Source organism: Lolium perenne, chromosome 7 (genome assembly GCF_019359855.2).
Source record: "Lolium perenne isolate Kyuss_39 chromosome 7, Kyuss_2.0, whole genome shotgun sequence".
NCBI lineage: Eukaryota > Viridiplantae > Streptophyta > Magnoliopsida > Poales > Poaceae > Lolium > Lolium perenne.
The window spans coordinates 91,549,170-91,693,348 of record NC_067250.2 but is presented as its reverse complement, the minus strand read 5'-3'; the positions used below and the strand labels follow the sequence as shown (position 1 = coordinate 91,693,348).

General features: G+C 45.2%; 1 protein-coding gene, 1 long non-coding RNA gene and 1 pseudogene across 2 annotated transcripts; all 3 read right to left on the bottom strand.

Moving 5' to 3' along the window:
• Nucleotides 1-72,433: 72,433 nt before the first annotated feature.
• On the bottom strand, nt 72,434-74,711 carry LOC127315840 (uncharacterized; annotated as a pseudogene).
• An 11,594-nt stretch (nt 74,712-86,305) lies between these two features.
• LOC127315841 (uncharacterized) lies at nt 86,306-88,119 on the bottom strand. Its single transcript, XR_011748684.1, has 2 exons — nt 87,811-88,119; nt 86,306-87,059 (listed from the first exon to the last, which is right to left on the bottom strand). It is a non-coding gene; the product is annotated as an uncharacterized lncRNA (long non-coding RNA).
• Nucleotides 88,120-93,111: 4,992 nt separating this feature from the next.
• On the bottom strand, nt 93,112-95,405 carry LOC127316673 (large ribosomal subunit protein eL32z). Its single transcript, XM_051347120.1, has 4 exons — nt 95,250-95,405; nt 95,051-95,147; nt 93,607-93,788; nt 93,112-93,435 (listed from the first exon to the last, which is right to left on the bottom strand). The coding sequence occupies exons 2-4, from the start codon at nt 95,138-95,140 to the stop codon at nt 93,306-93,308; spliced, it is 402 nt and encodes a 133-aa protein (XP_051203080.1). The 5' UTR covers nt 95,141-95,147; nt 95,250-95,405; the 3' UTR covers nt 93,112-93,305.
• Between the last annotated feature and the right edge of the window lie 48,774 nt (nt 95,406-144,179).

Sequence of the window (144,179 nt, the reverse complement as noted above, 5' to 3'; positions counted from 1 at the left end):
CTCCGGCACCCTGCCGGAGAGGGGAATCATCTCCCGGAGGACTCTACGACGCCATGGTCGCCTCCGGAGTGATGTGTGAGTAGTCTACCCCTGGACTATGGGTCCATAGCAGTAGCTAGATGGTTGTCTTCTCCCCATTGTGCTATCATTGTCGGATCTTGTGAGCTGCCTAACATGATCAAGATCATCTATCTGTAATTCTATATGTTGCGTTTGTTGGGATCCGATGAATAGAGAATACTTGTTATGTTGATTATCAAAGTTATATCTATGTGTTGTTTATGATCTTGCATGCTCTCCGTTACTAGTAGATGCTCTGGCCAAGTAGATGCTTGTAACTCCAAGAGGGAGTATTTATGCTCGATAGTGGGTTCATGCCTGCATTGACACCTGGGACAAAGGTGACAAAGTTCTAAGGTTGTGTTGTGCTGTTGCCACTAGGGATAAAACATTGATGCTATGTCTAAGGATGTAGTTGTTGATTACATTACGCACCATACTTAATGCAATTGTCTGTTGCTTTGCAACTTAATACTGGAGGGGGTTCGGATGATAACCTGAAGGTGGACTTTTTAGGCATAGATGCAGTTGGATGGCGGTCTATGTACTTTGTCGTAATGCCCAATTAAATCTCACTATACTCATCATGATATGTATGTGCATGGTCATGCCCTCTTTATTTGTCAATTGCCCAACTGTAATTTGTTCACCCAACATGCTGTTTATCTTATGGGAGAGACACCTCTAGTGAACTGTGGACCCCGGTCCAATTCTCTTTACTGAAATACAATCTACTGCAATACTTGTTCTACTGTTTTCTGCAAACAATCATCTTCCACACAATACGGTTAATCCTTTGTTACAGCAAGCCGGTGAGATTGACAACCTCACTGTTTCGTTGGGGCAAAGTACTTTGGTTGTGTTGTGCAGGTTCCACGTTGGCGCCGGAATCTCTGGTGTTGCGCCGCACTACATCCCGCCGCCATCAACCTTCAACGTGCTTCTTGGCTCCTCCTGGTTCGATAAACCTTGGTTTCTTTCTGAGGGAAAACTTGCTGCTGTGCGCATCATACCTTCCTCTTGGGGTTCCCAACGAACGTGTGAGTTACACGCCATCAAGCTCTTTTTCTGGCGCTCGTTGCGGGAGATCAAGACACGCTGCAAGGGGAGTCTCCACTTCTCAATCTCTTTACTTTGTTTTTGTCTTGCTTAGTTTTATTTACTACTTTGTTTGCTGCACTAAATCAAAATACAAAAAAATTAGTTGCTAGTTTTACTTTATTTGCTATCTTGTTTGCTATATCAAAAACAAAAAAAAATTAGTTACTTGCATTTACTTTATCTAGTTTGCTTTATTTACTGTTGCTAAAATGGCTACCGCTGAAAATACTAAGTTGTGTGACTTCACAACCACAAATAATAATGATTTCTTATGCACACCTATTGCTCCACCTGCTACTACAGCAGAATTCTTTGAAATTAAACCTGCTTTACTGAATCTTGTCATGCGAGAGCAATTTTCTGGTGTTAGTTCTGATGATGCTGCTGCCCATCTTAATAATTTTGTTGAACTATGTGAAATGCAAAAATATAAAGATGTAGATGGTGACATTATAAAATTAAAATTGTTCCCTTTCTCATTAAGAGGAAGAGCTAAAGATTGGTTGCTATCTCTGCCTAAGAATAGTATTGATTCATGGACTAAATGCAAGGATGCTTTTATTGGTAGATATTATCCCCTGCTAAAATTATATCTTTGAGGAGTAGCATAATGAATTTTAAACAATTAGATACTGAACATGTTGCTCAAGCTTGGGAAAGAATGAAATCTCTGGTTAAAAATTGCCCAACCCATGGACTGACTACTTGGATGATCATCCAAACCTTCTATGCAGGACTAAATTTTTCTTCGCGGAATTTATTGGATTCAGCTGCTGGAGGTACCTTTATGTCCATCACTCTTGGTGAAGCAACAAAGCTTCTTGATAATATGATGATCAACTACTCTGAATGGCACACGGAAAGAGCTCCACAAGGTAAGAAGGTAAATTCTGTCGAAGAAACCTCTTCCTTGAGTGATAAGATTGATGCTATTATGTCTATGCTTGTGAATGATAGGACTAATATTGATCCTAATAATGTTCCATTAGCTTCATTGGTTGCACAAGAAGAACATGTTGATGTAAACTTCATTAAAAATAATAATTTCAACAACAATGCTTACCGGAACAATTCTAGTAACAACTATAGGCCATATCCTTATAATAATGGCAACGGCTATGGTAATTCTTATGGGAATTCTTACAACAATAATAGGAACACACCCCCTGGACTTGAAGCCATGCTTAAAGAATTTATTAGTACACAAACTGCTTTTAACAAATCTGTTGAAGAAAAGCTTGGGAAAATTGATATACTTGCTTCTAAAGTCGATAGTCTTGCCGCTGATGTTGATCTTTTGAAATCGAAAGTTATGCCTAATAAAAATCATCATAACAAAATTGTTACTACAGCAAATTCCATCCAAGTTAGAATTAATGAGAATATAAGATTAATGGCTGAACTGCGTGCTAGGTGGGATAGAGAACAAAATGAAAAACTAGCTAAAGAGAAGAATGTAGCTAAAGTTTGGACTATTACCACCACTAGTAATGCTAATGCTACACATGTTGCTGCACCTCCTACTAATAATAATAAAAGAATTGGTGTTAGCAATGTTTCCACTTCTAATGCAAAGCGAGAAACCGCCCGAAATCGCTAAAACTGCTGAAACTGCCTGTGATAAAGCTGCTGAATTTTTTTCCAACATTGGGGATGATGATCCCATTGCTTTAGATTATAATGGTTTGAATTTTGATGATTGCCACATCTCTGAAGTTATAAAGTTCTTGCAAAAACTTGCTAAAAGTCCTAATGCTAGTGCTATAAATTTGGCTTTCACGCAACATATTACAAATGCTCTCATAAAAGCTAGAGAAGAGAAACTAGAGCGCGAAGCCTCTATTCCTAGAAAGCTAGAGGATGGTTGGGAGCCCATCATTAAGATGAAGGTTAAATATTTTGATTGTAATGCTTTATGTGATCTTGGTGCAAGTATTTCCGTTATGCCTAAGAAAATTTATAATATGCTTGACTTGCCACCGCTGAAAAATTGTTATTTGGATGTTAATCTTGCTGATCATTCTACAAAGAAACCTTTAGGGAAAGTTGATAATGTTCGCATTACCGTTAACAATAACCTTGTCCCCGTTGATTTTGTTGTCTTGGATATTGAATGCAATGCATCTTGTCCCATTATATTGGGAAGACCTTTTCTTCGAACTGTTGGTGCTATCATTGATATGAAGGAAGGTAATATAAAATATCAATTTCCTCTCAAGAAAGGTATGGAACACTTCCCTAGAAAGAGAATGAAGTTACCTTTTGATTCTATTATTAGAACAAATTATGATGTTGACACTTCGTCTCTTGATAATACTTGATACACACTTTCTGCGCCTAGCTGAAAGGCGTTAAAGAAAAGCGCTTATGGGAGACAACCCATGTTTTTACCTACAGTACTTTGTTTTTATTTTGTGTCTTGGAAGTTGTTTACTACTGTAGCAACCTCTCCTTATCTTAGTTTAGTGTTTTATTGTGCCAAGTAAAGCCGTTGATAGAAAAGTTCATACTAGATTTGGATTACTGCACAGAAACAGATTTCTTTGCTGTCACGAATCTGGGCTGTTTTCCCCTGCAGGTAACTCAGAAAATTATGCAAATTTACGTGAGTGATCCTCAGATATGTACGCAACTTTCATTCAATTTGAGCATTTTCATTTGAGCAAGTCTGGTGCCTCGATAAAATTCGACAATACGAACTGTTCTGTTTTGACAGATTCTGCCTTTTATTTCGCATTGCCTCTTTTGCTATGTTGGATGAATTTCTTTGATCCATTAATGTCCAGTAGCTTTATGCAATGTCCAGAAGTGTTAAGAATGATTGTGTCACCTCTGAATATGTTAATTTTTATTGTCGCTAACCCTCTAATGAGTTGTTCTAAGTTTGGTGTGGAGGAAGTTTTTAAGGATCAAGAGAGGAGTATGATGCAACATGATCAAGGAGAGTGAAAGCTCTAAGCTTGGGGATGCCCCGGTGGTTCACCCCTGCATATATCAAGAAGACTCAAGCGTCTAAGCTTGGGGATGCCCAAGGCATCCCCTTCTTCATCGACAACATTATCAGGTTCCTCCCCTGAAACTATATTTTTATTCCATCACATCTTATGTGCTTTTCTTGGAGCGTCGGTTTGTTTTTGTTTTTTGTTTTGTTTGAATAAAATGGATCCTAGCATTCACTTTATGGGAGAGAGACACGCTCCGCTGTAGCATATGGACAAATATGTCCTTAGTTTCTACTCATAGTATTCATGGCGAAGTTTCTTCTTCGTTAAATTGTTATATGGTTGGAATTGGAAAATGATACATGTAGTAATTGCTATAAATGTCTTGGGTAATGTGATACTTGGCAATTGTTGTGCTCATGATTAAGCTCTTGCATCATATGCTTTGCACCCATTAATGAAGAAATACATAGAGCATGCTAAAATTTGGTTTGCATATTTGGTTTCTCTAAGGTCTAGATAATTTCTAGTATTGAGTTTGAACAACAAGGAAGTCGGTGTAGAGTCTTATAATGTTTACAATATGTCTTTTATGTGAGTTTTGCTGCACCGGTTCATCCTTGTGTTTGTTTCAAATAAGCCTTGCTAGCCTAAACCTTGTATCGAGAGGGAATACTTCTCATGCATCCAAAATACTTGAGCCAACCACTATGCCATTTGTGTCCACCATACCTACCTACTACATGGTATTTTCCGCCATTCCAAAGTAAATTGCTTGAGTGCTACCTTTAAAATTCCATCATTCACCTTTGCAATATATAGCTCATGGGACAAATAGCTTAAAAACTATTGTGGTATTGAATATGTAATTATGCACTTTATCTCTTATTAAGTTGCTTGTTGTGCGATAACCATGTTTACTGGGGACGCCATCAACTACTCTTTGTTGAATTTCATGTGAGTTGCTATGCATGTTCGTCTTGTCTGAAGTAAGAGCGATCTACCACCTTATGGTTAAGCATGCATATTGTTAGAGAAGAACATTGGGCCGCTAACTAAAGCCATGATCCATGGTGGAAGTTTCAGTTTTGGACATATATCCTCAATCTCATATGAGAAAATTATTAATTGTTGTTACATGCTTATGCATAAAAGAGGAGTCCATTATCTGTTGTCTATGTTGTCCCGGTATGGATGTCTAAGTTGAGAATAATCAATAGCGAGAAATCCAATGCGAGCTTTCTCCTTAGACCTTTGTACAAAGGCATAGAGGTACCCCTTTGTGACACTTGGTTAAAACATGTGCATTGTGATGATCCGGTAGTCCAAGCTAATTAGGACAAGGTGCGGGCACTATTAGTATACTATGCATGAGGCTTGCAACTTGTAAGATATAATTTACATGATACATATGCTTTATTACTACCGTTGACAAAATTGTTTCATGTTTTCAAAATCAAAGCTCTAGCACAAATATAGCAATCGATGCTTTTCCTCCATGGAGGACAATTCTTTTACTTTCAATGTTGAGTCAGTTCACCTATTTCTCTCCACCTCAAGAAGCAAACACTTGTGTGAACTGTGCATTGATTCCTACATACTTGCATATTGCACTTATTATATTACTCTATGTTGACAATATCCATGAGATATACATGTTATAAGTTGAAAGCAACCGCTGAAACTTAATCTTCCTTTGTGTTGCTTCAATGCCTTTACTTTGAATTATTGCTTTATGAGTTAACTCTTATGCAAGACTTATTGATGCTTGTCTTGAAGTGCTATTCATGAAAAGTCTTTGCTTTATGATTCACTTGTTTACTCATGTCATATACATTGTTTTGATCGCTGCATTCACTACATATGCTTTACAAATAGTATGATCAAGGTTATGATGGCATGTCACTCCAGAAATTATCTGTGTTATCATTTTACCTGCTCGGGACGAGCAGAACTAAGCTTGGGGATGCTGATACGTCTCCGACGTATCGATAATTTCTTATGTTCCATGCCACATTATTGATGTTATCTACATGTTTTATGCACACTTTATGTCATATTCGTGCATTTTCTGGAACTAACCTATTAACAAGATGCCGAAGTGCCAGTTGCTGTTTTCTGCTGTTTTTGGTTTCAGAAATCCTAGTAACGAAATATTCTCGGAATTGGACGAAATCAACGCCCAGGGTCCTATTTTGCCACGAAGCTTCCAGAAGTCCGAAGAAGAGACGAAGAGGGGCCACGAGGGGGCCACACCCTAGGGCGGCGCGGCCCCCCCCTTGGCCGCGCGGCCCTGTGGTGTGGGGCCCTCGTGCCGCCTCCTGACCTGCCCTTCCGCCTACTTAAAGCCTCCGTTGCGAAAACCCCAGTACCGAGAGCCACGATACGGAAAACCTTCCAGAGACGCCGCCGCCACCGATCCCATCTCGGGGGATCCAGGAGATCGCCTCCGGCACCCTGCCGGAGAGGGGAATCATCTCCCGGAGGACTCTACGCCGCCATGGTCGCCTCCGGAGTGATGTGTGAGTAGTCTACCCCTGGACTATGGGTCCATAGCAGTAGCTAGATGGTTGTCTTCTCCCCATTGTGCTATCATTGTCGGATCTTGTGAGCTGCCTAACATGATCAAGATCATCTATCTGTAATTCTATATGTTGCATTTGTTGGGATCCGATGAATAGAGAATACTTGTTATGTTGATTATCAAAGTTATATCTATGTGTTGTTTATGATCTTGCATGCTCTCCGTTACTAGTAGATGCTGGCCAAGTAGATGCTTGTAACTCCAAGAGGGAGTATTTATGCTCGATAGTGGGTTCATGCCTGCATTGACACCGGGACAAAGGTGACAGAAAGTTCTAAGGTTGTGTTGTGCCATGTTGCCACTAGGGATAAAACATTGATGCTATGTCTAAGGATGTAGTTGTTGATTACATTACGCACCATACTTAATGCAATTGTCTGTTGCTTTGCAACTTAATACTGGAGGGGGTTCGGATGATAACCTGAAGGTGGACTTTTTAGGCATAGATGCAGTTGGATGGCGGTCTATGTACTTTGTCGTAATGCCCAATTAAATCTCACTATACTCATCATGATATGTATGTGCATGGTCATGCCCTCTTTATTTGTCAATTGCCCAACTGTAATTTGTTCACCCAACATGCTGTTTATCTTATGGGAGAGACACCTCTAGTGAACTGTGGACCCCGGTCCAATTCTCTTTACTGAAATACAATCTACTGCAATACTTGTTCTACTGTTTTCTGCAAACAATCATCTTCCACACAATACGGTTAATCCTTTGTTACAGCAAGCCGGTGAGATTGACAACCTCACTGTTTCGTTGGGGCAAAGTACTTTGGTTGTGTTGTGCAGGTTCCACGTTGGCGCCGGAATCTCTGGTGTTGCGCCGCACTACATCCCGCCGCCATCAACCTTCAACGTGCTTCTTGGCTCCTCCTGGTTCGATAAACCTTGGTTTCTTTCTGAGGGAAAACTTGCTGCTGTGCGCATCATACCTTCCTCTTGGGGTTCCCAACGAACGTGTGAGTTACACGCCATCAAGCTCTTTTTCTGGCGCCGTTGCCGGGGAGATCAAGACACGCTGCAAGGGGAGTCTCCACTTCTCAATCTCTTTACTTCTCAATCTATTTATTCTGTTATGTGATCAATGTTGAGAGTGTCCACTAGTGAAAGTATGATCCCTAGGCCTTGTTCCTAAATACTGCTATCGCTGCTTGTTTACTGTTTTACTGCATCTTTACTTCCTGCAATATTACTACCATCAACTGCACGCCAGCAAGCACTTTTCTGGCGCCGTTACTACTGCTCATATTCATTCATACCACTTGTATTTCACTATCTCTTCGCCGAACTAGTGCACCTATTAGGTGTGTTGGGGACACAAGAGACTTCTTGCTTTGTGGTTGCAGGGTTGCATGAGAGGGATATCTTTGACCTCTTCCTCCCTGAGTTCGATAAACCTTGGGTGATCCACTTAAGGGAAACTTGCTGCTGTTCTACAAACCTCTGCTCTTGGAGGCCCAACACTGTCTACAAGAATAGAAGCACCCGTAGACATCAAGCTATTTTCTGGCGCCGTTGCCGGGGAGAAAAGGTAAAAGGCACTCATACTCCGGTCCCAGGTAAAGTACTTTTCTGTTGCCATTGTGTGTGTGCTCGAAGCTATTTCCTTTAGATCCTGCAATTGCATCTTTTTGTTTCTTGTTTACACTAGTTAGGCATAATGGACAACAATGAGCTTCTTATTCTATTTCCTGATTTAAGACATGGATGGTTTGATGCGAAAATTAAAAAACCTATGGAACATATTAGTATGAACGCTTTGAACACCATTGTTGCTAATGATATGGAAAATTCTAAGCTTGGGGAAGCTGGCTTTGATGAGCATGATATTTTTAGTCCCCCAAGCATTGAGGAGAAAATTTACTTTGACGATACTTTGCCTCCTATTTATGATGATTATAATGATATTGGTCTTTTAGTGCCGCCTACTATGGAGAGTAATTTTTATGATGATAATACTATGCCTCCTACACTTGATGAGAATAATAATGATAGCTACTTTGTTGAATTTGCTCCCACTACAACTAATAAAATTGATTATGCCTATGTGGAGAGTAATAATTTTATGCATGAGACTCATGATAAGAATGCTTTATGTGATACTTATATTGTTGAATTTGTTCATGACACTACTGAAAGTTATTATGAGAGAGGGAAACATGGTTATATGCATCTTAATAATATTAAGTTTCCCCTCTTTATTTTGAGAATCTTGAAGTTACTCGTGTTTTATCCTCTTATGCTTGTCACTTTGTTCTTCATGAATTCATTTGTGTACAAGATTCCTTTTCATAGGAAGCATGTTAGGCTTAAATGTGTTTTGAATTTGCTTTTTGAGGCTCTCTTTTGCTTCAACTCTTATTTCTTGCGCGAGCATCATTAAAACTGCTGAGCCCATCTTAATGGCTATAAAGAAAGAACTTCTTGGGAGATAACCCATGTGTTTTTTTTACTACAGTACTTTTATTTTGTATTTGAGTCTTGGAAGTTGTTACTACTGTATCAACCTCTTCTTATCTTATTTTATTGCATTGTTGTGCCAAGTAAAGTCTTTGATAGCAAGGTTGATACTAGATTTGGATTACTGCGCAGAAACAGATTTCTGTCTGTCACGAATCTGGGAAGAATTCTCTGTAGGTAACTCAGAAAAATCTGCCAATTTACGTGCGTGATCCTCAGATATGTATGCAACTTTCATTGAATTTGGGCATTTTCATCTGAGCAATTCTGGTGCCACTTTAAAATTCGTCTTTACGGACTGTTCTGTTTTGACAGATTCTGCCTTTTATTTCGCATTGCCTCTTTTGCTGTGTTGGATGGATTTCTTTGTTCCATTAACTTCCAGTAGCTTTGGGCAATGTCCAGAAGTATTAAGAATGATTGTGTCACCTCTGAACATGTGAAATTTTGATTATGCACTAACCCTCTAATGAGTTTGTTTCGAGTTTGGTGTGGATGAAGTTTTCAAGGGTCAAGAGAGGAGGATGATATACTATGATCAAGAAGAGTGAAAAGTCTAAGCTTGGGGATGCCCCGGTGGTTCATCCCTGCATATTTCAAGAAGACCCAAGCATCTAAGCTTGAGGATGCCCAAGGCATCCCCTTCTTCATCGACAAATTTATCAGGTTTCTTCTCTTGAAACTATATTTTTATTCGGTCACATCTTATGTACTTTACTTGGAGCGTCTGTGTGCTTTTGTTTGTGTTTTTGTTTGAATAAATGCTTGTGTGGGAGAGAGACACGCTCCGCTGGTTCATATGAACACATGTGTTCTTAGCTTTTAATGTTCATGGCGAAGGTTGAAACTGCTTCGTTCATTGTTATATGGTTGGAAACGGAAAATGCTACATGTAGTAATTGGTAAAATGTCTTGGATAATTTGATACTTGGTAATTGTTGTGCTCATGTTTAAGCTCTTGCATCATATACTTTGCACCTATTAATGAAGAAATACATAGAGCTTGCTAAAATTTGGTTTGCATAATTGGTCTCTCTAAAGTCTAGATAATTTCTAGTATTGAGTTTTGAACAACAAGGAAGACGGTGTAGAGTCTTATAATGTTTACCATATGTCTTTTATGTGAGTTTTGCTGCACCGGTTCATCCTTGTGTTTGTTTCAAATAACCTTGCTAGCCTAAACCTTGTATCGAGAGGGAATACTTCTCATGCATCCAAAATCATTGAGCCAACCACTATGCCATTTGTGTCCACCATACCTACCTACTACATGGTATTTCTCCGCCATTCCAAAGTAAATTGCTTGAGTGCTACCTTTAAAATTTCCATTCTTTACCTTTGCGATATATAGCTCATGGGACAAATAGCTTAAAAACTATGGTGGTATTGAATATGTACTTATGCACTTTATCTCTTATTAAGTTGTTTGTTGTGCGATAACCATGTTCCTGGGGACGCCATCAACTACTCTTTGTTGAATATCATGTGAGTTGCTATGCATGTCCGTCTTGTCTGAAGTAAGGGCGGTTTTCACAATCAAATGGTTTGAGTATGCATACTGTTAGAGAAGAACATTGGGCCACTAACTAAAGCCATGAATCATGGTGGAAGTTTCAGTTTGGACATAAAACCTCAATCTCTTATGAGAATATTATCTGTTGTTGAATGCTTAAGCATTAAAAGAGGAGTCCATTATCTGTTGTCTATGTTGTCCCGGTATGGGTGTCTAAGTTTAAGAATGATCAAAAGCGAGAAATCCAATGCGAACTTACTCCTTAGACCCTTGTACAGGCGGCATAGAGGTACCCCTTTGTGACACTTGGTTGAAACATATGTTATGCAATGATAATCCGTGTTAATCCGAGCTAATTAGGACAAGGTGCGGGCACTACTAGTATACTATGCATGAGGCTTGCAACTTGTAAGATATAATTTACATGATACATATGCTTTATTACTACCGTTGACAAAATTGTTCCATGTTTTCAAAATAAAAGCTGTAGCACAAATATAGCAATCGATGCTTTCCTCTTTGAAGGACCTTTCTTTTACTTTTATGTTGAGTCAATTCACCTATTTTTCTCCACCTCAAGAAGCAAACACTTGTGTGAACTGTGCATTGATTCCTACATACTTGCATATTGCACTTGTTATATTACTTTGCATTGACAACTATCCATGAGATATACATGTTATAAGTTGAAAGCAACCGCTGAAACTTAATCTTCCTTTGTGTTGCTTCAATACCTTTACTATGAATTTATTGCTTTATGAGTTAACTCTTATGCAAGACTTATTGATGCTTGTCTTGAAAGTACTATTCATGAAAAGTCTTTGCTTTATGATTCAGTTGTTTACTCATGTCATTACCATTGTTTTGATCGCTGCATTCATTACATATGCTTACATTAGTATGATCAAGGTTATGATGGCATGTCACTCCAGAAATTATCTTTGTTATCGTTTACCTGCTCGGGACGAGCAGGAACTAAGCTTGGGGATGCTGATACGTCTCCGACGTATCGATAATTTCTTATGTTCCATGCCACATTATTGATGATATCTACATGTTTTATGCATACTTTATGTCATTATTATACGTTTTCCGGAACTAACCTATTGACGAGATGCCGAAGGGCCAGTTCCTGTTTTCTGCTGTTTTTGGTTCCAGAAATCCTAGTAAGGAAATATTCTCGGAATCGGACGAAATCAACGCCCAGCATCCTATTTTTCCACGAAGCTTCCAAAACACCCGAGAGTCGCCAGAGGGGGGCCACTGGGCCCCCAGATGACAGGCCGGCGCGGCCCTAGGGGGGGCGCACCCCCCTAGTGTGTCGTCGCCTCGTCGACCCCCCGACTCCGCCTCTTCGCCTATATAAAGGTCCCTGACCTAAAAACCTCAAGACGTTCGATGAAACCAGAGAAAACCTTCCAGAGCCGCCGCCATCGCGAAGCCAAGATCTGGGGGACATGAGTCTCTGTTCCGGCACGCCGCCGGGACGGGGAAGTGCCCCCGGAAGGCTTCTCCATCGACACCACCGCCATCTTCATCAATGCTGTTGTCTCCCATGAGGAGGGAGTAGTTCTCCATCGAGGCTCGGGGCTGTACCGGTAGCTATGTGGTTCATCTCTCTCCTATGTACTTCAATACAATAATCTCATGAGCTGCCTTACATGATTGAGATTCATATGATGATGCTTGTAATCTAGATGTCATTATGCTAGTCAAGTGGATTTTACTTATGTGATCTCCGGAGACTCCTTGTCCCACGTGTGTAAAGGTGACAGTGTGTGCACCGTGTGGGTCTCTTAGGCTATATTTCACAGAATACTTATTCGCTGTTATGAATGGCATAGTGAAGTGCTCATTTATATCTCTTTATGATTGCAATGTGTTTTGTATCACAATTTATCTGTGTGCTACTCTAGTGATGTTATTAAAGTAGTTTATTCCTCCTGCACGGTGTAATGGTGACAGTGTGTGCATCGTGTAGTACTTGGCGTAGGCTATGATTGTGATCTCTTGTAGATTATGAAGTTAACTATTGCTATGATAGTATTGATGTGATCTATTCCTCCTTTCGTAGTGTGAAGGTGACAGTGTGCATGCTATGTTAGTACTTGGTTTGGTTATGTTGATCTGTCATGCACTCTAAGGTTATTTAAATATGAACATTGAATATTGTGGAGCTTGTTAACTCCGGCATTGAGGGTTCGTGTAATCCTACACAGTTAGTGGTGTTCATCATCCAACAAGAGGGTGTAGAGTCTAGCATCTATCTATTTATTCTGTTATGTGATCAATGTTGAGAGTGTCCACTAGTGAAAGTATGATCCCTAGGCCTTGTTCCTAAATACTGCTATCGCTGCTTGTTTACTGTTTTACTGCATCTTTACTTCCTGCAATATTACTACCATCAACTGCACGCCAAAGAAGCACTTTTCTGGCGCCGTTACTACTGCTCATATTCATTCATACCACTTGTATTTCACTATCTCTTCGCCGAACTAGTGCACCTATTAGGTGTGTTGGGGACACAAGAGACTTCTTGCTTTGTGGTTGCAGGGTTGCATGAGAGGGATATCTTTGACCTCTTCCTCCCTGAGTTCGATAAACCTTGGGTGATCCACTTAAGGGAAACTTGCTGCTGTTCTACAAACCTCTGCTCTTGGAGGCCCAACACTGTCTACAAGAATAGAAGCACCCGTAGACATCAGATGCCAATACCGATGATGAATTACTCCTTCGGTGGTGGTGATGATGAATTCTTGATAAGCTTCTTAACAAGCTCCTTTAGCTCATCAATTTCGTACATGAGGTTGCGGATCATCTCCGAATTGTGCTCGACGCGGTTAAGAAGTATGTCCTACGGTGAGTCCCAACTCTTAGAGTTGTTTCCCCACTCTTCAGCTTCAGGCTTCATCCTTCCTGCAGTGTTAGAACGATTTATATCCCAATTGCTGGGCAATACTGCCTTGGGAACCCTTTCAATTTGATTATTATGAATTAGACTGTGGAAAGGGTTGTAGGTGCCTGGAGGAGATGTCTTTGGAGCTAAGAAGTGACGTGGAACTTTTCCTCCGGTGCTAATTCTTGCGCTCTTCTTGGAACTGAAAGGATTTTCCACCACCCCAATACTTGCGACGGTGGCACGCGGGTATGCACGCGAGTTTTCCTCCACTTCTTCTTCATCTTCTTCCTTGACACTCTCATCCTCCTCTTTCCACTCGGGATCTTGAATATCTTCCTCCGAAAGCCCCTTGCCCTTGTTGTTGGAGACCATGGTGCTTCTAGATCAGAAACAGATCCTGGCAGAAAACAGCTCGAAACAAAACACGACGAGAAAGCGATATACGGACCTCCAGGGGTCCGGAGGATTATATAGCAGAAATTTTCACGACAGAAGGAAAGTACCAGGTCGAACCAGAGTTGGAGAGGGACTCCGAGGCGCCGTCCTCATAGGGCGGCACGGCCAGGCTGGGGCCCGCGCCGGCCTATGGGGGCACGCCCTCGTGCGTCTCCTCCTCTCCGTTTCGATCTCGTAATTTTTCATATTTTCTGAAAATAGCAAAAAACATTGTTCGGAAAGTTAAACGTGGACATTTTATTACCAGAACTGTTACCTATTCAAAGTCGAACTCTGCAGAACTATCAATTTAACCTTTGATGAAAGCTTCCGGAGTCACCACTTGGATAACATCAACATCTTCATTATAAGAATCTCTAGAAATATAGTGCTTGAGCCTTTGTCCATTCACTACTTGTGTGGCATCACCTTGCAGAGAACTAATTTTAATTGCCCCTGAACGATACACCTCCACAATGACATATGGTCCTTCCCATTTTAAGAGCAATTTCCCTGCAAAAAATCTGAGACAAGACCGATACAATAGGACTTTATCCCCAACATTAAATTCTCTTTTGATAATTCTTCTATCATGCCATTTCTTAACTTTCTCTTTAAAGAGTTTAGCATTTTCATAAGCTTCACTTCTCCATTCATCTAGAGAACTCAATTGTAGCAATCTCTTCTTACCGGCAAGTTTAGGATCTTTATTTAGTTCTCTTACAGCCCAATAAGCTTTGTGCTCTAATTCTAAAGGTAAATGACAAGCTTTCCCATAAACCATTTTATAAGGTGACATACCCATAGGATTTTTATAAGCAGTTCTATAAGCCCATAGTGCTTCCTTCAATTTACTAGCCCAGTTCTTTCTAGATTTATTAACAGTCTTTTGCAAGATAGATTTAATCTCTCTATTTGATAATTCTACTTGCCCACTAGTTTGAGGATGATAAGCGGAAGCAATCCTATGATTAATACCATACTTAGCAAGAGTTTTTCTAAAACCACCATGAATAAAATGAGAACCTCCATCAGTCATAAGATATCTAGGAACTCCAAATCTAGGAAAAATAATATCTAAAAGCATTCTTAAAGAGGTCTCACCATCAGCACTTTTTGTGGATATGGCTTCCACCCATTTAGTAACATAATCAACAGCGACAAGTATATGAGTGTTACCTTCTAAAGAAGGGAAAGGACCCATGAAGTCAAATCCCCAACAATCGAATGGTTCAATAACAAGAGTATAATTCATAGGCATTTCATTGCGTCTGGAGATATTACCAACCCTTTGACATTCATCACAAGATAAAATAAACTTTCTTGCATCTTTGAAGAGAGTTGGCCAATAGAAACCTGATTGTAGAACTTTTTGCGTGGTTCTATCTCCGGCGTGATGTCCTCCATAAGCACTACCATGACACTTACTCAATATCTCTTGTTGTTCATATTCGGGAACACATCTTCGCATAATACCATCCACTCCTTCTTTATATAAGTGTGGGTCATCCCAAAAATAATGCCTCAAGTCATAAAAGAATTTCCTCCTTTGCTGAGCTGAAAAGGTTGGAGGCAAGTACTTGGAAACAATAAAGTTAGCATAATCAGCATACCAAGGACTATCTCGCGAGCTCACCTTTATTACAGCCAATTGTTCATTTGGAAAACTATCATTAACAGGAACATGATCATAAGCAATATTTTCCAATCTAGACAAATTATCCGCAACAGGATTATCAGCACCTTTCCTATCTATAATACGCAAATCAAATTCTTGCAAAAGAAGCACCCATCTAATAAGCCTAGGCTTAGCATCTTTCTTTTCCATAAGGTACCTAATTGCAGCATGATCAGTATGAATTGTGACTTTTGAATCAACAATATAGGATCTAAACTTGTCACAAGCAAACACTACAGCTAATAATTCTTTTTCAGTTGTAGCATAATTTCTTTGAGCAGCATCAAGAGTTTTGCTAGCATAATGAATAACATTCAATTTTTTATCTACTCGATGTCCAAGAACAGCGCCTACAGCAAAATCACCAGCATCACACATAATTTCAAAAGGTAAATTCCAATCAGGAGGTTCAACTACAGGAGCAGTTGTTAAGGCTTTCTTTAGAGTTTCAAAAGCTTCCTTACAATCATCATCAAAAACAAAAGGTACATCTTTTTGAAGAAGATTAGTAAGAGGCTTTGAAATATTGGAGAAATCTTTAATAAATCTCCTATAAAACCCAGCATGACCAAGAACACTACGAATACCTTTAACATCCCTCGGATAGGGCATCTTCTCAATTGCTTCAACTTTAGCTCTATCAACTTCAATACCTCTCTCGGAAATTTTATGTCCCAATACAATTCCTTCATTAACCATAAAGTGGCATTTCTCCCAATTAAGAACAAGGTTAGTTTCTTCACATCTCTGCAAAACTTTATCAAGGTTTCGCAAGCAATTATCAAAAGAATTCCCATAGACAGAAAAATCATCCATGAATACCTCTACAATATTCTCACAAAAGCCATGAAAAATAGCAGACATGCATCTTTGAAAAGTAGCAGGATCATTACATAAACCAAAAGGCATACGTCTATAAGCATGAGTTCCATAGGGACAAGTGAAAGTGGTTTTCTCTTGATCTTTAGTTTTAACAGCAATTTGTGAGAACCCAGAATAACCATCAAGAAAGCAAAAATGAGTATTTTTAGACAACCTTTCTAACATTTGATCAATAAAGGGTAAAGGGTAATGATCTTTCTTAGTAACCTTATTAACTTTTCGATAATCAATGCACATTCTATACCCTACAACTACTCTTTGAGGGATGAGCTCATCATTATCATTAGGCACAACAGTCATTCCTCCTTTCTTAGGAACACAATGCACAGGACTGACCCATCTACTATCAGCAATAGGATATATAATTCCAGCTTCAAGAAGTTTTAATACCTCATTCCTTACCACATCCTTCATCTTAGGAATTAGACGACGCTGATGTTCAACAACAGGCTTTGCATCATCTTCCATGTTGATAGCATGTTGGCAAATAGAGGGGGAAATCCCCTTCAAGTCATCAAGAGTGTAGCCAATAGCTCCTCGGTGTTTCTTCAATATTTTCAATAACCTTTCTTCCTCAAAATCTGAAAGCTTAGAACTATATAATAATAACAGGATATATTTTCTTATCATCAATATGAGCATACTTAAGATTATCAGGCAACGGTTTTAAATCAAAAACAGGATCTTCCTTTGGTGGTGGTGGTGTACCTAAATCTTCAACCGGCAAGTCATGTTTAAGAATAGGTTGACGAAGGAAAATTTCATCAAGCTCATTCCTTTCTTCCCTAAAGACTTCACTCTCACTATCCTCCAAATGTTGTTGCAAAGGATTATTAGGAGCAAGAGCAATAGACGCACACTGTTCAACTCTAAAATCATTATTAGGCAAATCAGCTTTATAAGGAGTTTTGGCAAATTTAGAGAAATTAAACTCATAAGATTCACCAGCAAATTTAGTCACAATTTTTTCCTTCTTGCAATCTATAACAGCTCCACAAGTATTTAGAAAAGGTCTACCAAAAATAATAGGACAAGTCTTACTAGCAGCAGAACCAAGTACCAAAAAGTCAGCAGGATATTTAATTTTACCACATAGAACTTCCACATCTCGAACAATACCAATAGGAGAGATAGTTTCTCTATTAGCTAGCCGAATAACCACATCAATATCTTCAAGTTCACAAGAACCAATTTCATGCATGATTTCCGTATAGAGCTCATAAGGTATGGCACTGATACTTGCACCAATGTCGCATAAACCATAATAACAATGATTACCAATTCTAACAGAGAGCATAGGAACACTGGCTTTCCTAGACTTATTAGGATGTGATGTCTACGGGTGCTTCTATTCTTGTAGACAGTGTTGGGCCTCCAAGAGCAGAGGTTTGTAAAACAGCAGCAAGTTTCCCTTAAGTGGATCACCCAAGGTTTATCGAACTCAGGGAGGAAGAGGTCAAAGATATCCCTCTCATGCAACCCCGCAACCACAAAGCAAGAAGTCTCTTGTGTCCCCAACACACCTAATAGGTGCACTAGTTAGGCGAAGAGATAGTGAAATACAAGTGGTATGAATGAATATGAGCAGTAGTAAGGGCGCCAGAAAAGTACTTGCTGGCGTGCAGTTGATGGTAGTAATATTTCAGGAAGTAAAGATGCAGTAAAACAGTAAACAAGCAGCGATAACAGTATTTAGGAACATGGCCTAGGGATCATACTTTCACTAGTGGACACTCTCAACATTGATCACATAACAGAATAAATAAATAGATGCTAGACTCTACACCCTCTTGTTGGATGATGAACACCACTAACTGTGCAGGATTACACGAACCCTCAATGCCGGAGTTAACAAGCTCCACAATATGCGATATTCATGTTTAAGTAACCTTAGAGTGCATGACAGATCAACATAACCAAACCAAGTACTAACATACCATGCACACTGTCACCTTCACACTACGAAAGGAGGAATAGATCACAACAATACTATCATAGCAATAGTTAACTTCATAATCTACAAGAGATCACAATCATAGCCTACGCCAAGTACTACACGATGCACACACTGTCACCATTACACCGTGCAGGAGGAATAAACTACTTTAATAACATCACTAGAGTAGCACACGGATAAATTGTGATACAAAACACATTGCAATCATAAAGAGATATAAATAAGCACTTCACTATGCCATTCATAACAGTGAATAAGTATTCTGTGAAATATAGCCTAAGAGACCCACACGGTGCACACACTGTCACCTTTACACACGTGGGACAAGGAGTCTCCGGAGATCACATAAGTAAAATCCACTTGACTAGCATAATGACATCTAGATTACAAGCATCATCATATGAATCTCAATCATGTAAGGCAGCTCATGAGATTATTGTATTGAAGTACATAGGAGAGAGATGAACCACATAGCTACCGGTACAGCCCCAAGCCTCGATGGAGAACTACTCCCTCCTCGTGGGAGACAGCAGCGTTGATGAAGATGGCGGTAGTGTTGATGGAGAAGCCTTCCGGGGGCACTTCCCCGTCCCAGCGGCGTGCCGGAACAGAGACTCATGTCCCCCAGATCTTGGCTTCGCGATGGCGGCGGCTCTGGAAGGTTTTCTCTGGTTTCGTCGAACGTGGTAGGGTTTTCGCGACGGAGACTTTAAGTAGGCAGAAGGGCAAGGTCGGTGGAGTCCTGGTGGGGCCACACACTAGGCCGGCGCGGCCAGGGCTTGGGCCGCGCCACCCTACTGTGTCCCCACCTCGTGGCCGCACTTCGTTTCCCCTTCGGACTTCTGGAAGCTTCGTGGAAAAATAGGACCCTGGTCGTTGATTTTGTCCGATTCCGAGAATATTTCCTTACTAGGATTTCTGAAACCAAAAACAGCAGAAAACGGCAACTGGCCCTTCGGCATCTCGTCAATAGGTTAGTTCCAGAAAATGCATAATAATGACATAAAGTATGCATAAAACATGTAGATATCATCAATAATGTGGCATGGAACATAAGAAATTATCGATACGTCGGAGACGTATCAGCATCCCCAAGCTTAGTTCTGCTCGCTTGAAGCAGGTAAACGATAACAAAGATAATTTCTGGAGTGACATGCCATCATAACCTTGATCATACTATTGTAAGCATATGTAATGAATGCAGCAATCAAAACAATGGTAATGACATGAGTAAACAAATGAATCATAAAGCAAAGACTTTTCATGAATAGTACTTTCAAGACAAGCATCAATAAGTCCTGCATAAGAGTTAACTCATAAAGCAATAAATCAAAGTAAAGGTATTGAAGCAACACAAAGGAAGATTGAGTTTCAGCGGTTGCTTTCAACTTATAACATGTATATCTCATGGATATTGTCAATGTAAAGTAATATAACAAGTGCAATATGCAAGTATGTAGGAATCAATGCACAGTTCACACAAGTGTTTGCTTCTTGAGATGGAGAGAAATAGGTGAACTGACTCAACATAAAAGTAAAAGAAAGGCCCTTCGCAGAGGGAAGCATTGATTGCTATATTTGTGCTAGAGCTTTTGTTTTGAAAACATAAAGAGAGCATAAAAGTAAAATTTTGAGAGGTGTTTGTTGTTGTCAACGAATGGTAGTGGGCACTCTAACCCCCTTGCCAGACAAACCTTCAAAGAGCGGCTCCCATGAAGGACGTTATCTCTACCAGCAAGGTAGATCATCCCTCTTCTCTTTTGTTTACACATGTATTTTAGTTTTATTTATGGATGACACTCCTCCCAACCTTTTGCTTACACAAGCCAAGGCTAACCGAATCCTCGGGTGCCTTCCAACATTCACATACCATGAAGGAGTGTCTATTTGCAAAATTAAGTTGCTTACTGATGAATCAGAGCAAAACATGTGAAGAGAATTATTAATGAAGGTTGATTAGGGGCTGGGAACCCCGCGCCAGCTCTTTTTGCAAAATTATTGGATAAGCGGATGAAGCCACTAGTCTATTGGTGAAAGTTGCCCAACAAGAATGAAAGATAAACACCACATACTTCCTCATGAGCTATAAAACATTGACACAAATCAGAGGTGATAAATTTTGAATTATTTAAAGGTAGCACTCAAGCAATTTACTTTGGAATGGCGGAGAAATACCATGTAGTAGGTAAGTATGGTGGACACAAATGGCATAGTAGTTGGCTCAAGGATTTTAGATGCATGAGAAGTATTCCCTCTCGATACAAGGTTTAGGCTAGCAAGGTTTATTTGAAACAAACACAAGGATGAACCGGTGCAGCAAAACTCACATAAAAGACATATTGTAAACATTATAAGACTCTACACCGTCTTCCTTGTTGTTCAAACTCTTTACTAGAAATTATCTAGACCTTAGAGAGACCAATTATGCAAACCAAAATTTAGCAAGCTCTATGTATTTCTTCATTAATAGGTGCAAAGTATATGATGCAAGAGCTTAAACATGAGCACAACAATTGCCAAGTATCACATTATCCAAGACATTTTACCAATTACTACATGTAGCATTTTCCGTTTCCAACCATATAACAATGAACGAAGCAGTTTCAACCTTCGCCATGAACATTAAAAGCTAAGAACACATGTGTTCATACGAACCAGCGGAGCGTGTCTCTCTCCCACACAAGGATTTTATTCAGAGAATGAAAATAATAAAACAAAAATAAAAGCACACAGACGCTCCAAGTAAAGTACATAAGATGTGACCGAATAAAAATATAGTTTCAAGAGAAGAAACCTGATAAGTTGTCGATGAAGAAGGGGATGCCTTGGGCATACCCAAGCTTAGATGCTTGAGTCTTCTTGAAATATGCAGGGATGATCCATGGGGGCATCCCCAAGCTTAGACTTTTCACTCTTCTTGATCATAGTATATCATCCTCCTCTCTTGACCCTTGAAAACTTCCTCCACACCAAACTTAAAGCAAACTCATTAGAGGGTTAGTGCATAATCAAAAATTCACATGTTCAGAGATAACACAATCATTCTTAACACTTCTGGACATTGCCCAAAGCTACTGGAAGTCAATGGAACAAAGAAATCCATCCAACACAGCAAAAGAGGCAATGCGAAATAAAAGGCAGAATCTGTCAAAACAGAACAGTCCGTAAAGACGAATTTTAAAGTGGCACCAGACTTGCTCAGATGAAAATGCCCAAATTGAATGAAAGTTGCGTACATATCTGAGGATCACGCACGTAAATTGGCAGATTTTTCTGAGTTACCTACAGAGAATTCTGCCCAGATTCGTGACAGACAGAAATCTGTTTCTGCGCAGTAATCCAAATCTAGTATGAACCTTACTATCAAAGACTTTACTTAGCACAACAATGCCACAAAATTAAGATAAGGAGAGGTTGCTACAGTAGTAACAACTTCCAAGACACAAATACAAAATAAAAGTACTGTAACAAAATAAACACATGGGTTATCTCCCAAGAAGTTCTTTCTTTATAGCCATTAAGATGGGCTCAGCAGTTTTAATGATGCACTTGCAAGAAATAGTAGTTGAAGCAAAAGAGAGCATCAAAAGGCAAATTCAAAACAAATTTAAGCCTAACATGCTTCCTATGCATAGGAATCTTGTAAATAAACAAGTTCATGAAGAGCAAAGTAACAAGCATAGGAAGATAAAACCAGTGTAACTTCAAAAATTTCAGCATACAGAGAGGTGTTTTAGTAACATGAAAATTTCTACAACCATATTTTCCTCTCTCATAATAACTTTCAGTAGCAACATGAGCAAACTCAACAATATAACTATCACATAAAGCATTCTTATCATGAGTCTCATGCATAAAATTATTACTCTCCACATAGGCATAATCAATTTTATTAGTTGTAGTGGGAGCAAATTCAACAAAGTAGCTATCATTATTATTCTCATCATCAAATATAGGAGGCATATTGTAATCATAATCAAATTTATCCTCCATAACAGGCGGTACTAAAAGAGCAATATCATTATAATCATCATAAATAGGAGGCAAAGTATCATCAAAGTAAATTTTCTCCTCAATGCTTGGGGGACTAAAAATATCATGCTCATCAAAGCCAGCTTCCCCAAGCTTAGAATTTTCCATATCATTAGCAACAATGGTGTTCAAAGCGTTCATACTAATATGTTCCATAGGTTTTTTAATTTTCGCATCAAACCATCCATGTCTTAAATCAGGAAATAGAATAAGAAGCTCATTGTTGTCCATTATGCCTAACTAGTGTAAACAAGAAACAAAAAGATGCAATTGCAGGATCTAAAGGAAATAGCTTCGAGCACACACACAACGGCGCCAGAAAAGTACTTTACCTGGGACCGGAGTATGAGAGCCTTTTACCTTTCCTCCCCGGCAACGGCGCCAGAAAAGTGCTTCGTTGCCGGGATCCGGTGTGTGAGTGCCGTTTACCTTTCCTCCCCGGCAACGGCGCCAGAAAAGTGCTTGATGTCTACGGGTGCTTCTATTCTTGTAGACAGTGTTGGGCCTCCAAGAGCAGAGGTTTGTAGAACAGCAGCAAGTTTCCCTTAAGTGGATCACCCAAGGTTTATCGAACTCAGGGAGGAAGAGGTCAAAGATATCCCTCTCATGCAACCCTGCAACCACAAAGCAAGAAGTCTCATGTGTCCCCAACACACCTAATAGGTGCACTAGTTCGGCGAAGAGATAGTGAAATACAAGTGGTATGAATAAATATGAGCAGTAGTAACGGCGCCAGAAAAGTGCTTGCTGGCGTGCAGTTGATGGTAGTAATATTGCAGGAAGTAAAGATGCAGTAAAACAGTAAACAAGCAGCGATAACAGTATTTAGGAACAAGGCCTAGGGACCATACTTTCACTAGTGGACACTCTCAACATTGATCACATAACAGAATAAATAAATAGATGCTAGACTCTACACCCTCTTGTTGGATGATGAACACCACTAACTGTGTAGGATTACACGAACCCTCAATGCCGGAGTTAACAAGCTCCACAATATTCGATATTCATGTTTAAGTAACCTTAGAGTGCATGACAGATCAACATAACCAAACCAAGTACTAACATACCATGCACACTGTCACCTTCACACTACGAAAGGAGGAATAGATCACATCAATACTATCATAGCAATAGTTAACTTCATAATCTACAAGAGATCACAATCATAGCCTACGCCAAGTACTACACGATGCACACACTGTCACCATTACACCGTGCAGGAGGAATAAACTACTTTAATAACATCACTAGAGTAGCACACGGATAAATTGTGATACAAAACACATTGCAATCATAAAGAGATATAAATAAGCACTTCACTATGCCATTCATAACAGTGAATAAGTATTCTGTGAAATATAGCCTAAGAGACCCACACGGTGCACACACTGTCACCTTTACACACGTGGGACAAGGAGTCTCCGGAGATCACATAAGTAAAATCCACTTGACTAGCATAATGACATCTAGATTACAAGCATCATCATATGAATCTCAATCATGTAAGGCAGCTCATGAGATTATTGTATTGAAGTACATAGGAGAGAGATGAACCACATAGCTACCGGTACAGCCCCGAGCCTCGATGGAAAACTACTCCCTCCTCATGGGAGACAGCAGCGTTGATGAAGATGGCGGTGGTGTTGATGGAGAAGCCTTCCGGGGGCACTTCCCCGTCCCGGCGGCGTGCCGGAACAGAGACTCCTGTCCCCCAGATCTTGGCTTCGCGATGGCGGTAGCTCTGGAAGGTTTTCTCTGGTTTCGTCGAACGTGGTAGGGTTTTCGCGACGGAGACTTTAAGTAGGCGGAAGGGCAAGGTCGGTGGAGTCCTGGTGGGGCCACACACTAGGCCGGCGTGGCCAGGGCTTGGGCCGCGCCGCCCTACTGTGTCCCCACCTCGTGGCCCCACTTCGTTTCCCCTTCGGACTTCTGGAAGCTTCGTGGAAAAATAGGACCCTGGGCGTTGATTTCGTCCGATTCCGAGAATATTTCCTTACTAGGATTTCTGAAACCAAAAACAGCAGAAAACAGCAATTGGCCCTTCGGCATCTCGTCAATAGGTTAGTTCCGGAAAACGCATAATAATGACATAAAGTATGCTTAAAACATGTAGATATCATCAATAATGTGGCATGGAACATAAGAAATTATCGATACGTCGGAGACGTATCAGGATGCGAAACAATATTAGAAGCATCTTCACAAAAAATAATATGACCATCTTCTACATTTTCAGTCACAAGATCCTTAACTATTGCAATAGCAGGTTCAACCATTATTTGTTCTTCAGGTTCTATAGGTTTCTTTGCACTTTTATTAACCGCACTAGTTATAACAGAATACTCCTTCATTTTAACAGGGAAAAGATTTTTTTCAATATAAGCTTCAGGAAGGATATGATCAACAGTTTCAATTATAGCACATTTATTTATAGCTGAATCAGTTTTATATTTGTACGGTTCATGATACTTATCAAAATTCTTCCTAGGTAATTCAAAATGAGAGGCAAAAGCTTTATAAAAATTTGCAACAACTTGAGGGTCAAGACCATAAGTAGCACTCATATTGCGAAATTTATCAGTATCCATAAAAATTTCAATGCATTTATAATCATAGTTTATACCTGACTCTCTATCTTTGTCATTCTCCCATCCTTCAGTATTCTCCTGAATCCGATCAAGAAGGTCCCTTTTAAACTCTTCTTTGTTGCGTGTAAATGATCCAGAACAAGTAGTATCCAGCAAGGTTTTATCTTGAAAAGAAAGTCTTGCATAGAAATTATCAATGATAATATTACCAGGAAGCTCATGAATGGGGCATTTGAGCATTAAAGACTTCAATCTCCCCCATGCTTGGGCAATACTCTCTCCATCATGAGGCCAGAAATTATATATGCGGTTTCGGTCTTTGTGAATTTCACTTGGAGGATAGAATTTAGAATAAAATAAAGGCACAATATCCTTCCAATCAAGAGAATCCCCATTCTTCAGCAATTTATACCAATACGCTGCTTTACCAGACAGCGATATAGAGAATATTTTCTTCCTAACTTCATCCATAGCAATACCTACACATTTGAATAGCCCGCATAATTCATGTAAAAACAGTAAATGATCTCCAGGATGGACAGTGCCATCCGCTTCATAGCGGTTATCCACAACATGTTCAATAATTTTCATAGGTATTTTGTATGGAACCTCTTTCTCACCTGGCGCCTCATCCACTACCTTTGCAGTAGTAGTAGATTTTCCAAATAGGAATTCAAGAGAAGATCTCTCCATAATGAATTATAGCAGCAGGCAGAAATAAAATCAGTACGTACGATGAGGTTTCCCTTACCAATTCCACTTACCAATAGCGCTTCACTCCCCGGCAACGGCGCCGGAAAATAGTCTTGATGACCCACAAGTATAGGGGGTGTATCGTAGTACTTTCGATAAATAAGAGTGTCGAACCCAACGAGGAGCAGAAGGTGTTGACAAGTAGTTTCGATGAAGGATTCACTGTAAATGCTCACAGACAAGTATTCAGGGGGTTTTAATAGAGCAGATGAATAAAGTACAAGTAAGTAAAATGCGAGAGTAATAACTGCAGCGAGTGGCCCAATCCTTTTTAGCACAAAGGACAAGCCGGTTTGTTTACTTATAATGACCAAACGTTCTTGAGGACACACGGGAATTTAGTCTAGTGCTTTCGCTTCATATAGCTGATTAATCTTCATTGTTTTGATAAGTGTTGTGTGGGTGAACCTATGCTAATGCACCGCCCTTCCTAGGACTAATACATACTTGTGATTATGCCCCTTGCAAGCATCCGCAAATACAAGAAAGTAATTAAGATAAATCTAACCACAGCCTTAAACTCTGAGATCCTGCTATCCCTCCTGCATCGATATACCAACGGGGGTTCAGGTTGCTGTCACTCCGGCAACCCCGCAATTAGCAAACGAATACAAGATGCATTCCCCTAGGCCCATAAAGGTGAAGTATCATGTAGTCGACATTCATATGACACCACTAGAAGAATAACACCACAACTTAAATATCAAACCATTGAATATTAATCAACATAGTTCACTACTAACATTTAGACTTCACCCATGTCCTCAAGAACTAAACGAACTACTCACGAGACATCATATGGAACATGATCAGAGGTGATATGATGATGCATAACAATCTAAACATAAACCTTGGTTCAATAGTTTCACTCAATAGCATCAATAACAATGAGTAATCAATACCGGGAGAGTTTCCCCTACCAAACAATCAAGATTCAACCCTAGATGTTACAGCGGTGATTAGGTGCAGCGGTGGAGATGGCGGTGACGATGGTGGAGATGATGGTGATGATGATCCCAATGAAGTTCAGCTCTATGGTGGTGACGATGGCGCCGATTTCCCCCTCCGTGAGGGAATTTCCCCGGCGGATTTCAGCCTGCCGGAGAGCTCTTTTCTCTCTGGTGTTTTCCGCCCCGCAGAGGCGGCTGTTTCTCTTTGCGATTATCCTCTGGAGCTTAGGTTTTCGGGGAGAAGAAGTACGCGAAAGAGAGGCGGCCGAAGGGGGCTGTGGGCCCCCTCCCCACAAGGCGGCGCGGCCAGGCCAGGGCCCGCGCCGGCCTATGGGGGGCCCATGGCGGCCCTCCTCGGCTCCTCCTTTTGGCTGGCTCATTCTTCTGGAAGAATAAGATCTTCGGTGTAATTTCCGTCAATTATTGATCTCCAGAAATATTGCATTCTGACGGTGCTTTTACCAGCAGAATCCTGACTCCGGTGAATGATCCTCCAATAATCATGAAACATGCAAAATAGATGAAATAACATAAGTATCATCTCTAAATATGAAATATATCAATGAATAATAGTAAATTATGATATAAAATAGTGATGCAAAATGGACGTATCAATAGGGAGGGAGACAACTCCATCTGGTACGCATGAGCACTGCCGAGATCCGAATCCAGAAGATCTACTTTCGCACCTTCGTTGGATCGGAGTCGGAAGCGTTGTTGAGAACCGTACATGTGTGAAACTACGAGGCATTGCACCTGTGGCACACGATGGCGTGGGAGAGGACTTCTACACGACTGATACGTTGCAAACGTATCTATAATTTTTTATGCTCCATTCTTGTTTTACACCTATTTCTATATGTTTTGTTTACACTTTGTTGCACTTTTATACATTTTCTGGCACTAACCTATTGACAAGATGACATAGTGTCAGTTCTTTGTTTTCTGGTGTTTTGTATTTCAGAAAAGTTGTACAGAAAATATTCTCAGAATTGGACGAAACAAAAGCCGAAGATATTATTTTTATGTAACGAAGACGAAGTCCAGAGGTGGGACGAAGAAGCGCCAAAGGGCAGCCAGACCAGGCCTAGGCACGGCCCAGGCTTTGGCTGAGCCTAGGGGTGGTCTGGGGCCCCCTGGACTCCACCGACCGCGCCCTTCCGCCTATAAGAAGCCTCCCGATGTGAGAACCCTAAATCAATCAGCCTCCATCCATAAAAAGTTATGTATCTCCGCCGCCGCCGAAGACAAGATTTGGGGGACAGAAGTCTTTGTTCCGGCACCCTGCCGGGATGAGGAATTTCCCCCGAAGCCATCTCCATCGACTCCACCACCATCTTCAGCGCCGTTGCTGACTCCCATGATAAGGAGTGAGTAGTTCTCCCCCGAGGCTGAGGGTTTTACCATTAGCTATGTGGTCTATCTATCTCCCCATGTATGATCTTCATATGATCATGAGCTTTGTAATCCAGCTGAATAAGTAGATGTTATTCTTCAACTATTGTGTTACTCAAGTGGTTTCATTATGTGATCTCCGGGGACACCTTGTCCAACGATGTGAAGGTGATAGTGTGCACACAGTGTTTGTTTTTAAGCTTAATTTACAGAAATACTTATGACTTGTGGTGTCTAGTTAGTACCATCTTTGTATGCTCAAAGTGACAACGTGGAGCGTCCATAGATTGGAATGCGAACTTTAAGGAATGCTTATGTAGCCCTACGCAGTGAATTTTTGTTTGTTATCAAACCGGAGAGTGGTTCAAAGTAGCGTAGTGAAGTGATAATATCTATGTATTCAATTATGGTATCATTGTTGAGAGTGTCCACGAGTGAAAGTATGATCCTTAGGCCTTGTTTCCAAGCATTGAAACACCGTTTACAACCAGTTCTGCTACATGTTTGCTTGCTACCATTTTTTCAGATCGTAATTACCACTCATAATCATTCATATTACTTGTATTTCACTATCTCTTCACCGAACTAGTGCACCAATACACCTGACAAGTGTATTGGGTGTGTTGGGGATACAAGAGACTTCTTGTATCGTGATTCCAGGGTTGCTTGAAAGGGATATCTTTGACCTCTACCTCCCTGAGTTCAATAAACCTTGGGTGATCCACTTAAGGAAAACTTGATGTTGTTCTACAGACCTCTGCACTTGGAGGCCCAACACTGTCTACAAGAATAGAAGCGTGCGTAGACATCAACGACCCTGAGGTCGACGATGATTCTTCGTCTACATCAACCACGTTCTAGCAGAATGTTAACCGCTATTGGTCTACAAGGGTATGTCACCGATATCATATCCGGTAATGCATTACTACATGGATAGATCTTGAGCATATTAGGGTTTGAGTTTAGTTATAATTTTTTGTTTTCTACTGCAAACCCCAGAGACGGCTCCCGTGCGCTCAGACTCCCCACACGTGACAACTAGGGCTGTCAGAGGGTCGACCGTACCTGGATCCAGCAGAGAGAAAGCGTACGAGAGGAGATCGAGCCGTTGGCCCTCAGATCTAACGCTAGGTCGACTCAACTTAGACATCCCCATCCTTCCGCCCACTGCCCCTGTGACCGAGTAGATCCATCAGCACCCGCGAGGGCTGCCCACTGCCGAGCCAACGTCCCCTCCACCTCCCAGGGCTGTCGCACCGACCGGTGTCCAACTCCCGGGGCCTCCACAACATCGCGCGTAGAGGAGGCATATGGAACCCGCGCGGCCCTCCACCGTTGCTGGTGATGAAAGTGGCCAGGGACGGAGAGGGTGTGGTTTTTTTTTGCTTTGCTTTCGAGGCTTTGGGCTCTCCATAGTCACCCCGCGTGAGGGACTCGAGAGAGGGGGGATGGTCTTGTATCACTAGTTGATTATGAAATAAATGAATTCATTACACCATCCATTTCATAATTATTGTCACAGCTTTACGGCAAGAATTATGGACCGAGTGGAGTAGCAATGATCAATACAAAATACTGCAATCGATGCAAAATTACAACGAGAGACAGTGTGTAACGATGCGCGCTAAGGGTCTGGTAGACCGATTTGTATTCTCAGCTCGCTTCTGGCTGGTTTGGTGAGGCATCCAAATTTAAAATGATATGCTATGTGTGAGGCCCGATCAGGGGCGTACTACCCCTACATGGTCACCTCCCCCTTCATTAACTAGTAGGTGGTGCGGAAGGTGTCGTTTGTGAGGTACCTTCGGATTAATCTTTGTTTTTTTAAAGGTTATGTTGAATAATTTAAATAAAAAGTTATATGCATCATATTTTAATGCAGATGAAGGAGGTTTCAACCTCCATTTCTAAAAAAAAACTACATGCAGTCAATTATGTATATCATACACGCGCAAAATCTCAATGCAAAATACTTTATATTTTAGGCTAGATAGGAACAGTGTAGATCCTAGTATAATACACAATAATTAATCTCCATTTTTACAACTCAAAAGTTTGTCAGATTTTCTTCATTTGTCTGCTCTCGTGTATCGTCTATATCGATCGATATAACTCTATAACAGTCTATACCAGTTAATATGTATGAAAGTATGCGTTATATACATTAGTGCACTAGTGGAAAACAGGCCTTTTGATCCGGGTGGTTAGGGCCTTTTGTCGCGGGCGGCCAGCCGCGACAAGCAAGGCGCGATAAAAGGGAGGCCTTTTATCCCGGGTCGCTTACGACCCGCGACATAAGGTCCACCACGTGGCAGCCGCGGGGCGCGCAGGGCACAGGCCCTTTTGTCGCGGGCGGTATTACCACCCGCGACAAAAGGCCCTCTACGTGGCGCGCGCACAACGCTTCTGCTTTAGGGTTTGAGGGGTGCAGCGCCCCTCCCCCCCCGCCACCGACCGCCTGTTATTTCATTTTTTTCGTTCGAAAATAAAAGTTGCATATATTTGTACGCTACTAGAAGTTGTACACATTCATTCATTATATATATATATATAGATCGATCAAACAAATATTGGAAGCAGAAGTCGATTCCCCTTACACATATTCGTAGGTTCCCTACATATATATATATACATGGAGCTCACGATCGACAAACGGTACTAACGACCGTCTATTTGGAGGTAGAACAACTATTTGGACTAAACAAGCCTTTGTTGTTTATTACTTCTCTAACCAAAAGTCCCGCCAGTTCCTCCGCGATTCCTAGTGCGTGTTCCTTTGGTTGGAGTCTGTCCCGCATGAAGTCGACCTATATACGAAAATGAGATGAGTATGACTATATCAGTCTTGATAACGAAATATTGATGATAATAAATAAAGTTGTGAATGTTATTGCTTACGTCGAATTTATTTTTGTTCTGCTTCTCAGTGGTTAACATGCGAATGGACTCGCAAACGTAGTATCCACATAGATTCGTCCCTTGTGGCTGCTGGGGGCACGCTACAGGAGTAAATGTTAGCTTCTTTGCAAACGTAATGTCCTTATGAACATTCTTCAAAGCTTGCCAAGCCCTGCCAGGCAAAAGAATGATTGAATGAGTGGATAATTAATTGATATCTCACGAAAGATAAAGCGCGGCGATGAAGGAAATTACACTTGGAGCAACTTCTGCAAGTCCTGGAACCCGTCCAGGCCTCTACTCAGTGGGTCTTTTACTTCAACTACTCCCTTATCAGGTTGAATGTCTAGTAGAATCCAGTGGAAGCTGCACATGTTATGCATACACGTCAGGAATTACACTTAACATCGAGTAAGAAAAATTGAATGTGCATAAAAGATCATTAAGACTCTCACTCGTAGTTGTAAGGAAACAATATTGAATCACAGAAATATTGCTGCCCCAAAAACCTTAGTAGGTTTCCCCCCGTTTCTTCGCGTTTATGCTTCACCGTTTCAACATGTATTTTATCTGGGTCAACAAACCCAACATTGATAATATTATTACTTTTGCATTCACTGATCTTGATGCATAAGAGAACCCATAAGATATAAGGAGTATATATATGCAATGAAAACGAACATGAACTGAATGAAAATGAACTTATATGTAGTTAACAACTTACAAGCAATAGCAACTCATGAGAGATTTGTCGAGGGCTTCTAGATTGAATAACTGCCAGAGTTCATTCATCTCAATATGGATCTCCTCCTTTCGGTAGTAATATTCCCATGGTATACTCGCCACGATGTACATTTTGTTCTCCTTGCATGCATCAAGGTACCACTGATGCAAATTCCGCATATGTGTTGGCAGTTTATGCAGCTGCTCTCTGCTGACCAAGTCGGCCCCGTAGACAAATTTAGGAGCTATATCAGCAGTGGGTATTGCAGCATCTGATGCAGACAGCAATTCCTCCACGGTAACTGAACAAGCAGCCGCTAGCCTTGCAGCTTCTTCCATATCGATACCACCATGATGTTCCTGGTACAGCTTGGGAACATTAAGCACTTTGAGTGCTGGGATCGATTGTTTGGGCTGAGCACCGAGGAGGGGAACTTCCTTTCTCTTTTTGCCTTTTGTCGTTTGCTTGGCCTTGAGGGGTGCACTTGTTGAACTTGACGTTTTCTCAGCTGCACTTCTAGCTGATGATTTGCTCGTGCCAGCAATGTCCTTCTCCTTAGCCTTTTCATCCTTCTTTTGGTCAATTACCTTCACAAGAGTGCGTGTATAGTCATCCTTCTTCTCGTGTAACTCATACTGCGATGGTGTGTTCAGAAAACTAGTAGCATATTCTATTTGCTTCTCTGTGTATGGCTCTGGCGCTGGAGGTTTTGGCTTATGGAAATGATCATAGTTGTGTTTCGCAACAGCGGCCGCATTTTCCTCAACAGTAAGATCCCAAGGACGGGGGGGAGGAACCTTTGGTACTTTTGGGAGGGGCGACCTCTTGCGGACAGGACTCTTGAAACGCTTCCGGCTGGGTGCATTCCGAGTCTTAGTGGGCGGAGGCGGCGGCGCTGGAGATGGAGATGGACTACCGATGTCGTGGTCGACGTCGTACCCACGGGGTGATGGTGGCGACATGTGATCAGTAGGAGGAGGTGATGGTGGCCTGCGATCACCTGGAGGAGGTGATGGTGACCTCTTTGGGACGACCTGTACTAGGTGCTACCCAGCCTGGCAGCCTGATGTTCTTCTTTTCCCAGAGAATGATTTCTCCCAGCACCTCTCTGAGTGTAAGCCCCCCATCACCTCCAGGGATATCGAGCTCCAATGTCTCCCACGACGGGACAACTGAATCCACCCCGACACGAGCATAGCCAGCTGGAATCGGATTGCCATGCCATGTTGCCGGCTCACCTTCAGGTCCAAATGCCGGTAAGACATAGCCGACCGCCACCTTAACAGAAACCTTCCTGAACACCTCATGGAGATCACAAGGTGTTTGCTCCTTGATTCCATCCAAGGGGTCGCCAGGACCGGCATCTATCATCATCCGTGTAGGAGGGGCCTCCGAGTCGGCCACGCTGCTGTCTCGTCGCTGAGATATTTCAGCGGTATTATCTGGCGGGCGCTGTCCTTTTAGTTCATTTATCTCCCGCTGCTGCTGCTGAAGCTCCCGCTGCTGCTGGTCAAGTCGGCGTTGGAACTCGGCCATCCGGTCATTCTGCACCTCCGGTGGCGTTGTTTAGCTCTCGCTCGGCTTCTATAAGTCTCCGCGTTGGCCGGAAACCCAAGCGACCACGGAACACTAGGGCCGAAGCCTCTTGTTCGTCCTCCCTTCTCGGGATTACCGAGGACAAGCGTCGACAGTCTTTCTCTCTATCGGGAGCAAACTTTAGTTTTCCCGCCTTTATATCTGTCGTCACTTCAATCCATTTTTGCCTGGGTACCCTAACCCTGGTGTCACTTTCAACAATGTTCCCTGTCTTCATGTCATACTCACAGCCATGCGCGAGGAACCAATTTCGAGCCCTTGTGTCCCATCCTTCTCGCGTGGGTTCTGGAGTGATCCCGTTCAGCTCCATCTCAGCCTCTTGTGCATCCCACTTAGGCATGGCTCTTCCGTAGCCCCCTCGCCCCGTATGATGGTGATATTTCTTCTCGCTTGCATTCTTCTTGTTTTTCGTTGACAGGTTCACAGCCTCCTCTGATTCTTTGTACCTCACAAATTCTTCCCAGTTATGCTCCTGCTTCGCTAGGTAGTTCTCGAATAATGGAGGCTTCTTGTCTTTCTTATAATTTTTCCATAACCGGTTCTTATACGCCCGGAAAAGTTCCCCCATCTTCTTAAGAGCCCATTTCTTCACTAGCGCTCGCTGCTTAGCATTCTCAGACTCTGATCCCAAATCTGGCAAAGTGAAATGTGCCATGAGGTCTCTGAAAAGTGTGTCTTTGTACCTATCGGCAACCTGATTTTTGGACACATTCTTCGTCTTGTTCCATTCTCTGACAGTGATCGGGATACGATCTCTAACCACAACTCCGCACTGATTTTTGAACTTCACTCCGACAATCTCGGGTACCACCGGTTGGCCTTCCGGTGATATAGCTTCAATTGTGAAGTGGTCTTTTTTGTCAACTTCTTTGCCGGGCCTCGTTTCTCTATCTTATCTTCGGAGGCCTAAGAGAATACATATAGAATTGCATTAATGCCTCTATACTAATGCCTCAATACATATGTACATATAGAATTCCATTAATACCTCGTCACCGGAGCCGTCGTCGGCTTCTCCGTCACCGGAGCCGTCGGCTTCTCCGTCACCGGCTCCGTCGGCTTCTCCATCACCGGAGCCGTCGGCTTCTCCATGACCGGAGCCGCGGGCTTCTCCATCACCGGAGTCGGCTCGGTCGGCTTCTGTACCATCGCGGATCATGTCCACGAATATGTCTTCCTGTTCCAAGTCCCGTTCGAATTGATCCATTGTTTCTGCAAAAGAATTAAATCGATAAGTAAATGTTCAAACACAAACCAAAACCCTAACCCTAATCAAACACAAACCAAACCCTAACCCTAATCGGCGACACGTGTTTGCGAGAGGGAGAGGGGTGTCGGCGACGCGTGTTTGCGAGAGGGAGAGGGTCTCGACGGCGCGTGTTTGCGAGAGGGAGAGGGGTGTCGGCGCGTGTTTGCGAGATGGAGAGTGCGCGTGTTTGCGAGAGGGAGAGGGTGTCGGCGGCGCGTGTTTGCGAGAGGGAGAGGGGTGTTGGCGCGTGTTTGCGAGAGGGAGAGGGCGCGTGTTTGCGAGAGGGAGAGTGCGCGTGTTTGCGAGAGGGAGAGGGTGTCGGCGGCGCGTGTTTGCGAGAGGGAGAGGGGTGTCGGCGCGTGTTTGCGAGCGGGAGAGGGCGCGTGTTTGCGAGAGGGGGAGGGTGTCGGCGACGGGTTTTTGCGAGGGGGGAGGGAGTCGACGTCGATTGTTTGCGAAGGGGTCTCGGCGGGTGTTTGCGAGAGGGGTGTGTTTGCGAGAGGGGTGTCGGCGGTTACAACAAAATTTAAACTACCAATTTGAACTAACTAATTACATTTAACAAAAATAAACTAACTAATTACAACAAAATACTTACAAAATTTAAACTACAAATTTGAACTAACTAATTACAACAAAAATAAACTAACTAATTACAACAAAATACTTACAAAAATAAACTAACTAATTACATACTAAAATGTCTATATACAACAAAATTTAAACTAACTAATTACTACTAATTATCTAACTAATTACTACTAATTACTACTTACAAATATAAACTAACTAATTACTACTAATTATCTAACTAAGAAAAAAAAATTAAAAAAAAAAGAGAGACGGCCGGCGGCGCCCGCGCGCTGCCTGCGCACATGGCGGTTTGTACCTGCGGAGGCGCGGCGGCGCGGCGGCAGGCGGCACGGGCACGAGAAGGCGGCGGCGGGGGCGCGCGGCACGGCGGCAATCGACGGCGCGCGCGGCAGAGGGAAATCGACGGCGGCAGAGGGCGCGCGCGGCAGAGGGAGCTCGAGGAGGCCTACGGCGGCGACGGCGCGGCAGAGGAGATCGACGGCGGCGACGGCGCGGCAGATCGACGGCGGCGATGGCGGCACGGAAAAATCCGGCAGCCTGGCGGCGTGATTTTGGCTAAGTGCTGGCCTCCGGGTGTCGCGGGTGGGGGCTCCGCCCGCGGGGTAGGCCCCCCTTTTATCGCGGGTCGTGCCACCACCCGCGACAAAAGGGGGGTCCTTTTATCGCGGGCCGTGGCTCGACCCGCGACAAAAGGGGGTGGGAGGGGGAGGCGCTGTTGTCTCGTCGCTGAGATATTTCAGCGGTATTATCTGGCGGGCGCTGTCCTTTTAGTTCATTTATCTCCCGCTGCTGCTGCTGAAGCTCCCGCTGCTGCTGGTCAAGTCGGCGTTGGAACTCGGCCATCCGGTCATTCTGCACCTCCAGCTGGCGTTGTTTAGCTCTCGCTCGGCTTCTATAAGTCTCCGCGTCGGCCGGAAACCCAAGCGACCACGGAACACTAGGGCCGAAGCCTCTTGTTCGTCCTCCCTTCTCAGGATTACCGAGGACAAGCGTCAGCAAGTCTTTCTCTCTATCGGGAGCAAACTTTAGTTTTCCCGCCTTTATATCTGTCGTCACTTCAATCCATTTTTGCCTGGGTACCCTAACCCTGGTGTCACTTTCAACAATGTTCCCTGTCTTCATGTCATACTCACAGCCATGCGCGAGGAACCAATTTCGAGCCCTTGTGTCCCATCCTTCTCGCGTGGGTTCTGGAGTGATCCCGTTCAGCTCCATCTCAGCCTCTTGTGCATCCCACTTAGGCATGGCTCTTCCGTAGCCCCCTCGCCCCGTATGATGGTGATATTTCTTCTCGCTTGCATTCTTCTTGTTTTTCGTTGACAGGTTCACAGCCTCCTCTGATTCTTTGTACCTCACAAATTCTTCCCAGTTATGCTCCTGCTTCGCTAGGTAGTTCTCGAATAATGGAGGCTTCTTGTCTTTCTTATAATTTTTCCATAACCGGTTCTTATACGCCCGGAAAAGTTCCCCCATCTTCTTAAGAGCCCATTTCTTCACTAGCGCTCGCTGCTTAGCATTCTCAGACTCTGATCCCAAATCTGGCAAAGTGAAATGTGCCATGAGGTCTCTGAAAAGTGTGTCTTTGTACCTATCGGCAACCTGATTTTTGGACACATTCTTCGTCTTGTTCCATTCTCTGACAGTGATCGGGATACGATCTCTAACCACAACTCCGCACTGATTTTTGAACTTCACTCCGACAATCTCGGGTACCACCGGTTGGCCTTCCGGTGATATAGCTTCAATTGTGAAGTGGTCTTTTTTGGTCAACTTCTTTGCCGGGCCTCGTTTCTCTATCTTATCTTCGGAGGCCTAAGAGAATACATATAGAATTGCATTAATGCCTCTATACTAATGCCTCAATACATATGTACATATAGAATTCCATTAATACCTCGTCACCGGAGCCGTCGTCGGCTTCTCCGTCACCGGAGCCGTCGGCTTCTCCGTCACCGGCTCCGTCGGCTTCTCCATCACCGGAGCCGTCGGCTTCTCCATGACCGGAGCCGCGGGCTTCTCCATCACCGGAGTCGGCTCGGTCGGCTTCTGGACCATCGCGGATCATGTCCGCGAATATGTCTTCCTGTTCCAAGTCCCGTTCGAATTGATCCATTGTTTCTGCAAAAGAATTAAATCGATAAGTAAATGTTCAAACACAAAGCAAACCCTAACCCTAATCAAACACAAACCAAACCCTAACCCTAATCGGCGACACGTGTTTGCGAGAGGGAGAGGGGTGTCGGCGACGCGTGTTTGCGAGAGGGAGAGGGTCTCGGCGGCGCGTGTTTGCGAGAGGGAGAGGGGTGTCGGCGCGTGTTTGCGAGATGGAGAGTGCGCGTGTTTGCGAGAGGGAGAGGGTGTCGGCGGCGCGTGTTTGCGAGAGGGAGAGGGGTGTCGGCGCGTGTTTGCGAGAGGGAGAGGGCGCGTGTTTGCGAGAGGGAGAGTGCGCGTGTTTGCGAGAGGGAGAGGGTGTCGGCGGCACGTGTTTGCGAGAGGGAGAGGGGTGTCGGCGCGTGTTTGCGAGCGGGAGAGGGCGCGTGTTTGCGAGAGGGGGAGGGTGTCGGCGACGGGTTTTTGCGAGGGGGGAGGGAGTCGACGTCAGTTGTTTGCGAGAGGGGTCTCGGCGGGTGTTTGCGAGAGGGGTGTGTTTGCGAGAGGGGTGTCGACGGTTACAACAAAATTTAAACTACCAATTTGAACTAACTAATTACATTTAACAAAAATAAACTAACTAATTACAACAAAATACTTACAAAATTTAAACTACAAATTTGAACTAACTAATTACAACAAAAATAAACTAACTAATTACAACAAAATACTTACAAAAATAAACTAACTAATTACATACTAAAATGTCTATATACAACAAAATTTAAACTAACTAATTACTACTAATTATCTAACTAATTACTACTAATTACTACTTACAAATATAAACTAACTAATTACTACTAATTATCTAACTAAGAAAAAAAAATTAAAAAAAAAGAGGGCCGGCCGGGGGCGCCGGCGCTCGACATGGCGGTTTGTACTCTGCGGAGGGGCGCGGCGGCGCGGCGGCGGGGCCGGCACGGGCACAAAGCGGCGGCGGGGCGCGCGGCACGGCGGCAATCGACGAGCGCGCGCGAGAGGAAATCGACGGCGGCGAGACGCGCGCGCAGAGGGAGCTCGAGGAGGCCTACGGCGGCGACGGCGCGCAGAGGAGATCGACGGCGGCGACGGCGCGGCAGATCGACGGCGGCGATGGCGGCACGGAAAAATCCGGCAGCACGGCGGCGTGATTTTGGCTAAGTGCTGGCCTCCGGGTGTCGCGGGTGGGGCTCCGCCCGCGGGGTTAGGTATTTATACCTAACCCCTTTTGTCGCGGTGGTGGCACGACCCGTGATAAAGGCCCCCTTTTATCGCGGGTCGTGCCACCACCCGCGACAAAGGGGTCCTTTTATCGCGGGCCGTGGCTCGACCCGCGACAAAAGGGGGTGGGAGGAGGCGGCCGATCCGCGTGAAGCGCATCCAACGGCTCCGGCCGTTTGAATCCAACGGCCTGGAGCCGTTGGACGCGGATCAGGCCTGCAACCGTTTTTGTTGTTCTGTTTTTTTCTGTTTTTTGTTTTTCTGTTTTTTTTAATAAAAACTATTATTTCAATAACTTTTAAATGGTAACTCAAAAAGAAAAGTTTTATATATGAAAATTGATCAGAAAAATCCAATGAACATGAATATGACATCCATATAACTATTTGCATCTCGCATCATATAAAACGCATCATATCCACTCGTGTCGCGTCCCCGTGCCACGTGTCGCCACCTCTTCCACGTGCCTCGCCCCGCCGACGCCGGCGTGCGACGTGTAGCCACCGCTGACACGTGCCTCGCCCCGCCGACGCCGGCGTGCGACGTGTAGCCACCGCTGACACGTGCCTCACCCCGCCGACGCCGGCGTGCGACGTGTAGCCACCGCTGACACGTGCCATGCCCCGCGTGCGCTATATAGAGCGACGAGTGCGGGCGCAACCACACGTCGCCACCGCCTCCGCTCATTCATCTCCGGGATGCCTCCATGTCGTCAAGGGGCGTCCGGTTTCCGTGGCGTTCGAGTGCATCCGAGCGGTAGGTTCACCGCCGAGATACGCGCCGGTGGCTTCCGCCTCACCCTCGGCACGTACAACACGCCGGAAGAGGCGGCGCGCGCTTACGACGCGGCGGCGTGGCGCTTTCGGCGGCCAGGGCACGACATGAACTTCCCGGATGTTGAATCGCTAGAGGAGGCGGAGTTCCTCGCGCCACCGCCGTGCCTCGTCACCGACGAGGACCGTCGCCGGCATCGCCAGGTGCAGCGCAGGATCGCCATCGCCGAGCGCGACGAGCAGTTGATGCGCCAGTGGAGGGCGCGGTCCCCCGACGCGTTCTTTGCTAACCTTAGGGCACAACGCAGGTCCAACAGGCGCCACCGTCGGGCCGTCGCCGCCTTCGAGCTCGAGAACTCGAATACAACTTGGACCGAAACGACCCTCGGTGGGATGACCTTTGGACGGAGACAACCTCCGACGACGAGTAGAGACTAGACTAGTAATTTATCTATTTTATTGTAATTTCAATAAAGTCGTTGTCGGTTCTATTAGTTTAAATTTAGTTTATAAAGTCGTTGTCGGTTGTTTTTGTTCAATAAAGTGGTTGACACGAAATTTATTACGATTGAACTGAAATTAAAGTACAGAGCTCAACTGAAAAATAAGATACATGGCCAGATTCGAATGTTGGAGCCATTCAATCATAGTCGTGCCTAATCCTATACACGTCGCCACTGTAGTCATCAAAGTCGCCGACATCATCGTCGCTAGCATCGGGGTCGCGGTTGTCGAACCTCGGCGGATGACCACGCGTGGGCTGGGATTGAGGGTAGCGCAGGCGGGGGCCACGATAGGCCAGGACGCTCTGGAGAGTCCGGCCGCGCCACCACATCCGACGGCTGGCCTCGTTGAAGTTCGAAGGAGGCGGGCCGTCCTCCTCGTACCTGGCAACCGCCCTCTCACGCCGATTGATGAAGAAGCTGTCCCAAGTCGGGCTGTAGTCGGGATGCCACTGGGGATTCCTCCGCTGCTTAGGCGTGAGCTCGAAATAGTAGTGGTTCGTGATGGCCATCTCGCGTGGCACACCTACAGGGATAGGAGGGACCGGTACGCCTCCGACGCTCAGCAACCAGCCGGTCGGGACGCGGTAGCCGGGCGGGCAGGGGTAGTTCGAGGCGCAAAGCGCCTCCGCCTCCCGGGGTGTTAGACATACGATGGAAGCCATGGGAGAGAGTGATGAGGTTTGCAGATATGAGAGCCCAAGCCTACATATATATAGTGGAAAAATGGCGGGAATGCGGGAAGAAAATAGGCGGGAACGAAGTGGCGCGCGAAACTTTCATCCCGGGTGGAGGCTCAAACCGCGACAAAAGACTGGGGGAGGCTTATCTAGGAGGGCCTTTTGTCACGGTTGGTGGCTGCAACCGCGACTAAAGATGTCGGCAGGATAATAAGGATGTGTCGGTAACCTTTTGTCACGGTTGGTGGCTGCAACCGCGACTAAAGCTGTCGGCAGGATAAGGATGTGTCGGTAACCTTTTGTCACGGTTGGTGGCTGCAACCGCGACTAAAGGTGTCGGCAGGATAAGGACGCGTGGGTGGACGCCTTTGCTCGATGAGATAAAGCATGTAGCGCACGACGGCTGTCGAAGGAATAAGACAAAGTAGAAGCGGTGCCGTGCCTATAAAAGGAGCATCGATACGCCTTGCCAAGCGAGATCAACAAGCCAAGCACGGTTTCATTCCCATGGATGACGGAAAGGGTTGGGAAATCTCGCGTGGCGCATCTTCTCGACTCTGTCTCCTCTAAAAGTGTTGGGGAAAGGGTTCTCATTATTACATAAATGTAGAGATTGTCTTGGGAACTATATATGAAGAATACATTATTACATCGCCATCTAGTGTTGTGATCTTCTACGCCGTAGCCATGGAGAATCTTCATCATTTAGCAAGATGCTTGGGTCAATTTTCACCGTGAAGGGCGGAATTTCTTTAAACTTATTATAATCTTCTGACATGTCTGTCTTGTCATCCACTCCCACGATGTTTCTTTTCCCCGAAAGAACTATGTGGCGCTTTGGCTCCTCGATTGATGTATTCTTTTGTTGATTTCTTTTTCTTGATTTGCTAGACATGTCCTTCACGTAGAAAACTTGAGCCACCTCGCTGGCTAGGACAAAAGGCTCGTCCAGTGCGCAAGATTGTTGGGATCCTTTGTTATCATACCGTACTTATCGTCAATATGTATAGCGCTGAGCTTCACCCATTTGCACCGAAACAAAGGGACCTTAAAAGTGGGACCATAGTCAAGTTCCCATATCTCCTCTATGTATCCATAATATGTGGTGGTCTGCCCATTCTCGTCTGTTGCATCGAAGCGGACACCGCTGTTTTGGTTGGTGCTCTTTTTATCTTGGTCGATCGTGTAAAATGTATTCCCATTTATCTCGTACCCTTGGAATGTACATATGTTTGAAGATGGTAACCTGGCCAACAAGTACAGCTGCTCCACCGCAGATGGGTCATTAATGAGATGTCTTTGCAACCAAGCGCCGAAGGTATTCATGTGTTGACGTGTAATCAAGGACTCGGGCTGGCCGGGTTTATTTCTCGTAAAACATTCTTATGTTTCTCGATGTACGGAGCCACCAAGCTGGAATTGTATAGAACTAGTAGTGCGCTTGATTGAAAGAAATCTTGTCCCTCCACACTGTTGCTTTCCTTCCTAGTGTGCCTTTTCCGATCAGCCTCCCCTCATACCGAGATTCGGGAACACCAATCGGCTTAAGGTCGGGAAGAAAGTCAACACAAAACTCAATGACCTCCTCGGTTCCGTAGCCCTTTGAGATACTTCCTTCCGGCCTAGCTCGGTTATGAACATATTTCTTTAAGACTCCCATGAACCTCTCGAAGGGGAACATATTGTGTAGAAATACAGGACCGAGAATTCTAATCTCTTCAACTAGGTGAACGAGGAGGTGCGTCATAATATTGAACAAGGATGGTGGGAACAACAACTCGAAGGCGACAAGACATTGGACCACATCTTCATGTAATCTGACAAAGTTTCTGGATCCATTACCTTCCGAGAAATTGCGTTCAGGAATGCACATATCTTCACAATGGCTAGTCGAACATTTTACGGTAGAAGTCCCCTCAATGCAATCGGAAGCAATTGTGTCATAAGCACGTGACAGTCATGGGACTTCGGGTTCTGGAATTTTTCTCCTTCATATTTACTATCCCCTTTATATTCGACGAGAAACCAGACGGAACCTTGATACTGAATAGGGCTTCAAAAAGATCTCCTTCTCTTGTTTGGTAAGAGCATAGGCTGGCAGGCCCTACAAACTGCCCTGGATGATTGCCGTTTCGTCCTTTATGAAGTTCCTGGTCCTCCCGTGCTTCTGTTGTATCTTTTGTCTTTCCATACACGCCCAGAAAACCTAGAATATTCACACAAAGATTCTTGGTCAGGTGCATCACGTCGATTGCAGAGCGGACTTCCAGGACTTTCCAATAGTCTAGCTCCCAGAAAATAGATTTCTTCTTCCACATGGGCGCGTGTCCGTCATCGTCTTTCGGAACAGGTCGACTGCCTGGACCCTTTCCAAAGATAACATTTAAATCCTTGACCATGTCAAATATATCAGCACCACTACGGGGGACAGGCTTCGGACGGCGGTCTGCCTCGCCATCGAAATGCTTGCCTTTTTTCCTTAAGGGATGCTTGCGCGGAAGGAAACGACGATTGAACGGGTACACAACTTTTCTGCTTTTTCCCAAATATTTACTTTCAGTCTCATCTAAACAGTGTGTGCATGCATTGTATCCTTTGTTCGTCTGTCCACGAAATGTTACTGAGAGCAGGCCAATCATTGATGGTTACGAATAGCAACGCTCGTAGGTCAAATTCTTGCTCCGTGTGCTCATCCCACACACGTACACCTGGTTTGGCCCACAACTCCAAAAGTTCATCGACTAATGGCCTTAGGTACACATCAATGTCGTTGCCCGGTTGCTTTGGGCCTTGGATAAGCACTGGCATCATAATGAACTTCCGCTTCATGCACAACCAAGGAGGAAGGTTGTAGATACATAGAGTCACGGGCCAGGTGTTGTGACTGCAGCTCTGCTCCCCAAAAGGATTCATGCCATCTGTACTTAGACCAAAGTATAAGTTCCTTGCCTCACCAGCAAAATCCGGAAACTCTCTCCCGATGTTTCTCCACTGCCGACCATCAGCGGGGTGCCTCAACATCGCGTCTTTCTTACGTTCTTCCATGTGCCATCGCAACAACTTGGCATGCTCTTTGTTTCTGAACAAACGTTTCAACCGTGGTATTATTGGAGCATACCACATCACCTTCGCAGAACCCTCTTCTGGGTGGCTCGCCCCTCAACATCACCAGGGTCATCTTTTACGATCTTATACCGCAATGCACCACATATCGGGCATTTATTCAAATTCTCGTACTTCTCACCGCGGTAGAGGATACGAGTCATTAATGCATGCATGTATCTTCTGCACATCTAATCCTAGAGGGCAGACAAGCTTCTTTGCTTCATATGTCTTGACGGGCAATTCATTATTTCTTGGAAACAGCTTCTTTAATATTATCATCAATTTCTCAAATCCCGAGTCAGTCACACCGACCTCTGCCTTCCATTTCAGCAATTCCAATATGCTACCCAGCTTTCTATGCCCATCTTCACAACCTGGGTACAACAATTTGTGGTGGTCCTCTAACATCTTGTCGAACTGCAACCTCTCCTTATCCGTGTCACAGTCTCTTCTTGCATCAGAAATGGCCCGACGAAGATCATCATCAACAGGATCATCTGATGCCTGTTCTTCACCTCCTTCTTCTTCATTGTCGTCCATTGCGGTATCAAAGCATTCAGAGAACATAGATCGGTACTTCTCATCATTATCTTCTTCCTCATCGCCGTCTTCCATCATAACCCCTTCTTCTCCGTGCTTGGTCCAAACATTATAGCTGGACATGAACCCAAACCGAAGCAGGTGGCTCTTAATATCTCTTGAGCAAGAGTAATCCTTCTCGTTCTTACATTTTAGACATGGACAGCACATAAAACCTTGCTTCGACTTGTTGGCCTCGGCCACAAGCAGGAAAGAATTCACGCCCTCTCTGAAAGCGGGAGCACATCGGTTACCGTACATCCATGGATGACTCATCTGCATCATAAGTACAATTATATATGTATCAGATGCAATCACCTTGCTAAAATTAGTATTGTACGGACTATGCATATATATATAGTCGAGAAAATAGTTGCTAACCTTTTTGGATCAAAAAGAGGAGAAATCTTATCAAATAAAACCAAGTGGCATCCCTCTCACAAGCATTCCATCAAACACCTCTTGTGCACATGTAGAAAAAATGAGCTAGCATACACCTCCACCTTCACCACCAAGGAAAAAATGAGGTGGGGGGTGGCTGGCTGCTTCTATATATATAGGGGGGGGGGGGACATTTTGTCGCGGGCCGTATTACGGCCCGCGCCAAAAGAATTGGCCACGTCGCTCCTACCCCTTTTGTCGCGGGTCGTAATACGGCCCGCGACAAAAGGCCGCGACAAAAGCCTCCGCGCGCTCCACATGGTTTCGGGGCGACGTGGCCAGGCCATTTGTCGCGGGTGCAGGCGCGCCCGCGACAAAAGGCTCCCACGGAAGCCCTGTTTTCCACTAGTGGTGGTAAGCCCCCTAAGCGAGATATCATCTGATAAATCAATCGTACTGGCCTTCACTTAATTAAACTTAATTTTCTTCCCACGTAAAAAGATTAATATAAAGGTATTTTTGTTTAGCTGAGAATTAACTTCCATTATGATTTACAATTTGGGTTGCAATTGAGATTTTACAACTGAAAAATATCGTTTATTATTAGATTTGCCTCGTTGTTTGTTCTAGCTATGATTTACAAATGTGATTCAACTAGCTTAGAACTGATTTAATTATTCGAGTGAGAATTAGTCACACACTATCTTTTAACCAACGGGGCAATTTACAATTTGTTTAAACTATTGTTGTTATTCTGACGATTGGATAATAGTAGGAACATATTTTTTTTTAAATGGAATATATTAATATCGCAAAAAATACCAATTACACTTACCCTGTGCACCAACAAGATATCAAAAGACATCAAGCATACGTAAAAACAAGAATAAAATAAAAAGAGAGAAATAAAAAACAAAGCTTGCAACAGCAGCACTCTAAACACCACCAAAGACAAAAAACCGACCGTGGAAGAGGTTCTCACACCTCGAAAAAAAAAACAATGTAGAAGTGTTATTGTTGCCCGATAAAGGATTTTGAGTTTTCACTCCGGAGTAAGACCAAGTCCCAAAACAATGCCTTCACCAAAGCCAATGCCAGGTACAACTCATGAAGGCTAGATCTTGGGCTTAAACCCTAGAAATTGTGGCTCAGTACTCGAGAAGCAGCACTAAAAGTGTTCTCCACATGTGCTGCCGCCCACGCCTGCCAAGGCCGCTGCTACAAGTCTTCAACACCCGACACACATGAAACCTGTGTCGCAAGCTTTGATCAAAACCAAAACTCCTCTACGCATTTATAAGCCTCTCGCCAGAAAGTGGAGCTTCATGCCACGCCCTCATGAAGCCTCGTTGGCCAAAGATAAGGACGCGCATGACTGGATCAACTACGGTCTAGTTATCTAGTGACGCCATGCACCAATAAGCGGAGACCTCCGAGAGAAAGACCAGAACTTGTCGTTGTCTATATCGAGGAGGCCGGCATGAAGCAAATCAATGATTTGGAACTTGAAGACCAGTAGGGCCGACCACCTTTATTCAAGCAGTGCCAGCAGCCCCAACGCCAGCTGCTAGGAGCAGAATAGAGGACGAACCAAACCACCGCCGACGCCGCTGGAATCGATGTTGATCGGACCCTAAAGGGCCGCGTCGCTTCCAACTGGTGACAGTAAGCCATCTTGCTGATGCGGGCAGTAGCCACCGTGACCCATCATCCCAGATTGAACCCAGGATGAGCTTGTTGCCATCATCGCATGCCATTGCATTCACGCTTCAGGTGGCATCGCCGAGGACTAGCCTTGTCCGATCTGCTCACCTCCAACGCCATCCCACCTAGTCTCCTCATCCTCAAGCAGCCCAGTCGCGCCACTCCACCTCGCGCCACCGCGACCAGCAGAGCGCGGCGTGCCGCCATCTTCTCAGGCCGCCGCCAGGGCATCCGGTCTCGGCCGCATCAATCCACCGGAGGGTGCATGCCCGCCGTTTGGGGATGGGGCCTACCGCCATCATAGCCTACACCGACGGCAGCGGTGACACAATTTTATCTTTGGGGAGTCTGCCGTCGCTGGAGGTTGCTCCCCCGGGCCGCCGTAAGGATGACGTCGGGGGGCGGGGGCGTTCGTTAGGGGTAGGTAGCGAGGGAGACGGCGGGCTGGGGAAGGCGACGGCTGGTGGCGATGTGGATCCTTGGTTGGTTAGGAGAATATTATACATTGGATGCAATTTTTTGGACATTTGATTTTTTTAAAGATTCGTGCACAATGGAACGCAACTACTAGTAGGTGTGTAAATGTAGTTTCACTTGTCTATTGATTCTAGATGAATCATCATTTTCATTGGGTGTCGTTGAGCTCCATTCTAGATGCATTCTTAGCACCGTAGGAGTATCATAATCTTCACCATTCATGTCATGATGCAGTTTTTCAAGACAAGTGGGGTTGGAAACATCATTGGTACTGTAACTTGCTTTGATTGTGCTATTTAATAATGGGTTGTATTTTTTGAAAAGGGGAAAGAGCTTTAGTCTCTGCGTCGATTAATGCTAACTTGATCCTTTTTTTGTTGCATTGGCTTTTGCATGAAGCTTTTATGATTAATTTATCCTAAAAATTATTGTTGTCCGCCTCTTTATCCATGTATTGACATCTTTATTCATATGTGTGTTTGCTCTTGCTCTTCTTCTACTTATGTGTTGATTTTGTCTTCCTTTGTCACACATGAGAGAGATGTTGTGAAGTGTATAAGTGAACTGTACTAGCCTTTTTTCATCAGTTCGTATTTAGCTATTGTATAAAGCTTGACGCATTCAACATTTTATTTTGTTATTTTTTATGAGTAACTTCAATAGATTTGGACAATAGAGGCTTGTAGAATTAACCTTCCCCCGCAAAATAGTCACGTTTGGTGTTTTATTGAACCATCTCTTCGAGATAGCTTGGCTCTTACGATGGTATCATAGAACAGTTGAGGTGCATTGTGGTTAATGAGAAAAAAGGGTACCAGCATTGTACGCATAGTTTTAAAAACCAGACCGAAAAGGTGGACCGGCCGGAAAAAAACCAAACCCACTCTCTACCCGAGTTTTAAAGAGGCAACGATCCAACTACCAAAAAGGGGAAAATTTATGAAAATAAAGTGTATTCGCAAAATTTGAACTTGCTCTGTCTCTCTCTCTAGTAGTTGTGTTGTTTAAATACCTAGCTAGACGATCTCTTGTCATCTGTTATTCCTATGTTTTTAATCACCTTTGATGTAGTGATAGGGCCTGTGTCCGAAAAAATAAACATAGTATGCCTACTAAACAAGTTATGCTCTCTCAGATTCGAAGAAAGGGGTTGGCAATCTAAATTTGATCCTTTATTGTATATCTTGTGTCAATATTTCGTTTATGGCACCAAAGTTATAAATATAAAAATGTATCTTGAAAACTAATTTAATAGCAAATCTGTGTACTTTCTTGATCTACTTTTTTTTTCTAAATGGGGTAGTGCCCAGCCTCTGCATCAATTGATGCACACATCCTTATTCATGTATTGCATAATTCAAAATATCAAGTCTAGTACATCAAGGATCGGCGAGGGTTGAGACATGATCAACCATCGGAAAGTGAAAAGCAAGATAAATATATCCATCTTGGATCCTTCTAATGTGATGCCACCCAGTAGCCTGGAAGAAGAAATCATGTGTAACCGTTAATAGACGGTTACATCCAATAGCCATAGTTTCCTGCTGATCCTCCAAGAGAAGATAGGCCCATTGTTGAATCCAATGTGCTGCGCGTAGGATAACCTACAAGAAATTAGTTCCAGTTTGTTTGTTAAAAATAATGTCATTTCGACTTATCCAAAGAGACCAACATAAAGCGAATACCCCAGTGTGTATCCTTGCTCGATCAGATTTATTAACCCTGTTAAGCCAATTACCAAACATATTAGTAATATTAGCAGGAGGAGTTATATTATAAGTAAAATAAATCATGCGCCAAACGATCTTAGCAAAAGGACATGAGAGGAATAAGTGTTGTACATTTTCTAACTCATCACAGAAAACACATAGTTGACACCCATTCCAATTTCATTCAGCCAGATTATCTTTGTGAGTAGCACTTTATTATTAAGAAAACACATGAATTTTTTTATCTTGAGAGAAATCTTTGTTTTTCACAGATATTTACGAAGAAATCTTGTATGACCATTCATTAGATCTAGGTACATAGACTTAACCGAAAACAGTCCCGAGTCAGTAAGTTTCCAAATAAATTTGTCAGAACTTGTGGATAACCTCACTGTCATTAAGCATTGACATAAGTGAATCCATTGATTCTACTTATACTCATTGAAAGTACGTCTAAAATTGATATTAAGCGGTGTTTGTGCCATCACAGTAGCCACCAAAATATTCTTCTGTTGAACAATATTATACAACGACGGGTATTGCGAGGTTAAAGGAGTGTCACCTAACCATACATCCTCCCATAAGCGAACCGAAGATCCATCCCAATTTTGAAATGCCCTCTGTTAAAAAAATCAGTTTTAACACCCAATAGTCATTTCCAAAAAGGGGAATCAGTTGGTTTCACCTCAACTTGAGCTAACGTTTGGTTCTTCAAAAATTTATTGTGAAGAAGTAGTTGCCACATTATTCCTTCCTCAATGACAAGTTTAAACAACCATTTACTAAGCGAACATTTATTTTTAAATTGTAAAACCTCAAAGCTTGCATCTACATATTATTAGAGAAGTTATTGGTCAAAGCTTGCATCTAGACAGCACCTTAATTGGGGGACTGAAAGTGCCTGAATGTAGACATGAACAGCATGTATTTACACAACACCCAAAGCTTGAATTCTGACAAATACGGAGAAAAGATTGAAGTACACAAATGCAAGCTTCATGTGACCTTACAAAGTGAACAAAACCGACTAATATATTTAAGGCATGTTACACCAATGATATGATCGATATAGCAGCTAGCTAGCTACTCCATCGATCACAACCAGCACCTGGTCTCCGCCAGATTTATTCGACAATCAGTTGACAACGGAACCAACCATGCGAATCTAGCACAGAACGCACACCCTACCATTGAAACGAGCAAAAACCACATCACTCTTCATGGCCGTCACCTAGATATGGCAGAAACACCTGTAGTGGTAGGCGCTGTTCATCGGATCGCTGGCGTCGACGGGGATTCCATGCGCGCTGCACCTGTGCCGGCAGCCACGGCACTCGTTGTAGGTGCACGTCGGAGCCCTCGACCCCACTAGCCCCCGTCTCATGATCCCGCTCCCCTCCGTCATCGTCGCCGTCGACCAACTCGTCGCCTCAGGTGGTTCCTCTTCTGATCTCTCTAAACCCTGCAACATGCAAGCAAAAAATGGCTTAAAAACTCAAAGCCAAACACCGTTGTGCATGTGATTTCATTACGAGCTAGCTCTATAGTTTAACCATTCCAGTGCATCTTTGATAATCATCTTTACTATGTAAGGAAGACAGGCATACAATACCATGCAATGCAAGGATGCGCATGAAGTACAGTGTACACGGCCGGCTAAATGCGTTTACCTGCTTTTCTGTCTCGAGGATTGACGGCGAGAATGGCCGAGCAGCTAGAACGTCACCTTCTGTTCATGTAGCAAATATGATTATATGTTTTTTTTTGAAAGTAACAAATATGATTATATGTTAGAAGAACAAGATATGGAGAAATGTCTTTGTCCCGGGAGATCACTTGCACGGATTCACTCAGTCTCTAGCGCCATGCAGTTTACAAAAACTTGATGATACTTGATGAAAGATAAATCGCATGAATCTTAAGGCACTGAATCGACGGCTAAAATGTGCACGGGACCTCCCGTGCACGGGTGAATCGCCTGCTTTCACAAGATATCGTATACTACTGACCAGTTAGCCGCGTACTCAGTCCTCGAATCGAATAAATTGATAGCCGGCAAGAGAAGCTAACAAATCTACTGAGTAGTGCGTGTGCATGCTTGGAGTACATACGTATACGATTACGTACCAATGATAAGCGTAGCAACGAGGAGGAGATAGCACACAAACTGCAACTTATTTCTTCCAGCTCCGGCCATTTCTCTTCTTCGATCCAGTTGACCAATAGCTAGGTAGATGCGACCACTCGAGGAAGGAGGAGGCAGGGCATATATAGGTCATAGTATGGTCATGTCCATGTGTGTGCATTTTTAGGTAGAAGTAGAAGATGAAAATGTGAAGAGAGGGAAAGGAGGGGTAAAAAGCTCTGATGGATGCATATAATGCATGGTACCGTACGTAGAGAGAAAAGGACATGGCATATGGTGCGCGATTTGTCTGTTTTATGGTTCTAGGGGCTTCGCCAAAAATCACGAAACTACCCACCATGAATGTGTACTTAGTGAATGCTAGTTGCTACCTACCTTTTGGAGGACTCATTTGGTTACTAGGATTTTCAAAAGATTTGTGTAGGAAATAAATCGAATGAAAATTTTCCTTGCTACCGTTTGATTCATAGGATCATATTTCATAGGAAAATAGCATGAGATTTAGATCTGATGAATAAATCACCACAATCAAAGAAATTTTCTCTTCACATAGAATTCATATGCACATTTTTTTTTTAGAAATGGGAGCATCGCCCCAGCCTCTGCATCAATAGATGCACACAGCTGTTTTATTGCATTGTTTAATATTCATATGCACATGGCATCACAATCCCATAAGATTCCAATTTTTTAATTTTTTTTATCATATCCTACAGATCAAATGAGCCATTACTATCCACTCGGCTATGTTGTTTTTTGGGAGTGGCCAGGTATCAATCTACTTTGTTACTTCCCAGTCAATTGTCAGTTTTGCCAATTGTTGGATCAAGATCACGTTAAAAAAAATTGTTGGATCAAGATCTTCTCGTCATTAATTCTGCATTATTTACACAAGTCTTGAAGTCTTATCGGACAGAGAGAAATAGCAAAATCATTCTCGTTTCAACTTATACTTCGGGTGATCAGCTGAGTCATATTTTGGACTTGGGTACATATGGTCTCTATAAAAAAATTAACAAAAATCACATCATTTTCAGCTTGTAAAAATTGCAAAACAATTGTGCTTGTAGATAATGGATATAAGTATGCGCGTGTAATTTTGAAACGTAAACATGACCACTTGCAAAAACTACTAAATGATCAAGCTACAATATAACTTACGTATGAATTATCTAGATGCATGCAGGAACTTTTTCACACTTTCTTGAAACTTAAATGATATCATTAATTTTGACGGGATTATATGTTCTCAAAATTCCTTATAGGTGATCAGCTGCTCCATTGCTTTCGATTTGATCAAAGTCATATTAATCTTGTGATATCAACACAAGGAAGGAGATGCTTTGCATCGTCCCGGACCCGGAGTGGGCCAGTGGGGTCGCGTGGATAGTGCATATGAATGCGTGGAATTCATAGAGAAATGATCGACATCGTCTTAAACAAATTATTGTTCTGTTGTGGTAGGCTCTAGACATTCACGCGCACATTGATACTCATTTTTACAACTAGAAAACAACAAAACGTACGGAGCACAACAAAAGGCTGAGAAGGTACAGTAGGACATCTCGAACGGGATCTTGCAGCGCACATGGCCATCGTCCACCTCCTGCACATATAATGATATATACAATGGCCTGATCGATTATGTTGCATCCGGTCAAGTCTTTCCGAGCATCTCTAGACGCGCCCATGTGACATCCTGCAACATACGAGTGCCACGTCTTTTTTTTTATGCCACTCGCAATAGTATCCTTATTTGGGTAACTTATGTTTTTTTCCTTATAAAATCACTCATTGGATCTTCTATTTATTCATTGTAGCGGATGAAAAACATGGCTACACCTGCGAGAGTGTGAGCAATGTATTGCGGTGGATGGAGTGGCTAGCCATCCACTCTCACGATCTTCTATGCGTAAAGCATCCCTAGCCGTTGGGGCTCCCCAGGCCGAAATCCGGCGCTATTTAGCGTCGGATGGATGTATTTTTTGGCCTGGGGAGGCCCATTTTCCCAGCGGCGAGCCCATGGTCGCCTTCTGACGCGCACCCATCGCGTGCATAGCGACGATGCATGATGGGGTTCGTAGCATAGAAAACAAAAAATTTCCTACCGCAAGACGAATAAATCCAAGATCTAATCTATGGAACACCCAAGATCTAATCTACAAGATCGAAGCAACGAGATTGATGTGAGACTAACCCTCGAAGATTTCCAAAGCCTACGAGATTAGATCTCGTTATTGGTGTAGACGATCATCCCCGATCTTTGCAATCCGGCGACACTTCCGTACTCGATCGCGCGTACGGTGTCGATGAAGCCCTTCCTCTCCACGTTCAAGCGGGCAGCGGAGGTGTGGTAGATCTCCACGGAATCCCGGCACGACGGCGTGGTGGTGGTGGTGGAGGAGAAAAGCTGCAGGGCTTCGCCAAGCCGGTACAGCACTATGGAGGAGAGAGGGGGGCGGCCAGAGCTAGGTCTGAAGGGGTGAACGCCCCCTGCCCCCTCCCCTCTTTATATAGGGGGGAGGTCGGTTTGGGTGGCCCCCCAATGCCCCAAACCCATCTAGGGCCGGCGGCCAAAGGGGGGAGGGGGAATTCTTCCCCCCAAGTTGATCCCCCCTAGGGTTTTGGGGAAAAACCTAGGGTTGGCCGGCCTGGGCCTTGAGGGGCATGTGCCCCTGGCCCATTAGGCTAGGGAGCATCCCCTCGGCCCATGCTAGGCCTCCTAGGGTCGTGGGCCCACTGGTGGGACCCCCGGAACCTTCTAGAACCTTCCCGGTCTTTCACCGGAAAAATCCCGAACTTTTCCGAAACCTAGAAATCAACTTTCCTTATATGAATCTTATTCTCCGGACCATTCCGGACCTCCTCGTGATGTCCTGGATCCCATCCGAGACTCCGAACAAACTTCGGTCTCCATCTCATATTCCGAATCTACTTATGCGACATCGAACCTTAAGCGCGTCACCCTACGGTTCGCGAACTATGCAGACATGGTCGAGACTCCTCTCCGAGCAATAACCAATAGCGGTATCTGGAGATCCATAATGGCTCCCACATATTCAACGATGACTTAGTGATCGATTGAACCATTTACATACGATGCCGATTCCCTTTGTCACGCGATATTTTACTTGTCCGAGGTTCGATCATCGGTATCTCCATACCTTGTTCAACCTCGTTACCGACAAGTACTCTTTACTCGTACCGTGGTATGTCATCTCTTATGATCCAATCATATGCTTGCAAGCTAATCAGATGAAATTCCACCGAGAGGGCCCAGAGTATATCTATCCGTCATCAGGATGGACAAATCCCACTATTGATCCATATGCCTCAACTCACACTTTCCAAATACTTAATCCCATCTTTATAACCACCCATTTATGCAATGGCGTTTGATGTAATCAAAGTACCCTTCCGGTGTAAGTGATTTACACGATCTCATGGTCGAAGGACTTAGGCAACTATGTATCGAAAGCTTATAGCAAATTGAACTTAATGACTTGATCTTATGCTATGCTTATTTGGGTGTGTGTCCATTATATCATTCACCTAATGACATAACCTTGTTATTAATAACATCCAATGTTCATGATCACGAAATCATGATTATCCATTAATCAACAAGCTAGTTATACAAGAGGCTTACTAGGGACTCCTTGTTGTTTACATAACACACATGTATCAATGTTTCGGTTAATACAATTATAGCATGGTATGCAAACATTATCATAAACACAAAGATATATTATAATAACCATTTTATTATTGCCTCTTGGGCATATCTCCAACAGTCTCCCACTTGCACTAGAGTCAATAATCTAGTTTACATTTGTAAAGATATAACACCTTGGCCTTCTGGTGCTTTATCATGTTTTGCTCACGGGAGAGGTTTTAGTCAACGGATCTGACTGTTCAGAAACGTATGTATTTTGAAATTCATTTGCGTCTCAATGCATCACTCATTTTCCAAATGAGTCGGCATTAATTGTATATGCTTAGTCCTCTGGTGGAACCTTAATTTCCATGGTCTGAAAATAAGTCACTAATATTGTCATACACAATATAGCTTCAAAGTTCTGACACTATCGGAACTACACCAAGTTCTCAAAGAACTCCTCGACTTAACATCCTCAGTCATTGTCAAAACAATGACATACTCTGCCTTCGTTTGTAGAATCCATCACAATATTTAGAACTCATCTAAATCTAGCATAGACATATTCTAGCTCATTGTGCTACCCTTTTAAATAACACTTAGCCTAATTGAGATTGAAATTTTATTTTATATGTGACCAAACTAATATCGGTGCAACACTTTACATCGATTTGTTTGTCATTACCCATATAAAACTATATATATCCTTGGTTCTTCTAAAGCACTCAAGGATATTCTTACTGTTGTCCAATGATCATTACATGAATCATTCTGGTATATGCTCGTAACACTTTAGAGCACATGACATCTGACTTTGTACATATTACTCGTGATCTAAAATCACTCATGTGTTTTTACTCATCGAGTGTCAAATACACTCAAGTCTTGTTAAACCTTCATATGAAAAGAACACATTCTTAATATTGAACCACTTCAATATCCATTCTATGTACTTTGACTTAAACTTATTATGTGTTTCAATCTATCTTCATAGATCTTGACACTAAATATGTTTCAGTCCATATCCTTTCATTGAAGTTAACTCTCAATGAAACCTTTTTAATCAATTATATAATTACATTATTTATAATCAACGATATGTCATCTACATAAAGTATTACAAATATGTCTCAGCGCTCCCACTTAATTTCTTGCAAATGCAAGCATCTTCATCGTTTCTGATGAAATCAAAAACTCTTTGACTATTTCATCCGGTGAAGATTCCAACTCCGCGATACTCACTTCATCCAATTGAAGTTCGTATACCTATCTAGTATTCCACGGACTAGCAAAAACTCTTGGTTGTATCTAGTATACATCCTTCATACACACTTCTGGTAAGGAATGTATTTCTGCCATCCCTACTATCACATCTCATAAAAGAAATATGTAGCGATTACTAGAATAATCCACATAGACTTTAAGCATTTCCACGGAAGATCTAATCTTATCGTAGTCAACTCTTTGAACTTTGTCGTAAACAACTTTTCGATAAGTCAAGCTTCTTTAAGGATATTTCATCCAAGTCCATCTATTTTATAGATCCATTTACTTTCAAAAAGCATTTATCTATCTTGGATTTCATGGCGCATGTCCATTTTAACGGAGTCAGGGCCCATCATAACTTCTTTGTATGTAGTTGGTTTATTATTGTTCAAAAAACAATCCTTTGTCCACAAATCATTTATTTGATCACAAAATAAACCACATATACAAGGTTCAATAAGTACTTTGATCTCCATGACTATAACACTTTGTAGACATGGGAGCCATGATCTTCGTAGCTGCTTCCGGAACCATTTCCGATGCTGTGCTACCTGATCATCATGCTCAGGTTCATGAACCTTATCAAGTTCCATTGTCCTCCCACTCAAATAGTTCGCTAGAAACAATTTCTTTGAAATAAGTAAGTAACATTAACAAACACTTTTGTCTTTTACTTCATAGTGGAAAGAATTCCCGATTTGTTCTCTGGGATAACCAACAAAGACATTCATCCGATTTTGGTTGTAAACTTATTTACTTATGCTACGCATACCAAAATTTAAGAAAGGACTATTAGGGTTTATACCCATGCCATAACTCATATGGTGTCATTTCAACGGATTATGATGATGCTCTATTTAGTGTAAAAGCGGTAGTCTCTAAAGCATAATCCACAAAAATATAATGGCATCAATATTTTATCTCATCTTTGATCCAACAAGGTTTGGATACGTCCCTCGGATACTTCATCATCACTATGATACCCCAAGAAACGTGAGTTGTAGAACAACTTCATAACTCTCTTAGATGCTCGCTAAAACTCGTAATTCAAATATTTCCGCCATGATCCAATCATAGATATTTGACTTTTCTATTACGATGATTTCCACTTCATGCTGAAATTTATCTGAATCCATTGAAATGTTTCAAACTTCTTCCTTATCAAATATATCTATATATATACTCAATTCATTGTTGGAAGTTTTCATGAAGTAGAAGAATCTCCCGCACACAACTATGCCCAGTGAACCACATATATCATCATGTATGTTTCCACTAAGTTAGTTGTCCGTTCAACTCTTGGCCTATGAACGGTATTTAAGTCATTTCCTTTTAGAAGAGATTTGCAAGCGCCAAATGATTCAAAAATCATATGACTCCAAAAATTCCATTCAAATGGAGTTCCTTCATGCGTTCCTTTCTAACATGACCTAAATGGCGGTTCCATTAATGAGTGGAATTCACATCATTTGCCTTATGGCATTTTAGCGTCAGTGTTATGTATGTGTGTTTCACCATTAAGATTTATAATAACTTATCCATCGTACATGGAGTAATGTCATAATTTGAACAACTCATTATTTTCATTTGACTAGAGCAAAATAACAATTTATTAAGTTCTTTATTATAAATTCTAAGGGCTAGGTAGAATGCCAACGACAAACATAATAACACTTTATTATGTTCCAGACGTGCATTATTACCATATTCCTTATCAGTCACTTAGGCCATCGTATTCTTGTATTGCGTTGTATTGTATGACATCTCATACCAACCAATCTGATACAAATACCCAAGAATTTTATTATGTGACCAAACAAGGAATACATCCATAACATGTATATCATCTATATACACCTGAGCTAGACTTTCTAGTCTTTTTCTTTCTTTCTGCCAAAATATATTTTGTAGTTTCTCTTTTAGCTTTCCCCATTCTCAGAAAACACTTCACCTTCAATAAGTTTTAGGTCCATTGGTCAAATACCAATAACCTCGAGGTTCTTACTTTGAAGTTGATCATCACATGACAAGTGTTCCAGATTTCACTATTAGTAACCTTTTAATGTGATGAACAATTTCACTCATAATTTTATCCATCAAATCATGACGACTTTTCAAGACCATGTCTGTACATGCTAGGCTCGTAAAGTTTAACCTTAGTATTCGCATGTGCAAATCTGGCTTGCACCCGTTGTATGCACACGTAGAATCTATCACACCCGATCATCACGTGATGCTTCGAAACGACGAGTCTTAGCAACGGTGCATACTAAGGACGATCAATTCATGGATATGCGAATATCGTTAGTGCCCCAATAGTTGGAGGATTGGGACGCCTGGCGTCTTCAACCTTCATACATTCCCATAAAACTTATGAGTTTATGTAGTCTCACCAAATTATATTCTATCATCTTGCAACAAGGTCTTAGATATCACATATATCTCATACCTCGCTTATTTCTGAAAACAAATTTTCAGCTCCTTACTTTTCAAACGGATTTGAACTTCAAGTTTCACGGAGACAAGATGATTTGGTACTAATTGAAACCATTGCTCTTTGAATCATCAATGTGAGGTTTACTAAAAGTTTGCATTAGGACTTAATCATATCTTGATTCTCTAACAATACGGTACCAATCCGTAAAGTTTCTTGTCAGACTTAACAATATTTCTATCTCAATTACAAGACTAGTGCATGGTAGAAAAATGGATGCCAATTCTACAAACTTAATCCAAAATACTATTCAGACTATGTTCATGATAATTAGTTCATGTTTTAATCTAATTACAAATGAACTCCCACTTAATACAACATCCCTCATGGTTGTTAAGTGATACACGATCCAAATCCACTACACCAAAACCGATCATCACGTGAGATGATGTAGCTTCAATGGTGAACATCAACATGTTGATCATATCATCCATATGACTCGTGTTCAACCTTTCGGTTTCCTGTGTCCCGAGGCCATGTCTGTACATGCTAGGCTCGCCAAGCAAACCCAAGTATTCCGCGTGTGCAAACATGGCTTACACCCGTTGTATGTGAACGTAGAATCTATCACATCCGATCATCACGAGATGCTTCAAAATGACGAACTGTAGCAACGGTGCATACGAGGGGAGAACACTTTATTATCTTGATATTAATGTGAGGGATCATCTTATAATGCTACCGTCGCGATCTAAGCAAGATAAGATGCATAAAGGATTAACATCACATGCAATTCATAATATGTGATATGATATGGCCTTTCTTCTTGTGCTTTTGATCTCCATCTCCAAAGCACATGAGCATGATCTCCATCATCACCAGCATTGCACCAAGGTCCATGGCGCCGCTTCATGGTTGTCCATCACTTATAGCTACTATAACAACTACTTGAAATAAAGATATTACATGATGAATAGACACGCAGGTCTTTAACAAAAATTAAAGACAACCATTAGGCTCCTACCGGTTGCCATAATACAACAATGAACATCTCATACATCAAATATAATCACCATCACATCATGGCCATATCACATCACCAAACCCTGCAAAAACAAGTTAGACGCCTCTAATTTGGTTTGCATATTTTACGTGGTTTAGGGTTTTCGAGTGAGATCCAATCTACCTACGAACATGAACCACAACGGTGATACTAGTGTTGATAATAGAAAGTGCAAATTGGAATCTTCACTATGGTGGGAGAGACAGACACCCGCAAAGCCACTTATGCAATACAAGTTGCATGTCAAGCGTGGAGCAAGTCTCATGAGACGCGGTCATGTAAAGTTAGCCCGGGCCGCTTCATCCCACCATCCCGCAAGATGCAAAGTGCACAAACTAAAACAACAAAAGCATCAACGCCCACAAAACCATTGTGTTCTACTCGTGCAACAGATCTATGCATAGACATGGCTCTGATACCACTGATGGGGTTCGTAGCATAGAAAACAAAAAATTTCCTACCGCAAGACGAATAAATCCAAGATCTAATCTATGGAACACCCAAGATCTAATCTACAAGATCGAAGCAACGAGATTGATGTGAGACTAACCCTCGAAGATTTCCAAAGCCTACGAGATTAGATCTCGTTATTGGTGTAGACGATCATCCCCAGTGCTGCAATCCGGCAGCACTTCCGTACTCGGTCGCGCGTACGGTGTCGATGAAGCCCTTCCTCTCCCCGTTCCAGCGGGCAGCGGAGGTGTGGTAGATCTCCACGGAATCCCAGCAGCACGACGGCGTGGTGGTGGTGGTGGAGGAGAAAAACTGCAGGGCTTCGCCAAGCCGGTACAGCACTATGGAGGAGAGAGGGGGCGGCCAGAGCTAGGTCTGAAGGGGTGAACGCCCCCCTGCCCCCTCCCCTCTTTATATAGGGGGGAGGTCGGTTTGGGTGGCCCCCCAATGCCCCAAACCCATCTAGGGCCGGCGGCCAAAGGGGGGAGGGGGAATTCTTCCCCCCCCCCAAGTTGATCCCCCCTAGGGTTTTGGGGAAAAACCTAGGGTTGGCCGGCCTGGGCCTTGAGGGGCATGTGCCCCTGGCCCATTAGGCTAGGGAGCATCCCCTCGGCCCATGCTAGGCCTCCTAGGGTCGTAGGCCCACTGGTGGGACCCCCGGAACCTTCTAGAACCTTCCCGGTCTTTCACCGGAAAAATCCCGAACTTTTCCGAAACCTAGAAATCAACTTTCCTTATATGAATCTTATTCTCCGGACCATTCCGGACCTCCTCGTGATGTCCTGGATCCCATCCGAGACTCCGAACAAACTTCGGTCTCCATCTCATATTCCGAATCTACTTATGCGACATCGAACCTTAAGCGCGTCACCCTACGGTTCGCGAACTATGCAGACATGGTCGAGACTCCTCTCCGAGCAATAACCAATAGCAGGATCTGGAGATCCATAATGGCTCCCACATATTCAACGATGACTTAGTGATCGATTGAACCATTTACATACGATGCCGATTCCCTTTGTCACGCGATATTTTACTTGTCCGAGGTTCGATCATCGGTATCTCCATACCTTGTTCAACCTCGTTACCGACAAGTACTCTTTACTCGTACCGTGGTATGTCATCTCTTATGATCCAATCATATGCTTGCAAGCTAATCAGATGACATTCCACCGAGAGGGCCCAGAGTATATCTATCCGTCATCAGGATGGACAAATCCCACTATTGATCCATATGCCTCAACTCACACTTTCCAAATACTTAATCCCATCTTTATAACCACCCATTTACGCAATGACGTTTGATGTAATCAAAGTACCCTTCCGGTGTAAGTGATTTACACGATCTCATGGTCGAAGGACTTAGGCAACTATGTATCGAAAGCTTATAGCAAATTGAACTTAATGACTTGATCTTATGCTATGCTTATTTGGGTGTGTGTCCATTATATCATTCACCTAATGACATAACCTTGTTATTAATAACATCCAATGTTCATGATCACGAAACCATGATCATCCATTAATCAACAAGCTAGTTATATGATACGTCTCCGACGTATCGATAATTTCTTATGTTCCATGCCACATTATTGATGTTATCTACATGTTTTATGCACACTTTATGTCATATTCGTGCATTTTCTGGAACTAACCTATTAACAAGATGCCGAAGTGCCGATTCTGTTTTCTGCTGTTTTTGGTTTCAGAAATCCTAGTAAGGAAATATTCTCGGAATTGGACGAAATCAAAGCCCAGGGGCCTATTTTTCCACGGAGCTTCCAGAAGACCGAAGAACACACGAAGTGGGGCCACGAGGTGGCGACACCACGTGGCGGCGCCGCCCCGGGGGGGCCCGCGCCCCCCGATGGTGTGGCCCCCAAGTATGGCCCCCGACTCTGCCCTTCCGCCTACAAATAGCCTCCGTGACGAAAACCCCAGTACCGAGAACCACGATACGGAAAACCTTCCAGAGACGCCGCCGCCGCCGATCCCATCTCGGGGGATCCAGGAGATCGCCTCCGGCACCCTGCCGGAGAGGGGAATCATCTCCCGGAGGACTCTACGCCGCCATGGTCGCCTCCGGTGTGATGTGTGAGTAGTCTACCCCTGGACTATGGGTCCATAGCAGTAGCTAGATGGTTGTCTTCTCCCCATTGTGCTATCATTGTCGGATCTTGTGAGCTGCCTAACATGATCAAGATCATCTATCTGTAATTCTATATGTTGCGTTTGTTGGGATCCGATGAATAGAGAATACTTGTTATGTTGATTATCAAAGTTATGCTTATGTGTTGTTTATGATCTTGCATGCTCTCCGTTACTAGTAGATGCTCTGGCCAAGTAGATGCTTGTAACTCCAAGAGGGAGTACTTATGCTCGATAGTGGGTTCATGCCTGCATTGACACACAGGACGATGTGAGAAAGTTCTAAGGTTGTGTTGTGCTTTGTTGCCACTAGGGATAAAACATTGATGCTATGTCTAAGGATGTAGTTGTTGATTACATTACGCACCATACTTAATGCAATTGTCTGTTGCTTTGCAACTTAATACTGGAAGGGGTTCGGATGATAACCTGAAGGTGGACTTTTTAGGCATAGATGCAGTTGGATGGCGGTCTATGTACTTTGTCGTAATGCCCAATTAAATCTCACTATACTCATCATGATATGTATGTGCATTGTCATGCTCTCTTTATTTGTCAATTGCCCAACTGTAATTTGTTCACCCAACATGCTGTTCGTCTTATGGGAGAGACACCTCTAGTGAACTGTGGACCCCGGTCCAATTCTCTTTCTTGAAATACAATCTCTTGCACATCGTTCTCTTTGTTTTACGCAAACAATCATCTTCCACACAATACGGTTAACTCTTTGTTACAGCAAGCCGGTGAGATTGACAACCTCACTTTGTTTCGTTGGGGCAAAGTACTTTGGTTGTGTTGTGCAGGTTCCACGTTGGCGCCGGAATCCCTGGTGTTGCGCCGCACTACATCTCGCCGCCATCAACCTTCAACGTGCTTCTTGGCTCCTCCTGGTTCGATAAACCTTGGTTTCTTTCTGAGGGAAAACTTGCTGCTGTGCGCATCATACCTTCCTCTTGGGGTTGCCCAACGAACGTGTGAAATACACGCCATCAAGCTCTTTTTCTGGCGCCGTTGCCGGGGAACTGAAGAAAAGCTACACCACAGAGAATTGCCTCCCACGGCAACAGCTCTTTTTCTGGCGCCGTTGCCGGGGAGATCAAGACACGCTGCAAGGGGAGTCTCCACTTCTCAATCTCTTTACTTTGTTTTTGTCTTACTTTATTTTATTTACTACTTTGTTTGCTGCACTAAATCAAAATACAAAAAAATTAGTTGCTAGTTTTACTTTATTTGCTATCTTGTTTGCTATATCGAAAACACAAAAAAAAATTAGTTACTTGCATTTACTTTATCTAGTTTGCTTTATTTACTGTTGCTAAAATGGCCAACGCTGAAAATACTAAGTTGTGTGACTTCACAACCACAAATAATAATGATTTCTTATGCACACCTATTGCTCCACCTGCTACTACAGCAGAATTCTTTGAAATTAAACCTGCTTTACTTAATCTTGTTATGAACAATCAATTTTCTGGTGTTAGTTCTGATGATGCTGCTGCCCATCTCAATAATTTTGTTGAACTATGTGAAATGCAAAAATATAAAAATGTAGATGGTGATATTATTAAACTAAAATTGTTCCCTTTCTCATTAAGAGGAAGAGCTAAAGATTGGTTGCTATCTCTGCCTAAGAATAGTATTGATTCATGGACTAAATGCAAGGATGCTTTTATTGGTAGATATTATCCCCCTGCTAAAATTATATCTTTGAGGAGTAGCATAATGAATTTTAAACAATTAGATACTGAACATGTTGCTCAAGCTTGGGAAAGAATGAAATCTCTGGTTAAAAATTGCCCAACCCATGGACTGACTACTTGGATGATCATCCAAACCTTCTATGCAGGACTAAATTTTTCTTCACGGAATTTATTGGATTCAGCTGCTGGAGGTACCTTTATGTCCATCACTCTTGGTGAAGCAACAAAGCTTCTTGATAATATGATGATCAACTATTCTGAATGGCACACGGAGAGAGCTCCACAAGGTAAGAAGGTAAATTCTGTCGAAGAAACCTCTTCCTTGAGTGATAAGATTGATGCTATTATGTCTATGCTTGTGAATGATAGGACTAATATTGATCCTAATAATGTTCCATTAGCTTCATTGGTTGCACAAGAAGAACATGTTGATGTAAACTTCATTAAAAATAATAATTTCAACAACAATGCTTACCGGAACAATTCTAGTAACAACTATAGGCCATATCCTTATAATAATGGCAACGGCTATGGTAATTCTTATGGAAATTCTTACAACAATAATAGGAGTTCACCCCCTGGACTTGAAGCCATGCTTAAAGAATTTATTAGTACACAAACTGCTTTTAACAAATCTGTTGAAGAAAAGCTTGGGAAAATTGATATACTTGCTTCTAAAGTTGATAGTCTTGCTGTTGATGTTGATCTTTTGAAATCAAAAGTTTTGCCTAATGAGAATCATCATAATAAAATTACTACTACAGCAAATGCCATTCAAGTTAGAATTAATGAGAATATAAGATTAATGGCTGAACTGCGTGCTAGGTGGGATAGAGAAGAAAATGAAAAACTAGCTAAAGAGAAGAATATAGCTAAAGTTTGGACTATTACCACCACTAGTAATGCTAATGCTACACATGTTGCTGCACCTTCTACTCATACTAATAAAAGAATTGGTGTTAGCAATGTTTCCACTTCTAATGCAAAGCGCGAAAAACTGCACTGAAATCGCTAAAAGCTACTTTGAAACTGCCTGTGATAAAGCTGCTGAAATTTTTTCCAACATTGGGGATGATGATCCCATTGCTTTAGATTATAATGGTTTGAATTTTGATGATTGCCACATCTCTGAAGTTATAAAGTTCTTGCAAAAACTTGCTAAAAGTCCTAATGCTAGTGCTATAAATTTGGCTTTCACGCATCATATTACAAATGCTCTCATAAAAGCTAGAGAAGAGAAACTAGAGCGTGAAGCCTCTATTCCTAAAAAGCTAGAGGATGGTTGGGAGCCCATCATTAAGATGAACGTTAAAGATTTTGATTGTAATGCTTTATGTGATCTTGGTGCAAGTATTTCTGTTATGCCTAAGAAAATTTATAATATGCTTGACTTGCCACCGCTGAAAAATTGTTATTTGGATGTTAATCTTGCTGATCATTCTACAAAGAAACCTTTGGGTAAAGTTGATAATGTTCGCATTACCGTTAACAATAACCTTGTTCCTGTTGATTTTGTTGTCTTGGATATTGAATGCAATGCATCTTGTCCCATTATATTGGGAAGACCTTTTCTTCGAACTGTTGGTGCTACCATTGATATGAAGGAAGGTAATATAAAATATCAATTTCCTCTCAAGAAAGGTATGGAACACTTCCCAAGAAAGAGAATGAAGGTACCTTTTGACTCTATTATGAGAACAAATTATGAGGTTGATGCACCATCTCTTGATAATACTTGATGCACACTTTCTGCGCCTAGCTGAAAGGCGTTAAAGAAAAGCGCTTATGGGAGACAACCCATGTTTTTACCTACAGTACTTTGTTTTTATTTTGTGTCTTGGAAGTTGTTTACTACTGTAGCAACCTCTCCTTATCTTAGTTTTGTGTTTTGTTGTGCCAAGTTAAGCCGTTGATAGAAAAGTAAGTACTAGATTTGGATTACTGCACAGTTCCAGATTTCTTTGCTGTCACGAATCTGGGTCCACCTCCCTGTAGGTAGCTCAGAAAATTAAGCCAATTTACGTGCATGATCCTCAGATATGTACGCAACTTTCATTCAATTTGAGCATTTTCATTTGAGCAAGTCTGGTGCCATTTTAAAATTCGTCAATACGAACTGTTCTGTTTTGACAGATTCTGCCTTTTATTTCGCATTGCCTCTTTCGCTATGTTGGATGAATTTCTTTGATCCACTAATGTCCAGTAGCATTATGCAATGTCCAGAAGTGTTAAGAATGATTGTGTCACCTCTGAATATGTCAATTTATAATGTGCACTAACCCTCTAATGAGTTGTTTCGAGTTTGGTGTGGAGGAAGTTTTCAAGGATCAAGAGAGGAGTATGATGCAACATGATCAAGGAGAGTGAAAGCTCTAAGCTTGGGGATGCACCCGGTGGTTCACCCCTGCATATATCAAGAAGACTCAAGCGTCTAAGCTTGGGGATGCCCAAGGCATCCCCTTCTTCATCGACAACATTATCAGGTTCCTCCCCTGAAACTATATTTTTATTCCATCACATCTTATGTGCTTTTTCTTGGAGCGTCGGTTTGTTTTTGTTTTTGTTTTGTTTGAATAAAATGGATCCTAGCATTCACTTTATGGGAGAGATACACGCTCCGCTGTAGCATATGGACAAGTATGTCCTTGGTTTCTACTCATAGTATTCATGGCGAAGTTTCTCCTTCGTTAAATTGTTATATGGTTGGAATTGGAAAATGATACATGTAGTAATTGCTATAAATGTCTTGGGTAATGTGATACTTGGCAATTGTTGTGCTCATGATTAAGCTCTTGCATCATATGCTTTGCACCCATTAATGAAGAAATACATAGAGCATGCTAAAATTTGGTTTGCATATTTGGTTTCTCTAAGGTCTAGATAATTTCTAGTATTGAGTTTGAACAACAAGGAAGACGGTGTAGAGTCTTATAATGTTTTCAATATGTCTTTTATGTGAGTTTTGCTGCACCGGTTCATCCTTGTGTTTGTTTCAAATAAGCCTTGCTAGCCTAAACCTTGTATCGAGAGGGAATACTTCTCATGCATCCAAAATACTTGAGCCAAGCACTATGCCATTTGTGTCCACCATACCTACCTATACTACATGGTATTTTCCGCCATTCCAAAGTAAATTGCTTGAGTGCTACCTTTAAAATTTCATCATTCACCTTTGCAATATATAGCTCATGGGACAAATAGCTTAAAAACTATTGTGGTATTGAATATGTAATTATGCACTTTATCTCTTATTAAGTTGCTTGTTGTGCGATAACCATGTTTCTTTGAGGGAACGCCATCAACTCATTGTTGAATTTCATGTGAGTTGCTATGCATGTTCGTCTTGTCTGAAGTAAGGGCGATCTACTCTGAGTTGAATGGTTTGAGCATGCATATTGTGAGAGAAGAACATTGGGCCGCTAACCGAAGCCATGTTCCATGGTGGAAGTTTCAGTTTTGGACAAACATCCTCAAATCTCTAATGAGAAAAGAATTAATTGTTGTTGAATGCTTAAAGCATTAAAAGAGGAGTCCATTATCTGTTGTCTATGTTGTCCCGGTATGGATGTCTAAGTTGAGAATAATCAAAAGCGAGAAATCCAAATGCGAGCTTTCTCCTTAGACCTTTGTACATGCGGCATAGAGGTACCCCTTTGTGATACTTGGTTAAAGCATATGTATTGCGGTGATAATCCAGGTAGTCCAAGCTAATTAGGACAAGGTGCGGGCACTATTAGTACACTATGCATGAGGCTTGCAACTTATAAGATATAATTTACATGATGCATATGCTTTATTACTACCGTTGACAAAATTGTTTCATGTTTTCAAAATCAAAGCTCTAGCACAAATATAGCAATCGATGCTTTTCCTCTATGAGGACCATTCTTTTACTTTCAATGTTGAGTCAGTTCACCTATTTCTCTCCACCTCAAGAAGCAAACACTTGTGTGAACTGTGCATTGATTCCTACATACTTGCTTATTGCACTTATTATATTACTCTATGTTGACAATATCCATGAGATATACATGTTACAAGTTGAAAGCAACCGCTGAAACTTAATCTTCTTTTGTGTTGCTTCAATACCTTTACTTTGAATTATTGCTTTATGAGTTAACTCTTATGCAAGACTTATTGATGCTTGTCTTGAAGTGCTATTCATGAAAAGTCTTTGCTATATGATTCACTTGTTTACTCATGTCATACACATTGTTTTGATCGCTGCATTCACTACATATGCTTTACAAATAGTATGATCAAGATTATGATGGCATGTCACTCCAGAAATTATCTGTGTTATCGTTTTACCTGCTCGGGACGAGCCGAACTAAGCTTGGGGATGCTGATACGTCTCCGACGTATCGATAATTTCTTATGTTCCATGCCACATTATTGATGTTATCTACATGTTTTATGCACACTTTATGTCATATTCGTGCATTTTCTGGAACTAACCTATTAACAAGATGCCGAAGTGCCGATTCTTTGTTTTCTGCTGTTTTCGGTTACAGAAATCCTAGAACGGAAATATTCTCGGAATTGGACGAAATCAAAGCCCAGGGGCCTATTTTTCCACGGAGCTTCCAGAAGACCGAAGAACACACGAAGTGGGGCCACGAGGTGGCGACACCACGTGGCGGCGCGGCCCGGGGGGGGCCCGCGCCGCCCGATGGTGTGGCCCCCTCGTCTGGCCCCGACTCTGCCCTTCCGCCTACAAATAGCCTCCGTGACGAAAACCCCGGTGCATCGAGAACCACGATACGGAAAACCTTCCGGAGACGCCGCCGCCGCCGATCCCATCTCGGGGGATCCAGGAGATCGCCTCCGGCACCCTGCCGGAGAGGGGAATCATCTCCCGGAGGACTCTACGCCGCCATGGTCGCCTCCGGTGTGATGTGTGAGTAGTCTACCCCTGGACTATGGGTCCATAGCAGTAGCTAGATGGTTGTCTTCTCCCCATTGTGCTATCATTGTCGGATCTTGTGAGCTGCCTAACATGATCAAGATCATCTATCTGTAATTCTATATGTTGCGTTTGTTGGGATCCGATGAATAGAGAATACTTGTTATGTTGATTATCAAAGTTATGCTTATGTGTTGTTTATGATCTTGCATGCTCTCCGTTACTAGTAGATGCTCTGGCCAAGTAGATGCTTGTAACTCCAAGAGGGAGTACTTATGCTCGATAGTGGGTTCATGCCCGCATTGACACACAGGACGATGTGAGAAAGTTCTAAGGTTGTGTTGTCTTTGTTGCCACTAGGGATAAAACATTGATGCTATGTCTAAGGATGTAGTTGTTGATTACATTACGCACCATACTTAATGCAATTGTCTGTTGCTTTGCAACTTAATACTGGAAGGGGTTCGGATGATAACCTGAAGGTGGACTTTTTAGGCATAGATGCAGTTGGATGGCGGTCTATGTACTTTGTCGTAATGCCCAATTAAATCTCACTATACTCATCATGATATGTATGTGCATTGTCATGCTCTCTTTATTTGTCAATTGCCCAACTGTAATTTGTTCACCCAACATGCTGTTCGTCTTATGGGAGAGACACCTCTAGTGAACTGTGGACCCCGGTCCAATTCTCTTTACTGAAATACAATCTCTTGCAATCTTTGTTCTACTGTTTTCTGCAAACAATCATCTTCCACACAATACGGTTAACTCTTTGTTACAGCAAGCCGGTGAGATTGACAACCTCACTGTTTCGTTGGGGCAAAGTACTTTGGTTGTGTTGTGCAGGTTCCACGTTGGCGCCGGAATCCCTGGTGTTGCGCCGCACTACATCTCGCCGCCATCAACCTTCAACGTGCTTCTTGGCTCCTCCTGGTTCGATAAACCTTGGTTTCTTTCTGAGGGAAAACTTGCTGCTGTGCGCATCATACCTTCCTCTTGGGGTTGCCCAACGAACGTGTGAAATACACGCCATCATTATACAAGAGGCTTACTAGGGACTCCTTGTTGTTTACATAACACACATGTATCAATGTTTCGGTTAATAAAATTATAGCATGGTATGCAAACATTATCATAAACACAAAGATATATTATAATAACCATTTTATTATTGCCTCTTGGGCATATCTCCAACAATGCAGTCGCCGGGAAGGGCAACCGTCGGAGTGCCCTCGACGCATTGAATCGCCGTAATGGTCCGCGAAGTGATCTGGCGAGCCCAAACGCCTCGTCGGGAACGGTCGAAGTGGCCTCGACGCGAGAACCGCCGTAATGGAGCACGAACTCCACGGAAGAGCAACCGCCACTCTCTTCATCGAGAGACCTACATATACGGTTTCTGACGGCCGACGCATTTCATCTATTCTCTCCTCACCATCCTCTATCAACCATGAGTGATCTCTCTTGGCCATCGGACACCGACAACGAGGGGAAGCCGCCTGGATGACGCCATTGGTGGGATCAAGCTGCATCGTCTAGTAGCGACGATTCCCCGCCACCGGCCAGCGAGGACGAATGGGATGACGACGAGGAGGAGGACGAAGAGACCGAGGAGGAGGCTGAGGAGCAGGCCGAGGAAGAGGCCGAGGAGGAGGAGGAGGAGGAGGAGGAGGAGGAGGAGGAGGAGGAGGAAGAGGCTGAGGACGCGGCGGCCCGGGCGAAGGCGCAGCATGCGACCACCTTCGACGACGAGGAGGACTCAACTTCCTCCGACGAGGAGGTGACGAGCCGGAAGCGTCGCCGCCACGACGATGAGGCGGAGCCATCTCGGAAGAAGAAGTAGTTTAAGTGTGTTTTAAAGTTTTTATATGTAATTTTTATGTTTATTCGAATTATATATAATTTATCTATGTTGCACCACTTGAGTTTGTTCAAAGCTTTCGTTCAACGAGGGTATTGTCGTAGATCGGGAAGACGAGGGTATTGCCGTAGAAACTCAGGCCATTGTCGCCGACAGGTCGGGGCCACCAGACGGTTCCCGCGCTTTTCTCTCGTCCGGAGTCCCCGAGCGCTCCCCGGGGGACTGGGATGGCATGGGCTCTCCGGACGGTTGAAAGGCCTAATCCGAACGAAAACGAGGGTTCGGGAGTGCGACTGGGCCGTTCTCGTTCATCCGGATGAAAAAAATCGTCCTGAGGGCCTCGTCGGAGAGACGGCTGGAGATGCTCTTAGGGCATCTCCAGCGGGGCGACGCAAACGGACGTTTTTTCGTCCGTTTGCGTCTGCGCGGACAAAAAACGCCCTCCAGCGGGGCAACGCAAAACGTCCGCAGTGTCCGTCCTGACGCAAACGTGGACCAAATATGCGCCAGGAATGCATCTCTGCGGACGCGTCCGCGCGTCCGTTTGTGTCCGGTTGGGCTGCATGCAGCCCTCTCTCTGCTCCTTTAATCACGCATGCGCTTATTCCTAGTCACACAAACAGAATCTTTCCCTCTCTCTCCTCTCTAATCACGCATGCGGTCAAATAAATGCGTCCCTACCGCTGGAGAAGGGGCAGACGCATGCGGACATGCGGACGTTTTTTATGTCTGTGCCCGACGCAAACGGACATAAATATGCGTCGCCCCGCTGGAGATGTCCTTACTTCTATGGCACATATTATTGGCGTAGCCGCTCTGGCACCAATGAATCCACTCCTAAGGGCTCCTTTGATTCATAGGATTGATATAGGAATTATGTAGGAATTGGATCCTATAGGAAAAATTCCTATACAAGTCATTTGATTCATAGGAATATATCCTATATGAATTATTCCTATAGGAATCTTCTAGTACAAATCCTATAGGAAAAAACATTAGCTCATACCTCATGGAAAAATTCCTTTGCTACAATCAAAGACACACCATATTCCTATAGGATTCAACTTGGCATGACATTCCAATCCTACACCTTTCCTATTCCTACATTCTTCATATTTCTATGAATCAAAGGAGCCCTAAGATGTTTTGTGGCCACCCTGTTCCAGCTTGCACCAATTTAATCCACGGAGAGATTTCACTGCAAGGAGCTGCAGCCTGCAGGAGCTATGTTATCCAGCAGCACGGCGTACAGCTCCCTGCACCGGTCTGACGCCTGACGGGGCAGCGTGCGGCGGCCAGGATGGATGGTACCACTGTCCGTCTGTCCAGGCCACGGCCAAGTACAGTACAGCTCCTGTAATATGTCGACGCACATGACATGACGGCAATAATTATGTGCATGCACACGCAGGGCCAGCTGAGAAAATGCCGGGCATTAATTTGTGCGTGAGGGGTATGGAGAAGCGGTGGAAATACAAGTTACATTAAGGAGCAAAAGAATACTGCAACACAACCCAACACTTTTACAAGAAAGAAAAGAGCTTGACTCGCGGCCACCAGCGTCGTCTGCGGACGGCGCCACTTCGAGACGATAAACGCCGCAAACCTCCCGGCCTCGAGATTCTCCACCGTTGGATCCAACCACTCTGAGCCGTTAGATTGGATTTTATGTCTAATTTTGCCTTAAATTCCACTTTTGGTTCATTGAAGCAAAAAAAAAATCACTGCTTAAGAAAGAAATGTCCAACTAAAAATAAAAAACAAAGACCCGTCAGACACGGACCTCGCTAGAAACTTCGCCAGAGACCTCGCCAGAGCATCGTACTTCGCCGAAGACTTTGCCAGAGGCCTTGCCGAAGCACCGTACTTTGTCAGAGGCCTTGTAGCAAAAAAACTGTAGTAAAGTAGCAATACAACGGAATAGTTGTAGAAAACATAATATATTGTTGTAGCATTGGAGCATTTGTACTAAAAAGACATGTTATAGACTTATATATGTGACCTATTCCACTTGATTGAACCAATACAATCGGAAATTCAATTCGGCTCCCGGATGCGTATGCTCCCTCTACCAAAAAACATATTTTGAAATGTCAAAAAATTTGGTAGCTATAGGTAGCTAATAGCACCTAGAGTAGCAGTACATAGCAGCAGAACACACACCAACTAACCACTTACTCTCCAAACCAAAAGGCAGCACTGCATTATAGGTAGGTTGAGCAATTCCACCACATGCCCCGGGCACCTCAGGCTGTGTCGTCGGGGATCTTTCTCGTCAGGCGAGCCCAAGCTATAGCCACCCGCACATAAACCTCATCATACAGCTTGTCAATGATCTGAAAGTAGGCGCTTGCCCAGGTTCTCCTCAGTAACATGGTGCAAAACACCGTCGAAAGACCCACCCCAAATCCTATGCCCATCCCCAGGTAGATGTACGTGATATGATCCGCAACTCCATGGACACTTTTCTCTGCATCAGTAGTACTAATAGAGAAGTTCTTGGTTAGGGGTAGCCACAGCGATGGGGGTTGCCTATGTAGGTATAGCCCACGTTGTCAAGAACCTGCAGCTGTGGCCCGGATGGTATCGTGCCTGATAAGTTGTTGTATGACAAGTTCAAATGGCTCACAGAGGTAGGGCATCTCCAACCGGGCGACCCAAACGGACGCGCTGGACCGTCCGGTTTAGGCTGTTCGGGTGGCCGAGCGGACACGCGGACAGCGGCCCACGTCCGCGTGTCCGTTTGGGTCGCACGCTGCGCCCAACGCGGCGACCCAAAAAGACGCCACGTGGTTCGTCTTCCTTGCGCGGCGCTGCGCCATGGCAGGCCTCGACGGGACAGCAATGGTGGGCGGTGGAACGCGCGGGAAAGTTCCCGCGCGCGGCAAGGTTCTCGCGCGCGCGAAAAGGCCATTGGCGCGCGCTCGCGCCCAAGTTTCCCGCCAGGCCGCCGGCTATAAAAGACGGCGGCGGTCACAGACCGCATCTCACGCCCGCTCCGCCGTCCTCTCCCCCTCCACCTTCTCCGGCGCCCTCTCCATCGCCATGCCGCGCACCCTGCAGGCCACGTGGGCCAAGCTCTCCCTCGCCGCCCGGGCCAGGTTCCCGCGGACGGAGGAGGAGGAGCACGCGGACTCGCGGTGGGTCGCGGACGACGAGGCGCTCCGCGTCGCTGCCGAGGCGGCGGCGAAGAAGGGAGGGGACGCGGAGATGGTGGAGGCGGCCGCGGACGGCTGGCACGAGACCGCGGACGGCTGGTACGAGGCCGCAGAGGAGGGGGCGGCCGCCGCGGAGGAGGAGCCGGTCGACGAGGAGGACCTCGCGCTGGCGAACATCAACGCCGCCATCGAGGAGCGTCTCGCCGACCTCACGCGCGTGATGAAGGAGCACGAGGCCACCTGCCGGGCCGGCCGCCGCCGATTAGGCGACCTCCTCGGCCAGAAGAACGAGCTGCTCGCTATGCGAGCAGCCCGCCACCTCATCCAGATGCCCTCGCCCGAGCGGCGCGCCCGCGAGGCTGCGGCGTCGGCGGAGCGCGGCCGACAAGAACGCATGCGCCAGCGGAACGCGAACCACGAGGCCCAGGCCGCCGGCCGCGTTCGCCTGGAGGCGTGCACCGCTGTGGAATGCGCCACCCTGCAGGAGCTGGAGCTATGCGGGAAGCGGATGGTGCCACCGTAGGAGGCGGAGCGCGAGCGCGCCCGAGGCGCGCGGGCGGAAAGGAGGAGGATGAAGGCCTCCGCCGCGCCACCCAGCTCGTAAGCTGGAGTGGAATCCTCACGCGTACAGGCTGCCCGCGTCGAGTGAAATCCACGGCCCCGACGGCGAGCCGGCGAGGGAGTCGCCGGCGAGGCCGCCGGCCCCGTACATATTAGGATAGAAGTAGTAGGCTAAAAAAAATGTAATGGTTCCTTTGAATGAAAAAAAAAGTTTCTATTTCTATGACACGCGGGCCATGGGCGGACAAGGGACGGACGCGAGCGACCAGCATTCGACGTCCGCGGCCACGCAAACTCGCCCCAGATTTGGGCCGGGTTTGGGTCGTCCCGGACGCCGCGGCAATCCGTTTTAGGGATGGGTCCACGCGCTGGCCGCGTTTTCGTCCGGTTCGACCCATCCGGACGCGCGGGCGCGGTTTGGGTCGCCCGGTTGGAGATGCCCTAAAGCTGACAAACCCGACCGGATTGCACCGGATAACTCGTTGTATGATAGCTCCAGGGACTCCAACTTGTTGAGATCACCAATCTGATTTGGGATTTTGCTGATAATATATAAACTGATTGTTTGATAAGTTCAAATTGTTGAGCCCAATCAGCAAAGTTATCGCCTCTGAAATCTCCCCTGTTAAACTGTTACATGACAGATCAAGATTGACCAGTAGCTTGTAGATTTCAAAGGTATAGTCACGTGTTTGGCCTTTCGTGATGACTGTGACATGTTGAATGTAGATGGGTTGCAGCCCAGTAAGGCAGCCCATGTAGTTTACAATTGCTGAAATCTCAAGGCTCATCACGTTGGTAGTTTGGGACCGTCTTGGGAAACAAAGTTTAGTCTCACATTGCTAGTTGGGAGAGAGTTGGAGTGGTATATAAGGACTGTTGTTCTACTCCTTCCAAGTGAGTGAGAATAGAAGGAGCCCTCGCGCACTCCTCCTTCTCTGCCCGCCCCGCCTCGGCTCGTCACGCACGCACGTCGCGTTTCGTGACTCGAGTTCGAGTTCGAGACACAATCAAGGAAGCCTAAATTTGTGCTTGGTGCACCAACTGAGTTGGGTACGTGTCGACCTACATGTACATGCTCGCCGCGTGTCTCTGGCTTCATACGCGTGGCAACGCGGTCGGGTCGGCTCTCCTCCCAGGCTATACAAGGAGACAGATCAGATCTGGAGAACACAATTCTCAGAACTCTCTAGTCCGTCTCTCTCACGAAGTTCCTTTTGTTGCGCTACTCTCTAGTCTTCCCCATCACGGCGACTGCGTGCACAACCGTTCGAGAGAGCAGGCCTCTGAAACTCCGTCCGTTGAGATCCTGCACCGGGAGACGTGCGATAAGGTTTTTGGGGAGCATCTCGGCGCGACTGCTCGCTGATGTTCGTCTTCTTCTTCGACGGTTCGGCTGCTTCAACGACAGATTCGACTACACCATGGGCGACATCAACGATTCCCATGGTGGTGATGCTGCTGCTGGTGCGACCTTCCCGGTCGCGATGTACGTGCTTTTCCTCTCCTACCTTGCACTGCTACTTGTTCCATGTTCAGATCTGATGCATGTGCTTAGTCTGATGTGTGTGGTCAAGTATGCTTGTGTATCTGTCATGTTGTTTTCGGTAATTAATCTCACACGGAAATTGCCTAATAATCCAACAATCCAAAAACCTTATATGCTTAGGCAATTACCACCGTCTGGTTTTGCTGCTGCGCTAAAACCGAGCCCGTTTACGGGTTCTCATTTCAAGAGATGGCAGAATAAGACCCTCTTGTGGCTCACTTCTATGGGCGTGCACCGAGTTGCAGAAGGTACTCCTAGAGGTCCGCTTACTCCTAAAGAGGATAAAGCGTTCGGGGATGCCACTGAAATCTTTGTGAGTGCCATCCTAAGTGTGCTTGGAGACAAGTTGGTTGATGCTTACCTGCACATCCGAAATGGGAAAGAACTGTGGGATGCACTGGATGCTAAGTTTGGTGTTGCCGATGCCGGAGGTGAACTGTATGCTATGGAGCAGTTCAATGACTACAGAATGGTGATGTCTACGCCCCCTCCTTTTCCTGTAGACAGTGTTGGGCCTCCAAGAGCAGAGGTTTGTAGAACAGCAGCAAGTTTTCCCTTAAGTGGATCACCCAAGGTTTATCGAACTCAGGGAGGAAGAGGTCAAAGATATCCCTCTCATGCAACCCTGCAACCACAAAGCAAGAAGTCTCTTGTGTCCCCAACACACCAAATAGGTGCACTAGTTCGGCGAAGAGATAGTGAAATACAGGTGGTATGAATAAGTAGCAACGGCACCAGAAAAGTGCTTTGCCCAGGACAGTAAACAAGCAGTAGTAACGCAGCAGTAGTAACACAGTAAAACAGTAAACAAGCAGCGATAGCAGTATTTAGGAACAAGGCCTAGGGATCATACTTTCACTAGTGGACACTCTCAACTTTGATCACATAACAGAATAGATAAATGCATACTCTACACTCTTGTTGGATGATGAACACCATTGCGTAGGATTACACGAACCCTCAATGCCGGAGTTAACAAGCTCCACAATTCAATGTTCATATTTAAATAACCTTAGAGTGCATGAAAGATCAACACGACTAAACCAAGTACTAACATAGCATGCACACTGTCACCTTCACACTATGTAGGAGGAATAGATCACATCAATACCATCATAGCAATAGTTAACTTCATAATCTACAAGAGATCATAATCATAGCCTACGCCAAGTACTAACACGGATGCACACACTGTCACCATTACACCGTGCAGGAGAAATAAAACTACTTTAATAACATCACTAGAGTAGCACATAGATAAATTGTGATACAAAACACATTGCAATCATAAAGAGATATATATAAGCACTTCACTATGCCATTCATAACAGTAAATAAGTATTCTGTGAAATATAGCCTAAGAGACCCACACGGTGCACACACTGTCACCTTTACACACGTGGGACAAGGAGTCTCCGGAGATCACATAAGTAAAATTCACTTGACTAGCATAACGACATCTAGATTACAAGCATCATCATATGAATCTCAATCATGTAAGGCAGCTCATGAGATTATTGTATTGAAGTACTTAGGAGAGAGATGAACCACATAGCTACCGGTACAGCCCCGAGCCTCGATGGAGAACTACTCCCTCCTCATGGGAGACAGCAGTGGTGATGGAGATGACGGTGGTGTTGATGGAGAAGCCTTCCGGGGGCACTTCCCCGTCCCGGCGGCGTGCCGGAACAGAGACTCCTGTCCCCCAGATCTTGGCTTCGCGATGGCGGCGGCTCTGGAAGGTTTCTCGTACCGTGGCTTTTCCGTATCGAGGTTTTAGGTCCAGGGGCTTTATATAGGCGAAGAGGCGGCGTCAGAAGGTCGAAGGGGCGCCGACACTATAGGGGGGCGTGGGCCCCCCCTTGGCCACGCCGGCCTAGGGTTTGGTGGGCCTGTGCCCCCTCTCTGGCGGTTCTCGTGTGTTCTGGATGCTTCCGGGCAAAATAGGAACCTGGGCGTTGATTTCGTCCAATTCCGAGAATATTTCGTTACTAGGATTTCTGAAACCAAAAACAGCAGAAACAAAGAATCGGCACTTCGGCATCTTGTTAATAGGTTAGTTCCAGAAAATGCACGAATATGACATAAAGTGTGCATAAAACATGTAGATATCATCAATAATGTGGCATGGAACATAAGAAATTATCGATACGTCGGAGACGTATCAGCATCCCCAAGCTTAGTTCCTGCTCGTCCCGAGCAGGTAAATGATAAACAAAGATAATTTCTGGAGTGACATGCCATCATAACCTTGATCATACTATTTGTAAAGCATATGTAGTGAATGCAGCGATCAAAACAATGTATATGACATGAGTAAACAAGTGAATCATATAGCAAAGACTTTTCATGAATAGTACTTCAAGACAAGCATCAATAAGTCTTGCATAAGAGTTAACTCATAAAGCAATAATTCATAGTAGAGACATTGAAGCAACACAAAGGAAGATGAAGTTTCAGCGGCTGCTTTCAACTCATAACATGTATATCTCATGGATATTGTCAACATAGAGTAGTATAATAAGTGCAATATGCGAGTATGTAGGAATCAATGCACAGTTCACACAAGTGTTTGCTTCTTGAGGTGGAGAGAAATAGGTGAACTGACTCAACAATATAAGTAAAAGAATGGTCCTTCAAAGAGGAAAGCATCGATTGCTATATTTGTGCTAGAGCTTTGATTTTGAAAACAAGAAACAATTTTGTCAACGGTAGTAATAAAGCATATGTATCATGTAAATTATATCTTACAAGTTGCAAGCCTCATGCATAGTGTACTAATAGTGCCCGCACCTTGTCCTAATTAGCTTGGGTTAACACTGATCATCATTGCATAACATATGTTTCAACCAACTGTCACAAAGGGGTACCTCTATGCCGCCTGTACAAGGGTCTAAGGAGAAAGTTCGCATTGGATTTCTCGCTTTTGATCATTCTTCAACTTAGACACCCATACCGGGACAACATAGACAACAGATAATGGACTCCTCTTTTAATGCTTAAGCATTCAACAACAGTTAATATTCTCATAAGAGATTGAGGTTTTATGTCCAAACTGAAACTTCCACCATGATTCATGGCTTTAGTTAGCGGCCCAATGTTCTTCTCTAACAGTATGCATACTCAAACCATTTGATTGTGAAAACCGCCCTTACTTCAGACAAGACGAACATGCATAGCAACTCACATGATGTTCAACAAAGAGTTGATGGCGTCCCCAGAAAACATGGTTATCGCACAACAAGCAACTTAATAAGAGATAAAGTGCATAAGTACATATTCAATACCACAATAGTTTTTAAGGCTATTTTGTCCCATGAGCTATATATTGCAAAGGCGAATGATGGAAATTTAAAGGTAGCACTCAAGCAATTTAATTTGGAATGGCGGAGAAATACCATGTAGTAGGTAGGTATGGTGGACACAAATGGCATAGTGGTTGGCTCAAGGATTTTGGATGCATGAGAAGTATTCCCTCTCGATACAAGGTTTAGGCTAGCAAAGTTATTTGAAACAAACACAAGGATGAAGCGGTGCAGCAAAACTCACATAAAAGACATATTGAAAACATTATAAGACTCTACACCGTCTTCCTTGTTGTTCAAACTCAATACTAGAAATTATCTAGACTTTAGAGAGACCAAATATGCAAACCAAATTCTAGCATGCTCTATGTATTTCTTCATTAATAGGTGCAAAGTATATGATGCAAGAGCTTAAACATGAGCACAACAATTGCCAAGTATCACATTATCCAAGACATTTATGCAAATACTACATGTATCATTTTCCAATTCCAACCATATAACAATTTAACGAAGAAGAAACTTCGCCATGAATACTATGAGTAGAAACTAAGGACATACTTGTCCATATGCAACAACGGAGCGTGTCTCTCTCCCACACAAGCATTTATTCAAACAAAACAAAAACAAAAACAAACCGACACTCCAAGTAAAGTACATAAGATGTGACCGAATAAAAATATAGTTTCAAGAGAAGGAACCTGATAATTTGTCGATGAAGAAGGGGATGCCTTGGGCATCCCCAAGCTTAGATGCTTGAGTCTTCTTGAAATATGCAGGGATGAACCACCGGGGCATCCCCAAGCTTAGAGCTTTCACTCTCCTTGACCATAGTATATCATCCTCCTCTCTTGACCCTTGAAAACTTCCTCCACACCAAACTCGAAACAAACTCATTAGAGGGTTAGTGCATAATCAAAAATTCACATGTTCAGAGGTGACACAATCATTCTTAACACTTCTGGACATTGCTCAAAGCTACTGGAAGTCAATGGGACAAAGAAATCCATCCCACATAGCAAAAGAGGCAATGCGAAATAAAAGGCAGAATCTGTCAAAACAGAACAGTCCGTAAAGACGAATTTTAAAAGGGCACCAGACTTGCTCAAATGAAAATTCTCAAATTGAATGAAAGTTGCGTACATATCTGAGGATCACTCACGTAAATTGGCATAATTTTCTGAGTTACCTACAGAGAATTTTGCCCAGATTTGTGACAGCAAAGAAATCTGTTTCTGCGCAGTAATCCAAATCTAGTATGAACTTTACTATCAACGACTTTACTTGGCACAACAAAACACTAAACTAAGATAAGGAGAGGTTGCTACAGTAGTAACAACTTCCAAGACACAAATATTAAACAAATTACTGTAGCAAAATAACACATGGGTTATCTCCCAGGAAGTTCTTTCTTTATAGCCATTAAGATGGGCTCAGCAGTTTTAATGATACACTCGCAAGAAATAGTATTTGGGGCAAAAGAGAGCATCAAGAGGCAAATTCAAAACAACTTTAAGTCTAACATGCTTCCTATGCAAAGGAATCTTGTAAATAAACAAGTTCATGAAGAGCAAAGTAACAAGCATAGGAAGATAGAACAAGTGGAACTTCAAAAATTTCAGCATATAGAGAGGTGTTTGAGTAACATGAAAATTTCTACAACCATATTTTCCTCTCTCATAATAACTTTCAGAGGCATTATGAATAAACTCAACAATATAACTATCACATAAAGCATTCTTATTCACATGCATAAAAGTATCATTACTCTCCACATAAGCATAGTCAATTTTATTAGTTGTAGTGGGAGCAAATTCAACAAAGTAGCTATTATTATTATTCTCATCATCAAATATAGGAGGTATATTGTAATCATAATCAAATTTATCATCCATAACAGGCGGTAACAAAAGACTACTATCATTATAATCATCATAAATAGGAGGCAAAGTATCATCAAAGTAAATTTTCTCCTCAATGCTTGGGGGACTAAAAAGATCATGCTCATCAAAACCAGCTTCCCCAAGCTTAGAATTTTCCATAGCATTAGCAACAATAGTGTTCAAAGCATTCATATTAATAACATTCCCATTAGCATGCATATAAAGTTCCATGGGTTTTTTAATTCTCTCTTCAAACACATCATGTCCTAATTCAAGATAAAGTTCATAAATATCTCTCATATTTTTGTTGTTTTCCATTATGCCTTACTAGTGTAAACAAGAAACAAAAAGATGCAATTGCAGGATCTAAAGGAAATAGCTTCGAGCACAAACACAATGGCGCCAGAAAAGTACTGTTACCTGGAACCGAAGTATGAGTGCCTTTTACCTTTCCTCCCCGGCAACGGCGCCAGAAAATAGCTTGATGTCTACGCCCCCTCCTTTTCCTGTAGACAGTGTTGGGCCTCCAAGAGCAGAGGTTTGTAGAACAGCAGCAAGTTTTCCCTTAAGTGGATCACCCAAGGTTTATCGAACTCAGGGAGGAAGAGGTCAAAGATATCCCTCTCATGCAACCCTGCAACCACAAAGCAAGAAGTCTCTTGTGTCCCCAACACACCAAATAGGTGCACTAGTTCGGCGAAGAGATAGTGAAATACAGGTGGTATGAATAAGTAGCAACGGCACCAGAAAAGTGCTTTGCCCAGACAAGTAAACAAGCAAAGTAGTAACGCAGCAGTAGTAACACAGTAAAACAGTAAACAAGCAGCGATAGCAGTATTTAGGAACAAGGCCTAGGGATCATACTTTCACTAGTGGACACTCTCAACTTTGATCACATAACAGAATAGATAAATGCATACTCTACACTCTTGTTGGATGATGAACACCATTGCGTAGGATTACACGAACCCTCAATGCCGGAGTTAACAAGCTCCACAATTCAATGTTCATATTTAAATAACCTTAGAGTGCATGAAAGATCAACACGACTAAACCAAGTACTAACATAGCATGCACACTATCACCTTCACACTATGTAGGAGGAATAGATCACATCAATACCATCATAGCAATAGTTAACTTCATAATCTACAAGAGATCATAATCATAGCCTACGCCAAGTACTAACACGGATGCACACACTGTCACCATTACACCGTGCAGGAGGAATAAAACTACTTTAATAACATCACTAGAGTAGCACATAGATAAATTGTGATACAAAACACATTGCAATCATAAAGAGATATAAATAAGCACTTCACTATGCCATTCATAACAGTGAATAAGTATTCTGTGAAATATAGCCTAAGAGACCCACACGGTGCACACACTGTCACCTTTACACACGTGGGACAAGGAGTCTCCGGAGATCACATAAGTAAAATTCACTTGACTAGCATAACGACATCTAGATTACAAGCATCATCATATGAATCTCAATCATGTAAGGCAGCTCATGAGATTATTGTATTGAAGTACATAGGAGAGAGATGAACCACATAGCTACCGGTACAGCCCCGAGCCTCGATGGAGAACTACTCCCTCCTCATGGGAGACAGCAGCGGTGATGGAGATGGCGGTGGTGTTGATGGAGAAGCCTTCCGGGGGCACTTCCCCGTCCCGGCGGCGTGCCGGAACAGAGACTCCTGTCCCCCAGATCTTGGCTTCGCGATGGCGGCGGCTCTGGAAGGTTTCTCGTACCGTGGCTTTTCCGTATCGAGGTTTTAGGTCCAGGGGCTTTATATAGGCGAAGAGGCGGCGTCAGAAGGTCGAAGGGGCGCCGACACTATAGGGGGCGCGGGCCCCCCCTTGGCCGCGCCGGCCTAGGGTTTGGTGGGCCTGTGCCCCCTCTCTGGCGGTTCTCGTGTGTTCTGGATGCTTCCGGGCAAAATAGGAACCTGGGCGTTGATTTCGTCCAATTCCGAGAATATTTCGTTACTAGGATTTACGAAACCAAAAACAGCAGAAAACAAAGAATCGGCACTTCGGCATCTTGTTAATAGGTTAGTTCCAGAAAATGCACGAATATGACATAAAGTGTGCATAAAACATGTAGATATCATCAATAATGTGGCATGGAACATAAGAAATTATCGATACGTCGGAGACGTATCAAATGGTTGAGAACCGATCTGTAGTAGAACAGGCTCATGAGATACAGATCATGGCAAAGGAACTTGAGCTCCTCAAGTATGTGCTACCGGACAAGTTTGTCGCGGGATGCATTGTCGCTAAGCTTTCCCCTGCGTGGAGGAACTTTGCCACTTCTCTGAAACATCAGAGGCATGAGTTCTCTGTTGAGAATATCATGGGCTCTCTGGATGTTGAGGAGAAGGCGAGGGCAAAAGACAAACACACTGGAGGAATCGAGGGACGTTCTGCTGCCAATATGGTGTAGAAAAATGCCCACAAGTCCAAGGGAAAGAACAAGGGAGTCTCCCAGACCACCAACTTCAAGAAGAAGGGGAAAACGGAGAAGAAATATCCTTGCTGGGTGTGTGGCGAGACAGGCCATTGGGCTAATCGCTGTCCATAACACAAAGGAAAGAAATGTCAAGCTGGACATAACTCAAATTCTGTCAGCATGGTCATTGACAACACAGAGGAAGGAACTACAGGGTATGGTAATATATTACCTATTGTTCTTTCGGTGTTTCAACCCACAGAATGGTGGGTTGATACAGGTGCCAATGTTCATGTGTGTGCTGACATCTCCATGTTTACCTCTTATCAGGCCCGAGGTTCCTCAGTAATGATGGGGAATGGGTTACATGCTACTGTTCGTGCTGTTGGCATGGTAGATCTGAAGTTTACTTCGGGAAAGATCGTGCAACTGAAGAACATGCTGCATGTCCCTTCTATCAAGAAGAATCTCGTTAGTGGCTCCCATCTTATGAAAGAGGGTTTTAAGTTGGTGTTTGAGTTCAATAAAGTTGTACTGTCTAAGTATGAAACTTTTGTTGGAAAGGGCTATGAATGTGAGGGAATGTTTCGCTTCTCTCTAGAAGACTTCTGTGATAATGTTGTGAACCATGTAAGCACTAGTGTTAATGAAACTAATGTTTGGCATTCACGACTTTGTCATGTTAATTTCGGTTGTATGACGCGGCTTGCTGATATGAGTTTAATTCCGAAATCCACCTTTGTCAAAGGCTCTAAGTGGCATGCTTGTGTGCAAGCAAAGCACCCTCGCAAGCCTCACAAGCCTGCGAAGGAAAGAAACTTGGCACCACTAGAGCTCATTCATTCAGATCTATGTGAGATGAATGGTGAGTTGACAAGAAGTGGAAAGAAATATTTCATAACTTTGATTGATGATTCCACTAGGTACTGTTTTGTGTATCTCCTGAAAACTAAAGATGAGGCTCTTGATTTGTTTAAAATCTATAAGGCTGAAGTTGAGAACCAACTTGAAAGAAAGATAAAAAGGGTTCGGTCCGATCGTGGTGGAGAGTACTTTTCTAATGAGTTCAATTTATTCTGTGCGAAACATGGTATAATCCATGAGAGGACGCCTCCCAATTCCCCACAATCCAAGGGGATTGCGGAAAGGAAAAACCGTACTCTAACAGATTTGGTTAACGCCATGTTAGATGTTTCGGGTTTATCCAAGGAATGGTGGGGAGGCTATATTGACCTCGTGTCATGTCCTAAACCGTGTTCCAACCAAGAATAAAGAGATTACCCCTTATGAGGAATGGGAAAAGAAAAGACCAACACTCTCCTACCTACGAACTTGGGGCTGTTTGGCTAAAGTAAATTTGCCAATCACCAAGAAGCGAAAGCTTGGACCAAAAACTGTGGATTGTGTTTTTCTTGGCTATGTTGCCCATAGCATTGCTTATAGATTTCTTGTGGTGAAATCTGGAGTGGACGACATGAATGTTGGCACCATCCTTGAATCAAGAGATGCTACATTCTTTGAGGATATATTTCCTATGAGAGATATGCATGGCATGTCTAGTTGGGAATCTGATCCAATACATGAAACTCCTATGGAGTCTGATGAGGAATCTGATGATGAGAGTTCAGATTCTGATGAAGATGACAATGAAGCTCCCACAAGGAGTAAGAGACAAAGGATTGCAAAGTCTTTTGGTAATGATTTCATTGTGTATCTTGTGGATGATACTCCCACTACCATTTCAAAAGCTCTCGCATCTCCTGATGCAGACTACTGTGGAAGGAAGCGGTTCAAAGCGAGATGGATTCCATCTTGGCTAGTGGAACGTGGGAGTTAACTGAGCGTCCTTTTGGGTGCAAACCTGTAGGATGTAAATGGGTATTTAAGAAGAAGCTTCGAGCTGATGGTACTATTGAGAAGTACAAAGCTCGGCTTGTAGCCAAAGGCTATACCCAAAAGGAAGGCGAAGATTTCTTCGATACCTACTCACCTGTGGAGAGATTGACCACCATTCTAGTACTACTGTCATTGGCTGCCTCACACGGTCTTCTCGTTCATCAAATGGACGTTAAGACGGCTTTCCTAAATGGAGAGTTGGACGAGGAAATTTACATGGAACAGCCTGATGGTTTCGTACTACAAGGTCAAGAAAGAAAGGTGTGTAAATTAAAGAAATCTTTGTATGGTCTCAAACAAGCACCCAAACAATGGGATGAGAAGTTTGAAAGAACTTTGACATCTGTGGGCTTTGTTGTTAATGAAGCCGACAAATGTGTGTACTACCGCCATGGTGGAGGTGAGGGAGTTGTCCTATGCTTGTATGTGGATGACATACTAATTTTTGGGACAAGTCTCAATGTGATTAAGGAGGTAAAAACCTTCTTATTTCAGTGTTTCGAGATGAAAGATCTTGGAGAAGCTGATGTTATATTGAACATCAAGTTATTGAGAGATGGGAATAATGGGATTACACTTGTGCAATCTCATTATGTTGAGAAGGTGTTGAGCAGATTTGGCTATGCTGATTGCAAATATTCTCTCACACCTTATGATCCTAGTGTCTTGCTTCGAAAGAATGAAAAGGCAACTAAAGATCAATTGAAATACTCTCAAATCATTGGTTCACTAATGTATTTAGCTTGCGCTACGAAGCCTGATATCTCGTTTGCTATATGCAAACTTAGCCGGTTTGTGGCCAACACGGGAGATGATCATTGGCATGCTCTTGATAGAGTGATGCGCTATCTAAAGGGAACCATGAGTTATGGAATTCATTATACCGGGTATCCAAGAGGACTTGAAGGGTATAGTGATTCCAATTGGATTTCAGATGCTAAGATGAAGGCCACAAGTGGATATGTTTTCACTCTTGGTGGTGGCGTTGTTTCCTGAAAGTATTGCAAGCAGACCATCTTAATGAGGTCAACTATGGAAACAGAACTCACTCAGGCTGTAGGTGGGCCTGTCCATGGGTGCCCACTAGCTGACCACCTCTGCCCGCCTGACTTGGGCTGGTCACCGCTATATGTCCGTTCCTTTCCTTGAGACTAGGTGGGCGTTCGCTACCGCACGCACAGAGGAGCTATGCACTGACGCCTCAAAGCTCAGAGTGAGCACTTCGCCAGCTGCCAGGACGAGGCAAGGATCAATTTTTAGCACAGCACAGAGCTTCCTTCAGACGACAGATTTGGTACAACTGCTAGCACATACACTTACTACAGTATAATACATTCATGTATAAGAACACGTCCAGAAATTCAGACTATCTTTAAACCGGTACAAAGGGAAATGACAGGAAAATGTCTCAGGATATTCTGAGTATCTCAAAACAATACAAAGGGAAATGACAGGAATATGCCTGTCTTAGGGCATCTTCGACGCGGGTACGCAAAATGTCCCCGTGTGTCCTTTTGGGTAAAAACATGACCCAACACGCGGACCCAAATGCAAAACGGACGGCACGCGAGGTCCGTCACGACCCAAAGCCAGCTCAAATTTGCGTGGCTTTTGGGGCGAGCCGGACGAGCACGGGCGTGCTTTTCCATCCGCACATGTCCGGTCGTGGCCCATTTGGTAGTGACAAAAAAAGTCCCATATCTTCTCTCTCCTCTATCCCTTCTCTGTTTGCTTTTTTGCCATGGATACCTCCATTCTTCCCGTCGGATTGGAGCTCGCCTAGCTAAGTTTCGTCGTCGCCCTCGCCTGGAGACTCCCGGCGCCGCCGCCTCCTTTTTTTCAGCCCTGCTGAAAGTCGCCGGAGCAGAAACAAGCGCCGCCGGCCTCGACGCCACCGAGCAAGACGAAGCCGGAGCGAAGCTCGCCGGGGCGGGACGTGGACGGAGCCCATTGCACAATGAAGACCATTGCACTAGTACTGCACATTTATGCTGGCAAACTTCATCAATTGCTTTGTAGAATCTGAAGAGCTGATACTGCTGGCAAACTTCATCAGCATTAGTTGTACATGATGATACCACGTTACTACTAGCAGATTTCCGTTGAAAGGTTGTGCAATATTGCTACAGTAGAGTGATGGATAATAAGAATCAAGTACTGAATTGCTCAAGCTGAGGGATTAAAAAAGTTCCAGATCTTGATAACAATAATAAACACTAGCCTCTGAAATTATAACTTCATGCATATTTGGATGATCATTGAAGCTGAACAACAAAAAGAAGAAATTATAACTTCTGCATGTTTCATATAGCTTCTGCATCAGACATCATGCATACAAGAGACACAGGAGCATACAAATGGTAATCATTACTGAGACGAAAGGATTCAGCAAACAAACTAGACAGAACACTCCCTTTTAAATTTAAAGTCATGATTTTAACACATAGATCAACGGGGCCAAACTGAAAAACAAACAGAACAGCAGCATTTCTGAAGTGATTACCTTCAGGGCTTCAGAGAAGGTAACACATAGATCAGACCAACGCAACACTTAATTCTTATTATGAACAGGTTAAAACCAAAGAGTAAGAACTAAACTGTCGTTGAACAAACAAATTCATAGGAACAACATGGTCAATTTTCCAGTGGGCTATAATTTTACAGTGGGTTCAATTTTCCCTAGAAAAATCTCAAATTTGTAACAGAGGGTCATATCTGTGAAGCTCCTTATCTCAGCAATGACTGTCTTCTTCCATGAGCTGCAAGCAAGGAGTAAGAGAGGAAGAGTACCTTCTGCAAATCTTCTTCGGCAGCTCCCCATGGACCTCGCCGGATGCGTGCGGTTGAGGATCCCCAAGAACCTCGCCGGCCGCCGGGAGCTCCACACAGGCCTGCTGCTCAAACGACGGGGTGAGAGTGGTCCTTTCCCGTGGAAGAATGGAGGTGCCAGACGCGGACGAGGTCAACACAGGAGGCGGAGGGCAGTGGCCATGGAGGGGAGCGGCGAGCGGCGGAGAGAGAGGAGGGGTGGCGGCGGCGCGCGAGCTCGAGGGGGAAGCGGAGTGGAGGGAGGGGCAGTTGGTTGAGCGGAGGGACGGAGCGGCGGACCGTGGTCGGCCATGGCGCGGCGCGGCGCGGCACGAAGAGGAGCGGACCGCAGCGACCCAGCGAGGAAGAAACCTAATCCCGTCGAGCGGCGTGGCGGCGGTAGGGAACGAGTAGCGGAAGCCCACCAAGTTTTTTTCCCCGACAGTGGGCGTCCGATATAACGATTTAATTGGGCTGGGCTGGCGGCACCGTGGACAGCCCGTGACCACCTACAGGCATAGAACTCACAGCATTAGATACAGCTACTGTCGAAGCGGAATGGCTTCGTGAGCTCTTGATGGACTTGCCTATGGTTGACAAACCAATACCGGCTATCCTCATGAACTGTGATAATCAAACTATGATTATCAAAGTGAAAAGTTCTAAGGATAATATGAAAAATTCCAAACATATCAAGAGGAGATTGAAGTCTGTCAGAAAACTAAAGAACTCCCAAGTGATAGCATTGGATTATGTCCAAAGTGCTAAAAATCTGGCAGATCCTTTCACAAAAGGACTATCAAGAAACATGATAGACCTTGCATCGAGGGAGATGGGTTTGAGACCCACTTGAGTTGCCGAGGGGGTAACCCAACCTATCTGACCGGAAATTCCGTGAACTAGGACCTGGGAAAACAAACCGAAGTAACTGAGTTGAGAGAAAATTTAATACTCCCACTCCGCTGCAGATGCAATTCTCTCATAGTTACTGTAAGGCAGGTTGACAATGTCTTAATGTGTTCTGAGCGGCTCTTGATGAGCGAAGACGCTGTCCTACAGGGCGATCTTTGAAAAACACACCTATACGAGTGACACTACTAGTCATAGTGTGGGAGATTTGGGTGAATCTCTAGTAAGCTCGTGAAGGGCCGAGGAGTGTGACTTATAAGCTCCACCCGAGGGGAAGGCTATGGTAGCCTAGTACCGTGCCGACATTGAGCGAAACTTGCTGCACAAAGACTGACAATTCAAGGCATAGTCCATTGTTCAGTTGTAGTCAAGCGTAGCACCTTGTCTAGGTGGAAGTTCAACTTAACAGTCTCCACTGAAGTGCAGGTATATTAAACAGTGAATGGAACTAATGTGTCATCTGATGTGCATATGAGATCTGGTGGAGATTGTTGAATGTAGATGGGCTGCAGCCCAGTAAGGCAGCCCATGTAGTCGACAATTTCTGAAATCTCAAGGCCCATCACGTTGGCAGCTTGGGACAGCCTTGGGGGACAAAGTTTAGTCCCACATTGCTAGTTGGGAGAGAGTTGGAGTGGTATATAAGGGTTGTTGTTCTACTCCTTCCAAGTGAGTGAGAATAGAAGGAGCCCTCGCGCACTCCTCCTCCTCCTCCCGCCTCGGCTCGGCTCGTCTCGTCACGCACGCACGTCGCGTTTCGTGACTCGAGTTTGAGTTCGAGACACACTCAAGGAAGCCTAAATTTTTGCTTGGTGCACCAACTGAGTTGGGTACGTGTCGACCTGCATGTGCATGCTCGCCGCATGTCCCTGGCTTCCTACGCGTGGCAACGCGGTCGGGTCGGCTCTCCTCCCAGGCTATACAAGGAGACATATCAGATCTGGAGAACACAGTTCTCAGAACTCTCTAGGCTGTCTCTCTCACGAAGTTCCTTTTGCTGCGCTACTCTCTAGTCTTCCCCATCCCGGCGACTGCGTGCACAGCCGTCCGGGAGAGCAGACTTCCGAAACTCCGTCCGTTGAGATCCTGCACCGGGAGAGGGGCGATAAGGTTTTTGGGGAGCGTCTCAGCGCGACTGCTCGCTGCTGTTCGTCTTCTTCTTCGACGGTTCGGCTGCTTCATCGACAGATCCGACTACACCATGGGCGACATCAACGATTCCCATGGTGGTGGTGCTGCTGCTGCTGGTGCGGCCTTCCCGGTCGCAATGTACGTGCTTTTCCTCTCCTACCTTGCACTTCTACTTGTTCCATGTTCAGATATGATGCATGTGCTTAGTCTGATGTGTGTGGTTAAGTATGCTTGTGCATCTGTCATGTTGTTTTCGATAATTAATCTCACACGGAAATTGCCTAATAATCCAACATGATGTGCATGCTATCCTCAAAAAATTGATGATCATCAATATCATTGCTTTCAAGTTTGATACTGACCATGGTATGCTTCCTGATATATTGTTATGGGCCAACTCCAAATAATGAAGACTTTCAAGGAAAGAAAGGTTCTTAGGAATATCGCCACTAAACAGGTTTGATCTCATCCTCAAAATCTGCAATTGTGGCATTTTTTGTGGTAACCACTCTGGCAATGTTCCAAAGAACCTATTGTATGAAACATCAAGGAACACTAATTGTGTGGCACTCTGAAGAAATTCAGGGAATTCACCTGAGAGATCATTGTTGTTTAAGGCTAAGACTATACATGCTAGAACCAAATTGATCAACAGAATTTAAGCTGAACACTGAAGGATTGTTATATGGCTCCTTCCAGCACTGCATAACATCTCCTGTTAATTTGTTTCCGGATAGGTCCAACCGTTGAATACCAGCCAATTGGCATATAGATGAGGGAATGGTGCCTGTAATTTGATTATTTGCCACAGAAACTGCTCGAGAAATGGGGCTTTTAACATTGCTGGCAGTGGTCCCGTGAAAGAGTTTTGAGGACAGATTCAAGTATGATATATTTATAGGGATCCAAGGAACTTGACCTGTAAGCTTATTAGATCCCGGATGCCGCGAACGAGACGTTGTGGCGGTGCCTGCTAGAGAACGCGACGGCGAACCGAGCTATAGCGGCCGCACGGCTGGCGGCGGAGAAATAGACGAGGGAGGGACGCAACGACCGGGCCGAGCCGTCGTGCAGCATGTAGTCTAGGCTTCTACCAGCTGTAGTTTGTATGATTTGTAGTACATTATGTTTTTTAAATATTATTGCAAAACAAAAAATAGGTCGCCCCATTGGAAGCACACTACGTGCGGTCAAAATATATCCGTGGGGCGACGAAAACGGACAGAGGCGATCACTTTTGGACGTTCGAAATGCGTCGTCCCGTTGGAGATGCCCTCGTGGCCCCGGTAGCCATCTGGTCCTCGTCTGAATCGGTACACGGGGATAAACCGGCCACGTGCATTCTAGCGCTGCGATTCAAACGAACCAATTCATCCACGCTGCCCGACGTATGCGCGTTCATCAAAGTCGGCGTCCGTTCTGGCTATATAGCCATGCCATGTCATCTAAAGTCTTCACAAATAAATCTTCATACAATAGACACGTTACTAGTTGGCTCTACAATTATTCAAGTATTAAATGGTTGCATGTGAATGAGTTTGCATGCAAGATGAGAACAGCCGGCTAAGAGCAATTCCAATAGTATAGCTAGCTGCTGGCTATAAGCCAAGTGACATGTCATCTATAGCCAACATATACAATAGTGAGCTATAAAAATGTAATATTTTATCAATATATGACCCACCTTTCACTCTCACAAAGTGCCTAGGAGCACGTGCTAGAGCTGGCTCTTGCATAAGAGCCCACTCTCCTTTTCTCTCCTCCTCTCTCTCCTCCAACTAAGCAATAATGTAGTATTTTAATCCTTATAGCTAGCTGACTAGGACTTATTGTACTTACTCTAAGCATCCATGGCAGACTACAACTTTTTGAACTTTGTGCTACAGCCAGGCTACAAGTGAAGCGTCGACTATCTTCTCTCTCCTTGCTTCTCTCTCATCCTAAGAGCATCCCCACTCGTTGGCGCTCCCCACGCCCAAATCCGGCGAAATTTTCGTCCGGATTGGAGTAAGATTTGGCGTGGGGAGTAGTTTCCCAGTCGTGTGCTCCCCAAGCGGCGTTTCTCGGGGAAAAAGAGGACGGCTCGGGGAATCCGGACGAAAGAGGAGACACGTGGGCGTGGGCGGTTGGTTTAGCTTCATCCGGAGTCCCCGGGAGACCCCCGGGAAACCGAGGATGGCATGGGGAGTCCGGACGAAAATAGGCTCAAATCCGGAGCAAAACGAGGAACCGGGGGCCTGACTGGGCCGTTTTTCGCCGTCCGGATTAAAAAAAGTGGCCGTGGGGGCTCTGTGGGGAGACGAGTGGAGATGCTCTAATGGCTTATAGTCTGCTGAATAGGATCTATTGTATTTGCTCTACGAGAGGTAACTATTTTCTTTCACAACCTGACATCTCTGTGACATAGACTCGAGTGGGGCGCACCTTAAATCTCATATAAATATGAGTGTTCTTTAATTATACCAAAGAAAGTTTGTATGAGGTACAAGAAACAGATTTGGTGCACATAAGCACCAGTGCTCTTGGTTTTTAAAAATATTTCAAAATTGTATATCTGTGTTTCAAAAATTCTGTCACATTTATTTTGTGAATACATACATGTCTTAAATACTCGGGTAAAGTTTTGGTAGAAAATGCATTGTATTTTTAGCTATAGGGAAAAAACAAATTTGTGGCTGGATAGATATTTGTCAGAAACTTGTCTTTTTGTATAGCTCAAAATACAACACATTTTTCATTTTCTTTTCCAAAATCCATACCGTATCTTTGGAATGTTTATATGTAGGTCGGTATTTAATATCAATTTTTTGAAATTCAAAAATATTTTTAAATAACACAAGCATTGGTGCTCATGTGCCTAAGACACTTTCCCTGAGGTACTTCCAAAACAAAAAAGTTCGCATGACCTATACTCCTATAAATTTGCACTACACATTTCTTATAGGGTTGGTTCGTATGGGATATGTTCTATAATCACTAATAATAGTACAGAAAGGGTATGTTCTATAATCAAACAACTAGTATAGAAAAAAAAAATTGTATATGACCTCAAGACATATGTCGTATTGATTAATTCCCTCGTACTGGGCAGTAGTCAGGTAGCAGTTTTCTTTGCAATCTTGAACAATTAAACAACTGTAACCATTTTATAGCAGTAAGATTGTTCAAACGCACAGAAATTTCAGCTACATAAACAAGGCTCATTGGGTAGTTACATTTTAACACAAAAAGGCCCATAGCAAAGAAACAAGTCAATGAAATTTTACTAAATAAGCTTGATTTAAAGGTTGATAACAGTACCAAAATTTTAGCTGTGCCACTCATTGCCGATAGTAACAGGATGCTCATATGACAAAACTAAGAGATAACCAGACAAGCTCTCGTAGCAGACAGTCTCCTACAAACAAAGTGACCATAACAGCAGCCTGAAGAATAGTTCACTCGTCCTCCTGGCTACGAAGCCTAGCAAGCTTGTTTGTGACAACAATATCCAGCTGAGCAGCACGCTCCACAATGTTCTTACGCTTCTGGGTAGAGACGTTGTGCGCAATCTCAGCACAGTATGTCCTGTCAGCAATGAATGAAACACAAAGGTTAATACCAATCATAGCATCATTATAAGAGTGAACAAAGCATATGTTAACTCTAGCACAATTCAAAAGTGTGAAGAACCATCAGGCTTGAGAACATTCAGTTCTTAACACTAGTAAGCACTGCGAATCGACAGCATTAGTTTACCTGTTGTGCATCATAAGCAACTCAAGCTCAGACACGTTGTGGACAACAAACTTCTTGAACTTGTTCGGCAGGTAATGCCTGGTCTTCTTGTCAGAACCATAACCAATGTTGGGCATCAAGGTACATCCTTTGAACTTTCGCCTGACACGAGAGTCAATACCCTTTGGCCTGCGCCAGCTGGGCTATAGACATAGAGAAGTGAAACTGCTCAGTTTTAAGCACAAGATAACACAAGTAGACAAAGAAAAACAATACATAAAGAAGATATAGAGCCTCAGCATATAAGAAATAAAAAAGAAGCTACAAAAATTAACGGCTTCAGCGTGCAAGAATTCTATACTTATGCTTATGTGTTGTATAATTCATTGATTGGTTCCATTCAGGAAATAGGCTACAGCTGCAAGCAGTTGCATAATCGATTTTTCAGATGACGCTTTTAAAAACAAGTTCGCAAAGACTGTGCAAAGCAAACAGTGGAAATGGTACAAGTTGCAAAGAGTGCACCATGCAAACAATTCAAATGGCACATGTCAGAACTTCACTTCTGTGGCAGGGATTTACTTGCTAATGCAGATTCATTTAACCAAAAAACTACAAGAATTTAATTCAAATTCATATAAGAATCCCTGCCGCCAAAATTTAGGTATAACAGGAAAAGAACTCATTTCGGTGAAAGGATCAGAAAGAAGGTACTAATCATGGAGAAGACAAGATTTTCTTCAGCACCCACTGGGTGACAAGTGTTGGGAGAAATCTGGGCAAACACTCAATACTCAGAATGAAGCCTCGCCTTTTTTATCAAACCCACTCCATGAAGCCATGAAGTTATTGCTGTCGAAGAGTTTGCGAGAGCCACAGTGCTATACTTATGCAAGGGCTACTGCTCTCTTACTTCGTCCCAATGTTCACTGAAGAAAATGTTCTCTTTCTCAGACCTTTTACTAAGCCATCATTTCCTTTCATTCAAGGGGAAGATAGAGCAGAGAAAGAAAACACCAGCTAGACTCAAAGTTTGGGCACCAAGTGGAATAAGCAAGCTTGTTTAAACATGCAATATTGAGTTATTTCCTTCAAATTAATTACGGCTTCTACTCAAAGCAACAAGAAAACATTTCTACAGGCTATGACCACGTGTGGTGTGTCAACTGCTTATATTCAGTCATGTGCAAGTTCTGTAAATACACTTAACACATCGGTAAAGCTGGCTCAATACTCACACTTCCCTACCATTTCACGGCATCATTGCCTAAGCTAGAAAAAATTAGGCATAGCCCGCAACAACAACGACGACACACAATAATCCAGGTTAAAATTTAACATCAGAAACCACTTGGAACGGCTAAATAACCACAACAGCGCACGGCAATCGCTACCTAGCACCGGAACATGCGGCGCCTACAAATTACACTTGTCCATTTCAAAGATTGGTAGGAGAAGTGGATACCTTGAGGCCGATGTAGCGGTCGCTATGGGCCCTCTTGAAGTGCTTGGTCCTCTTCTTCACGATCTTCGTCGTCAGCAGAGGCACCGCCATCTCTGATCTGCCGGGCAAAACCAAAAGTCGGAGTTGGAATCAGATGAAGAAAACAGTGTCACAAATGATCTGAGAGGTGGAAGCTCTGTTATGGGCTGCTTGCTGGTACCTCCGAAGGTGACGACCCTGACCCTGACCCTAACCCTAACCCGGAGCGAGGAGGAAGAACGGCGGCGGCGGCAGGGTCGTGTTTGCAAGGCGGCGCGATGTTTATACCTTCAGCAAACCCTAGATGTGTGGGCTTTGATGGGCCACTACTAAATATATATACCCATCAACGAGAAAGATGCAGTCTACCCACGAAACGGGCCTAGCAAACATATTCGGCCTTTGTGCGACCTTCGAAAGTTCACTCTCAAGTGGGTAATATATAGCGAGAACCAACCTGAGGTTGGGTGGTTAGGAGGGTGGTTGTACCCCCAGCCCACCAGAGTTCAAACCCCAGGTTTGACATCTGTGTGTCTCATAAAGGCGGAATATTCATTCAGTGGGAGGCGACGTTCCCGTCGACAGCGAGGCGCCTGTGGTGACTTCGTCAATTTCAAGATCCAATCCGCCGGCTCAGTCTTCCGGAGGTGCTCATAGGGGTAGGGGTGTGCGTGTGTGCGTTCATAGGGGTGAGTGTATGCGCGTGTATGTGAGTGTCTGCGTTTGTACTGTGTTTCTCAAAAAAAAAAAGGTGGGTAATATATAGCGGCCCAAAGCAACCGGCGCAGCTTGTCTAACTTGCTTGTAGAAGTCACCAAGGTTCAGTTCTCTGACTTGCCGTTGGAACGGTGAGATCACTTGAAACACTATACAAGTAGTACTGTACTGACCCGATACGATAGCATCAACTGTTCACGGTACTGTTTGTTACACTAGCACTTGTTTCAAACCATCAGATCTGAATCTAACAGTAGAAAATGAGCACAAGTTAGAGGTACGTTAAGAAAATCTTTTATCGAAGTTAACTTAGTCGGCTGACGATTAAAATCAGCCGATTAATCGGGTTATAAACGAGTTAATCGGACGATAAATGAATTTATCGGTTAATCTAACGATTAATTATTGAATCGGATGTCTTTTTAAATAATGGTACTGTTCACCTCTAACTTGTCTATGGCGCGGTAAGTGACACACAAATAGATACTTACCAAGAAGATTTTCTCTCCACTAAAAAATTCTTTCTGAGTAAGAATAGGCCCTAAAAATGCCCAGATTTCATGAGCAATCGAGCACTGCTTTTTCTTTTGAGATGAATCGAGCACTACTTGAGTAGGAGTAAACTGAATACAACAAAAAAATATTATATATCAGTTTTAAATATGTTGACTTTGGACAGAGTCTCACTGGAGCGGTTTTGACTTGACATAGCTTGAATTGATATGACGCATGAAAGTTACATTTTCATTTATAAATCTAATCTTGGTACCACGGCGCAGTAAATTAATTTTCGCAACTAGTTGGTCCTGCGGTAGATATTATCTCTTCAATATATTTAATTGTCCAAGTTAAATAAACAATTGAATGATGTAAGTGGCACGCAATGTAATGTTCTTCTTCGAAAAAGACATAACAAAATATAACTTCTTGTAACTTGCAAATATAAACTTATGTCATGTGCATACTAGTTAACTTGAGCACTATTCATTTAAATCATTGTTTCTCGGTTACAAATGGTGAACCTGCTTATCTCTAGCCTACTACCTACTGGTCACCCGGCTCTGTGGAGATGAACGATCGCCCGTAGCTCTCTCCGATGCTCTCTCCATTGCTCATCCGTCGTTGATCCCGGCTGCTCTCTCCGCCACGAACATCAAGTAGGCAGATCTATCCGCGGCCACAGCCTCCTGACGCAGTTGCTGCTCCAGCTCCTCCTGCCGCCGACGGTGATCCAACTCCTGCCTCTGTAGCCGGAGTTGCATCTCCGCCAAACGCCGCCGCTCGTAGACTTCATCATGACGCTACGTCTCCTCCCGCATCAACCGCCGTAGTGCAAGCTCCTCCCACCCCAGCTGCTGGTGCGCCTCCCACCGGCGCTGCCGCTCCGCCTCCCGCCGCTGCCACGCCTCCTCGGGCTCCAGCCGCTCCACCTCCTCCCACTGCCACCGCTCCGCCTCCTGGCCCTGCCGCTACGTCTCCCGCCGCGCCTGACGTGGGCATTACCCTTCGGGTAATCGACATTGCCCTATCTTGTATTGATTAGTTGGAGGACCATGAAGACACCTGGAGGCAAGATGGGCCACCTAGGCGGCGCACTGGAGGAATCCTTGGCGGGCAAGACAAGGAAGCGGCCGAACAAGAAAGGATTAGATCTAAAGCTTTGTAAACCTAGTCGTACTTGGTTAGACCTCTTGAGACCTGGCCTCCTATATAAGGGCCAGGAGAGGGGCTGCCGAAAGACAGAATCAATCATAGCAATACTAGCCACCAGAAAGTCCAAAGCTAGGTCATCGTAGCACTTAGCCTCTCGACGAGATCTCAGCCGAACTATTCGGCACCCCATTGTAACCCATTATCATCATAATCAAGAACAGACATGCAGGACGTAAGGGTTTTACCTCATCGAGGGCCCCGAACCTGGGTAAATCGCTCCCCCCGCTTGTCTGTGAATCGATGTCTCGTGTCAGCTTGCAGGATTCCGCTAACCCTAAGCCCCAAATGGAGGGCATTGCCGAGGAGTACCCTCGACAATTGGCGCCGTCTGTGGGAACCCTGCCGGCACAAGATCGGACATCGGCTGAACCCTTTATGTCATCGGCAGCTTCGTCAACACCGTCATCGCCTCATCTGGGAAGCCCGATTCGTTTCGGCTACTACGAGTTCACCCCACATAGCGACTCATCTCGCTCAACTTTCTCCGGTCTACAAGGCAACATGGAGATGACTGATACGCGTATAGCACGCGACCGTTGGGAACCCCAAGAGGAAGGTGTGATGCGTACAGCGGCAAGTTTTCCCTCAGTAAGAAACCAAGGTTTATCGAACCAGTAGGAGCCAAGAAGCACGTTGAAGGTTGATGACGGCGGAGTGTAGTGCGACACAACACCAGGGATTCCGGCGCCAACGTGGAACCTGCACAACACAACCAAAGTACTTTGTCCCAACGTAACAGTGAGGTTGTCAATCTCAACGGCTTGCTGTAACAAAGGATTAGATGTATAGTGTGGATGATGATTGTTTGCAGAGAACAGTAGAACGAGTATTGAAGTTGATTGTATTCGATGTTAAGAATGGACCGGGGTCCACAGTTCACTAGAGGCGTCTCTCCCATAAGAATAAGCATGTTGGGTGAACAAATTACAGTTGGGCAATTGACAAATAAAGAGGGCATGACCATGCACATACATGTTATGATGAGTATTGTGAGATTTATGGGCATTACGACAAAGTACATAGACCGCTATCCAGCATGCATCTATGCCTAAAAAGTCCACCTTCAGGTTATCATCCGAACCCCCTCCAGTATTAAGTTGCAAACAACAGACAATTGCATTAAGTATGGTGCGTAATGTAATCAACAAATACATCCTTAGACATAGCATTGATGTTTTATCCCTAGTGGCAACAGCACATCGACAACCTTAGAGGTTTCTGTCACTCCCCCAGATTTAATGGAGACATGAACCCACTATCGAGCATAAATACTCCCTCTTGGAGTTACAAGCAAAAACTTGGCCAGAGCCTCTACTAGTAACGGAGAGCATGCAAGATCATAAACAACACATAGATAATAGATTGATAATCAACATAGCATAGTATTCATTTATTTATCGGATCCCAACAAACACAACATGTAGCATTACAGATAGATGATCTTGATCATGTTAGGCAGCTCACAAGATCCAACAGTGATAGCACAATTAGGAGAAGACGACCATCTAGCTACTGCTATGGACCCATAGTCCAGGGGTAGACTACTCACACATCACTCCGGAGGCGACCATGGCGGTGAAGAGTCCTCCGGGAGATGATTCCCCTCTCCGGCTGGGTGCCGGAGGCGATCTCCTGAATCCCCCGAGATGGGATTGGCGGCGGCGGCATCTCTGGAAGGTTTTCCGTATCGTTGCTCTCGGTACTGGAGTTATTTTCGACGAAGGCTTAAGTAGGTGGAAGGGTAGGTCAGGGGGCGCCACGAGGGGCCCACACCACAGGCCGGCGCGGCCAGGGCCTGGGCCGCGCCGCCCTGGTGTGTGGTGGCCTCGTCGCCCCACTTCGTTTCCTCTCCGGACTTCTGGAAGCTTCGTGGAAAAATAAGATCCTGGGCGTTGATTTCGTCCAATTCCGAGAATATTTCCTTACTAGGATTTCTGAAACCAAAAACAGCAGAAAAACAGAATCGGCTCTTCGGCATCTCGTTAATAGGTTAGTGCCGGAAAATGCATAAATATGACATAAAGTATGCATAAAACATGTAGGTATCATCAATAAAGTAGCATGGAACATAAGAAATTATCGATACGTTGGAGACGTATCAATGACCTTCAGGAGCGTCCACTACAACGTCAACTCAGAAGGAGTCCTTCGGCTGCTGGAATCTCCCATCTCCAGATCGACGATTCCAAGCGCATCGTCATCACTCGACCTTTCGGCTGGCCTGACAAGCCCGTCGAGTTTGCCCGCGCCTTCGACTCCCCGTTCAGCATCTTCCATGTCGGTCGGATCCGATGATCCCGCGTCCTCGGAGCTAACCTCGTACTACTGCATGAACTGCGACACCAGGCACGGGCTAGGGTCGAGCGACACGCCGTTCATCTGCAATGCCCACTATTCATCGGGAGAGGACAGCATCGACATCATCACCCAAGGACACACCCGAAGAGTGGCGCCCCTCCAAGTTTATGTTGCTAACAGGGGAGATGGAGATCGCACCCCCCGTTCCAGCAGGCGAGCTAGTTTTGAGAACAACGCCAGCAACAACAAAAGCGACCATACCATCGCAGAGGAGGAGTGGGCAGCAGCCAAGGCAGACGTGCTTAACAACACGCCACTTCCTGCGGGAACCACGGTCGGCACTCTCAATGCTTACCGCTCCATATTGGAGAAAAATCGGGAGCGACTATCCAAGGAGCAAGCCACCCTCGAGAGACGCCTATCTGCGGCAGACCGATCCAGCGAGCGACGAAGGGGCTCGCAGGGAAGCGCCTCTCGAAGTACTCACGGAGGAGGCAAACATCGATCAAGAATGTCCAGGCTCTCGGAAGACGATGCTAGAGAAATAACATCAAATTTGACCAAGTCCTTCATGACCACAGACACCGCGGGCATGCCACGACCAAAGACCGTCGCGGGAGCGACCGCCAATCTCGCTGCATATCTCATCAATCAGCGCCCCGAAGGTTCCATGGCTCAAGCCCACCGAGGTGCCCTAGAAAGTCTCGCGATATTGGGAGACAATCTGGTTCCAAGAAAGGACAAGACTACGTTGCAAGCTAGTGGCTCAAAACACCATGCGAGAGATGCTCGGGATGAAATTACTCAGAGTAGGATCGACAAAGCAAGGTGGCGACGCGCCGCCAGAGAGGAACACGACAGCGATTCTTCGGATGAGAGCCAGGAGAACGACGGCGAGCTTAGGGGAGCCGATTGTTTAAGCTACAAAATTCGGGAGGCGATGCCACCCAAGAAGTTCAAACCCACCCCTACCGACGCCGCCAAGTACGATGGGCAGCAGGAGCCGAGATCCTGGATAGAGGATTATCTACAGACAGTGATTCTGCAAAAAGGGAACCAGATAGCAGCAATGCAGTGCCTGCAGCTTTACCTAAAGGACTCAGTGCGAGCCTAGCTAAGAGGTCTGCCGAAGCGTTCCATCAAGTCATGGGACGACCTAGTAGAAGCCTTCGTCGCCAACTTTCAAGCAACCTACAAAAGGCCCGTCGGGATCGAAGAGTTACGGCATTGTCAGCAAAAGCAGAAGGAGTCGATGCGCGCATACATCGGGAGATTCACCAAGCTCCTGAACGCTGCGGAAGACGTATCTGTCGACAGAGCAATCGACGCCTTCCGCGATGGCATCCGACGTGAAAGCTATATAGAAGAACTCGGACGCAAGAAGCCGAAAACCATAACTAAGTTAATGGAAATCGCCAACAGCTGGGCCGATGGCGAAGACAACGTTCGAAAGCCACGACAGCGCAGCGACGATGAAGAAGATGACCAGCCGAAGCGGGTGGTCGAAGGGATCGCAACAAGAGAAGGAAGAACCGCAGCTATGCTGACAACAACTTGGTGGCCGCAGGCTACTCTGATCGACAGGACGATCGGTATGATGACAGGCGAGACGATCGACAGGACGGTAATCGGAACAACTCTGGGAACCGTGGCAACAATAAACCATGACAACAGAGAACCCCCGAACTACCATACGCCGAGCAGATCAACGCCCCCTGCTACTTGCATTCGTATACCGATTCCAAGGATGGTAAAATAAAGTCTAGCCACCTGCTCAGGGACTGTCGGCAGTTCATCGATATGCATAAAACTCATCCAGCAGGCAGGCCAGCAACAGCTACCACCACCACCACCACCCCCACCGCAACACCAGGTCCAGCAAGCTCAACCTCATCAACCCAACGAGGCATTTCCATCACCACGTGGGCAGATGAGTATGATCCACAGGACAGGTGTTTCAAGGAGAGAAATGAAGAAGCTCACCCGAGAAATCAACCTGGCAGAAAGCATCATGGCGAACATCCCTGAGTATGTCGAATGGTCGTCTCAGAATATCACGTTCAGCCGAGCGGATCACCCGATGACTATACCAAAACTAGGACACGCTGCCCTAGTGGTCGAAGCACAGATAGGAGGATTCAAGATGAGCAAGGTCTTCATGGACGGAGGAAGTGGACTCAATCTGATATTCCTTGACACAATCCAGAGTATGGGGATCACCATGAGAATGCTAGAAGAATCAGACACTCGCTTCCATGGGATCCTCCCTACTTCGCCAGCGTACTCTCTTGGCAAAGCGTACCTAAACGTTGTCTTTGGCAAACCCGACAATTTCAGGAAGGAGAAGATCGAGTTCGAAGTCGTGAACTGGGAATCGCAGTACCACGCTATACTCGGGAGACCAGTTTATGCCAAGTTCATGGATGTACCACATTACGCATACCTCAAGCTGAAAATGCCTGGGAACAATGGGACAAACATTACAGTCTATGGAAGTTTCTCACGCTCGGACAATTGTGATCGGGACTTTCAGAGGATTGCTGCTAAGTTTGGCTTGAGGCAAGAAATTGCCGACCTTCCGCCGAAGTCCTCGTCACGCAGTATTAAGGAAGAAGAACGCGTTAGAGGAGCAAAGAAGAAGTCTGCCGACCTCGCCCTTGAAGCTCCGGCAGTACAAACTTCGGCAGCCCAGGTTTCGGCAGCAAAAGCTTCGGCAGTTGACGATGCAGAAGATATAGGAGGCAGCAAGACACTGACAATCGCTGCCCAGATCCCTAGCAAAGTCGACGACGCTTCAAAAAACACCAACACGGTGACCAAGCCAGAAGATGAGAAGAACCCCTTCAATACTTAAGCAATCTACTAGCATTTAGTTTCATTTTTCCTTCCAAACAGGGCTTCCCCTTTTTCGCCCTTTAGTCCAGCGTTTTTTTATTAATAAGAACTCAAGTTTCGATTCCTTGAAAAGCTTTGCAGTTGACCGGAGCACCTAAACCGCATCTTTGTAAATCTTGGCAAACGATGGTCCAACACAGTACGCGGCAAAGGACCGTGCTCCGAAAAATAACTCTACGAGTGCTACAGGATGCAAAATAAACAAGGACATTAACCCTTCCCTCTGTTATAGATGCCTCTACGAGCGCCGTAAATAGCAAGAGTCCGGAAGTACACATCAACACAACCCACGTTCGATATTTTGCTTACGGAAATATCAAGGAACAACGGGTTCACCGGCAGTCATTACACCCGAATAATTCAGGAGTGGCTGTCGAAGCATACATCGGTTGAAGGCAAAGTTGCGCATACAACGGGATTAGTAAAACCCGCAACACGAGCTGATCACTCAAAAATTTTGCCGACCAACGAAATACATACACGACTAAACGAGCAATTAAGATTTGCTCCTTCAAAATTTGCCAACGGCATCAACATGGTAAAAATACATATACATGTATCTACCAAAAAATAAACGATCCTAACACTTGGATCAAGTAGTCATAACATCTATACAAACAACCTTAATTCCTGAAATCACCCTTGCGGAGTGTCTTTTTCTTCAGGTGCCTTCGAATCCTTCTCCAGTTTGTCGACAATCATATTCGCAGGTAGTAAAACCTTCGGATACAGCGTCTCCAAGTCACCAGTTGCATTGGCAATGGACAGTAAATTCGCTGAAGGATAACGCGCAAGTACAAGAGCAAGCGTAAGTCTGGCTCCTGCAAAGACATGAGCTCGCACCAAGTCCCGAATCTTCTTGGTATTCCCAAACTCCGACATCAGAGTCAATAGTGTGGGGGGAACTCTGTTCAAGGGAAACATTGTCCTCCAAACTACCCTCAGGGCTTTGTAGCACTTCTCGAAGAAGTGGTGAACCTGTTGGACCCGATCCTGAAACTGTGCAACAGCCGACGCCTTCGACTGCTCCCGCCAGAAAATTTCTTCGGCTGACGACAACTAGATCAGCGCGTGTACACGCTCGTGAATCCGCTTGTTCTCTTTCGCACGATTCAGAGATATGACTGGCAGAGCGATCAATAAAAGATCAGGCGGCACGTTTCTGGTGGAAGAATAATGAATACAAGGGTCAGGGGACTTACAGTTTAAACTTTCGGTGGCTTTATGAAGTTCGGTAAGGGTGTAGCGCTCTACATCAGACGCGATTTCGCCCTTCTTCTTGATGATAGCAGCCAAGGCGTAGGTGCTGCGCAGATCCTTCTCCAACTGTGTGATATGATCCTTCATACGTTGGATCCGATCATCTTCAGAAAGAGCACCCAAAGAATCTTCGACAGATGCAGGCACGGGGAACACCTGCAAGAAACAGCGTCAAAAAGCATGACAGACTGATTCCTTGAAACATCGGAAGATACTCCCATCGGGAGAATGCAAGTGACAGTATTATAACAAAGAGTGTGCTAGCAACATTGCTAGCACAGAGTTTATTACAACCGAAGGATATCCAAGCAAGACAATGTTTCACATCCAATTAAGGAAAAGTTTGCTACAAAAGATCAGAGCGCCTGAGTCTGGGTTGATAAGCTAGGGCCTGCCGACGTCTTTCTTGATGAAACCAACTCAAGAAGTTGGCGTGCACATCTAACGGCTGACGCTTTGAAGGTGCTCAAATCGACCAACCGCCCATCCTCCTCCTTCGGCAGCTCCTTGGACATTTCTTCAATATCAGCCTTAAAGCCGTGACCCATCATAAGTTGGAAGGCAAGGACGGCGCCATAGGTACGTGAAGTGCGTTTGAATACCTCGATAACCTCTTTGGTGTCAATCGCGAAGGCGTCGATCAATTGCCCCAGAGTTTTATCTTGACTGATCTTGGGGAAGATCATCGAGTGTATCCGCGCCATGGCACCCTTTCCCTTCGCAAGAAGCTCCTGTGTGAGCTGATGAGAAGCAAGAGTCATCGACAAGCCATTAGACGGAGAGTTGTCTGGAATTTTGTCCAAGGCGTCGGCAGGAATGTTGGCGGCTTCTGCAGAATGAGAAGAGATCATTGATAAAAGGCTGAGCCCATAAGTACGATAATTGACAGAGGAAAACAAAAGAGATTACCAAGTAAAGCCAAGGAAGATTGGCGAAGGAGTTCATCCTTTTCAGCCGCCCGAGCTTCGGCAGCTAGCCTGGTCGCCTCTTCCTCTCTCAACTTCTCTTTCAGCTTGCCCAGCTCCTCCTTCAAGGAGTCGACTTCTTGGCGGGCCTCGGCAGCTATCTTGACCGCACCATCTAACTTTGAGGAGGAAGATTTAATCTCCTTCTGGAGCCGAACTTTCTCTGTTTCTAGAGAAGTGAATTGGGAAGCAAAGGCCTGCAAAGAGGAGATAACTCCGCGCAGGTCCTAAAGGAAAAAAGGGGGTTATTCAATGAGAAATCATTAAGCAAGATACACGCTCGAGAAGTTCATGCTGCAATCGAGAGGGACTTACAGAAGGAGGAGTCCTGGTAGCGGCAGTTGAAGGAGCATCCTTCCCTTTAGAAAGGGAGGAAGCGGTTGATATCTGAGCTGCGGGGGCTGCTTTAGGAACCGACGCTTCAGAAGCAGCGACGTCCGGCGGAGTGGCTCCGGGTTTAGCCTTCTTGGCCGGCGGCTCGACGAAACCTTCGTCCCTGTGAAGGGAATTGATCGATGAAAAGTTATGAATGGGATGCAAGAAGTAAAAGGATGAAATACGGCTTCAGGGAAGAAGATACTTACATATCGAAGAGGTCATCTTCATCGGCAAAGCCGCCGGTCGATCTCTTTGCGGGTGAAGACCTGGCCTCCTCCACAGCTGCATCAATAAAGGCATCATGATCAGCGTCATCATCACGCACTGATCCTTCTGTGTTGCAAGCATCATCGGCTGGGGAAGGAAGGTTGGCATGGGCGGCTTCCGAATCTATCGGGTCATCACATTCATCCTCTGGATCTATATGTTCGGCAGTGCGGAAATCAACAGGGATCGAGGAACCTCTTCCTTCGGAATTGTCATTCGGTGAATCCTGCAAGTTTCCAGAAACTATGGGAACCTGCTGAAGAATGGAGTGAATAAGAACAATGGAAACATGCCGACTAAACAAACACTGTCGACTAAACAAACACTGTCGATTAAGAAAAAACAGCATAATAAGGGTATAAGAAAGAGAGTTACCTCTGACAACGGATGGTTGGCGTCGAGAGGAGCATAGGAAGATATCAATGGGATCGAGTCCTCTTGACTAAAGAGAGTAAGGCGACGGACTTCGTCAAGCAGCTCCTTTTCCGACAGTTCAGCGACATTGATTCTGGTTTCATCTTTTGGACCCGTGTACATCCACATTGGACGAACCCTCGCCATGACTGGCTGAACTCGACGCCTCAGGAACACCACTGCTACCTCCGTGCCAATCATGGTTTGACCATCGGCTTCTTTGATCCAAAGGAATTTGGTGAATAACTCGTCGGCTACTGCCTTTTCGTCAGAAGAAAGAATGTTCCTCCAGGAATCCTTCGGCTTAGCCTCAAGAACATCGACAAAGCAAGGGAGCTGGGATTCGGTTGTCACAGAATCCTTGACATAAAACCACTTCAGTCTCCATCCTTGCACGGATTCTCTCATCGGGAAACTAAAGTAGTTAACCTCCGAGCGAGCCACGAACCCCACACCTCCAATGACGAAGGATCCATTGCTACTGCTGTACCTCTTAACGTAGAAGATTTTCTTCCACAATCCGAAATGGGGCTCGATGCCCAAAAATGCCTCACAAAGGGTGATAAACACAGCAACGTGAAGGATTGAGTTGGGAGTAAGTTGCCACAGTTGGATTTCATAAGTCCGAAGAAGGCGAAGGAGGAATTCATGGGCAGGAAGCGAAAGACCCCGATGTAGGAATGATAAGAATACCACGGTAAAACCAGCGGGAGGATTGGGCCGAGAGATCGCACCTGGAAGAATCACGTCCCCGTCGTTGGGGGAGACCAACCCAAGGCTTCGAGCCCTCTTCTCATCACGTTTCGTGATGGAGGACGCCAGCCAATCTCCTGGCTTGGCTAAAGAACCTGGCGGCACCGGAGCCGTAGGAGGAGCATCTCAAGGACTCTTCCTTGAGAGAGTGGAGGAAAATTTGGCGGCGGCACCACCAGTCGTAGAGCTGCCGGCGGCAGTGACGTTCTTCTTCTTCACCATTGTCTAGATCTGGTGAAGATTGGAGAAGCGGTGGCGGCGGCGTAGCGGCTATGGAAGGAAGAAGAAGGAAGGCAAAGACAGATGTGGGAAAGGATTAGGGATTTCTCGCCCTTTGGAGACCTTAAGAGGAGGAAAGATGCGTGAGCACGTGTCGTTGATGTCAGTCTAATCAAACGGGCCTATTTCCGATTAATGGTTGCGGGAATCGAGGAGCCACCTTGGTAACTGTGCGCATAGACTGGAAATTGCTTGAAAACAGGACCAGATGGAGAGAGAATGGGCCCAGTGGGTAACGTCTTGTCAGTCAAAATCAAGGTATCGATAAAACGTCATCAATGACGTCATAAAAGTTCCCTGAAGCATTCGAAAGAATATAAAAAAAACTATCGGATGGTAAACTTGAATCTAATCACAGATTACAAAGCATCTGCGCTTAGACTCGGGGGCTACTCCCATCGGGAGCGCTGACGCGCACTCGATATGATTGAGGATTCGAAGGAAAAAGAAGAGTGATGAAGAGAAAGAGGGTTGCTTAGCTCGAATCTGCACCCAGTTGCAAGCACATGTGCCCAGACTCGGGGGCTACTCCCATCGGGAGCACTGGAAGCGCACCCGATAAATTTTTTGGCACTCCAGGATCATGCCCGGGGACTTGATTCTGTGTAGAGTAACGTTGTTTTGCCATCGGTAGTTAACCAACAAAAGTTGGGCACGTGTTGGGGGGATGACCCCCGGTATGCCAAAGGCATGCCAAACCGGATGGTTTGAGCCATCGAGATACCGGTTTAATATTCTTACCGGAACACAAAGGTAAGAGTTTGGGCTAAGTGAAGCTAAGCCGGTATCCCCAAGGGGGTATACCGGAACCCGGTAAAGAAGATACCGGAGAGAAGGGCCTGTCGGCGGGACTGGTCAAAGATTCTCTTCAGAGCAAGAAGACAAGGATGAGCTAAGCAAAGCGGCTTTAATCAGAGCCCTGGCGTCAAAGAGAGAGATGACGCTGAAAGAAGCCGGAGGACGTCAGCGTCCCTGATTAAAGAAGACTTCGGCGTCATCTACGATTAAAGTAGCTTTATAAAGTAGTTTGTCCAGTCAAAGATGCCATTAGGGTTTCTTGTTCTGTAAGCCACCCTCTCCCCTATATAAGGAGAGGGGGCACTGCCTCATACGGGCGTGTGTCCACAGAGGAGATTAGACGATAGAACTGGTATCCAAGCACCTGTAATCATGTTGAGATCAATGAAGCAAGCGATCTAGTAAAGAGTTCTTCCTCTTGTCTCTCTTCGTGCATATCGGCCTTTGGTTGTGTTCTTGAGGAAAGCATCCGGAAGTTCATCCCATCTAGTCGCAAACCCTCCCCCGAATCCTCTAGCGCCCATTCGGCCCCAACTTAAGCCATCCCATGGCATCTGCTCGTTCGCCACGACGACAGTTGGCGCCCACCGTGGGGCATGAAGTGGCGCTTGCTGGAGTTCACATTCGGGCGGGCATCCTCGATGTCCCCGGTCAGCGTACGGTCTCCGCGTTGGTGCAGCGCATCTACGCCATGGACTTCATCAACGACAACGCGGGCTGCTTCGCCAACGGCGGCATCTTCCCCAAGAACGGCCGCATCATCGAGTTCGGCAGCCACCGCATCTACTTCGGCACTGTTCCTGTGCGCCAGTGCCTCTCGCCGGTGCTGGTGGCGCCGGATCCGCCAAGGTGGCTACATGCTGGCCGTGCTCCAGGGAGCGTGGAGGTGATGATGGCAGGCGCGGTCGACGCCGGCAAAGAAGCTGCAGAAGAAGGTGCTGGGCGTGCGGTTTGGACCCGTGCGGCCAAGCCACCGCTGGAGCGAGGCGCAGGCGCAGCGGGAGCATCATCCGCGCCACCGGAAACACCGCTCCAAGCGGCGATGAACGTCCTCGCCACCCCCATCGCGCAGAACATCGACCCGGCAGCGGCTCAGGCGGAGCTGGAGGCGCAGCGCCAGAAGATGCTCGAGAGCGGCAAGGACATCGCCAGAGCGCAGCGCGAGCTGAACCTAACCCTACGTGAGTACAACGCTGCCCATGGCTTTGCTTCTGTTAACGCGCATGCTGCTAGGATACCGGAAAACCGGCTTAAGGCTCGCAATCTAGATCAGGACCTGCGCAAAGAAGTTGCTGCCGGTAAAAGTATCTCTGCATCTGTGAGCATTGTAGAGAAACCTAAGTACGATGGCCGGATAAAACGATAAAAGCTGCTAAAGCTGCCGTAGCGCTGTGTGACTCGCTTTCCGGGGACGCTCTGGCAAAACAACAAGAGCGTGTCCGGGAACTTCTTGAAACTATCGAGCAACAGCATGCATAGCAGCTTGATAGGCTAAACAAGGCTGTGGCTTCAAAATCCGCGCGTTCGACAAGGAATGCCGGTAGCAAGTCCCATGGGCAGGCTTCGTCCCCCCATCCGGACAGAAGAAGAGAAAAATAAGTGAATGCGCAGCAGATGACTGTGTACGATCCAGTTCTTGCCGGAAAGCAACAAGCCGGGCAATATGATGCCGGCAGAAAAGGCCAAGGGGCAAACAGAGGCTACGCCAAAGAGGGCTATGCCGGAAACAATCATGCCGGTAGACAAGAAACCGGGCAAAATTATCGGGCTGCAAGGGCAGCGTACGATGAGGAGGAAATAGGTCCCCCGAGGTACCGGCAGGCAAGGGCCGCGGTACCGGAATGTTATGATGAAGCCGATTCTGCAAGACCGGCAGCATACCGGAACTCGTTGGGAGAACGCTTTGGAGAAAGGTACCTACCGGAACGGGATGCGAGGCACCGTCTGGATAGAGTGTACTTGTCAGAAATGATCGAGGAGGAAGGTCCCCCAGGCCCAAAATGCTTTGGCCCAAGGATCATGAAAGAAAAACCACCAGTTCGCAACTTTATGTTGCCCCATGACACAAAAACATATGATGGCACCACGAAGCCGGAAGATTGGCTCGCGGATTACGTGACCGCAGTGTACGTCGCAGGCGGCGGAGGAACCGTAGCAGGAGGAGGAAATCGACGATGGGCCGTGAGAATCATACCATCATTTCTGGTTGGGCCGGCAAGAATCTGGCTAAACAACTTGCCAGCAGGAAGCATAAATGGCTGGCTGGATTTTGAGGAAGCCTTTGTGAGCAATTTCAGCAGCACCTATCAGAGGCCAAACAGGCCGCGACAGCTCGCTCTGTGCATACGAGCGCCGAGCAAACAGACCGGGATTATCTGGCCCAGTGGAACACCACAAGGAACTCCTGTGAAGGGGTGATCGAGGCACAGGCCATTGCTTGGTTTAGCAGTGGGTGCAGGAGAGGTTCACCGTTGTGGCAAAAGCTGCAGCGGAACATGCCGACAATGTTGGCAGAGATGATACGTGTGGCGGATAGCTATGCGTTGGGAGACCCAACGCAGCCGGCAGTGCAACCTGAGCCGGAACAGCAGCACCAAGAGGAACACCGGGATAACCGGAATAACAAAAGAAGGGAAGATTTTCCGGATCGAAGGTACGGTCCGTAGCAAGTTGCTGCAGTGCAAGAAAACTCTGAGGCCAGCGGCAGTCAGAGGCAGAGAACCGGATCGCAGCCATGGGCAGGTCCTAAAAAACAGTGGGTAGAAAAGAAGCCACAGGTTCGTAAAAAGAACTGGCAAGAACCCGCGAAGTACACCATGGAAGCTGCCATGGACCAACCTTGCCGGTGGCACACACCGAACCCGGCACACCCGTCAAACCATCTGACGAAGGATTGCACTTGGACCAAGTACTTGATGCAAAAAGGAACGGCGAAAGATGCACAACCACCACAAGACATGCCGCGGCAACAACAGCTACCACCACCACCACCGCTTACCGGGGCAAACGCCTTACCGGTGCAGCCAAACCGGCAGCAGTACCCGGCGGGTTAACCGAGGTGATGGAGGGCAATGACCAACCACCTCCACCGGCACCTTTGGGCCGGAATATTCTACAAAGATCCAGATATGTGCTGCGTTGTGTTCGTGAATCGAGCCAAGCGATAAACAAAGCCTGTATCGCCGTTCTATGGAAGTGAACGCAGTGATGCCGGCAATACCAAAATATATGCTGTGGTCTGATCAAGAGATCTCGTGGTCATTCAAGGATCACCCTAAGGTCATGCCGAACCCGGGTGGCTATGCCCTCGTCTTGGACCCAATCATGCAAGGGCCAAACGCTCGAGTCAAGTTCAGCAAGGTGCTGATAGACAATGGGAGCAGCATAAACATCATGTACATGCACACCATGAACATGCTGGGCATAACAGAAAACATGCTTCAGCCAACGCGCACAACGTTCCATGGAATCGTTCTGGGACTGTCCTGCGCACCGGTTGGAAAAGTCCGGGTGGATGTGTCGTTTGGAGGACGTGACAATTGCCGGGTTGAAAACCTTGAGTTTGAGGTGGTGGACTTAGATAGTCCTTACCATGCTTTCTTTGGGAGACCGGTGTTGGCTGCTTTCATGGCCTCGACTCACACGGCGTATCTCAAGATGAAGATGCCGGCACCTCATGGACCCTTGACCGTGGTCGGAAACTACAAAGTCTCGGCTGGAAACGACTTCCGCCGGATCAAACCTGGCAGAATCGCTGGTGATTGTCGAAGAGAAGAGGAGGATGCAAACCGCGATTGCGGCGGCTCGATCCTCGCAGCTGAGCTTAGCGGCAATGAGTGCAAACTTGGGCACACCGGCGTTCAAGCCAACCAAAGAGACAAAAGACATCGTCTTTGGATCCAGCTTACCCTGAGCGCACCGTTCGTATCGGTGCCGGTATGAATGAGGCATAGGAAAGCGCGCTCGTCAGCTTCCTCCGTGAGAATCGGAATATCTTTGCCTGGTCTACTGATGACTTGGTAGGTGTTCCGAGGGAGCTGGCTGAGCACTCACTAAATGTCCGGAAAGATGCAAAGCCAGTAAGGCAGCCGCTGCGCCGGTTTGTCAAGACAGGAGAAAGATCATTGGAGAAGAGGTGACAAAGTTACTGGTTGCCGGTTTCATTGTGGAGGTACTACACACCGAGTGGCTAGCTAATCCGGTGCTGGTCGAGAAGAAGAAGGAAGAAAACATGGAAGCAAAAGCTCCAAAGGTGTGGCGCATGTGCATTGACTACACCAACTTGAACAAAGCTTGCCCGAAAGACCCTTTCCCCTTACCCAGGATCGATCAAGTGACCGATTCCACCGGGATGTGAGCTGTTGTCTTTCTTGGATGCTTATTCCGGTTTCCACCAAATCCCCTTGAAAAAGGAAGATCAAATAAAAACTGCGTTCATTACCCCGCACGGGGCTTATTGCTATGTCACTATGCCTTTCGGTTTGCGCAACGCTGGTGCAACGTACCAGCGCTGTATGCAAAAATGCTTGTTTGATCAAATCGGAAAAAATGTGCAAGTGTATGTGGACGATGTGGTGGTAAAAACTAAGGTAAAGGAAACCTTAATCGATGACCTCCGGCAAACATTTGATAACCTAAGAAGGTTCCGGATGAAGCTCAATCCGGCAAAGTGTACCTTCGGTGTCCCAGCCGGCAAGTTGCTTGGCTTTCTCGTATCAAGCCGGGGCATTGAGGTAAATCCGGTAAAAATCCGGGCAATCAAAAGAATGACAATACCGCGCAATCTAAAAGACGTGCAAAAGTTTACCGGTAGCTTGGCATCGCTAAGCCGGTTCATAAGCAGGTTGGGAGAAAAAGCTCTGCCACTCTATGCTCTCATGAAAAAATCTGACACGTTAAATGCCGGACCCCTCGGTAGGATGCAGCGTTTAAAGAACTGAAAACAATGTTGGCCACAACACCTATACTGGCTTCACCTCTAGAAAGAGAGCCTATGCTATTATACATAGCAGCAACAAACCGGGTTGTGAGCATAGTGGTTGTGGTTGAAAGAGAAGAGGAAGGAAAAACCGTCCAGAGGCCGGTATACTACCCGAGCGAGGTGCTCTCCCTCTCAAAACAAAACTACCCTCACTTCCAAAAGATGACTTATGGCGTGTACATGGCCGCCACAAAACTCAAGCATTACTTTGAAGAACATCCTATGAAGGTGGTGAGTGAAGCACCAATCTCCGATATCATGTGCAACAAGGACGCTAGCGGAAGGATTGCAAAATGGGCAATCCAGATATCACCATATGTACCAGCGTACGAAAGAAGAGATGCCATAAAATCACAGGCTTTGGCTGATTTCCTCGTCGATTGGGCGGAGATGCAATACAAACCGCCGCATCGTAAGATAGAATACTGGAAAATGCACTTTGATGGATCCAAACTCAAAGAGGGTCTAGGTGCTGGTGTGGTGCTTACCTCGCCAAAAGGAGATCATCTCCGGTATGTTTTGCAAGTGCATTTCAGGGCATCGAATAATGTCGCTGAATATGAGGCCTTGATCCACGGATTAAAGGTCGCAAAAGAAATCGGTGCGCACCGGATCATTTGCTATGGAGATTCAGATCATGTGGTGCAACAATGTTCCGGCGATTGGGACGCGAAGGATGCAAACATGGCCTTGTACAGATTTCACGTGCAAAAGATTGCCGACTTCTTTGAGGGCTGTGAGTTTCACCATGTGCCAAGGGCAAAAAACGAAGCCGCGGATGCTTTGTCCAAGCTAGGCTCATCTAGACAGGAAATTCCTCCTGGAATAGCCTTGGAACACTTAAGAGTACCATCAATCAAACCAAGCCCGGAATCGGAATCAATTTTCGTACCGGAATCGCATGTAGTACCCATGGATATCGATGAAGGAAACCCGGGGACTGCACCGGTAAACTCGGGGACTGCTCCGGCAAGCTCGGGGACTGCTGTAGCCGTACCGGAAGAAACGATGCTGGTAGATAGCATGGAGATAGATGCACCGGTGTTTTTGGTTCAAGAGACACCGTCGTGGGTTAAACCTATTAAGGAATTCCTGATCAACGGCACCTTGCCGGATGACGAAAATGAATCAAGGAGATTCCAAAGAAGGTCCAAAGCATATACATTCATCAATGGTAAGGTGTACAAGAGAAGCGTTACCGGTGTCCTTCAAAGATGTGTGGAACCGGAAGAAGGGAAAGAAATGCTTGAGGAGATTCACCAAGGAGAATGTGGGCATCATGCTTCATCAAGGGCGCTGGTAGCAAAAGTATTCCGGCATGGGTTTTATTGGCCCACTGCTTTGGAAAACGCTGAGGATTTAGTAAGAAAATGCAACGGGTGCCAGAGGTACGCCAAGCAAAGTCATACCCCAGCGTCCAGTTTAAAAACAATACCATTAACATGGCCGTTTGCCGTTTGGTGCCTCGATATGGTTGGCCCATTCAAAACTGCAAGGAGCAGCATGACTCACATCTTGGTTATGGTGGATAAATTCACCAAATGGCTAGAAGTGAAACCTATCGCAAAATGTGATGGGCATACAGCGGTGAAGTTCTTAAAAGATGTCATTTTGCGGTATGGATACCCGCACAAAGATCATCACTGACAATGGAACCAACTTTGCTCAAGGTGAGTTCAAAAGGTTTTGTGAGGACAACAACATCCGGTTGGATTTGTGCTCAGTGGCACATCCACAAGGCAATGGCCAAGTGGAAAGAATGAATGCTTTGGTACTTTCCGGTGTCAAACCAAGGCTCATTGAGGCGGTAGAAAAGTCACCGGGGTGTTGGCTTGATGAGCTACCATCAGTGTTGTGGAGCATAAGAACAACTCCAAACCGGTCCACTGGGTACACTCCATTCTTCATGGTATACGGAGCGACGATCCATACCAACTGACATCATTCATGATTCACCAAGGGTACAGCTCTATACTGAGCAAGAGGTCAAAGAGGCCAGAGAAAATGATGTGGACTTGCTAGAAGAAGCAAGAGAGCTGGCTTTGGCAAGAACAGCCATTTACCAAGAAACCTCGAGCGCTATCATAGCCTAAGGTTAACCCGAGAGTTTTCCGGGAAGGAGATCTGGTGCTACGCCTAGTGCAGCGCACTGAAGGCAGGCATAAGCTCTCACCACCATGGGAAGGTCCCTTCATTGTAAGCAAAGTGCTTCACAATGATGCATACTACTTGATCGATGCACAGGAGTGGAAAAAAGGAAAGGCGGACAGGTCCGGAGAGGAGAGCAAGCGTCCATGGAACGTAGCTCTATTGCGTCCTTTCTACTCTTGAAGTTGTGGAGTAAGAAGTTCCTTTTTGTACCTTACATGCTATGAATAAAAGATGTCGGAACCTCAAATGAATCTCGGGGACTACCCCAACCTAAGTTGCATGCAACATGTTTGTTTTTTCAGTTCACCGGTTGCTTGGTGAACATTTTTTCTTTTCGTTTTAGTAGCGTGCTAAACCTACCAGAGTCTTCGACTCTGCTGCTGTCCGCAAACCGGCTTCATGGCAAGCAAGATAAACCGGTAGCAACTAAGCACGCGAACCGCGAAGAGAGAGAGTGGGAACAAACAATCCGGAAAAATTTAACTAACCCCGGTTAAACCGGTTTTTTGCAAAATTTCGAAGTTATTTCTAAGTTCAAGAAAATGCTTGTTTGGTGAAAGAACCTTGTGCTCATACGCCAAAGAACGCCCAGAGAAGGCAGGCAGAGCCAAGGCAAAAGAACCAAGTGTGCATCGAATTGGAAGCGGAAACAATTTGGAAATCTTTGCAGTGCAGGATAAAAGCAAAACCAAAAGCAATTATACTAAGGCAAACTTAAGATAATTGACTACCGGTATAACTTACCGGCATAAACTGTTGTACGGCAACCAAAAGCGAACTTAGAGTTTTACATCATAAACCCCGGCATACCGGGGTAGAATTTAACGGGACATTGTTTTGAGATAAGCAGGACCAAAGAGCATAACACAGGTAATGATCAGGCAGCGGGGGCTTCAGGAGGGGCATCGCCAGCACCGGCATCGCCCAGAGGCTCCTCCTCAGCTTCATCCTCCTCCTCGTCGAGATAATCTTGGACGTCAGGAGAGGGAGGGATGAAGGTGCGCATGTCAGCGTACTCCGCGATGTGGTACGCGCGATCCTGCCGCTTAGCGGTGAGAATCGGGTCCAGATCGGTTTCCGCGCCTTCGCGCACTCCGGTGAGGGCATCCAAGTTCAGCTCCGGATACCATGAGCAAGCGACGCAGAGGGCAGAGTCTGCTCCAGCGCGGGCAGCAGAGCACTGCCACTCGCGGATCCTCTTGCCGGCGCCCTTAAGGCGGTCGCTGATCAGCGAGAAAGTATCCGGCACCTCCTCGCCAGGCCACAGAGTCCTGAAGAGCTGGGTAGCTACATCAGGAATGTCAGACAGGTTGCGATCTATGGCGCGCATATGAGACACCCGCGCGCTCAGCGCGACCAAATGGTCATAGGGGGTCCATGGCACGCCAAGATTCTCTTGGGCCTGGGCAGTGCGGTGCTCGTCAACCTTCTTGATAGCAAACCTCTGAGAGTCCGGGAAAAGGCCCGTGCAAAGAAAGAAAAAGGCTAAGGAAAGGAATCCGGAAGAAAATGCAACCGGAAGGAAAGATAACGAAAAGAAAATGCTATCGGAAGAAAAAAGGCTTGTGGGCAGTAATCGGAAAGTGCAAAAGGAAAGGACTTACGGTAGGCGTGTGCGTCAGTTTGCACGACCAGCCGGTCGTACTCCTTCTGCTCCGCCTCCAGCCGTGCAGCTTTCTCCTCGGCAGCCTTCCGGGCTTTGGCCAGCTCCTCCAGCTCAGTCCGCAACACCATGTTGGAGTTGCCGGCATCTTCAAGAGCCTCATGCATCTTGGCCGCTGCATCAGCTTCAGCAGCTTTGAGAGCCTTAGCATGATCAAGCCCCAGCTGGATGAACTGGGACTTGAGCTCCTGGTAGCTGGTCTTTTGGGCGCTCAGCTCCTCCTGATGCTGCCGGATGAGCTGGTCCTTCTCCCCTGAAACCCGGAAAAGAAGGTGTTAACAAAATTGTGCTGATTAAGATGAAAAGAAAACCAAGCTAACAGGAAAGAGGGAAAATTGTACGTTGGGCGGCGGCGAGCTGCTCCTTGAGAGCCTCAATGGAAGCTTCCGGGATCACTGTTAAGCAAAAATTATAAATGTTAGGAGGAAAAAAGGTTTCCGGTAAGAAGATGCCGGTGGTACAAAAACTTACCTTGGCACTTATCATGTGCCTCAGCGAGGTCCCGATGCTCCCATAGAAGCTCCTCAAAGAGGACCTTCCGAGCGTCAGCCGTGAGCTGTTCAAGAAAAAGAGATTAGCTAAGTTTTGCGCTAAGAACAAGGTTCTTAACCCGAAACTCGGGGACTGGCAGTGCTAGTTTCGCGCGTTTTAAGCTAAGTTTTGCGCTAAGAACAAGGTTCTTAACCCGAAACTCGGGGACTGGCAGTGCTAGTTTCGCGCGTTTTAAGCTAAGTTTTGCGCTAAGAACAAGGTTCTTAACCCGAAACTCGGGGACTGGCAGTGCTAGTTTCGCGCGTTTTAAGCTAAGTTTTGCGCTAAGAACAAGGTTCTTAACCCGAAACTCGGGGACTGGCAGTGCTAGTTTTGCGCGTTTTTAAGCTAAGTTTCGCGCTAAGAACAAGGTTCTTAGCCCGAAGCTCGGGGACTGGCAATGCCGGTTTCACGCAAAGTTTTTAAGTTAAAGTTTTGTGCTAAAAGCTGCGCTCTCACCACAAAACTCGGGGACTGGGAAGATAGACAAGAGAGAAACCGACATGAAACTGAAGAAAAGATAGAAAAAATCCGGAAGTAAGGGAACCGGCAAAAGTTGAAAAGAGTGCTGGAAACTTACCCTCAGATTGTTCGTGGAATCAAACCACGCGTTGTCAAGCTCTTTCACGGCTCGGCGGAGCCGCATGAAATGCTCCTCGGAGCATCGGTCCCCAGCAGGGTCTGGCAACGGCTGCCTGTCCTTGCCCACGCCGTGGGTCGCCCGGGTCACATCCGCGGCATTCCATTGCTGGGCATAGGGCAGCAGATGCCCCAGCTCCCGGCCCCCGCGTCGGAACTCAGTGATGCGGCCGAGCAGGCCGGTGGCCTTCTCGCTGGCAGCACCGGCGGCCTTGGAGACATGCAGCACCAAGGGCTGCTGTCCACCGGAAGGGGCCTTGGAGGCCGTCGCCTTCCCCTTGACTAGCTTGGAGAGCTTGGGCAGCGGCGCAGTTGGAGCAGCCCCGGCAGGTTTGGGGCGAGGCGCATCCGGTGGCGGCGTTGGAGTAGTTCTTGGAGAAGGGGGTGCGCTAGGGGCACCACCCAAGTTGGAACTTTCCGGCACGGAAGTTTCCGGCGCGGAAGTTGTCTTCTTTTAAAGGACGGGAGGAGCCGAAGGCTCCGCCCGCCCGGCAGCTTCTTCCTCGGCGCCGATGTTGCTGGCGCCGGTATCCTGGTTCTCTGGAGGGAAGGAAAGATCCTCCTCCGTGCGGTGTTCTGGCGGTGTAGGGGCCGCATGATGTCTACGTTCCTCCTCCTTTCCTGTAGACAGTGTTGGGCCTCCAAGAGCAGAGGTTTGTAGAACAGCAGCAAGTTTTCCCTTAAGTGGATCACCCAAGGTTTATCGAACTCAGGGAGGAAGAGGTCAAAGATATCCCTCTCATGCAACCCTGCAACCACAAAGCAAGAAGTCTCTTGTGTCCCCAACACACCTAATAGGTGCACTAGTTCGGCGAAGAGATAGTGAAATACAGGTGGTATGAATAAGTATGAGCAGTAGCAACGGTGCCAGAAAATAGCTTGCTGGCGTGTAGTTGATGGTGGTAGTATTGCAGCAGTAGTAACGCAGTAAAACAGTAAACAAGCAGTAGTAACGCAGCAGTATTTAGGAACAAGGCCTAGGGATTACACTTTCACTAGTGGACACTCTCAACATTGATCACATAACGAGCAGTATAAATGCATACTCTACACTCTTGTTGGATGATGAACGCATTGCGTAGGATTACACGAACCCTCAATGCCGGAGTTAACAAGCTCCACAATAATGCTCATATTTTAGTAACCTTTAGTGTAAGATAGATCAAAAGACTAAACCAAGTACTAGCATAGCATGCACACTGTCACCTTCATGCATATGTAGGAGGAATAGATCACATCAATATTATCATAGCAATAGTTAACTTCGCAATCTACAAGAGATCATGATCATAGCATAAACCAAGTACTAACACGGTGCACACACTGTCACCTTTACACACGTGCAGGAGGAATAGAACTACTTTAATAACTTTGCTAGAGTAGCACATAGATAGTAGTGATACAAAACTCATATGAATCTCAATCATGTAAAGCAGCTCATGAGATTATTGTATTGAGGTACATAGGAGAGATTAACCACATAGCTACCGGTACAGCCCCGAGCCTCGATGGAGAACTACTCCCTCCTCATGGGAGCAGCAGCGGTGATGAAGATGGCGGTGGAGATGGCAGCGGTGTCGATGGAGAAGCCTTCCGGGGGCACTTCCCCGTTCCGGCAGCGTGCCGGAACAGAGACTCCTGTCCCCCAGATCTTGGCGTCGCGATGGCGGCGGCTCTGGAAGGTTTCTGTGGTTTTCGTCGAACGCCTCAGGGTTTTCGATCCAGGGGCATTATATAGGCGAAGAGGCGGCGCCAGGGGGTCGAAGGGCTGGCCAAACCATAGGGGGGCGCGGGCCCCCCTAGGCCGCGCCAAGGTATGGTGTGGTGGGCCTGTGCCCCCCCTCTGGTCCCTCTCGTGTGTTCTGGATGCTTCCGGGGATTCTAAGATCTTTGGCGTTGATTTCGTCCGATTCCGAGAATATTTCGTTACTAGGATTTCTGAAACCAAAAACAGCAGAAAACGAGAACGGCACTTCGGCATCTTGTTAATAGGTTAGTTCCAGAAAATGCACGAATATGACATAAAGTGTGCATAAAACATGTAGATATCATCAATAATGTGGCATGGAACATAAGAAATTATCGATACGTCGGAGACGTATCAGCATCCCCAAGCTTAGTTCTGCTCGTCCCGAGCAGGTAAAACGATAACAAAGATAATTTCTGGAGTGACATGCCATCATAACCTTGATCATACTATTTGTAAAGCATATGTAGTGAATGCAGCGATCAAAACAATGTATATGACATGAGTAAACAAGTGAATCATAAAGCAAAGACTTTTCATGAATAGTACTTTCGAGACAAGCATCAATAAGTCTTGCATAAGAGTTAACTCATAAAGCAATAATTCAAAGTAAAGGTATTGAAGCAACACAAAGGAAGATTAAGTTTCAGCGGTTGCTTTCAACTTGTAACATGTATATCTCATGGATAGTTGTCAACATAGAGTAATATAACAAATGCAATATGCAAGTATGTAGGAATCAATGCACAGTTCACACAAGTGTTTGCTTCTTGAGGTGGAGAGAAATAGGTGAACTGACTCAACATAAAAGTAAAAGAATGGTCCTCCATAGAGGAAAAGCATCGATTGCTATATTTGTGCTAGAGCTTTGATTTTGAAAACATGAAACAATTTTGTCAACGGTAGTAATAAAGCATATGTATCATGTAAATTATATCTTACAAGTTGCAAGCCTCATGCATAGTATACTAATAGTGCCCGCACCTTGTCCTAATTAGCTTGGACTACCGGATCATCACAATGCACATGTTTTAACCAAGTGTCACAAAGGGGTACCTCTATGCCGCCTGTACAAAGGTCTAAGGAGAAAGCTCGCATTGGATTTCTCGCTATTGATTATTCTCAACTTAGACATCCATACCGGGACAACATAGACAACAGATAATGGACTCCTCTTTTATGCATAAGCATGTAATAACAATTAATAATTTTCTCATATGAGATTGAGGATATATGTCCAAAACTGAAACTTCCACCATGGATCATGGCTTTAGTTAGCGGCCCAATGTTCTTCTCTAACAATATGCATGCTTAACCATAGAGTGGTAGATCTCTCTTACTTCAGACAAGACGGACATGCATAGCAACTAACATGAAATTCAACAATGAATAGTTGATGGCGTCCCCAGTGAACATGGTTATCGCACAACAAGCAACTTAATAAGAGATAAAGTGCATAATTACATATTCAATACCACAATAGTTTTTAAGCTATTTGTCCCATGAGCTATATATTGCAAAGGTGAATGATGGAATTTTAAAGGTAGCACTCAAGCAATTTACTTTGGAATGGCGGAAAATACCATGTAGTAGGTAGGTATGGTGGACACAAATGGCATAGTGTTGTTTGGCTCAAGGATTTGGATGCATGAGAAGTATTCCCTCTCGATACAAGGTTTAGGCTAGCAAGGTTGTTTGAAGCAAACACAAGCATGAACTAGTACAGCAAAACTCACATAGAAGACATATTACAAGCATTATAAAACTATACATCGTCTTCCTTGTTGTTCAAACATCTTACTAGAAATTATCTAGACTCTAGAGAAACCACTCATGCAAACCCAAATTTTAACAAGCTCTATGTATTTCCTCACTAATGGGTGCAAGGTATATGATGCAAGAGCTTAAACAAGAGCACAACAATTGCCAAGTATCATATTATTCAAGACATCAAACCAATTTCTACATGTAGCATTTTCCAATTCCAACCATATAATAATTTAACGAAGCAGTTTCAACCTTCGCCATGAATATTATGAGCTAAGAACACATGTGTTCATACGAACCAGCGGAGCGTGTCTCTCTCCCACACAAGCATTTATTCAAACACAAACAAAAACAAAAGCATACAGACGCTCCAAGTAAAGCACATAAGATGTGACCGAATAAAAATATAGTTTCAAGAGAAGGAACCTGATAATTTGTCGATGAAGAAGGGGATGCCTTGGGCATCCCCAAGCTTAGACGCTTGAGTCTTCTTGATATATGCAGGGGTGAACCACCGGGGCATCCCCAAGCTTAGAGCTTTCACTCTCCTTGATCATGGTATATCATCCTCCTCTCTCGACCCTTGAAAACTTCCTTCACACCAAACTCGAAACAAACTCATTAGAGGGTTAGTGCATAATAAAAAACTCACATGTTCAGAGGTGACACAATCATTCTTAACACTTCTGGACATTGCATAATGCTACTGGACATTAGTGGATCAAAGAAATTCATCCAACATAGCAAAAGAGGCAATGCGAAATAAAAGGCAGAATCTGTCAAAACAGAACAGTTCGTATTGACGAATTTTAAAATGGCACCAGACTTGCTCAAATGAAAATGCTCAAATTGAATGAAAGTTGCGTACATATCTGAGGATCATGCACGTAAATTGGCTTAATTTTCTGAGCTACCTACAGGGAGGTGGACCCAGATTCGTGACAGCAAAGAAATCTGGAACTGCGCAGTAATCCAAATCTAGTACTTACTTTTCTATCAACGGCTTTACTTGGCACAACAAAACACAAAACTAAGATAAGGAGAGGTTGCTACAGTAGTAACCAACTTCCAAGACACAAATATAAAACAAATTACTGTAGCAAAATAACACATGGGTTATCTCCCAAGAAGTTCTTTCTTTATAGCCATTAAGATGGGCTCAGCAGTTTTAATGATGCACTCATAAGAAATAGTATTTGAAGCAAAAGAGAGCATCAAGAGGCAAATTCAAAACACATTTAAGTCTAACATGCTTCCTATGCAAAGGAATCTTGTAAATAAACAAGTTCATGAAGAGCAAAGTAACAAGCATAGGAAGATAAAACAAGTGTAGCTTCAAAAATTTCAGCACATAGAGAGGTGTTTTAGTAACATGAAAATTTCTACAACCATATTTTCCTCTCTCATAATAACTTTCAGTAGCAACATTAGCAAACTCAACAATATAACTATCACATAAAGCATTCTTATCATGAGTCTCATGCATAAAATTATTACTCTCCACATAGGCATAATCAATTTTATTAGTTGTAGTGGGAGCAAATTCAACAAAGTAGCTATCATTATTATTCTCATCAAGTGTAGGAGGCATAGTATAATCACAACAAAATTTACTCTCCATAGTAGGTGGCACCAAAAGACCACTATCATTATAATCATCATAAATAGGAGGCAAAGTATCATCAAAGAAAATTTTCTCCTCAATTCTTGGTGGACTAAAAAGATCATGCTCATCAAAACCAGCTTCCCCAAGCTTAGAATTTTCCATATCATTAGCAACAATGGTGTTCAAAGTATTCATGCTAACATGTTCCATGGGTTTTTTAATTTTCGCATTAAACCATTCATGTCCTGACTCAGGAAATAGTACAAAGAGCTCACAGATGTTTTCCATTATGCCTAACTAGTGTAAACAAGAAACAAAAAGTTGCAATTGCAGGATCTAAAGGAAATAGCTTCGAGCACAAACACAATGGCGCCAGAAAAGTACTTTACCTGGAACCGAAGTATGAGTGCCTTTTACCTTTCCTCCCCGGCAACGGCGCCAGAAAAGTGCTTGATGTCTACGTTCCCCCTCCTTTCCTGTAGACAGTGTTGGGCCTCCAAGAGCAGAGGTTTGTAGAACAGCAGCAAGTTTTCCCTTAAGTGGATCACCCAAGGTTTATCGAACTCAGGGAGGAAGAGGTCAAAGATATACCTCTCATGCAACCCTGCAACCACAAAGCAAGAAGTCTCTTGTGTCCCCAACACACCTAATAGGTGCACTAGTTCGGCGAAGAGATAGTGAAATACAGGTGGTATGAATAAGTATGAGCAGTAGCAACGGTGCCAGAAAATAGCTTGCTGGCGTGTAGTTGATGGTGGTAGTATTGCAGCAGTAGTAACGCAGTAAAACAGTAAACAAGCAGTAGTAACGCAGCAGTATTTAGGAACAAGGCCTAGGGATTACACTTTCACTAGTGGACACTCTCAACATTGATCACATAACGAGCAGTATAAATGCATACTCTACACTCTTGTTGGATGATGAACGCATTGCGTAGGATTACACGAACCCTCAATGCCGGAGTTAACAAGCTCCACAATAATGCTCATATTTTAGTAACCTTTAGTGTAAGATAGATCAAAAGACTAAACCAAGTACTAGCATAGCATGCACACTGTCACCTTCATGCATATGTAGGAGGAATAGATCACATCAATATTATCATAGCAATAGTTAACTTCGCAATCTACAAGAGATCATGATCATAGCATAAACCAAGTACTAACACGGTGCACACACTGTCACCTTTACACATGTGCAGGAGGAATAGAACTACTTTAATAACTTTGCTAGAGTAGCACATAGATAGTAGTGATACAAAACTCATATGAATCTCAATCATGTAAAGCAGCTCATGAGATTATTGTATTGAGGTACATAGGAGAGATTAACCACATAGCTACCGGTACAGCCCCGAGCCTCGATGGAGAACTACTCCCTCCTCATGGGAGCAGCAGCGGTGATGAAGATGGCGGTGGAGATGGCAGCGGTGTCGATGGAGAAGCCTTCCGGGGGCACTTCCCCGTTCCGGCAGCGTGCCGGAACAGAGACTCCTGTCCCCCAGATCTTGGCGTCGCGATGGCGGCGGCTCTGGAAGGTTTCTGTGGTTTTCGTCGAACGCCTCAGGGTTTTCGATCCAGGGGCATTATATAGGCGAAGAGGCGGCGCCAGGGGGTCGAAGGGCTGGCCAAACCATAGGGGGGCGCGGGCCCCCCCTAGGCCGCGCCAAGGTATGGTGTGGTGGGCCTGTGCCCCCCCCCTCTGGTCCCTCTCGTGTGTTCTGGATGCTTCCGGGGATTCTAAGATCTTTGGCGTTGATTTCGTCCGATTCCGAGAATATTTCGTTACTAGGATTTCTGAAACCAAAAACAGCAGAAAACAGGAACTGGCACTTCGGCATCTTGTTAATAGGTTAGTTCCAGAAAATGCACGAATATGACATAAAGTGTGCATAAAACATGTAGATATCATCAATAATGTGGCATGGAACATAAGAAATTATCGATACGTCGGAGACGTATCACCGCACGCCCCAAACTTGTTGTGCCCCCCAGAGGGGAGGCAGAGGTGTTGCCGGCACCAGATGGTGCCGGGCTTGAGCGAGGAGGAGGGGTTGAGGTCCTTGCGGAACCTTCAGAGCCCGCTGGCCTTGAGCCAAGCTTGAGCGCAGGGCTGAGAAAAAGAAAGAAAAACAGTTGGAGAAAAGCAACCGGAAAAAGAACTTGGCAAAAAGAGGCAAGCAAGAAAACAAGAAGCTTACCCGGAGGCAGTCGGCATCTGCTTGCGCCCGTAGCGACGCATGCCCACTTCCTTCTCCCCCAAGGGCTCAGTCCGGAAGCGCTTGGAGGGAGGGGCCTGACTGGAACCGGCATCAGATGCCGGCATCTTGTTCTTTTGGCCCTGGGCCATGAGTTTGTCCACAAACTCGGAGCCGGCCTCGGCGCGCAAGGGCGGCGCGTGCTCATGGACCTATGAGTTAAAAATGGCTAAGAAGCGATTCGCGAAAAAGCAACAATGAAAGAAGAAGAAGAAACCGGAAAAGAAAAATACCTCAAGCATGGTCAGATCATCCGAAGAACCGGTTGGCTTCGGCGGAGACCTGCCAAGGCGCGAGGCTGGGGTCTTGCCCATCTTCAGATCCTTCCAAAAAATGTAAGGATCCAGGTCAACGGAGTCAAGGGCGCGCTTCACGCAGATCCCACGCCGCTCTGCTTGAATGAGGGGGAAGCGGTCCTTGGCCTGAAACACGAAAAAAGAGGGTTAACAAGAGCAAAAAAGTTACCGGCAAAACCGACCCTAATTGCGTAATCTCTTACTTCTTGGGTCGGAGGGTTAGTAGTGCTGAGGGGAAGGAGGCCCCATTCCCAGTCAAACGGCATGGCAGTCTGGCAGATCTGCCTAGCCTTGCGGACGACGTCCTTCTTGCTAAGGGGACGGCCTGTGATCTTGGTGGGATCGCCAGGACCGTACATCTCGCTCATCCTATGCACCCGGCGCTTGAGAGGAAGCACCCGGCGCGAAATAAAAGTGCGGATGATATCATCCGAGCAGATGTTGGTCTCCTTCTTCAAAGTGGCCATGAAGCGTACCACCCGGTTGGTTTCGGTGTGATCCGTCTTCGGGTTATAGCTCCAGTTGGCTCTACTGGGAGGCCCCACTTTGAACGGCGGAAGATCAATGAGATTCGCGCGGCCGTTGTTCTTCACGTAGAAGAAAGTTCCTTGCCAGGCGCGACAGGACTCGAGGCCGGTGAACTTAAAGAAAGGGCTCCCCTGGCGGGAGCCAACGATGCAGGACCCGCACTCCACAGGCGGCTTGGGCTTAGGAATTTCCTTGCCCTGAACGGAATTAATCCGCAGAGAAAAGAAGCGGGCAAACGTCTCACGAGTGGGACGAATGCCGATGTAGGCCTCCATGAAGGTGGCATAGCAGGAAAGGTAAAAGATGGCATTGCCAGGAAGGTGATGAGGTTGGAGTTCATAGAAATCTAAGAACTCCCGAAAAAAAGGCGAGGCAGGAAGGCCAAAGCCACGCTCAAAATGAGCAAGGAAAACAACGTGTTCACCGGGCTGGAGCTCCGGTTCAATTTCGTCACCGGGAAGCCGGCAGGTTACTCCTTCCGGAATCCTGCGGGACCGGTATAGCCAATCGATCTCGTATTCGGTAACATTGGAGCCCATCCAGGCTCCACGAGTGATGGGGGAAGGCTCTACGCCGGAAGCTTGGCTAGAGCTACCGGATTCTAGGTGGCTACCGGATTCTTGGCGGCTACCGGATTCCTGCTGGCTGCCGGAATCGGTATCCATCGGATCTGAAGCCGTAGATCCACCGGAAGATTGTCTACGCCGGCTACCGGAGGAGGAAGAACAAGAAGCAGAGGAAGATTCCTCGCTAGACATTGGTTTGGAGGCGAAAAAACAGAAATCCCACAGTTGAACCCCGCGCAAAGATCTACGAATAAGAAGAAAATCAAAGAAAAAGAGGAAATAAGAACACTGTCGACCCAAGATCTAGAAAACAAGCAAATGGCAAGCAAAGTGAGATTGGCACTAACCTCGAGCGGCGCAGTCGCTGGGGAAGACGTTCGCCGGCGAATGAGTGGGCCTACTGTCGCCGACGAGCACCGTCGACGGTGAAGCGGAGAAGGGCGCGAAGAAGAGAGAATGCGGCGGTCGCAACAGAGGCGCAGCGAAGGATTTCCGCACGGCGAGGTCCGGCGGAGAAGCAGCGCGAGTTCGCCGGGCAGCAAAGCTCGAGCGGACGACGGTGGACGGAGAACGGCGGAGGCACAGCGAGCGAAGAACACTATGCGCGAAGGATGGAGAATGCAAGAAGAGGGAGAAGAAGGGGCAGTTCTCCTTATAAAGAAGAGGGAGCGTGGGCCGAAAACCGTCGGGCCGGGCGGTTCGCTTCACGGGCCGCGACGGTTCGCTCCACGGGCCGCCACGTGGCAAGGAGGTACACGCGAAAAAATAGGAGGACACACGGAGGCACACACAGATCCGAAGTGGCAAGTGGGATCCGCAGTGGTGCATTTAATGCACGCGCGGGAATCGAAGCGAAATGACCACTGACACTGGCGCGCCAGTTAACAGTGCGCATGTCACTGACAGGCGCGGGGCCCGAGATATTCTCGACTTCGCCGAGGAAAGAGTAAATGCGAATGATGCCGGAGAAAAGAGATGCCGGGGAATACCTTGCAAAGAGAGAAAAGAGGAATAAGGGCAAAGATGCCGGATCCAAGTTCAAAGCCGGAGAGATTAAACCGGTATCCTAAAAACATGAAAACCTGGCATGGTCTGTAGGATAGAATCCTCCAGACTATACCAGCTTCGGGGACTAATGTTGGGGGGATGACCCCCGGTATGCCAAAGGCATGCCAAACCGGATGGTTTGAGCCATCGAGATACCGGTTTAATATTCTTACCGGAACACAAAGGTAAGAGTTTGGGCTAAGTGAAGCTAAGCCGGTATCCCCAAGGGGGTATACCGGAACCCGGTAAAGAAGATACCGGAGAGAAGGGCCTGTCGGCGGGACTGGTCAAAGATTCTCTTCAGAGCAAGAAGACAAGGATGAGCTAAGCAAAGCGGCTTTAATCAGAGCCCTGGCGCCAAAGAGAGAGATGACGCTGAAAGAAGCCGGAGGACGTCAGCGTCCCTGATTAAAGAAGACTCCGGCGTCATCTACGATTAAAGTAGCTTTGTAAAGTAGTTTGTCCAGTCAAAGATGCCATTAGGGTTTCTTGTTCTGTAAGCCACCCTCTCCCCTATATAAGGAGAGGGGGCACTGCCTCATACGGGCGCGTGTCCACAGAGGAGATTAGACGATAGAACTGGTATCCAAGCACCTGTAATCATGTTGAGATCAATGAAGCAAGCGATCTAGTAAAGAGTTCTTCCTCTTGTCTCTCTTCTTGCATACCGGCCTTTGGTTGTGTTCTTGAGGAAAGCATCCGGAAGTTCATCCCATCTAGTCGCAAACCCTCCCCCGAATCCTCTAGCGCCCATTCGGCCCCAACTTAAGTCATCCCATGGCATCTGCTCGTTCGCCACGACGACAGCACGTTACTCATTATCCCTTGCAAGTGGAAAATATATCGGATGACCTATGAAGACCTGCAGAAAACTTCGGCAGAGAAGAATGCTCGAGTGGTACAACATGAGTCTACGCACGGATTCCAAGCATCCGTACCTAGACTCGGGGGCTACTCCCATCGGGAGCGCTGACGTGCACCCGATAAGAAGGATGATGTTGATTCAAGACGAACAAGGACAATCAAGGAGAAGAACATCAACAGAAAACATGCTTCAGTCTCTACCCGAACAATGTTCGGCTAGACACTCGGGGGCTACTGACGTGGGCATTACCCTTCGGGTAATCGACATTGCCCTATCCTGTATTGATTAGTTGGAGGCCCATGAAGACACCTGGAGGCAAGATGGGCCACCTAGGCGGCGCACTGGAGGAATCCTTGGCGGGCAAGACAAGGAAGCGGCCGAACAAGAAAGGATTAGATCTATAGCTGTTGTAAACCTAGTCGTACTTGGTTAGACCTCTTGAGACCTGGCCTCCTATATAAGGGCCAGGAGAGGGGCCGCCGAAAGACAGAATTAATCATAGCAATACTAGCCACCAGAAAGTCCAAAGCTAGGTCATCGTAGCACTTAGCCTCTCGACGAGATCTCAGCCGAACTATTCGGCACCCCATTGTAACCCATTATCATCATAATCAAGAACAGACAGGCAGGACGTAAGGGTTTTACCTCATCGAGGGCCCCGAACCTGGGTAAACCGCTCCCCCCGCTTGTCTGTGAACCGATGTCTCGTGTCAGCTTGCAGGATTCCGCTAACCCTAAGCCCCAAACGGAGGGCATTGCCGAGGAGTACCCTTGACGGCGCCTCCTCGCGCTCTCGTCGCTCCGCATCCTCGCGCTCCCGCCGCTCCACCGCCTGGATGTGCCGCTCGTCCGCGACAAAGGCATCTACGGTCGCCGCTAGCACCGCCTCCTCCCACGCCTCATACTCTGTGTGCTGCGGGTCCGCCTCCACGACTTCTACGGCCGCCTCTAGCGCCGCCTCGTCCCACGAATCGAACATTGTGCTATTTTCTAGGGTTTTTGCACCAATGAGGCAGGGGAGGAGGGATACTATAGACCGGCGACGAGGCGGGAAACCTCCAGCGCGGTGTCGTGGTGGGGAGAATTTCCCGCGCGGTGTCGTGGTGGGAGAGTTTCCAGCCCAGCGTCGTGGCGGTAAAATGTCCCGCGCGGCGCCCTGGCGTCACCGACAGGTGGCTCCCACGCCCAAAATTTTCCGCCTCGCGAGGCGCCAGCTAGCCCGATATGCGCCCTTGGCCAAGGGGTCGACATGGGGTTGCCGGTGCTTCTACTAGGCTCGGGAAAGCGCCGACGCCGTTCGGGGCGCACCGGTGTGAGCCCATTTTCTCTCCCGGTCCCCAAATCGCTATCGGGGCTGCTATGGGGCGCGCCGGTGGAGATGCTCTCATAACCAGGTAATCATCGAGGGTAATTCTCACCTAGCTGTCAATTTTTGTAATGGAACAGATTAGAAGTTAGGTCCATCTCGAGAGATTATGGAGTTTGGGAGAGCGTTTTCTAGTTGTAGCATTATTTTAGTTGGACGTGATGCAAACATGGCTGCTCATTTAGAGCATCTCCAGACATTTGAGGCCCCCGGGCGAAAATCTGGACTTAACAAACGCCGAATTGGATGAAAAAAGGGCGTGGGGGCAACATTTTCCCAGTCGCTGTAAGGGTATTTTACCCTTATCCATTATTTTGGTAACAATGACACCGTGCTAGAGTATTTGACCTAATACGTTTATAAGGATTATCTTAGGTATTAGGCAAAGAGGCATAAATGGTGTATCAAAGGAACAAGAAGGCTAAAGGAGACCCCCCACTTCAACAACAATCGAAAAGGGGGTCTACAGAAGAAATCCGGTCTGTCACCCGGTTGGACCGGGCTCCAGACCGGCTGGTCCGGCGTGCGGTCCGGTCGACCGGGCGCCAACCGGGCGCCAACCGGAGGAGCTCCTGGACGAAGAAAAAGAGGATCCGGCCCAGCATCCGGTCACAACCGGCTGGTCCGGTCACTGGTCCGGTCTGACCGGACTCCAGACCGGACAGTCCGGCCAGGGATCCGGTTGACCGGGTTTGACGAGAAGAAAGCTGAGGTGGCAAGTGACCAACGGCCATATTTCGAAGAACACTATAAATAGGCCTTCTCCTACCTCAGAACACTTAGGCACTACATTACAAGCTGTTCTTGAGCTCTCTCTCTCTTACTCCATTACTAGAGACACCAAAAGCCTCCGATCTCCCTCCTCCTCCACCCAAACTCAAATCCCTCCGGGGAATCACTAGAGGAGGAACCGATCTACTGTTCTACCAAGCCAAATCTCATTCCCCCTTGTATTTATTGAGAAGCTTGCTTCCTAGGGTTCCTTGGAAACCCTAGGTGGGCAAGAGGAGTCCGGAAGCATCCGGGCTGTGGATTTGCTCCGGGCAAGATTGTGAAGGTTTGGAGGCTACCTCAAAGTCTACCACAGGTGAGTGAGCTATTCCTTCGTGGGATAGGCTCCGGAGAATAGGGTGAGCCTTCGTGGCGTGGGGAATCCTTCGTGGGACCTCTACCCCTCCAAACGTGATGTACCTTCTTGCAAAGGAAGGGAACACGGGAATACATCATCGTCTCCGCGTGCTATCGGTTATCTCTAACCGAACTCCTTACTTGTGATTTAACTGCCTGAGAGAGCCTTCGTGCTCGAGTTAGTTGTATCCTCATATAGGTTGCTTCACCTAGTTTGCATTAGGATCACCTTTATATTCCGCAAAGCCTAATATTGCAAGGAAAGAATTAAAATCTGTAGAAACCTATTCACCCCCCTCTAGGTTTACCATCTCTATACTTTCAATTGGTATCAGAGCCTGGAATCTTATTAAGGGCTTCACCGCCTTAAGAGTGAGATGGATAAACTATTCGAGGGTCTAGATGAAGACTCTAACCTTTCGGTTAAAGAGATGAAATCTAGATTCTTGGCATATGATGCCGAGAAGAAGAAAAAGGAGGATGAGCTACAAAGCCAAATGGCAGAGATGTCTGTCATGCTTAAGAACTTGACTAATGGGTCTCCTAGTACGGCTTCGGCCTCCCTAGGGCCCTATCGCGAAGTCAACCATGACTATCCCAAAAACACTTCACCCATGCCTCATATAAACCATAGTGGGAATGTTCCCCATTTTGATGGAACTCACTTTCCTTTTTGGAAATCTTCTATGGAATCTCATATTCGCAGCTGCAACGTGGAGTTGTGGGAGATCATTGTTCATGGATACCGGGATCCACAAGATCCCATTCGGTTGACCTCCACCGAATTCTATAATCGTCAACTCAACGCCTCCGCACGTGACAAGATTAGGAGTGGCATCAACCGCAAGCTCCTTGATCAAGTCAATGACATAGACTCCGCTAAAGAGTTGTGGGATCGAATCATAGTACTCCAAGAGGGAACCGATTTGACCCAATCCGCTCTTTATGAGACCGCAAAGCAAGAGGCCCATCAATTCATGATTCGAGAAGGAGAGTCCGTGGCCGATGCTTATGCAAGACTTGGTGCTCTTAGAGTAAGGGTCAAGGGACTTGGTGTAGAGAAGTACAATGACGGCTTCGAGATGAATGAAGCATTCATAAAGTCCAAGGTCATTGCTATGATTGCCGTCAAACAAGAAGACACCAATCTCGCACTCAACATGCAAATCATGACCAAGAGTGCCGACCTCAACTCCGATGATCTAGTCTCCTATGTGGCCGCCAATGAAAACATGGCCAAAGCGGGAAAGAGGCTCATGGCAATGAACCGTGTTGATGAAGCCTCACACAACCATGAAGCGCCACACAACCTTGCTCTCAAAGCTAGGGCCGATCATGGAAGCAAAGAAGACTATGAAATTGAAGAAGATGAAGAGATGACTTCAACTAGTGACATGGCTACCGACTTTTCTTTCTTTGCCAAGAAGTACAAGGCAAAGTTCCCTATGCTCCTCAATGACAAGAAGAAGAAGAGAACTTGCTACAATTGTGATGAAGATAGCCACTTTGCAAATGAGTGCCCTTATGAGAAAAGGGTGGACAAGCCAAGATTCATCAAAGGGGTCAAGCCAAGATTGAACCCAAACCCAATCAATGATCGATACAAGAAGAACAAGGGAAGAGCCTTTGTTGGGGCCGAGTACTTGTCCGATGATGAAGAGGAAGATGAGGAGAAGGAGGCCGGGGTGGCCGTTTTGGCTTTCTCTAAGCCCGGGTCACTCTTCACATATGACTACTCCAAGGACTACTCCACGGAGAATGATGTTGGATCTTCCTTCATGGCAAGGATAACTCAAGATGATGACTCCGATGACTCTCCCTCATCTACAATCGTTGGCTCTTGTCTTATGGAAAGGGAAACCAATGTAATGGAACCTCCACCTTCCCTATCTAGTGTTCTTGATGATGAAAACGAAAATCAAGAAGAATTACTTGTGCTTAAGGAACTCTACGATGTTAGATGCACCCTTCGTGGTGAAGCTCTTGTCAAGTTTGATTTCTTGATGGACTCACTCAAAAAAAAGGATGAGTCCATTGAGGAATTAGAATATCATTTGAATGAGAAGGAACGGAGATTCAATCTCCTAAGACAAGAGCTAAAAACCAAAAGGTGCATATCTCAAGGCCTTAAGCAACAAATTGAAACTTATGAACTTGATAAAGTTAAGGACCTAGAAACTATTGATAGGGCTCAGTCATTGACTCAAGAGCTCAATGCCTCAAAGCAGGAGCTTGAAGTTGCTCATGCTTCTCTCACTAGGGATCTTGACCACCTTGAAAGGGCTAACAAGCTTGTCAAGGATGAGCTCAAGAAACTTGGAGAGAACCATGACCTACTCCAAGAATCCTACAAAAAGGCTCTTGGATCAATGAAGGATCCCATTGATGTTGAAAAGCTTGCTTGTTCCTCCACTTCCTTTACTAGTGAGCATGCTAAACTTGTTGAGGAACATGTTCGTTTACAAGAGGAACTTTCTTTGCATGTTGAGACCAATGCATATCTTGAATCCTTGGTGACCAAATATGGTCTTGACTATCATCCTAATGAATCTTCTTGTGAGCAAGCATCTATTCTTGAGGAAAATGTTAGGTTAACAAAGGAACTTGCAAAGTTCACCACCGCCAAGAACAAGATGGGATTGGATGACCTCTTGAGTAAGCAAAGGTCAAACAATCAAAAGTTTGGACTTGGATATGTTCCCAAGTCTCACAAGAAGAACAACTACAAGAAGGAGAAACCCGCTCAAGATAAGAACAAGAAGGTCACTAATAATGGCAAAGCCTCAAAGGGCAAAGCCACTAGTGGTGACCGCACGGGGACAAACGATCACTATGCATTATTTGTTGATTATTATGGTGATGTCTATGCTAACTATGTTGGCCCTCCTAATGGCTATGCTTATAGAGAGTACTCAATTTGGGTACCAAAAGATATTGTTGCCATTGCAAAGGAACCCATTAATCGATGGGTTCCTAAATCCTCTACTTGATTTTGTAGGGGTATTCCTCCGGTGGTCCAAAATGGGTGTTTGATAGTGGATGCACCAATCATATGACCGGAGGAAGAGGTGTGCTTGATCAATTCATTGAAGATATCAACAAGAAGTCAAGCATCACCTTTGGTGACAACTCAAAGGGAAAGGTACTTGGGTATGGCAAGGTAGCAATCTCTAAGGACTTGTGCCTTGAGACGGTTATGCTTGTTGAATCCCTAGGCTATAACTTACTTTCTATATATCATCTTGCCGATGCCGGTTACAATTCATATTTCACTAATTATTGTGTGAAAGTCTTTAGGAGTGACAATCTCAAATTGGTCCTTGTTGGATATGTGGAGAACAACCTTTACGTGGTTGACCTCTCGAAAGAGAGCCCCTCTCTCTCCACATGTCTAATGGCGGCCAAGCATGACGAAGGTTGGTTGTGGCATCGCCGCCTTGGTCATGTTAACATGAGAAATCTTAAACAACTCCTAAAGGGTGAGCACATTGTGGGACTAACCGGGATTTCTTTTGAGAAAGATCGTGTTTGTAGTGCATGTGTAGCCGGAAAGCAACTCAAGAAGAAGCATCCTATCAAGAGTATTGTTACCACATCTAGGCGTTTGGAGCTCCTTCATTTGGATCTCTTTGGGCCATCACATTATGATACTCTTGGTGGAAGCAAGTATGGACTTGTCATTGTTGATGATTACTCAAGATACTCTTGGGTCTTTCTTATTAAGTCTAAGGACGAGACCCATAGAGAGTTCATCTTCGCCAAGAAAGCTCAACGTATGTATGAATCCGAGATCAAGGCAATTAGGACCGACAATGGCACCGAGTTCAAGAACTACACTATGCAAGAGTTTGTTGATGATGAGGGCATCAAGCATGAGTTTTCGGCGCCATACACCCCTCAACAAAATGGTGTTGTTGAAAGGAAGAACCGGACTATCATTGAGATGGCAAGAACCATGTTGAGTGAATTCAACTCACCCCACAACTTTTGGGGAGAGGCCATCTCTACGGCCGTCCACTACTCCAACCGGCTCTTCCTCCGTCCTCTCCACAACAAAACTCCATACGAGCTTCTTACCGGTAACAAGCCTAATGTCATGTATATTCGTGTCTTTGGATGCAAATGCCTTGTTAAGAACAACAAAGGAAAGCTCGGTAAATTTGAAACTAGAACCATAGAGGGTATATTTGTTGGATATGCGGAGAACTCTCACGCCTATAGATACTACAACCGGTCCACCGGGACTATTGAAGTATCTTGTGACGTGGTGTTCTTGGAGGATAATGGCTCCCAAGTGGAGCAATTTGATCCATGTGTTGCAGGTAATGATGATGATCCATCTAGTGCCATCAAGCACATGGGCATTGGACACATCCGACCCATGGAAGTTCATAATGATGATCAAGATGATGGAGTAGATGTATCAAGCACGGCTCAAGTGGAGCCTAGCTCAACTCAAGCCGAACCATCAAGTGCAACTCAAGAACCATCCTCTACTCAAGATGAGTCACGTTCCGAAGAACAAGAAGAAGACCCTCATTCCACTTAGCAAGACCATGATGATGATCAAGAAACATCCTCAACTCATGATCAAGCTCAAGTGATCCCTCATGATCAAGCACTAGCAAGAGATGAATTCATTGATCATGAAGGAACCATTCGGAAGATCAAGGCCGCTACAAGGGCAAGTGACATGAAAGTGGATCAAGTCCTTGGTAGCATCTCAAGAGGAGTGGTAACTCGTAGACACCATGCATTACTTATCACTTATTGTCAACATCATGCTTTTGTGTCTAGTTTTGAACCACTTAAGGTACATGAAGCCTTGGTCGATCCGGATTGGGTAATTGCCATGCAAGAAGAATTGGAGTGTTTCACTCGTAATGAAGTATGGTCTCTAGTTGAGAGACCCAAGGATCATCGCATCAATGTCATTGGGACCAAATGGGTATTCAAGAACAAGCAAGATGAGAATGGCATTGTCATACGAAACAAAGCAAGGTTAGTGGCGCAAGGGTTTGCCCAAATAGAAGGTATGGATTTTGAGGATACCTTTGCGCCGGTAGCCCGTCTTGAAGCTATTCGTCTTTTGCTTGCATTTGCATCTTTTCACAATTTCAAATTATATCAAATGGATGTGAAAAGTGCATTTTTGAATGGTCCCCTAAAAGAAACCGCATATGTGGCTCAACCCCCGGGTTTCGAAGACCCGTGCCGACCCAACCACGTGTATTTACTCCATAAGGCACTCTACGGTCTCAAGAAAGCTCCACGTGCTTGGTATGAGTTCCTTAGGGATTTCTTACTACATGATGGGTTTTGCATGGGTACGGTCGATTCCACCCTTTTCACCAAGCGGGTTAAAGGGGGTGGCCTCTTTATATGTCAAATATATGTTGATGATATTATCTTTGGTGGAACTAACCCCAATCATAACAAAGCTTTTGAGGTATTGATGACTAGGAAATTTGAGATGTCCATGATGGGAGAGTTGAAGTTCTTCCTAGGCTTCCAAGTGAGGCAACTTGCAAAAGGCACCTTCATCTCTCAAGAAAAGTATGTGAGGGACATGCTCAAGAAATTCAACATGACCAATGCAAGTCCAATGAAGACACCCATGCCCGTAAAGGGACAACTTGGCTCATGTGACAGTGAGAAGGATGTGGACATAAAGGTATACCGCTCCATGATAGGATCCTTGCTCTACCTTTGTGCCTCTAGGCCGGATATCATGCTAAGTGTAGGGATGTGTGCTCGTTTTCAATCCGCTCCCAAGGAGAGCCATTTAATGGCGGTCAAACGGATTCTAAGATACCTTGTTCTCACTCCTACTCTCGGGCTATGGTATCCAAAGGGGTCAACCTTTGAACTCATTGGCTATTCGGATTCCGATTGGGCCGGTGATAAGGTTGACCGGAAATCTACCTCCGGGGCTTGCCAATTTATTGGCCGGTCATTGATGAGTTGGTCATCCAAGAAACAAAACTCGACCGCCCTATCCACCGCCGAAGCCGAATACATATCCGCGGCATCTTGTTGCACTCAATTGTTATGGATGAAGCAAACCTTGAAAGACTATGGTGTGTCTCTTGGTACGGTGCCTCTTCTCTGTGACAATGAAAGTGCAATAAAGATCGCCAACAACCCGGTTCAACATTGTCGCACCAAACATATTGACATTCGCCATCACTTCCTACGTGATCATGTTGCCAATAAGGATATTGATATCACTCATGTGGGAACAACCTACCAATTGGCGGATATTTTCACTAAACCTTTGGATGAAGCCCGCTTTGTTAACTTGAGAGGAGAACTTGGTATTCTTGATCCTAAAAACTTGGATTGATTAACTTCTTGCACTATATTCTTGCATTTATTTTGCTATCTAGCTTAGAGGCATATCACATATGGGGATAGTCATTCTACCATGTCTTGGTACGATGCATACCTATGTGTGCAACATAAATAGACCCAATGTCATTATATGGACCCAAGCATGTCTCTTCGAGGTCTCATGACATTTGCGCTTTCACATAGGGGGAGTAATCCCCCGCCCCTCATTGAGCCTTCATTACAACTTGATTTGACTATATAAGGCCAAATGATCTTATTGCGAACATCATTTCCAAATGACTTATGATTCTTGATATATACTTCAAATCCTGCCCATTGTTGCTATTCACATCTTGTTTGGATTTTCTCTCCAATGGGTATGCCTAGAGAACTTTGTGTTTCCAACCCCTTGTCTATGCTCATCTCATCATCATCTATCTATCTATATGTACATGTCATCATCTGAGCATTCACACACACTTACACAAAGCATAGGGGCAAAACGAGGCAAATCTAGACGAAACTGGGCTGGCAGGTCCCTGACCCGGTTGGACCGGGCTCTTGACCGGATGATCCGGTTGACCGGGCGCCAACCGGGCTCTGAGCCGGATCAGCCGGCGCCAGATCCGGTCGACCGGGCGCCCGACCGGCCGCGCGACCTGATATAAATTTGGGAAGGGATACCCCTTGGGGTCATCTTCCCCATTATTCCCCAACTCCCACACCTCCATGGCCGGCGCCCTCCTCACCTCCACCAAGATCTAGGCCTTTCCCACCACAAGAACCCCCCAAACTCCACCAAACCATAGATCGGGCTCCTTGGGACATCTCCACCAAACCCTCTCAAGCTAGTTTAGGAATTTTTGGAGTTCTTGGTTTTCAAGCCCTACCTCGTGTTCTTCTTGCTCTCTTGATCAAGGAGGACAATGTCTTCGGGAAGTTGGAGTGGTGAATGGGGCACTGTTGCCAAGAGAGGCCAGACTACTGAGAATCCACCCCACCGGACTAGTGGTCGCGCACCTCCTGCAGCTCATCAGACTACTGACACTGGTAGCTCGGAGAGGAGAAGAACCAAGTCTGTGGGTGGTAAGAAAAAGGATAACCATGCCGCCCAAGAAGATGATGAAGAAGTGCCAACTTTCAATCTTGCGGATGCACACCGTGGTGAGTGGCGGGAAGTGAGGTTGGTGAATCCATATCGCCATGAGCGCCGGACTTACATGGGTGGGGACAAGTTCTTCTGGACCAAGACACAAGCAACCCTATGGCATGGTTTCTATGATGATCACGACAGTATGAAGAATGGGGCTGTTGTGATGCCCAAGGCCATCAATCCTCAGGAGCTTGCCTTGCATGAAGCCACAAAGTACCGCTTTGTGTTTGACACCTTGAAGGGTCTGGGACTATATGACCTTGTGTGCCTCAAGCCTGATGATACACAAGAAGATTCCACCTACTGTCCTTTGCTAGTCCGTCAGTTCCATTGCACTGTCTACTTTCATGAAGATGCAGACCGCACCATGACTTGGATGACTGGCAAGGAGAAGTACTCCTGCACCTACACACAGTTCTGTGCGGCCTTGGGTTGTGGTGGTGACCGTGCTCCAGGGTACAAAATCCACTCTCGATCTAAGATGACTAGAGGTGACATCTCCTTTTGCTACCCCACTAACCCAACAGCTGGGCCTCCCACCATCTCCGGGATGTACTACTCATACCTTGCTCTTGCCAAGATGTTCCGAGAAAGCCTCATCAGCAAGTTAGGAGACACTAGTGAAGTCAGGAACTATCACCTGAATCTGATGTACTACTGCCACCCTTCCAGGCTAAGGAAGATTGATGGGTATGATCTTATCTACTATGAGCTGAAGCGTGCAGTTATGGACCGCATGACTCCAAACTATGCTCAGTACGTTCAGAGGCTCATCAACTACATTGTTCCTGCTCCTCTCAACGTCCTTGGTGAAAAGGTCGTCATGGAACCATTCAGATTCCCTACTCAGGATGGTCGCCTGGAAGTCCCTTCCATGATGCCCACCGCTGAGCGCCGTTCCAAGGAACAGCATGATCGTGCAGCAGGCCCCAGTTACACTCGGCGCCCTCAGCGTGGTGCCGCTCGCTTCTTCACCAGCATGTGGCAGATGTGCAAGAACACCAATGATGTTGCACATCAGAGTCTTGCCATTAACTAGGAGACACGGAGGAGACAGAGTGAGTTCATGGCTGCACGGAATGCTCCTGTTCCTCCTTCTGGTCCTGAGATGGAGTCTGTGGTTGCACCAGCTTGGGAGATGCCTCCCATTACCGATGAGATGCTCCAGAACTTTGACTTCTCCATGTATGCTCATGGTGGCCCTCCTCCTCGGACTGCTCGTGCTCCCTCCCCTCCTGCTGATGATGATGATGAGGATGACCGTGGTGCGGCTGCGCGCGACGATGACGAGAGCTCCTACTCCGCCGGCCATGAGTTCTATTGATGGGTGCGATAGCATCTCTCCTCTTTTCTTCGCCTTTTTGGTGTCCCGATGCCAAAGGGGGAGAAGAGAGTAGAGTCTAGGACCACGGGGTTCATTGATTCTCACAAGCCATGGGAGTTGCTTTATTTGGATCTTATATGGCTTGTGCTTATTTGTTTTCGATTTCTCGAGAATCATTTGCTACTTTGAATAATTTGTGTATGGACGTGTATGGACGACTATGTGTGTGCTTATTCACTCTATTAGGATAATCATGTTTTATGCTTATATATCTTGATATACTTGTCCATACCATGCTTGTTTCCTAAAGATATTGGGGGAGCTTCTCATATTACACATATGGTGCACTTTGCATTCAAATGCAAATTCTCCAAGTGCACACATTATGGGGGAGCTGTCGTAATATCTTATATGGAATCAAGGTTTAGAGCTTATCATAATATCTATATGAGACTCTAGCTCGGTTTGTCATCGTATACCAAAAAGGGGGAGATTGTAAGGGTATTTTACCCTTATCCATTATTTTGGTAACAATGACACCGTGCTAGAGTATTTGACCTAATACGTTTATAAGGATTATCTCAGGTATTAGGCAAAGAGGCATAAATGGTGTATCAAAGGAACAAGAAGGCTAAAGGAGACCCCCCACTTCAACAACAATCGAAAAGGGGGTCTACAGAAGAAATCCGGTCTGTCACCCAGTTGGACCGGGCTCCAGACCGGCTGGTCCGGCGTGCGGTCCAGTCGATCGGGCGCCAACCGGGTGTAGGGATTCGTTGCATAGAAAACAAAAAATTTCCTACCGCGAGAACGCAATCCAAGCCAAGATGCAATCTAGAAGACGGGAGCAACGAGGGGATGATCGAGACTCACCCTTGAAGATTTCCAAAGCCTATAAGAGTAGGCTCTTATTGCTGCGGTAGACGATCACTTGCCGCTTGCAAAAGCGCGTAGAAGATCTTGATCACGGTGCCACAATCGGGCAGCACCTCCGTACTCGGTCACACGTTCGGTGTTGATAAAGACGACGTCCTTCTCCCCGTTTCGGCGGGCAGCGGAAGTAGTAGCTCCCCCTTGAATCCGGCAGCACGACGGCGTGGTGGCGGTGGCGGTGGAGATCTCCGGCGAAGCTTCGCTAAGCGTGCGGGAGAAGAGGAGGAGAGAGGGGGCAGCTAGGGTTTGGGAGAGGGGGTGGCCGGCCTCAAGGGGTGCGGCCAAGCTATGGCTCTGTGGTGGCCGGCCCCCTCCCCTATGCCCCTCATTATATAGGTGGAAGCCCCAAGAGTTGTAGTCCAAGTCTTCGAATAAGACCCCAACACCAAAACTTCCCAAAGGTGGGAAACCTACTCAAGGGGGGAGTCCTACCCAAGGTGGGACTCCCACCTTTTCCTTAGGTGGGGTGGCCGGCCACCATGGGTGGAATCCACCTGGGATTCCTTACCCTTAGGGCTGGCCGGCCATGCTAGTGGAGTTCCTCCGGGACTCCACCTTCCATAGTGCCATTCTACCGGACTTTTCTAGAACCTTCTAGAACCTGCCATAAATGCACCGGATCATTTCCAAACTTGGAATATGACTTCCTATATATGAATCTTATTCTCCGGACCATTCCGGAACTCCTCGTGATGTCCGGGATCCCATCCGGGACTTCGAACAAAACTTCGAACTCCATTCCATATTCAAGTTCTACCATTTCAACATCAAACCTTAAGTGTGTCACCCTACGGTTCGCGAACTATGTGGACATGGTTGAGTACTCTCTCCAACCAATAATCAATAGCGGGATCTGGAGATCCATAATGGCTCCCACATATTCAACGATGACTTTAGTGATCGAATGAACCATTCACATACGATACCAATTCCCTTTGTCACGCGATATTTTACTTGTCCGAGGTTTGATCATCGGTATCACTCTATACCTTGTTTAACCTCGTCTCCTGACAAGTACTCTTTACTCGTACCGTGGTATGTGGTCTCTTATGAACTTATTCATATGCTTGCAAGACATTAGACGACATTCCACCGAGAGGGCCCAGAGTATATCTATCCGTCATCGGGATGGACAAATCCCACTGTTGATCCATATGCCTCAACTCATACTTTCCAGATACTTAATCCCACCTTTATAACCACCCATTTACGCAGTGGCATTTTGATGTAATCAAAGTACCTTTCAGGTATAAGTGATTTACATGATCTCATGGTCATAAGGACTAGGTAACTATGTATCGAAAGCTTATAGCAAATAACTTAATGACGTGATCTTATGCTACGCTTAATTGGGTGTGTCCATTACATCATTCATATAATGATATAACCTTGTTATTAATAACATCCAATGTTCATGATTATGAAACTAATCATCTATTAATCAACAAGCTAGTTAAGAGGCTTACTAGGGACTCTTTGTTGTTTACATATCACACATGTATCAATGTTTCGGTTAATACAATTATAACATGGTATGTAAACTTTATCATAAACTCAAAGATATTATAATAACCATTTTATTATTGCCTCTTGGGCATATCTCCAACAGTCTCCCACTTGCACTAGAGTCAATAATCTAGTTTACATTTGTAAAGATATAACACCTTGGCCTTCTGGTGCTTTATCATGTTTTGCTCACGAGAGAGGTTTTAGTCAACGGATCTGACACGCTCAGAAACGTATGTATTTTGCAATTCATTTGCGTCTCAACGCATCACTCATTTCCAAATGAGTCGGCATTAAATATGTTTGATCTTCTGGTGGAACCTTAATTCCGCGGTCTGAAATATGTCACTAATATTGTCACACACAATATAGCTTCAAAGTTCTGACTCTGTCGGAACTACACCAAGTTCTCAAAGAACCTCTTGACTTTAACATCTTTTGTCATTGTCAAAATAATGACATACTCTGCCTTCTTTTGTAGAATCCGTCACAATATTTAGAACTCTTCTAAATCTAGCATAGAAAACTTCTAGCTCATTGTGCTACCTTTTAAACAATACTTAGTCTAATTTGAGATTGAAATTTTATTTTCATATGTGACAAAACAAATATCGGTGCAACATCTTACAGCGATTTGTTTGTCATTTTTCCATACAAAACTATATATATATATACTTGGTTCTTCTTAAGTACTCAAGAATATTCTTACTGTTTTTCAATGATCATCACATGAATCATTCTGGTACATGCTCATAACACTTTTAGAGCATAGGACATCTGATTGTGTACATATTATTCATGATCTATAATCACTCATGTGTTTTTACTCATTGAGTGTCAGATACACTCAAGTCTTGTTAAACCTTCACATGACAAGAACATTTTCTTAATATTGAACTATTTCAATATCCATCCTATGTACTTTGACTTAAACTTATTTATGTGTTTCAATCTATCTTCATAGATCTTGACACTAAATTTGTTTCAGTCCATATCCTTTCATTGAAATTAATTTCTCAATGAAACCTTTTTAATCAAGTATATAATTACATCATTTATAACCAACTATATGTCATCTACATAAAGTATTATAAATATGTCTCAGCGCTCCCACTTAATTTCTTGCAAATGCAAGCCTCTTCATCGTCTCTGATGAAATCAAAAACTCTTTGACTATTTCATCTGGTGAAGATTCCAACTCCGCGATACTTACTTCATCCAATTGAAGTTCGTATACCTATCTAGTATTCTATGGACTAGCAAAACTCTTGGTTGTATCATGTATACACCTTTTAATACACACTTCTGATAAGTTATGTATTTTGCCATCCTACTAACATATCTCATAAAAGAAATATGTAGTGAATACTAGAATAATCCACATAGACTATAAGCATTGCTACGGAAGTTCTAATCTTATCGTAGTCAACTCTTTGAACTTTGTCGTAAACAACTTTTCGACAAGTCGAGCTTTTTCAAGGATATTTCATCCAAGTCCATCAAATTTATAGATCCATTACTTTCAAAAAGTATTCATCTATCTTGGATTTCATGGCGTATAGCCATTTTAACGGAGTCAGGGCCCATCATAACTTCTTTGTTTGTAGTTGGTTTATCATTGTTCAAAATCAATCCTTTGTCCACAAATCATTTACTTGATCACAAAGTAAACCATACCTACAAGGTTCAATATGTACTTCGATCTCCATGACTAAAACACTTTGTAGTCATGGGAGCCATGATCGTCGTGGCCGCTTCCGGAACCAATTCCGATGCTGCGCTACTCTGATCATTATGCTCAGGTTCATAAACCTTATCAAATTATATTGTCCTCCCACTCAAATACTTCGCTAGAAAACAATTTCTTGGAAATAAGCAAGTAACAATAACAAACACTTTTGTCTTTTACTTCATAGTGGTAAGAATTCCCAATCAATTCTTTGGGATAACCAACAAAGACATTTATCCGATTTCGGTTGTAAATTTT

Excerpts from the sequence above, each read along its gene's own strand:
- LOC127316673 (XM_051347120.1), bottom strand. The coding sequence starts at position 95,140 with ATGGCGGTGCCTCTGCTGACGACGAAGATCGTGAAGAAGAGGACCAAG. Across the intron at positions 93,789-95,050 it reads ACCGCTACATCGGCCTCAAG|CCCAGCTGGCGCAGGCCAAA; the intron begins GTATCCACTTCT and ends CTATGTCTATAG. Across the intron at positions 93,436-93,606 it reads TTGCTTATGATGCACAACAG|GACATACTGTGCTGAGATTG; the intron begins GTAAACTAATGC and ends CATTGCTGACAG.